Here is a 144,179-nt window from a genome sequence, read left to right as displayed (position 1 = left end):
AAACATTTTACTCAATGCATTTTTACAAGGTACAAAAGACAATGATTTCTTGGTGCGTGCTAGCTGCCTATCTAATCTTGGTGAGGTTTGTAAACTTCTCCGCTTCTCATTAGGCAATGTTATTTATGAGATATTCTCTTGCTGTAGCAGCTTGGCAAAACATGATAGCAGTGCTGAGGTGCGAGCTGCTGCAGTTCTTTTGATTACACAGTTGTTACAAGGACTTGGAAAAGATACTTTTGTTCTTCTAGAAGACATTTTAAAGGATTTATATAAATTATTGAAATCTATTAAATCTGAAGAACACAATGAAGCTGTTAAATTACAAACAAATTTGGCATTGAATGAACTCCATGATCTCGTAAAAGATGCCCTTTTTCCAAAACAAGTTCTCACCAAAAGAATTCGTGTATTAGACCCATAGTAAATCTTTATCTGTTTTTGTTTTCAGAGTCTTTAAATCTAAAGTAATATTTTGTTGTGAAACATATTTTGTATTTTTAAGGTTCAATATGCTCAAAGTAGAAAATTTGTTCTTGTATTTTATTGTTTTTATTCTAGCAAAAATAAAAAAAAAACTAAGCCCTATGAAATTGTAGGACAAGAAAATTGAAGAAAAGCTAGATGATAAAGTAAGGTTTGGTAAATTTAGACGGAAATAATGAAGATGTGTTTTAGTAAGAAATAGCTTATATATTATTGAGATAAAAATAAAATCCTATTGAAGTATCAACATGAATATCTGGGAAAAAAGATACAGGAAATCATCAGCTTCTTCATGTTGACGATGAAGTCTAAGAATGTTTCCAGATATTTTGGTACTAACTCCAGACTGCTAGATGAAATGGGACATGAAGAGTGTCTTGTCTAGAAACAATGGAATACTTACAGCTGCCTTTTAGTTCAATACCTTAGTTTCTATCTTTGAGAACTGGAAGAGCTGTAGGGAAAAAAAGTACAGCATAGATTATAAATATGTTAGAAATGACAATATTACCCAAATATTTTTCTGTGAGTGCCCAGTTTTTGTCAGTCATTTCATGTTTTTTCGTCCTGGTTTCTTTTTTTTTTTTGTCTAAAATATTCTATCTTATCCGAAATAAAGTTCACCATTGATGTCATTTTCCAGTTGTCCCAGTTTAAGTCTTGAATTCTGAGAGTTTTCTCACAAGTCTTCACAAAAACTACCACATCAACAGATAAATCTGACAAATATGTTTTTTTTTTTTTTTTATTTAAGTACAATGTATTTTCTGAAAAATATAATAAAATTATGAATTTTCTACTTTAAGGTCAGTCACTTATTTTTCATGTTAAACCCACACCGATTACACATACTAATATCAATTTTGATTTTAAATGTGTTTAAAATTATATTTGTTTTTGTTGACACCTTTCCATTTCTACACTCTGCATCCTGTACTTCACATGGTTAGTTACTCTATCTCTTGTAAGGTGGGACTGTTTATTACAGAACATACACTAGCTAAGTTATGCACTGGAAGCCTTCTCAACACGTTATTAATATTCATTTTTACCAAACCACTATGTTAAAAATGTTATCAAATGGAGTGCAAAACCAGAAATGTAATTAACAGTCAAAAGAGAAGAGTAGTGCACATAGTCTTCAAGAACAACTACCTCAGCATTCAAAATAAACACTACTACTCCCTGGGAGTAGTGGAAATTTTCTTGTGGATATCAGGGACAGTAGATGCACTTTACAGTTTTTATGTAGGTAAGGGGGCAATACGAGGGGGTGTAGAAAAGTTCCTGGCTTTGAGTAAGAGAAAATACAGGAGGATCAGTTAATTATGGTTTCATTCCCCTCTCAAATTCACACACTTATTGCAGCAGTTCTTCAGATTTTCTAAGCCCTGTAAAATAACTCGGAAGATTGGACCTTCAACTAGGCTTTTTGTGATACCCTTAAAACCAAGAACTTTTCAGTGTCCCCTCGTAAATGCATAAGGAGCATATTTGAACATATTGTACATCAAAATATAGATATACATCACAGGTTCACTTCCCTACTTTGCAACATAGTCACCACCCACCTCTTTCAATGGCAGTGTTCCACCTACAAATGTGGGTATGTATCCCAGCTTTGTAAAACTTTGCTGGCTACTGATGTAAGCAGTTCCTTGTAGTAGTTTTCAATTCTTCATCACTACCTTAATGTTTGCTTCTCATTCCCTTTTACATTGGACCAAAGAGATGAAAGTCTGAGGGTGCTAAGTCACGTGAGAAAGACGAGTGGGATAGAGTTGTCCACCTGAAAGAAGTGATTGCCTCCCTTGTTCTCGAGCTTGAGTGAGGCTGGGCATTCTGTTAAAGAACATTCATTTCCAAATTTGGTCTTATTCAGTCTTTTAAGGGTCACGATGTATGTTTCAGAATTGACTGTTTCTTCTCTTTGCAAGAAATCAACAAGAATAATATTTTGAGCATCCTAAAAGACAGTCACCATGATTTTTACAGCTGACTTTTTTTGCCTTTGGATACATTGGGTGACACCATTAATTGTCTTTTTGATTCTGGTTCATAATGATGAATCCAATTTTCATCATCAGTTGTGAGCCTTTGAAAAATGGTTTTGTCTCTTTCGCTGAGTTTAAAGAGTTCAGTACAACAGTTAACCTTTCCAGTCCTGTGCTCATCCGTCAGTTGTTTTGTTACCCAATAGGCACACACTTCCAAAAAGGCAAGTGCTTTGATAATGTTGTGAGCACTACCATGGCTAACTCAAAGCTCTAATGCCAGCTTACCAATGTTTATGAACCAATCAGCTCTAATTAAAGGGTCTGTTTTTTTGGGTTTTTTTTCTTGTTGGCAGGGTTGACAGAAATTGATGAGCAATCACTACAAGGAATGTCTGCTAAGCTTGAATTTACCAATACCTTTTGGTCTGTTGAATTTTCATTGAGACAATGAGCCTATTTCCCATAAGTTGCTGGGGCTAAAGTTTTTAATTTTTGTAAACATTTTCCACTCTTTTGTGAATGTTTACAGGAGTTTCTCTTTCAGTAACAAGGAATTCACTTATTGCTCTTTGTTTCTGATGTACTTCAAGCATTTTGGTATCAGCTCTTTCATAAATCTGGAAAAAAAGTTAAACCACCAAAGATCAAGAGAATATGTGCCTTTACATCTGTACCAAATATCAAATAATTTAATTGAAAAATGCACCAACTATGATAAAAATTGAATTACTTTTTGACTCAACCTCATTTAAATGTTAATTTTAAGAAATAAATATTTAAATGTAATATAATGATAAGCTACTTATTAGCCACAATCACAATAACAATAATGACAATAACATGAACAATAATAATAGACTCTGAAATGTAAATAAGCAAATATCTATGTGTATGTCTTTGTGTGTGTTTCACAACGGTGTTGGTGTGTGCACATCCCTGTAACTTAGTGGTTTGGCAAAGAGACTGATAGATTAAGTACCAGCCTTAAAAGAAAAAAAAGTACTGTGGTCAATTCAGTTGATTAAAAATTCTCCAAGGTGGTGCCCCAGCATGGCTGCAGTCTAATGACAGAAACAAGTAAATGATAAAAAGATATATGTGTGTGTGTGTAAATTTACTCTTTCACATTGTAAAATCAGCAAAATAAATTGGTTTACTAGATTAAGCTTTATTTGTTGAACACAGTTGTTTTGAATATGAAAATTTTCACCACAAATTTAATTGAAAACTTACATTTTTTAAATGATTTGTGACTTGTAAGGTGTTCAGCTGGCAGAACTGTTAGCACTGCTTAGCACCATTTTTTTTTCCATCTTTACATTCTGAGTTCAAATTCTGCCAAAGTTGACTTTGCCTTTCATTCTTTTGGGGGTCAATAAAATAAGTACCAGTCAAGCACTGGGTCTATGTAATTGATTTACCCCCTTCCCCGAAATTATTTACCTTGTGCCAAAATGTGACTTGTTACTTTATATCTGAGGTATGGGGCATTTGACTAAATATTTCTATATTCATGCTGGTAATAAATATTTCTATTTTCATGCTGGTAATAAATGTGTATGCATACATACATTTTTTCCTGAAAAGTATAAGGTTGGTGTGTAGAATTTAAAAAGATGAATTAAATGTTTTTTTCACCATTTGATAACTGTTGAATCCATGCAACCATGAACGGAATAGATCATTTATGTAAAATTGAATATTTACATATAAAACAATCTAATTTAGAAGGTGTATTTCTCAATGCCAAGACAGGTACCTCTTGTCCAGCTAAACTGCAATAATAAAAAGCTGCATACCTTCTCAAAAGGCAATACACACTGTCTATTATTCCTAAGTAGTTCTCCATTTCCTATCACCTATGTTTTCCCTAGAAATGGTCAAACTGAACATCAACTGCATCTGTCTCTCCAGTTTGGCAGTGCCTACAAAAGTCTATATAATTATAGTAATGAAAGGGTGTAGTATCATATGAGAACATTGAACAGTGGAACTGGCTGAAACAATATTGTTAAACTGGATACCTTAGTTTGTTTCCTCACTGTTCTGAGTTCATATCTCTCAAGAGTCAACTTTCCATGTATTTAATCAAAGGCTTTGTAGAGGGCAACAATATCACTTTTGCTAATTTGGTTAGGGAGAGGTGGATAGGGATCAGAAGGCCTCATTGCAAATTGGGAGAAGATATTGTGCAAGTTATGTAATACATCAATACATACGTTACTTTCTTGTTTGTCATCTTGGCCCTTTTTATCCCAATAGTTTATACTCATATATATCTTGTTTCTCTATTAATGCAGTTTTCTGTCATGCATTCTACATCTGATTTTTCTTATAGCCAGTCATCTTCCTAGTTCATTACACACCTGAAGCATCCCACTTCATTGTTTTCACATTAGTGTCCATATTTTGCCACCATGCAACATCACACTTTGCACACAAGTATTATATAATCTGTGATTCTCTCAGAAAGAATTTCTTTGTTACCAACAGAGATAATAGTACCCTCTGCTTTTTCCACCATGTTATTGCTCTGGACATTTTGAACATCCATCTCCACTAATAATACCAACTGCTTCTAGGGAACCTTCTAAGCATTTGAAAAAATTTATTTCACAGGTGCTCTAGCTGCTAACTATTCCTGCACATCTGTCAGTCTACTCATGATCCCACTACACATCCTGTGCATCTACAATAAGCTTGAAGTATGGTCTTTGCTAAGTTTATTCTGCAATCTCTTGATTCTAGGTAATGCTTCCTTGTTTAAAATTTCTTTAAAACTTCAAAAGATTCAGCTTAAGAACCAGGTCAATGATACACAGTATTTCTCATGAATAACCAGTCTTAAGCACAAACACAGATATCATCATATCTAAGCTAGTTCTTTTCCTCATCAATTGTGCTATGACTCTTACATAACTTGCTCCATTACCTTGATGCCTCTACAGCTACTTCTTTCTATATCATCTTTGCCTTCATAGCAGTTTATAATGATATTGTTACACCAGTTATTGATGATGATACTAAGCCTAGCTAGTGTTATACATACTAACAATGTTAGTAAATTAATGTGTATCCCATTTTCTTATATTCTTACAACTCTACCCTTAAGAGTTCAGCTATTTTCTCCACCTTCATAAAGTTAATTGCACTTTCAGCTGTATGGCAATTCCTCCTGAAAGTACTGCTTGTTAAATACTGAGAAGAGGGTGTAGCTGGTTGCATATAGATGTTCACAACTTGGGCTCCTATTTATACTTGTTTTTTTTTTTAAGTAAAACAATGTTTAACTATGAAAGGTCATTGTCACTGAAAGATGGATACATGATGTTTGCTGTAATCCATCAAGGCAATGTTTGCAAGGTCTCAACATTCTGTTCTGGAAAAATACCAACAAGACATCCAAAAGATCAAGGATCAGTTCTTTTCAAACATTCACAACACACTGAAGGTTGAAGACAGAGTGTAACTCATTGCAAATAAGTGTTTGTAATGGAAACAATACAGTTTTTCTGTCTTTTGTCATTCTCCATATACTTGTATTATAAACTGTTTAGTTTGTACAATGTGAAGGCGTGTGACTTAGTAGTTAGAGTATTCGGCTCATGACTGTATGGTTGTGAGTTCAATTCCCAGCAATGCGTTGTGTCCTTGAGCAAGACACTTTCTTTCATGTTGCTCCAGTCCACTCAGCTGGCAAAAATGAGTAGTACCTGTATTTCAAAGGGCTAGCCTTATCACACTCTGTGTCATGCTGATTCTACCTAAAAACTATGTCATGGGTACATGTGCTCTTTGGAGTATTCAGTCACTTGCACGTTAATTTCACAAGCAGTTTGTTCCGTTGATCAACTCGAACCCTCATCATTGTAACTGACGGAGTGACAGTTTGTACAAATGTATTGATAGTGGTGTTACTCCACAAGATGGTATCCAAGCCATACAGGCCACTTACTACAGATGCAGCTGCTGCATTTTCTTTTTGACTAAATTCTGATGATCTGTTGATAGAGATTGCATTCCAACCAGGAATATTCTCTCCCTCTCGAATCAAAATTGGCCAGAGCTTCAGACTTACCTAAGTGGTCAGTCACTAGTTTGATAGCTGGTTTCCTGAAGCTCATGTTGCATCCTGCTTCTTAGATTATTATGCCATGGCTGTGCTTTCCATGACCATTAGTATGCTATTAATAAATACAATAAGAAAGGAATTAATCTGATATATTTTAAATACTCGTTCCTACAAATTTAAACTATAAGGTTGTGTTATCCAAAATAACAAGAAATTAGTTCCTGTTCTCACAGTCCTAAATAATAAAACTCAAAAAAGAATGTTTATTTGAATATTATAATAATTGTGTGATTTCTTCTTATGCAGGATATTGCATTCAAGATTGTCAACCATGAACGGGAATATAAGCAAGGCTCCTACTGTCAGTTCCAAAACAACATATAGAAACTGTGGTTTCACTTCAGATGTTATCGCTATCAATAAGATTTCCCTTATCTCTTCATTCAGATTTTTTGGAACAATGCATATTTTTTAACAATGAATCTGTTTTCTTTGGAGTTGGTTGAGTTTGGCTGTTGCCAATATCACATTTAAAGGATAATTTGAAAAGTAATTTAAGATGTTCTTCATTATACAGTTCAGAAATGTTGAACTAACTTGTCATTACTATTGTAAAGAAGCACAAATAAAATGAAGAAAGTCTGCTATAATTTTGTATAAAATAACTTTAATTTTTTAAAAAATAAAACTTCTTTTCAATATAACTGTTCAATTACAATGAGTATGGACAGGTACCATTGTTGTGGTAGAAAAATTGATAGAGATTGTGTAGTTGTAGTGTGTGAAGGTTGAAGTAACAGTACCAGAAACAGAAAAGATGTGGTAGTGTTGTAATGAGAGTAGGTTGATGCAGAATAGAATAGACAGAAGTGACAACGGTTGTTGTGTGTAAAGGTTGTAGTAACAGTATCAGAGATAGGAAGATGTGGTAGAAGTTGTGAAGGTTAGTCAATTATTTGGATGATTTGTTTATTCCCTCTGCTTCAACTTTGTTCCTTGTGTGTTATATATAATGCATCTAAATGTTATCACAACCATCAGGTACTACTAGTTCCTGAATGAGCCAACAAATGAGCCTCTACACAGCTGCTTAAGAGTCAGAAACAGACTTCTATACCAGATTGGTTAAACTATGGCCCATGAGCTGCATGCAGCTTGAAATGTTGGTTCTATGTAGCCCATGAAACCCTTTCAACATCTTCACAGAATGTTTAAAAAAAAAGTGATATTACTCTTTCCAATTAATACATAGTCAATTAAATAGCAAATGAGTGTACCAAAATGTTTTGGACATAGGACATCCAGCAGTAGAAACCATACCAAAACAGACATGGAGCCTGGGTGGCTCTTCAGCTGGCTAGCTCCTGTCAAACCATCTACTCATACTAGTATGGAAAACGGATGTTAAATGATGATGGTGGTGGTGGTGGTGGCGGTAGTGGTGGTGGCGGCAGCAGTGATGAGGAGGCAAAGAAGGAGGAGGATTAGAGTATGGAAAACCTAAGTCTAAAATCACCAGGTGAGTTGCCAGTTTCAGCATTATTAATTTTGTTACATGCTATTTAGGATTCACATTCACATGCAAAAAATTGCTTGCAGTTGTATTCTTTATAATTATTCTAAAATTAAAGGAATGATTGTGAGTAATGATAGGACATTATTTTGAAAATTAATTAATTTGAGTCTTTGAAATATTATTCATCTTTTTCTATATTTTCTGAGAAACAGTCCTGCTTCCTGCCAGCTCACTTTTCAGTCAGATTTCTCATGTAAGAAGTGTTTGACTGTGGCATTTTGAATGCAGCTTATTCAGAGAAAAAGAGAGAAAATAGTTGCCCAAATTACTCCACTGTTAGATTAAATCTAAAACAATGTGGCTGCAAAGCAAGTTTCTGAAAATTGATCCTCAGTATATTACTGTTGCTTATTTTATCAACCATATCCTCAGAAGGAAGAAAGAAATCATCCAGAATATGAAGTTAACTCAGAATATAATGCAATGATATTCAAGAAAGCTGGGCACTAAGTTCATTTCTACAGGCTTCAACTACTATTTTTAAAAGAGAAAATTAATGGCAAACAAGATTTACGTCTTTTAATTGTTGATAAATAATTTTCATATTTTTTGGCGTCACATGATGTCCACTTATTATGTTTCTGTAGGCACAGCCAGTGTATTGTTGGTTATGGATTGTAAACATGTTACTGTTTATTCTTGTTGCATTCACTCGGTTTGCAAGCATCCCTGTTATATAAACATCTTCAAGCCAGAAAAGCTTTTCATTAAATGATTCTGCATATAATTCTGGTACTATGTCGCCTGAAATTAGATAAGCTGTCCCGGACATATAATCAGGAAACTCATTCTTTTGATATTTTGATATGGGTGTGTACCATTTTGATGAATTATGTCTGATTGGTACAACATGTTGAAAAAGTAAACCCATGATAAACCTAGAACGTTTCATGTTCATAAGTGTTTTTTCTAACAATGGAAGATTTATATACATATCATCATCTGTTTTCAACACAAATTTTACTTTCCTACATGAAGAACTCACCCAACGCAGATAAGCAATTGACTTTAAAGACAAGTTTTCATAATGATCAATATAGTTCTCTTGTACAATATCACCATATTTTACACTTTCTTCATGAATATCATCTTGAACACCAGGACTATGTGTAACACCTTCAAAAAAAACCATCTTAAAGTTTGAATTGTTCCTAGCATATTGACCCCAAGTCTCTCGTATGGTATTTCGACGCAGTATATTTATTGGGGCTGAACACACAGCAACAAGGATCTGAACGGAGTCAGAACAATTATTTGTCAAATGAATATATGAGAAATGATATGACTGTTGATATGTGACTGTAAACCACCAGCTTGAAAATATATCCTTGAAGGTTTCTGGAATGGTTTGGTACATTTGACTACTGTACACAAAAGTGGTTATAATTAATATTGTCATCCATATGAGAATTTTCTTTTTACCTGGAAATGATAAGAAATAAACATTTTACTTATATATATGTATTATTAAAAATCATTATCATTATTACTATTACTAACATACCTGTGTCGGCAAAAATGCTGAGTTTTATTAATAATAGAAAATGGCACATCAACACAATGGAGAAATCTTTCAATAATTGTCAGCAATAGAGTAAATATATCTACATACCCAGAATTGAAACATTTGAAGAATAAGGTACAACATCATGATTGAAAACTTCATTCATACAATGTATGTTTGTGTATATATACTCACACACACATATGTACATATATATAAATATATATGTACATATAAATACATATAAGCATACATACATATATATAAATATATATGTACATATAAATACATATAAGCATACATACATATATATATATATATATATATATATACACACACACATACATGTACATGTATATACATACATACGCACACATACATACACACACACACACACACACACACACACATATAGATATGTACATATTTATGCCACCACAATATATATATATATATATTGATAAAAATGGTAAGACAACAAAAGAAAGAAAGAGACCTCGATATTATGTAAATAGAGGAATTTATCTGTAAATGTAATATGTGACAATTATTCGGTAGCCATGATAAAACTCCGAGTTTCGGATGCCAAGGTGAAAATCCACGCCACAATCTCTTCAGTTATCTGGCCATCGGGAAAATGCTATGAAAAATGACAGTTATACAAAGGAAAATTACTGTATGATTGACCGTTAAGACAAAAGAGCTATTTGAATGACCGCTAAGTAAGAGGAGGGAGTAAAAGTAAGGGGGTAAAAAAGTTCATAGTATTCGCATAAGCACGCCTATTCATACCTATATATATTTCTTTATTGCCCACAAGGGGCTAAACATAGAGGAGACAAACAAAGGGATTAAGTCAACTACATCGACCCCAGTGCGTAACTGGTACTTTATTTATCGACCCCGAAAAGATGAAAGGCAAAGTCGACCTCGGCAGAATTTGAACTCAGAACGTAGCGACAGACGAAATACTGCTGAGCATTTCACCCGGCGTGCTAACGTTTCTGCCATCTCGCCGCCTGTTGTTCATATCTATATATGCGCGCCCTCACACCCACGTGCGTGCACCATTCATCCACCTTCACTTGAAAATGTACACATCCTCACTCTCACCATTCGCTAAATGTCTATGTATATACATACACACACACGAGCACCATAAAGGTTCATACACACATCTATATACGCACAAGCACAAGAAGAAACAGGGCTAAGGGTAACAATACAGAAAAAGGCATAAGGGAGTATACAAAGAGTAAACCACGTCTATATATGCACATACCCTTATGCACGCACACACACATGGCTTTTTTTCGCACATACCCGCATACACATGCGCGCACAAAAAGGATCATATATACGTCTGTATGCGCACATACACAAGAAAAAACAGGGCTAAAGACAAAAATACAGGAAAATTTGTAAAATACATCTATATACGCATGTATTCGCATGCACGCACACATGTATATATGCACATACCCACACACATGCACACATCTATATATGCACATACCTGCACACACGCACACATCCACATGCGCACACAAAAGATTCCATATACACATCTATATGCGCACAGGGAAAAATGCAGGGTGAAAGGTAGAATACAAAAAAAATTATGTGTAAAAAATATATAAGCAATAAACCTATAAACCAATATCTCTATAAATATGTAAGAAATATATGTATCAAAAATATAAATAAAAATATATAAGAAATATAAGTAAAAAGTATAAAGAGATGAAAAGCTTGTGCGTGGACACAATATTGAAAACAAGTTCTATCTGTAGTCTCGGGGGGACCAAAAACGTAACAAATATTTGGCATGATCCAAAATGTTCAGTTCTTGAATTCAGACATGTACGGGGTCTAAGCTGCTTTTCCAGATGAGCCATCTTTCCATATGACATAGACCACACTTTCCACTGCCGTTGGGCTTACACTTGGCTAAAATCTTCCAATGGATGTTGTAACTTTATCTTTTTAATGACCATATATGACTGGATAATTTGGTCGTTTTCCTTTTATCCCAGTGCCTAAAGCTCAAGGTGTGATTATTGAACCTGGCCTTGAAATTACCCTCTGTGAGGCCCACATATTTCTTCGTCGAAACCGTGTCTTTAGTTGGTATAGAGTCCACAGTTGCTTCGTAAATGATGGTCTTGGACATGCAAGCTCCATTTAGCAGGCACAAATTTTTATCCCTGCATGAACAGCTGGTTTCGTATTGTGGTTTTGTGTGTTGTGTGCAATTATATTTTTAAAATTGGTAGTTGAGCTGAAACTGATTTTTAAGTTGTGTCTATTGAAGAGCTTCCTATAAGTATGGTTGACTGGAAAATGTCTATCTATCAGTGCTAAGAAATACTTGCCTATATTGAAGGTCACCTCGGGTGAGTAGGGGTGTGTGAACCAGATGGTTTTCCTATTCCTATGTTTCCTCTTCTTTATTGTTGGGCTGGTAGCAGGTGTATAGGTTATTTCCTCTTTTAGTGCTTTATTATATACTGGGGCAACGCTATTAAAAATGTCCTTATCGGAGGAGAGGCTAGAAATTCTCTTGCTACTGTTTTTAATTAAATTTTTCTTGCTAATGTTTTTCAAGTGAGGGTGGATAAATGTATACTTTTAGGTGCACGGACGTGGGTGTGTGGGTGCACATGTGTAGGTATGAACAGGTGCGCTTATGCGAATACTATGAACTTTTTTGCCTCCTTACTTTTACTCCCTCCCCTTACAAAGAAGTCATTCAAATAGCTCTTTTGTCTTAATAACGGTCAATCACACAGTAATTTCCCTTTGTATAACAGTCATTTTTCATAGCATTTTTCCGATGGCTAGATAACTGAAGAGATGGTGGCGTGGATTTCCAGCTCGGCATCCGAAACTCGGAGTTTTATCATGGCTACCGAATAATTGTCACATATTACATTTACAGATATATATATATATATATAAGTTCAGCAAAATTTAGATTCAAATGAATATGGTACTTAAGTTAGATGCACCAGAATTTTGTATGGTGTTATCCATATAAATCCATGAGGTGATTATAATCAAAATAAGCAACAAGAATAACTTCGGTTTGTTGCTTATTTTGATTTTATATATATATATATATATATATATATATATATAAGCAATAATAAATCTCTGAACGAGGTATAAACAGTAACTGCACAACAATGTGAGGGATATTTGCCATCTCAATATGGCTAACCACTAAGGGTGGGTATTACTGTAGCTTTTAGCCCCAGGAGAACATCGTCTCCAGCTGGCTTTAGGCACACTTTCTGTGCCTTAAGGTATTTGCAAAGGGAGGTCATCCTTAGCATAAAATCACAGAAAACCTTGGGATCCTGCTTTCTACATTTAATAGTCATTGTGCAATTCACTGGTGAGGGGAAGGAGTCCACATCACCTCACGCAGGTCAATCAGAGCCTTTGCTGTGTTAAGAGAAGTGTAGAGTATAATCTCATTGCAAACCACTGATATAGCAGGACAAGTTGATGTCAGTCCCAGAACAGCTGTCAGGTATCTCCACAAATTTACCTACTGTGGCAGAGCAGCAAGAAGGAAGCCACTTCTTCAACCAGTCAATACCAAGCAGAGAAAAGATTTCACCAGTAAGATAGTGGAGAGGCCACTAGCATTTTGGGACAATGTTATATTCTCTGATGAATCCAGATTTGATGTATTTTCTAACAGTGGTCACATGTGGGTCTAGAGACTCTGTGGTCAAGAACTTGACATGAAAAGATTGCAGTCAACAATGAAACATAGCAGCTATTCTGTGATGATCTGAGGAGCAATGGTCAATCAGAGCCAGTGGAGTGTGAGGGAAACATAAACTCAGATAAGTTTGTGTCCATATTGCAGGAAAGATTCCTTCCAATCTTCTCCAATGGTGAAATTATTACAGAAGATGGTGTTCCTTGTTACATAGCAAAAAAGACCCAGGATTGGTTGGAAGAAGTGGCATTAAAAAGCTTCCATAGCCAAGTCAGTCACCAGATATGAACTTTATTGAACATCTCTGGGGCATAATGAACAGAACACTTCATAAAAAGAACAATAAAGCATCCTCAATTCTATATACCAGTGTAAAATAAGTACTCATAATAAAGTACGATTTTACATCGAAAGCATGTCGTTACTGTTGTCTAAAAGAATTTCTATCCATTACTCAACATTTAGGGATAGGAATAAATGTAACAGTACAGGGCTCAGTAAATTAATTTGGGACCTAAAAGACCACAATGAACAATTTAATTTAGAATGGTTGATTCTCTCAATCTCGATACCTTATGACAAAGGCAAGGAATTCTGTCTTCTCTGTAATTCTGAACTATTTTTCATTATTTTTTCTAAAAATCCCCTAGTAAACATGGTTATAGAGCGTGCATACCGATGTAAACATTGGCAAAAACACACCTTTAGTTCATATAAGTAATCTCTATCATTATATATAATTTAAACATTAATTTTCTTTTTATATTTAACATTCACTAAAAAAAATATTCCTCCTCTTTCACTATACATATACATCATTTTCTGTTAAAATGTCTTATTGACGAGTTTCATTTCTTCACTTCCCTGAAGAGAAGATTACATTGTTTTACACCATTTATTCCTTTGGAATAATATCAGTGAAATCTTCGAAACATGTGTCAGAAGTAAATGTATTTGAATTATACCTGCGTTAAACTCCATTTATTTATATACTAGCAAAGATACCTGGCGTTGCCCGTGTTACATGCAATTGAAGAATTAGACTTTTCTGTTATATTTTCTGTAATGAAGTGGAATATCTATGTTTCGAATTTCATCAAAATTGCAGATGAGGGTTATTTCCCTCTTTACACACCCTAAAAAAATTGTTGAATTGTTGAGAATCTTTTTAACTTGGGTCTTATATCTATTGTTTGAATTTCTTTGAAATAGGAAATATATGTTCACTGGGTTTGTAAAAGAGAGCAAAGCTACAGGAAACCAAAAAAATGAATGATCACAATAAGCAGTCAGCTACCCAACCCTAGTCGTTACCACTCCCAATGTAGGATTCCTCACCATCCAGGTGACAGGCACAGCCATAAGATTCATTACGAATCTATAGCGATTGGAAGGGTGTGACCCAACTGAAATAAACATTAACAACTGTGTGACGTGAGGGCTAAGGAGAAATGAAAGTGTCACCTCTGGAGTTTGCAAATGACCACTACACTGACAGGTAACTGGACAGAATAAATTTACAATCTATATATGTCTTTAAATAACCAGTCATTCATCTGGGAAGGCCTTGAAATCAATGTTACCATCTGGGGACTATGTGTGACCCAGTGATAATAAAAAGACTGAAAGGATGTCTGCAATCATATAGCTTTACTCAACACTTTGCAACTGAATCAGTGGAGGCAAAGATGCCTCTCATTTACTTGACAATTTATGCACCACATTGCAGAAATCACAATCTAAATATATCTCAGAGTAAACTCTTACACTGTTGTACCATTGAATTACAAATAATGCTCATCTTTTATGCTTGGGTAACCCTACAGCTTCCAAGAGTACAACTGTATTCATATTTGCTTAGATAAAAAGACAAAATTGTGGGTGTTAAGTTCCCATGGAGGGGTCTTTCTAACTTGTAAGAAGATGAAATTTTATAAATATTACTTCAATTGTGTCTAATATCTATGGTTAAAATTTCATCAACAGCAAAAATATATGAATTCTCATGGGGGTTATGGCCTTTATGCATAGAATATAATTTCCAAATTTCATAAAGATCCACAGTAATTTTGACCTAGTTTTGGATCATAAAAGAAATGACTAAAATTTGGGAGATAAGGCCCCCATTAGGGTGTTATACACACACACACACACACACACACAAAGATAAATTGATAGATACAACTGAGTGGGAAAACAAAAATATGAGACACAGCCAAGTGGTTTTCTTTATGTTGGTAAGCCTAGTACTTATTCTATTAGTTTGTTCTTGTGAAACCAGTAAGTTATGGGGATGTAAATAAATGAACGGCAGTTGTGAAGCAGTGATGAGGGCAAAACACAGAGACAAAGACACACACATACAGTTACATATACACATACATATAGATATGATTGATTTGCTTCAGTTCCTGTCTACGAAATCCATATATATATATATATATATTTATACGAAATAAGAAAATGGAGAAATACACCTTAATCAATAATCAACTACCAGATAATACCCATTCACATAATTTATTAACCAACTACATATGAACATCAAGATCAAACATAATAGTACAGAACAAAACAGTGCACATCAATGAGTAATATGATACAATAAATACAATATGAATGAATAAATATATATAGATAAATATAAATATAAATATAAACTATATCTTATAGCTGTTTCAGCCATGCAGATATGAGTATCTCATTTTGCTCATATTAGCCAGGTGTGATAAGTAATTATGTAGTTATAAATGAGACACTTACAAATATATCCCAAGGCCTCTTCAGAGATTATAAAGTACAATCCAAATATGAATATCAGAGAAGGTACACCTATACAAGAATGAGTACAAGTACATAACATAATATACACATACATATAAGTGTATATACACATGCACCTATATATATATATATACACACGTATATACATAATTTCTTATTTTGTATTATGAATTTGTGGTAAAACATTTGACCTTCGCCCATATAATACAATAAATGAATTAATTGCATCGCAATTCGTAACATTTATGTATTAACTTTGTTGGGTGCTTTACTGGCAGTATATTGGATATATGTTATCCCATGGTGGGTTGCACCCACAACCCCTATCTCAATTTGTAATTATATATATATATATATAATATATATATATATATATATTATATATATATATATAATATATATATATATATATATATTATATATATACATATATATTATATATATATTATATATTATATATATATATATAGGATCAGAATCGAAATCGATCAATGGAAATTGCAGATGTGTTACCAGTGCCGGTGGCATGTAAGAGAACCTTCCGTTTCCCGACCGTTGCCAGCGCTGCCCCGACTGGCCTCGTGCTGGTGGCACGTAAAAAGCACCATCCGTTCGTGTCTGTTGCCAGCCTCGCCTGGCCCTCGTGCCAGTGGCACATAAAAAGCACCATCCGTTCGTGGCCGTTTGCCAGCTCTGTCTGGCACCTGTTGGGTGGCACGTAAAAAGCACCCACTACACTCATGGAGTGGTTGGCGTTAGGAAGGGCATCCAGCCGTAGAAACACTGGCAGATTTGACTGGGCCTGATGAAGCCTTCTGGCTTCACAGACCCCAGTAGAACCGTCCAACCCATGCTAGCATGGAAAACGGACGCTAAACGATGATGATGATGATGATGATATATATATATTATATATATATATATATATATATATATATATATATATATATATATATATATATATATATATATATATATATATATATATACATGTAAATTTAAAATAATAAGGGTGAAAAATTGAATATTAATTTGCTTAAATTGAATTTAAAACCAGTGGTGTAGCATATAAGACCATAACCAATCTTCTAGCATGGACCCTAAGTAAGGCATGTGTAAATTTTGAATGTAATTGGTTGTGTAGTTCTCAAGTTTTAGGGATTCACACAGACAGACAGGTATAGCAGAAAACACATGCCAAGTTACCACACAGTGGGATTGAACTCAGGACCATGTGTTTTGGAACCAAATTTCTTACCACACAGCCACACCTGCACTTATGTATGTGTGTGTATGTGTGCATGGGTGTATATATGTATGCATGTATATATGTATATATATATGTGTACATATTACATGTACATCTATATATATATATACAACTACACATACATGTATACTTATATATCTATATCTATAGAAATACATCTATACATATACATGTATACATATAGAGCTATACATATACGCCTTCAGGTAGATGGCCCTGCTCGATCTGTAGAAAAGGTGTAGGTAGAAACTCTATAAAATGGACCAAGTGTAAGCTATGGACACATAAGAGGTGCAGCAATGTCAAAGGAAGGCTAACTGGGAAGATAGTTTTTGTATGTGGCAGATGCTCAGGAACAATAAACACTGGAAATGCTCTGAGACCAACTTCTGTCACTTTCCAGGGAGAAAAACTAGAAATAGTTGATAGCTTCCGTTACCTAGGTGACCAAGTCAGTAGCGGGGGTGGGTGTGCTGAAAGTGTAACTGCTAGAGTAAGAATAGCTTGGGCAAAGTTCAGAGAGCTCTTACCTCTGCTGGTGACAAAAGGCCTCTCGCTCAGAGCAAAAGGCAGACTGTATGACGCGTGTGTACGAACAGCCATGCTACATGGAAGTGAAACATGGGCCATGACTGCTGAGGATATGCGTAAGCTCGCAAGAAATGAAGCCAGTATGCTCCGATGGATGTGTAATGTCAGTGTTCATACTCGACAGAGTGTAAGTACCTTGAGAGAAAAGCTGGACCTAAGAAGCATCAGATGTGGTGTGCAAGAGAGACGTTTGCGCTGGTATGGTCATGTGGCGAGAATGGATGAAGATAGTTGTGTGATAAAGTGCCACACCCTAGCGGATGAGGGAACCTGTGGAAGAGGCAGACCCAGGAAAACCTGGGACGAGGTGGTGAAGCACGACCTTCGAACTTTAGGTCTCACTGAGGAAATGACTAGAGACCGAGACCTCTGGAAGTATGCTGTGCGTGAGAAGACCCGGCAGGACAAGTGAGACCATAACCCGTGGCCTTCTACACGGGATGTAGCCAGTCCACTTATGCATACCTTCCCTTCTTGGGACACAAAACTCTACTTATGAAGACCTGTTGAGGCAAGTGAGAATCAGAATCAGAATCGAAATCGATCAATGGAAATTGCAGGTGAGATACCAGTGCCGGTGGCACGTGAGAGAACCATCCAAATGTGGCCATTGCCAGCACTGCCCCGACTGGCCTCGTGCCGGTGGCACATAAAAAGCACCATCTGTTCATGGCCGTTGCCAGCCCCGCCTGGCCCCCATGCCGGTGGCACATAAAAAGCACCATCCGATCGTGGCCATTTGCCAGACGAGTCTGGCAACTGTGCTGGTGGCACGTATAAGCACCCACTACACTCACGGAGTGGTTGGCATTAGAAAGGGCATCCAGCCATAGAAACATTGCCAGATCAGACTGGGCCTGGTGCAGCTTTCTGGCTTCCCAGACCCCAGTTGAACCATCCAACCCATGCTAGCATGGAAAGCGGATGCTAAACGATGATGATGATGATGTATACATATACATGTATATATATATACTTTATTTAAAGCAGAAGAAATAGGAGAAAGAAAGATCCCGAGGTGGGAGGACAGAGGGAAAAAAAATGCAAGTGGTCTTCACGAGGTCACATATATATATAACCATTAACGGTAGGAACTTCTATAAAAGCTCAATATATATTTTTTTGTATATAAATAAAAAAGGCAGGCAACAGGTTGCTTAGCGACATACCAAAAAAATTAGAAATAGCAGTCAAAAACTGTTTATTTCTATTTTCTACAAATAAGACTCCACATACAACATATCCCTGTAATTCACATATGCAAAGCAGAAGGAAGAAATAATGAAAACAAAGTCTAATGGTTATTTACGAATTCCTACCGCTAATGGTTATATTTACATGCTGAAATCTACCAGTAAATAATTGTTGGTTTTTTAAAAACCATTAAAACTATTATTTACTCTTATTATATTACTAATATATATATATATATATATATATATATATATATATATATATATACACATCCACATATATACATGTATATATATATATACATCCATATATATACATATATATATATATATTTATATATATATACATCTATATATATATATGTATATATATATATATATATATATATACATGTAAATTTAAATTTAAAATAATAAGGGTGAAAAATTGAATATTAATTTGATTAATATGAATTTAAAACCAGTGGTGTGGAGAAGATATGATATTGCTGTGGTCTCGCTCTAGGCAAAGAGTTAAAAGATTTTTGCCCATGACACTACATGGACCCTAAGGAAGGCATGTGTAAAATTTGAATGAAATTGGTTGTGTAGTTCTCAAGTTTTAGGGATTCACACAGACAGACACACATTCTCAGTTTTATATATATAGATTATACAAAAAATTCCACATAAACCCGAAGTTTCTACCTTTAAAAACAAGGAGTTACAACCTCTTTACTTGTGTGATATTTTGCTACCCTGGTAACTATTTATCTATTTTTTCCATGTTAATTGTTAACAAGGGAAAAATACATTCATCAATTTATATATACTTTAATCAGGTTTATTTATAACCTGCTAACAAAATAGTAACAGCATATGGAGTTATTTAATATTAACACATCTCTGAAGGATATTCCCATTCCACCTAAGAATGCTTTCCTTAAACAACTTGTCAATAAGATAAATTCTAAGAAATTTCTAAGAAATTAAACTCATTAGATTTTAACTGGACTATATATTATTGCTGCTGGGAGCTGGTGCACCAATTGTCGTTAAGTCAATTAGTCATAAGTTGGATAGATTGTAAGTTGATGACAACCTGTATATACATATATATACATACATACATGCATATATATATATATATATATATATATACACACACACACACACACACACACACACACACATATATATATATATATATATATATATATATATATATATATATATATATATATATATATATATACATACATATATACTATGGTACTCTACCAGTTATGATGACAAGGGTTCCAGTTGATCCAATCAACGGAACAGCCTGCTCGTGAAATTAACATGTAAGTGGCTGAACACTCCACAGACATGTGTACGCTTAATGTAGTTCTCAGAGAGATTCAGCATGATACAGAGTGTGACGAGGCTGGTCCTTTTGAAATACAGGTACAACAGAAATAGGAAGAAAAAGAGAAAGTTGTGGTGAAAGAGTACAGCTGAGTTCGCCACCACCCCCTGCCAGAGCCTCGTGGAGCTTTATGTGTTTTTGCTAATAAACATTCACAACACCTGGTCTGGGAGTCAAAACCATGATCCTATGGCCACGAGTCCGCTGCCCTAACCATTGGGCCATTGCGCCTCCACCATATATATATATATATATACATACATACATATATACATACACATGTACATACAAACACAAATACACACACACACACACATACATACATACACACATACATGCATACATACACACATACATACATACATACGTACATACATACATACATACATACATACATACATACATACATATGTAAGAATTAACACTTCCTTCTCCAAGCCTAGATTTGAAACTGAATCCAAGAATTCTCGGTCCTCCAAACCACGATGATCAACAGGCGTGAAAAAAGTTTTTCTTTGTCTTGTCAAAAATTGATTGATCATCTCCCTTTGACCTGCGACCCCAGCATGTCAGGCACTGACCTATTTAAGTACAAACTCTGCTGCAGTATGTCTGTCTTTCTAGCTGCCACAAATATTATAAAACTGTGGTGAAACAAGAGAGGCAAGCAGACAGACGAGATAGATCTGTCTACGACCCAAGGTTTTGGCAGACCGCAGGGACAGAGAGAAATGTTTGAAGTGCCGATACACTACTGTAGTGGTTCCCAAACTATGAGTCGCGACCCACAGATGGGTCACGAACGGAATCTTAGTGGGTCACAAAAAGTTATAAAATTGCGCATTAGCTTTGATTAACTGCTGTCTATTGAGATAGTTCAAGACTTCAAGTGGGTCGTCATAAACTGGTGTGATAAATAGTGGGTCGCGACTCTAAAACGTTTGGGAACCACTGCACTACTGTTTCGAATGAACCACGCACACACGCAAACATATTCATTCCTAATATGACTTCCACGAATGTACTCTGTATTTCTAGCAACTCATAGAAGTTGCCTACATTTTGTATGTAGTGTACCTCTAACGAATCAAGTCCTGTAAATAAATTCTTTTCAATTATGAATCGGTTTACGTATTTGTTTACATACACACTTAACCACTACACATACATACATACATACATATATCATCAGTAGTTTGTATATCCGAAAAAGAAGCACACTCTAAAACATTAGACCAGTAATATATTTATAGAAGGTTGACTGGCCATAACAATCAAACATATATATATATATATATATATATAAGACAAGGCATAAATAATGGTCATTACATAATACATCATTGTAGTAATTTTGACTTACAGCTGTTTTCCATTGTCATGATAAGTTTGTTATTGTTTTAGTCAATAGGCTCATTGATCAGTTGAGAAAAATTTAATGACCTAAAGATGAGATATCAGTTTTGTCAGAGTCATTGAAGTAGTAGTAGAAGTAGAAGTAGAAGTAGTAGTAGTAGTAGTAGTAGTAGTAGTAGTAGTAGTAGGTGGTAATGGTGATGAATTTTTCAACTAATGTATTTCCTGTTGGATCCAGTTTATCTAGGGTTGGTACTGAAGGAAAGCATGTACGTCACATAATTTTCTGCCATCTGTTTAAATTTGTAACTTAGTATCTTAATGCTTATTTGTGAGAGTATGCTGAAGCCTTAACAAAAGCTTTTGAGATTCAAAATAGCAAAATTATAAGAAAATAAACAGAACAAAATCTGCATAAATCATTAAGAAACAATCCTTAGAGAGTAAACCGCTAGCTCCTGGGAAGCAGTTATCTTATTAGAATAGATCTAACCACTATAAAAAAAAAATTGTTCTCACAAACAAATCATATAACTGAACAAGGAAGTAATCACAAAAGGTTTAAAAGAAGAACCAGTGTGTGTCTAAATGCTGGGAAAATTGTCTTAATTAGATGTACCAGATAAAAACCAGTTCAGAAAATGTTTATGGAGCTTTATTTGGGTATAAATATATTTTTCTTCTTTTTAGCATGACTTTCATTGTAATTTTACTTCAACTATTTTCAGCTTTATCTCTTATTATACATATATACAATATATATAATTTTGTTAAGATAATTATAATTACCTGTTTCTCTTCATTTTCTCAACCTGCTTAATCTCATTCTTATTACCATTATTTTCGTCCTTCTGTCCCCACACCAAACTTTGCTTCTTCACGTTGCACCCACCCTCACCATCAATACCAGATATCTCTTTCTTTCCAACTATCTACACTGGATATCCCTTCTCCCACCACCATTACCTGTGTCTATTCTCCTAACCCCTCCTCCTCACTGTCCAATTGTCCTCTAACCTATATGTCCCCAATTCTTCCTCTCTTTTGTCAGAAACTTCCATTAGTAAATCTCTAAATTTTTGACTGTTTGCTGGGTCTTTGAGCTTCCATAGTCTTCTTTTCCAGATTGGTTTATTTCTCTGAGTCTTTCTAGCTCTAATTCTGAATTCACTAACCAGTAACTCATGTTGGGTTGTATACTCTTCACCTAGGAAAGACTTTGCATTTTTAAGCATCCATCTATCTTGTTGCCAGGTGAGGAGGTAGTCAATCTGGCTTATGTGCTCACCAGACTGATAAGTGATTGGGTAGCTGGCTGGCTTTTTGAAGTTAGTGTTGTAGATCATCAGATCATTTGCATCACAGAACTCCAGCAGTCTTGTTCTCTCCTCATTTCAAGGTCCAAAACCATAGCCCCCATGCACCTTGAATCTCTGTCACTTACCCATGAGGAATCTAGCTGAAGTTCCCCTCCATCTTACTTCTTCCACACTAAACACAACATGGCATTGCTCCAACACTTCAATCATCTCCCCATTCCTTCCTTTCATTGTGCCAACATTGATGGTAGCAGCCTTGAGATTGAGTACTTGAGAATGGTGGCAGCAAAAATACTTACCAGCTAGCATAGAGCTTTGGTACATTCAGTGAATTACAATAAATCAGTTTCCCCACCTCATCCAACATCTAGAGCGAGAGCTAACAAGTGGCTATGAAATAGGGTGGTTACATAGGCCAGTTTAAGTATATGCCTAAATATTTATACATGAGGTACCTTTAACTGTATGTGACATTCATCAGGGCACCTATATGAGGGCATAAGATATATAATGAAAATATGTAGTCACACACACAGCACAGGAAATGTATGAGTTACCAGGTGAAAATGTTAATATATGAATTAAAATGTTGGTGGAAGGTAGGTGGGCACAACGGGTGTGCAAAATGGATGTTGAGCACAGGCCTTGTGAAAACTAAGTTTACGCACCACATAGCTAGATGGGATCAGAAGAAAAGCTGTAGAATTTAATAATAATAATTATTATTATCATTAAAATATTAATACAAAATTAATATACATGTACATTTTAATCATTAAATTTATTGCATAACCATTTTGCAATGAGAGGAGGAGTCTGGCTGAAATTGAAATCAAATTACATGTGGCCTTTGCAACTAGATATTGAAAGAAATGGAGGAATCCTAGATTCATTGACTCAGTCACATTTAAATAATAATAATAATAATAACTTAGCTGTTGATTCAAGAAAGAGCAAGTGAGTGAGTTGTTGTTCATGAACATATATACTAGCAGTCACCTAGTCTGTACATATATACTAGCAGTCACTTGGTTTTTACCCCAGTCTCTACTGTACTCAAATGTATTCATAAGGCATCTATCATAATGGCCATATTTCAGATTGTAGTTAAAGGCTGCTAATCATCACTCTTTGGGAAGAAAAGGTCTAAATTCCAACACTTGTTTTCTGAAGCAGGCTTTTCTACTGGCTTGAGACTCCAATCTCTGTTGTTTCTGCTCAAGTGTTTTGTTCCCTCAAGTGGGCTTGCCTGGTTGTTTCAAACTGAAGTTTTACTTCTCGTTGCTCTTATGTTTCCATGGCATTTCATTGTCTCTGATATTGGAGCCTGTGCTGCCTTTTTTCTTGTATGTCCTTGGCCCTTTGACTTTTGGAACATTAGGCTTCAGATGAATGAAAGTATTATGTTGTCTACTATACCCCTCAGAAGAGATAATTGGCAATTCGCTGTGCTGAAGAAGACCTGTCTACCACAGCAATTCTTCCATTATAGTCTGGAGGACAATGATGAATAGGAGGGAGTTGAGAATTGATTCTGGTTAACTCCTACCAGTAGCCTAAATTCATCCCTGTTATCATGGCTAACTCTTATCTTAAAGACAACACTTTTGCAATCAATTCATCTACTCCTAGCTTCCCCAGAGATCTCATATCACAGAGTGGAGGACCCTTCAGATCAATGAATGCCAAATTAACTAGAATCCTGGCAAGTCAATAAGAGCCACAAAACCAACAGTGTCTCAAGTCAAATTTTGTTCCTTGTTAACTGGGCTATAGCTTTCTCTGTAACTTTCACGACTTAGTCCAGCAGTTTGATATTTCAGTAAATGCTTCTATCTAAGGCATTTACTTTACCCCTGTAACAGCTAACTATAATGATGCAATGTCAGTCATTGAATATGACAACTTCCTATATAACCTGATTAACTATATGGGTGACAAACCTGTATCTTACTGTGTCAGATATTTTAAGCATCTTAACAGTAATTTCAGAAGGGCCAGGGACTTTCCCTGTTTACGGAGTCCTAATTACCTCATCTACCATACTGTTATCAACAAGGATAGCTGGTTCTGTTGGATTCACATTCTGAGGACCTTTTTTCTAGATATTCTCAATGTTTAATAACCTTTCAAAGTAGCACTTCCATGCCACATTCTTTTCGAGATTACTGAGTGCAAGCATACTTCTCACCCTCCCTTAAGAATAGAAGTGAGAAGATGAAAAGGGGTAGAAGAAAGTACTGTATGATTACAATTAGTTGAAATGTTACCAGGTTCATAAGGATTTCACACCTTGCATGCATGACTTATGCATGTATAAAATCTTGACATTGGTGGACTGTTACTTTGATGCAACAAATGTCTTATGTATATATACAAGTACCTATGTATATATGTATGTTCTAACTTTAAAAAACAGGCATTGCTGGGTACCACTGCTAAACTATACATGAAACTGTCTTTACATATGTCTGCTTTGTATTTAGAAACTATGAAACAATTACCTATAAAACATATATATTAGCTATCACACAGGAAAGTATTGTATAGCATAATTTTGAGAAATAGTGACCTAATCTCCTTTGAACCATGTCATGCAGTTTGTCAAGATGAGAGATGGAGAAAGATAGAAAGTTGAAATGAAATGATATTGGTAAAAAATGGAATCACAGAAAGTTGCGAAAGTATGGTAGTGTGAGTCAACAAAAGATTCTAAAATGTTAGTGTGATATCAAACTCTATTTTCCTTTCTGCTTCAATCTCACTTTAATCTTTTTCTCTTTCTCTTCGGCAGAGTACAGAAAGATATAGAGAATGAGAAACACACATGAAAAGAGAGATATGAAGATGGTGGCAGATCGACAACTGAAAACAGTTATAAAAATAGTTCTTTGCAAAACTCTTCTTGAATCAAACTCTACCAGCTTGAATAATGTTTGATATAGTAGCTAAGTCTGCTTGGTCAGAATTGACTTAGAAGCTAAAGAATTGCAATTATTCACCACCAAAAGACTTCAAATTTAAAAGAATCTAAATACAGAATCCTTAACTCTGCTTCCAAATATAGAACCACCTTATTTACAACAATATGCAAATAACAACTGATGTGCATATTCATATTCTGAAAGCACTAAAAATGTTGTCACATAAATGGAAGTTTTTTGGACTACTCTTGTTCTACTTACTAACATTACCAATAAAGCAAATAAATCAAATATGTCCATTATATTAAACAGACTCTGCCTACGCCAGTCCCAAGCCCAGATGAAAGAGGAGGGTTGGGCATAGGGCTAGCACCCCATCCTGTAAAAGTATCACAAACTACAGAAACGGTAACAAGAAATAATGATATAAAAATAAAACCCAAACTCCTTTTCTTTGGGCAAAGGAACGATTTTATGATGGTTGGAGATCAAAGCTGAAAGGAAGTATCCAGCCTGATGCCTGACTTCCTGACCCCCAAAACTCTTTGTAGATTTTGATGCTGGAATGTGAGAACCTTCTTTCAATAGGGAAAATTAGCACAGGTACTACATGAAATGAACAACTATCACCTGGATCTACTTGGAATAACCAAAGCAAGATGGACCAGGGAAGCAGAAAACCAGTTCTGGAGAAACTATTATATGGTCTGGTAGACAAGATGACACATCAGCAAGGTGTCACTCTCATTATTGGAAAGAAACATGTAAATACATTACTTCAATGGACTCTGATTAATGAACAATTACTACATGTCAGATTAAACTCACACTATACAAAATTATCTATTATAGTGTCTTATGCGCTCATTGAAGATTCTGAAGATGAGGACAAAGATAAATTTTACAATGTACTATGTTCAACATTGAAAAACATACCAAAACATGATGCGCTATTTTTAATGGAAGATTTCAACACAAGAGTTGGAAGCAACAATGGAAACAAAGAATGAATCACAGGACAGTGTGGAACGGGTCAGATCACAAAGGCAAACGCCTGACAGACATTTGTGAAGAAAGTAACCTGGTTGTAGGTGATACACTCTTTGAGCACAAGAATAAACATATGAGGGTGGATCAAAAAGTTCGCGGAATTTTTAAGAAATTAATTTATTTTACAAAAACAACATATATACGTGAGCTTATTTCTCAACATAGTTGCCATTCAAGTCAATGCACTTCTCAAGTCGATGTTTCCAAGTTCGAAGTCCGTTTTAAAAGAATTCTGGAGGATATTTTCAGAGCCAAGTAGTGGCACAGTGTTTTGCTTCTATGTCATTAAAATTGGTTCCTTTGACGATTTTTTTGAGTTTTGGAAAAAGGAAGAAGTCTGATGGAGCTAAATTGGGACTATATGGTGGGTGAGGAAGCACTTCCCATCAAAATTCTCGAAGGACATCTTGCGCAACCCTCGAAGAATGCGCTGGTACATTGTCATGATGAAACCATGAAGTTTCCCTTTCCGTTTTTTAATCAAAGCGTCCTTTAGCTTCCTTAAAACCTCAGCATAGTAAACTCCTGTTACTGTTCTTTGATTTTCAAGGTAATCTATCAGTATCACACCCTCTGAATCCCAGAAAACCGTGGCCATCACTTTTTGAGCCGACTTTTGAGATCTGAACTTGATGGGTCCTGAAGATCCACATGGGAGCCATTGCTCTGACTGATTTTTGGACTCAAGATCATACTGGTAAATCCAAGTCTCATCTCCGGTGATAATTTTCGCCAGAAATTGCTCTTCGTCTGCTTCAATTTTGTTCAATAATGTTAAGGAGAGATCACTTCGAAGATTTTGTTGATCAAGCTGCAACGCTTTTGGGACCCATCGTGCTGAAAGCTTGCTCAGTCCCAAATTATCATGAAGAATTGAATTTGCCGACCATAGGAAATGTCTATGGACGTAGCTATCTGATTGACAGTTATTCGCCGATCTTTTTCAATTAAATTTCGAGCAGCCTCGATGTTTGCATAATTTTTTTTGAGGTTCCTGGTCTTCCCGAGCAAGGATTGTCTTCAAAGTCATCTCTTCCTTCTTTGAATCGCTGAATCCACTTGTAGACTGTAGTCTCTTTTGGAGCACGAGTTCCATAAACTTTTTCCAAAGCCTCAATGATCTGTGTTCCTTTCCATTTGAGTTTTACCAAAAATTTGATATTCGACCTTACCTCAAAATATGTTTTCCATGGTCGAAAAAGTAGCTTCTCTTTTAGAGGGTCTGAACAATACAGAGGCTTCCATGAAACTGATTGCAGGTAACTAAAAGCAGGGTAAACACCCAGTGAAGTGTTCTGACATGCTATTAAAAAATTCTGTGAACTTTTTGATCCACCCTTGTAAGTTAAATTAGACAACACCTGATGGGAAAACAAAAAGCTAAATCGACCACATCATTTAGGGATCATCACCATAAATTTCAAATTTTGACACAAGGCTGCCAATTTTGGGGGACAAGTTGATTACATTGGCCCCTGTGTTTAACTGGTACTTATTTTATCAACCCTGGTAAGATGAAAAGCGAAGTTGACCTCAGCAGAATTTGAACTCAGAACATAAAGACGAATGAAATGTGGCTAAGTATTTTAGTCCAGCATGTTAACAATTCTGCCAGCTCACTGCCTTGTATAACAAAAATAATAATAATAATAATCCTTTCTACTACAGGCACAAAGCCTGAAATTTTGGGGGAGGAGGATAGTCAATTACACTGAGTCCAGTGTTTCACTGGTACTTAATTTATCAACCCTGGTGGAATTTGAACTCAGAACATAGCAACAAGCAAAATGCCACTAAGCATTTAGTCCAGTGTGCTAATGATTCTGCCAGCTTCCTGCCTTAATAATAACTAGCAGTATAGCCCAGCGTTGCCCAGGATTAAGTTAGGATTATTAAGTGATCAAGCGCTTTATTTCAAACCAAAATAAGTGACACCGACATCAAATTTGAGTGAAATCCGTTGAAATTGGTAAATGTTTGGCTGAAAATGGATTGTAGGCAATTTGATTGGGAAATCCCATAAGGAATTGGTGTATCGATTACTTCCACTCATCAATTGTTTTTTTTTTTTTAACTTAAAGCATTCAAAGATCCCATGAGTCCTAAGTAATGCTGGCATCAAGTTTGAACAAAATATGTCAAAATTGGTAAAAGTTATGGTTGAAAATGGGGTGTAGCCAATTTTAGTGGGAAATCCTATAAGGAATTGGTTTATCAATTTTTTATCCTGATTGAATGGAAAAGCCCAAATGGATGCCTGCCACTGATAGTGTTTGGCCTTGGGATTTGTTGATGGACATGGCAAAGCAAGGTCTCACCAGGAACTGCGATCTGCAGAAGTTAAACGGCATGTCTGACCCCAAGGAATAAAGCTGCATCCTTGAAATGAAAACATTTTCACCCCTCCCACACTCTGTCACAATGGTGGCCTCAATCAAGTGGGGCGTAGGGACTTGATTGTTAAGCGAGTCCTGTTGCACTGTTTAGGGGGAAGCAAGTTTCTGATTAACATAACTGGGTAACCAACCCTTAGCGTAAGAATGTGAGGTGGAAGCCCTGCTGGCTCCAATGAGTTGAGAAACTTGATAGGGTAATTGACAATGTCTTGGGGATCAGAGGTCCGGTCAATCGATTTGTAGATGCGCTCCTCACCTGGAATTCGGCTTATGAGCTGGTCGTTGATAGTACTGACAGCTACGTTTTTGGGGGCCTGGATGGTTCTTTCACTGAGCCAATTGAGGTCTGCATAATTACTTTCCCGATGGGGAACACTGTTTCCAAAAGATTGGAAGGGTTGTCTACGATGTTGCCCCTATCATTCCTAGGGACCTTGCCTTCTCCAAGGGCTAAAATGTCTTCAGCGAATGCTGCAGACGTGATCACCAAGCAAGTGCGCATGCATGTTTGTGCTCAGGCTTAAGGTCTTAACCCGGAGCCACAACGTGGATGACTTACGGCATGTATGCACTTCATCAGCCCAGCTCCCTTTAGGGATGACAGGAAGGGTTTGCCGGAAATCTCCTGAAAGCAATAGAGTTACACCACCCATAGAAGCTGTAGAATCCTTGATACCTTTCAGTGACCGGTCCAGTGCCTCAAGGGCACCCTTATTGGTCATTGTGCATTTGTCCCATACAATGAGATGGCACTGTCTAAGTACTTCAGCTTCTTCTGAATTTTTGCCAATGTTGCAAGTAGGAACCTCAGCCCTCACCAAATGTAAAGGCAGCTTGAATGTCAAGTGCGCTGTCCGACCTCCAAGCAATAACGTAGCAACAATTCCCGAGGAAGCAACGGCTAGTGCAATTTTTTCTCGTGACAAATCTTAGCAAGTATTAATTGTGTTACAAAGGATTTGCCGGTACCACTAGCAGCATCAAGGAAAAAAATGCTGCCCACCTGTTTTTCAATGGCACTGACGATGGTTTCGTATACCAGCCTCTGATCAGGGAGCAATTTTGGTTCATTTGCTCTCAGGTACTCTGCAAGGCCATCAGCGTCATATGACAACTCCAGAAGTAACTTTGGTGTGAGTGTGTTAACATCCTGTCGCAATGAGGATGGCAAACCGAATGTGTTCAATGCTGCCCCACCCATTTTGAGCAGGGTATCCTCGATTTCAATCAGCGCATATCTGGAGGATATTTATTGTCAACTGTCCGGGCTTATTGCTCTTAATTATGGTTGTCTCAATTTCCATGTGCTAGAATAAACATATGCTTAGTGAATTTGGTAATTTGTGATGTAATTGATGAATGTATCTTTTTCCAATCAGCCAAATAGCAGTTTAGATTCAGTCAAGGATGCTAATGTACAAATAGCAGCAATAATATCCCTTATATGTGAGCAGTATCATATTCTTACCAAAACATTTTAGAAGGTCAGTAATTGATCAGAACTGAAGTATTTTCTGGTTCTGAAAAAAAAAAGGACTTTAGTCACCATGAATTGTCAGAAATTTAATCAAGTCCAGCTATTATATCACTTTAAAGGTTTTGACTGTGGGTTAATGCAGAGGCAAGGGGTAGCATGAAATTTTTCCTTAATATATGTAGTGATTGAGTGTGTATGTTTTAAGGAGATGAGGTGTCACGTATCCATTGCAAATGTTTTTGAGGTGTTTAAGGAGGCATTGCAAGTCCAGCTTGAGTTTACATGAAGATGGTGCCTATGTGCAGAAGGTTAAGTAAGAAGAGTGATATCACTGCTGGAGTGCATACTGTGGGAAGTAACAGCATATCATTAATATATGGTAGAAACCAAACCTTGAGACACACAAAAATTGGTATGATTATAGACTAGAGTGAGTCCTGTTAACATATGCTACAAAGAATTAGTTTTATAGGAAATTTGAAAGTCAAGAAATAAGAGTTGTATCAAAGTCAAATATGACCAACTTAACATGAAGGTTTTTGTGCAGGAAAGGGTTAAAGGTTTTGCTCATGTCTTGAGTAACAACACTGATTTTACTGAAATTCTCAGGAATGAAAGATCACAGGTATATTATGTTGGAGAGCATGTATCCAATAGACCTGGTTCTGTAGAAATCACAGAAAAGGGAAATACACTTAAGATGATAGGCCAGTTGTTGGTGAAGTTAGAAGGGTGTGACTGTCTTAGGCATGTGTTGAGTTGCAAGGATATGCAGTTGACAGTATGTTTTCTTGACCAGCATCTTGGTACTATTAAGTCACCGTTGCAAATAATTTTGGAGAACTCCACTCATCCTAATTCATATTACTTTTGACTAAAATAGTAAGGTTGATATTTTCAGGAACTTATTTTTTCTTTTTAAATAAAAGGACAATAACAACGACAGCATTAAGCAACTCAAACATTTATCCAGGAATTCAAGCATTTATTCAGTTCAGAATGTGAAATTTTAAAAAAATAAAAAAAAAAGAATTTTAAATGATAAGGAATGGTTTATAATGAAATTGTGGTAATTACAATGGTTATTCTTCAATACTGGAAACTTCTCTTGGTTTGAATATCATCTAAAGTCTGTTGCAATTCCTCTTCTTCAAATCTTCCTTCCAAACTGGAAAATGGAAACAGAAGCATTTAAATATCTTTTTAGTAGCAATTCCTTAATAAATATTTTCAATGCTGTTGCAAGAAAATTCTAGATAAATGTAAATGAACTAATTAATTTGAATTAAAGACAGGGACTTGTCGTTAATAAAATATATAAGGAAATCCTTCTATCATCACAATTTTTGTTTTCATAACATTCAATGGAATTACAAGAGAGAATTTCTTTACTGGTCAATGAAATTCCAGTCAAAACACTCATATTTTATTGCAAACTTTATAAGACATTTTTGTTTGCTGGGGATAAGGCAGCACAGAAAGAAACAGAAACCAAGAAAATTCAAGAATAATACAAAGATGGGATCTTTTCGGTTTGAACAGCAGTTTTTCTAGCAGTGTCATATGAAATTGTCACCCATAATTATAACCCTAGTATCGATCTATTGCATTTCAATCTGTTTTAGGGTTAGGGGTGGGGGGAAGGGTATCTTTTTTTCTTCAGAAATGTAAATAAACCCAATCTGTTTCTTAAACAAGGGACATATTCATACAGCACAGAATGTTTTCACCTCAATAGACGTCATTGATTGGTTGAAATTGTAGAAATTGAAGAAAAAACAACAACAAATATCTTACAAACTATAGAATTTTCTCAATAAAGCCAAGAGAAAAATATGTTTTATAAACACATTCTACCAGTATATGAAGTTTAAAATTATTTTAAAAAACTGCCGTTCAAACCGAAAAGATCCCAAAGATGTTCTCAACAGAAAACGATTATGATCTGACTTAGCATCTATTCAGTGTCATTGCCCTCTTAGATAGGTTTGGGAGTCATGATTCAGTCATATATATCATTTGGTCAACATCTTTACAGAGTGTACTGGGTACATTTTTCAAGGTACCAACACTAAGCAAGTTAGTTTTCCGTAAGACTAAGGAGACTTCTCTCAAGTTTCTGTTCATTCAGCACAAATAATAGAGGCTTGAAATTTTCCAGTTAAATGGACAAACTCAACTCTAAGTTTCATTGATGCTGGTGAAGATTCTTAAAATTTAACATATTGAATAAATGAGATCTTAGTAGTGAGTGGCTGAGGAGTTAAAACTCGTTTCACTTACACCTAGATATTAATACAACCAATACATACACACCTTGGTATCAAGGATTTTGCTTCTTCAGCACTGTCTGGGCAGAGATTGGCTAATGCTGCCAGTTCAAATTTGTGTAAATTTTTCTGCAGTAGAAGACTGAAAGAAAAAGAAATCTAAAAAGTGAACCAACCCTACTATATAAAATCGTATACCAACAAAGAAATATAAGTCATTCAGAGAATTTTCATATAGTGAAGAGATTTCTATGTTCTAAACTATACATTAAATTATAATTAGGCGCAGGAGTGGCTGTGTGGTAAGTAGCTTGCTAACCAACCACATGGTTCCGGGTTCAGTCCCACTGCGTGGCATCTTGGGCAAGTGTCTTCTGCTATAGCCCCGGCCCGACCAATGCCTTGTGAGTGGATTTGGTAGACGGAAACTGAAAGAAGCCTGTCGTATATATGTATATATATGTATATGTATGTATGTGTTTGTGTGTCTGTGTTTGTCCCCCTAGCATTGCTTGACAACCGATGCTGGTGTGTTTACGTCCCCGTTACTTAGCAGTTCGGCAAAAGAGACTGATAGAATAAGTACTGGGCTTACAAAGAAAAAGTCCCGGGGTTGATTTGCTCAACTAAAGGCAGTGCTCCAGCATGGCCACAGTCAAATGACTGAAACATGTAAAAGAGTTATAAGATATGAACAAAGTTGTCCTATTGGGTTATACCTAATATATAACCTGATTTATAACCATAACCATCATCCAGACTTTGGAGTGTTTTTAGTGGAGTTCATTCTAGTGCAACCTCAGTTCCTTGCCAGCCCATACTTTTCTTGCAGTTATTCAGATTAAGTAACAATTTGGAGGGCCAGCAAATGTTATGGTTACTGTTCCTAACTAACTTTTAAAAAAGGTTTCATTAGAATATATCTAAAATTGAATGATTTTATTAATTTCTCCCTCCTTCTCTTCAGAGATTGTGGTTTTAGTTTAAGAAATATAGTAAATATAAATGAAAGTATTTTACTCTCAACACCTTTTAGCAAGCCCACTCTCAGCAACAGATTATATTTTTGGCATAAAAAATATTGTTAAATATAAACAAAAGGCCTTATTACCAATACCTTTGTTAGAAGAAAATGATAGAACATAAATATTTAATTTACCTTCTCACAGCAGAGATTGTTTCTCGGTTTTTAAATTTGCTAAAACGTTGTGTATACTGATGAGTCTTCATGAACACTTCAGATAATTCTTGTTCTTCTTCAGCACTTTCATTCTGTTGCTTCCTGATTCAAGAAAACAATCAATGTTTTTAGTTACTATTTTATTTTCACAAAATATATATTTTACAAATATTTATTAACTTACTGTATGAAATTAGGTTGTTACAGACTGTGTTTAAAATAAAAATTCTTTATATTTTAACAAGAAGACTAATCCAAAATGATTAAAATTATTTAATAAAGAAATTGGAAACTAAAATGCACAGGAAATAAAACAGATCAAATTAGATTAAGAACAAAAATTTAGTTTGTTATAACTTCAATATTAAACTGATGTTTTGAACATGACTTTATATCAAAAGGATTAATTTAAATATTAATTACAATGATGTTTAGACAAGTTTACAAATGTATAACTTTGTATGTAAATTTACCTTTGTTAGTCAGGTGACTAACATTTTGCATGAAAGATCAAATGCAATTAGAATCTCTCAACACATAAATTATAGAAAAATGAATGAAATCACAATATATTTAAAGTGGTATGACTTTGAGCACTAAATCACCCTAAGATTTAGTTCTCAGACCCATACTCTGCAGCAGGAGTATTAAGACCAGTCCTTCTGGTGGTATAAAATAAAAGCGTTCATGCAGCACCATGTTAAAGCACTTGTGCAGTGCTACATAAAAGCATCCAGCACACTTTGTAAAGTGATTGGTGTTAGGAAGAGTATCCAGCTGTAGAAACCATGCCAAATCGGACTGAGTCTGGTGCAGCTACTCAGCTTGCCAGCTCTGGTCAAACAGTCCAACCCATGCCAGCATGGATAACAGATGTTAATATGATGATGATGATGATAATTAATGGGCAAGTACATATGATTGATTAAATCTCAAAAAATTCTGCTAAAATTACAAACAAGTTTACTTTAGTTTGATCAAACTACAATGAAACCAATATAACAGTGAGGGTTTATTATAATAGTATACAGATAAGAACGAAATGTAACATGATCCATTATTTCATTAATAGGGAGAAAATATTTTATGTTTATTTCTGTTTATAAGGAAAATAGACAGCACTTCTATATCCAAATTAAATATATTAACTTTTAAACTTATGACAACAAAATTACATATTAAATAAGAATGCAACAGATATTTAGAAAATAAAATAATAAATAAAACAGTGTCAAAATTTCAAAATTACATACCTGTGCTCTAAAAGCATATGTACTTCTGATATTAACAAAGTCTCAGCAGACTCAAATTCTGAAATAATAGTATAATAGAAATAATCAGGACGGTTTTAATTCAATATTTTATTTACTACTAGCAGTATCGCCCGGCGTTGCTCGGGTTTGTAAGGGAAATAACTATATAAGCATTTTCAGAGAGTTACTTCCTTTATAGATGCCAATTCGGGCTTTCTTAGCCATTTCTGTTTTGGTGTCTTCAAGCCATGAAGTCGTTGTTCTAAAAGAACGCTGGTCTCCTTGACAACGCATTACGACGTTGATTTCTTTAAACTCCCTTCCCCACAGCTTCACGAGGGAGGGAAGAAGGAGGAGAAGCAAACACAGGTGCAGGTGTTTGAGCGTGGACGCCAACTCCGCCGCCATCGACACACGAAAAATTATGCATTAAAATGGAATAAAAAATGTTAAATTATTTTTAAAATCGTAGACGCGCGCTAATAGCCAGACGGGCTCGATATTAATCACGACTACAAGATACCCGAATTTGGTTAAACTGTACCGCAAAATGTGGGAGGAGTTAGGAATCTAAATCGTAGGAGACAGACACTCACACAACTACAGTTTTATATATATAGATTTTAAATTCATTTTCTATACTTTCTCGAGGGTAATTGTTTATTTATTGGATCAATTGTTCATACAGCTTGATAATGTCCTCTTTAATGTAATCACACAATAGTAAAGTAGGGCATGGTGTTTGCACACTTCCCCCAGTCACCCATCTCTACTAGTTTCTTCTCCTAACTCTACACTCATTACTAGACATATTCTTTACTCCTCAGTGCATAAACCCTCTGGAAATTCCTCTCCTGTCTGCATTCATTTGCAGATGTTCAAACTGAACTTCAACTATATCAATTTCTTTGGTAGCTACTAAATCCCCTGATCAACAAGAGATGAGAATGCTTCCAATTCACTGTTTTGATAGAAAATGTCAAATGTGTCATACCAATATCAAAGATGTTGCTCACAACATCACAACTGCCCCAAAGTAGTACCTTCCCATGAGACATGACATTAATGATATTGTCAAAATGATTTACAATACTGTTCATAGGAACAACTGACCTGATCATACCAAAGAAACCTCAAAACTAGAATGTAATAGAAATTTAGGGTTTTATAACAAATCAAATTAACTCATGTCCTCTAAAATCCCATCGATAAATGATACCAGTAAATGAAGTTTTGCAAAGCATTCCAAGAATTCTTCATTTAAATCTCAAAGAACAGTGTCTCTCAATGGGAAGTGGGTAACTGAGGGGATTGAAAAGGGAGCAAGCGAGTTGCTATGTTTAATAAACATTGATGGTTTAAAATTTTTCAAACTTGTCTAAGGAAGATGAATTTTATGGATGCAAACTATTGTCATCTCGTGATTGAAGAAATAGGGTCCCTAATATGGAAGGTGGGGACTGATATTTGTGAATTTCAGAACTACTGCCCTAAAAGGAATATATACCATCATGTTCACATACAGTATACATACATCAAAACAAAGTATACTCACCTGTACAAAAGCAATAGGAATACATTCATTACATTAATGCAAGCACATTCGCACATATACAAATAGCTACAAAATAACCATACACAAATTCGCATATTTAGAAATCCTGGAATTGTCTTGACTCAAACAAAGAAAACTGATCAGTTAAGTGATTGGATTGAATTCGGCGAAGGTTTTAAATGGATCTCTAAGAAAAAACATAGCAGCAACAGATACAATTTAGCGAAACTTCATTACCTTTGCATCAGGGTAAAGGGTAAAGACCCCCTTCGGTCATGAATGACCATGGGATTGCACCTAGAAAGTTATCCTCCTAGACACAAGTCCGGGCAAGGTTGTTTATGGAAGGCCAGCAGTCGCCCATGCATACCAGCCTCCCCTCTCCACGCCACCAGTGTTATCCAAGGGAAAGACAAAGGTCGATACAGCTTGGCACCAGTGACGTCGCAGCTCATTTCTACAGCTGAGTGAACTGGAGCAACGTGAAATAAAGTACCTTGCTCGAGAACACAACACGCAGCCCGGTCGGGGATTCGAGCTCACAACCTCACGATCGTAAGCTCGACGCTCTAACCACTGAGCCATGCGCCTTCACATCCCTTTGCATCAAGGGATAATATATGTCCAAAAGCACGAACAGGGATAAAGTATAGTTTTATGGGCATAACTGCAGATTTCTACCCCACCAACTTTGGAGAAAATGAAACAAATATGGACGACTTGTTCTGAAACACCCCTGAGTGGGGAACAGTTCTCAAAAATAACTCCCAAAATCCCTATGTCCTTGGAATCTACATAGTCCGAGGTATATTTGTAGAGGATTTCATTAAAAAATATCCATTTTCTTTGTAAGTTGAGACTAACTGAAGTGGACTCCAATGAATTTTACCGAAATCGGTAGTTATGCCGTTTACCGAAATCGGTAAACAAATTATTTGTTTTATCAAAATAAGTACCAGTGAGTGAATTGTCCGACAGAAACTGTATTGCTATTGAATAACCAAATGAAAATATTTGCAAATAAAAGAGAATCATTCAGGTTATAATTGCCCGTTTCCTCTGATTTAAAGAACCTAGAATTTTGTAAACATTCTAAAACAAAACAATGGATAAATATTTCGGAAAAGAAATCTTAGCGATTCGGTTTCGATTCCTAATTGGAACCATTTAAATAACGGCGCTAATAAGGCGAGTAAGTCCCCTTCTCAAACAACTCTGACGCTTTGAAATTGAATAAGAAAACAATGCAACTGGCATTCGTCTAAATTCCATATATAGAATTAAGTGGGGTCTAAATCAGTTCCTATCCGATCTCTCCGAATTGGAACCCTGAAAAGTTAATTAACTCTTCATTCATCTTTGGTTTATAACAAAAAGTTATCAACAATTACTTGTATCTCTCATGGAAACTTAGCAAAATTTTGCTAAAAAATAATTTTAAAAAACGAATACAATTCGATAATGCAGACGTTCAAATGATAACAGATGATGTAAAGACCAAATAACCGGAAAAATTAATGGATAACATACCTTTGGGAAACTGTAATTCCGAAGCATCTTCTTCCGTTTGTTCGTTAGATGTAGCTGCCGTAGTGGTTGAAGAGGCGGCAGCCATTATGTATAGATCTTTAGTGGAGAAGGTGCGAAAATAACACTGAAAGCAGCGGTACTTTCTAGTTTTGAAAGTAGATAAATACTAGACTAGTGTAAAAATCGCGTTAAGAATTTCGTGTTGGTATTTTGTATCGAAATGTATGTCGCAGGAGGAATCTAGGTCCGTCATGGATTTTAAAAATACAATAATGGCTCTTGAGATCTGTTAATTTACATACGGTGTATTAAAAAATAGTTTTGTTCTTTACTCATTTTATGCGGATTGATAAGGATCAAAGACAGTCTGCTTTAGAAGCGTTTTAATTTTTACTTGTATCTGTTATATAAAATTCTGTTTTTTTCTTCGTTTAATTTTCATCCTATAAGCATATTGTATTCTTGGTACAGTTTGATATATTTAAAGTGGATTAGTATCAAACAAACCAGGTCAAATTAGAAGGGGATGGCATGCACTGTTGCTGTATTCACTATTTGTCAGTATATTCTTGGTTCTTCCCGAGTGACCCATCGAGCAGAATCCCAGCCAGTCGCCATAGATATCTGATCATCTGCAGTGGTCAAGCTGTTAACCCAGCCAGATCCTCAGGGAAAAGAATGGTAAGTGGGGTCTAAATCAAAATTGAGCAACATGGCCAAACAGTCTAAGCTGGCACTCCAGAATCATACGAGTAACAGGATGCATCCCAGTTTCCAAGTAGAGTTGTTAGCTGGATATGAAAGCTGACCAATGTTAATCCATAACCTTGAGAAGCATCCTAATACTGAAGAAGTTCAGGCAGCTCCAAAGGGCCCCTGTCCAAATCTCACAACTATAGGACAAGACAGGGAGAACTAGAAACCAAAAGATCTGAACTTTTGTTCTGCTCAGCCATCAGTAGTGCCAAGCATCCCTGTCCAATGTGTCTTTTTTAGGACTTCAGACTTGCAGCTAATGTCACTATAAATCTTACTGCTGAGATAAGTGAAGCAGTCAACAACTGACGATCTCACCCACAACAGAGACAGACGAGATAGAATCTTCCAAGAAGCCAATGAAGGACTAGATCTTTGTCTTGATCCAAAAGACTCTAAGGCCAAGTGGTTCTGTTTCCTCACTCAATGAAAGGAGATGGTGCTCCTGAAGACATCCAGAGATTTAGCAAGAATAACAGCATCATCAGCAAAATCTTGGTCAGCAATCCTAGTTTCATCAATGAGTGCACTGCAATTTGATCAAGCCACCATTTGGCCAAACATCCAATCCATTCCTCATTGACATCACTTTTCTCATAGGACTCAGCCATCACACAGTAAACATTAACTCTTTCTCTTGCACCTCTATCAAGATCATCTACTGTATTTAATGAAATCTGTGAGCCTTTATACATTTGATAAACTGTTTCTAATTTAGTGGACCAATTTACCAAGTACTTATGAGACAATTCCTGTCATTTCTGCTCAGTGAACCACTCCATACCCACAAACTCCAGATTTCACAAAGAACGTTTCAACAATGCGACAGATATTATGAAGTTTACAGCCCAATTACATGGTTCTGGTTTCAGTACCACTGTGTGGCACCTTAAGCAAGTGTCTTCAACTATAGCACCAAGCCTTGTGACTGGATTTGGTAGACAGAAACTGAAAGAAGAATGTTATGTCTTTATTTGTCCTTTGTCCTCCACCCCACTGCTTGACAACTGATGTTGGTTTGTTTATGTTCCTGTAACTTAGTGATTTGATGAAAAGAGGCTGATACTATAAGTACCAAACTTTAAAAAATAAGTACTGGGGTTGATCTGTAGCTGCTTATCTTGCCATTAATTGTCAATCATCAAAGGGGATTCGCTGACCTAGTCACTGTCATTTATCAAAGCTGACATAGCCTAGGTTTGAAGAGGGTGGTACAAGTACAAGTCAACCCACAGCTGGGAACCTAGCAGGTGTTACTAATCCAAGTCAGAGTAGTAGACCAGAGAACAATAGTGGCTAAGAAGTGGTCCCACACTCCCCAAAACCCTGGAACTCCCACACCAAGGTCAGTCAAGTCAATTGGTCTCATCAAATGTAATTTGACTACTTCTAACAAAAGAAAAAACTTGGAAATTGTTGTCATTCTGAAATCAACCTTCAGGTGAATTGGAATGAATATCAGCAGACCCACACTGAAGAAAGTTGTGTCTTTCAGTTACAGCTGCTTTAAGATATTTCTACAACTTTGAATTTGAAGACTTAGAGTACTATACAGCCTGTTAGCATGGCGCAAAATTTAAATGTAACTTCAACTCAAAATAAATAAATGAAAAGAAAAAAGTATGTTTAACCATTTAGCATTTAAACTGGTGATACCTGGTCAAAGTATTCTACCTGTTTTATGTTCAAACTGATTAGATCTGGCCACTCACACATGCCCTACAATATCATTCTAAAATATGAATGTAAGTCAAAAATTATACGAACTATTATTTCTGTAATTTATTAAAACAAACGCAGAGGTTGAACAATTACATCATTTGTTGAGTCTTCTTGCTTTTCAATGCACTTCTTCCAGTGTCCACCAGCTTGTTTCATTGGAGAAAAAGGTTTCCAGTTGGTCATGCAGCCATTTATGCATTACTTCCTGTGCTTCTTCGTCTGTAGCAAATTGACAACCTTGTAAAGAATTTTTGAGCAGTCGAAAGAGCTGATAGTTGGAAGGGGTGAGATCTGGACTGTATTCAGGATGTTCCAGCAACTCAAAAGCCAGTTTTTCATTGGTTTTGATAGTGTGAGTGGCCATATGTGGGTGTGCAACAATAACACTTGATTTGACAATAGACCTTGGTATTTAGTACAAATTGCTGGTTTTAGTTTGTTGGCCAGCAATTCACTATAGCCTACACTAGTAACAGTAGATCCCTTTTCCACATAAGGTTCTAGTATATTATGTTTATATATTTGTTTTGCAAGATTTTTGATGTGAAATCTGTGTGTTGAAACAGATATTGTTGTATTTAGGAATGATCATTTTGCCAGTTTAGCCAATAAAAACACACGCACAATATATTTGGTGTTACTTTGCTTCAGCGTTATTCATTTTTTACATTAATCTTAATCTTATTTCAGCTAGAGTTCTTTCGTCACACTCCTCTGACCTCATCAGTGGTCCTTTGCTTTCTTCTTTCGTATTTGTGTGTCTCTCCTTACAAATATTACAGGCACTCCCCCCCCACTAACTAAACATAGACACACATAGAGATATATGCATGCGCAAATGAAGACACATACAATTGGAATACAAAATGGTTGACCGTTAGTAGTAAGGAGAGACACAAATATGAAAGAAGAAAGCAAAGGACCACTGATGAGGTCAGAGGAGTGTGACGAAAGAACTCTGGCTGAAATAAGCTTAAGATTAATGTAAAAAAATGAATAACGCTGAAGCAAAGTAACACCAAATATATAGTGTGTGTGTTTTTATTGGCTAAACTGGCAAAATGACCATTCTTAAATACAAGTTCTAGTATATGGTTCAAATGTACAGAAAATAAAAGACAGAGACAGGTGAAGGAACAATAAGCAGGTGTATTAGTTAGATGTGTGGAGAAAAATGGCAAAGTTTTTGAAGATTTGAGCCTACACTCTTTGACAGAAAGGGATGAGAGGAAAACAAATGGAGAGAAAAAATGTGTTGGGATTAATTGTTCCACATGTTCTTTGTTGTTGCTTGTACTCTGACGAATTCTTTACATAACTGAAGTCCCGTCAAGAAAGTTATTGCAAAGGATTAGCATCAAATCTGATGTGAAAAAGAAACTGCCAATGAAACTTCATTGAATTCTCAAAATTAACATAGTATGAATTCATAAGAACCCTATGCAGCCAAAAGGTACAGTGGGGTTTTCATTTTATTGTTTATATTTTGCTCAATTTATTTGACTTGAAAATAATTTTGAAAAGCCTGAAAGAAAAAAAAAAAATTCTATAACCTTATACACACACTCAGAAACATTCTATAAATTATTTGATTTATGACAAAGAAAAAGTGTGATTAAAGTTATCGTAATGCTTCTTGAGATGTTATGTCCAGAGCTTTTGAGGGAAAATATTCTATGAAAAATCAAGTGTTCATTCTATTTGCAGGAATTTGAGAATTGTTTGAAGCAATGGGGTTTAAGTGTAGCTGAATTCTACATTCTCAACTTTGGAACAGTTTTCAAAATTTTCATAGATTTACAAATATAAGGCCTATGATATCTCAGATCATCTGCCATGGTGACCCCATAGGTATAACAGACAAAACTGCGTACCAAAGACAAAGTTACTCTTCAGAGCCATTAACATGCACAAACATGCTCTTTACTAGATGGATTTATTTAATTTTCTTGTGGGACTGGGAGAACCTGCAAAGTTTATGAGCACTGTACCCCTCCCCCACCTCTCTCACACTAAAATAATATATATACACACATGCACATACATACACACAAAGATAGGTGGATGACATTAGCAATGAAGAAGAAAATTATATTGTGTTCAATAAAATGTTTATTTAGAACATTTGTCACTGATCTTCCATTTACAGTGATTGCTGCTGGAGTGCAAACAGTTTTAGATATTCATTTAAGTGTTGTGTTGTGTTACAATTTTTTTTTTAGATATTCATTTAAGTGTTGTGTTGTGTTACAATTTTTTTTTTAGATATTCATTTAAGTGTTGTGTTGTGTTACAATTTTTTTTTTAGATATTCATTTAAGTGTTGTGTTGTGTTACAATTTTTTTTTTAGATATTTTCACTGAAACATCCCAACAAACTTCAAATGTTTATGTGTTTTATTTTCAGTTGCCATATTCATGAGAAAGATAGTGAAATTATATTATGATTATAGCACCAGGAGGTGCTACTAACCTTGCCATGGCCTGTTGATACACCTATCTGAGATTTTCTTTCTTTAATCAAAAGTTTACTTGGAATGTTGCCGAAATTAGAGAAAATAATTCCTGCCTTTTCTCTATATTGAGTTCAATAGAACAAAATAACATTCGACATATTTGATCTGATATTATTTAACAATCAAATGTATGTGATTTTTTAAAATATTTTTATTACAAAAGTAGAATTTGAAAAAAAAAAAAAAAAGTATAGCACTGCTGCCAGCGAGTTGTAATCTTTGAAATGTCAATAACATCATATTTAATTTAAAATTTTTAATCTCGATCTAAATGTCGTTCTGTTTATGTAAACTATTAGAAAATCTTTGAGCATCTAGTGAAATGACAAATATCATATCTTGAAATAGTACCAGGCAATAGTTTAGTTAGTTAACTACTTAAACAAAATAACTACATTTGATAAGAATACTTTTGGCATTTTTACATCAACACAGAAGGAATGTGTCTTAATTGGAAAATGATCACAAAATGATATTAAATATTTGTTATTCATTGAGATACCATTGTCATGTGTAGTCAAATAATTTTAAATATTAACACTATTTATGCTTTATCACTTGCATAACATATTTTTATGCTTTGTGTCATAATTAACTTGACCTTAATGCAATATTTGCTGCTACTCAGGGTGTGAGTGGCAGATGTAGTAAAGCATCTAACTACATACCTTGTGGTATTTAGTTATGTTCAAATCCATGTTCAAATACCACTGTTGTTGATGTTGCCTTTCTTCCTTCCTGGAGCAGTAAAATAAATTCCAGTCAAGTACTGTGACTGACTAAATCAACAAAATCTCTCTCTGCAAATTTTGGCATTTTGATTAAAATTAGAAATTAATATTTACGCCTACCAAGTTATGTTCCAATTTGTTACATACAATTCCTTTTTAAGTAATCATTGTTATAGAAGGTTATGTATATAACCTTTGGAAATTTTGTTGTTTTATTCAGGCACAAATTAATGACATCTTCAACAATTCTTTAGAAATAAGCTAATTCTGTACATCTAAATCTCAACTGAGTTGGTCTTACTGCTTTGTATTTCAGTATTTAATCTAAGTCTCATATTCCATCCAAATAATAGAGACAGAAATAATTTATAAGTTACTTAAAAAATAATATTCACTATAATGTCAACAGAATCATAGCTTGAATCTATTGATTCAGCATAATTAAAGGTGCGGATTAATTTCAATCATAGATTCATTTTAATGTTAGATAAGAATGTTTTTTTTTTTTTTTATCTAAGAATGTTAAGATAATTCATAAACAAGAGCCATCGTCATTAAACTTCCATCCAATTACAAATTTTCCTTCAACATAAGTTTAAGAAAACTGACATAGAGAATATCAAGATTTTTGTCCAACTTAACACAGCCAAAATATCCAGTATGTCGCTATGATTAAAACTGATTTTTTTCTTCCATTATTCCTTTATCATATTGTAGGCAGAGACTAAGATATGTTTCAACTTTATTTAATTAAAGCTAAATATATTCATCACCAAATACTAACGGCTTATCTGCATCAGAAGAATAAATACTATAAATATGTTTGAAAAACAACTTCTAATTAGGGATCTTCTTGCAACAGAATCCAAATATCTGGTCATTGTATATGAAAAGCAAATGATTCCACAGTAAGTTGCATTCATTGCTCTATGTAGTACTTTAGAAGGCTGTGATAGAAAAGATCTTGATAAATATGTCATGAATATGGATGATATTACTTAACTGAATTATTTGTTATTAAGATGAAGAATAATTTAATTTCCAGATTTTTGAAGTCTTAGACCAAGGAAGAAAGGCAATGTCTACAGCCCTTGCAAACGCTACAGGTTATTATGCCACTGTTCAAACAGGAAAGCATACCATTAGATGATTTGGAAGAAATTGGATCAATAAAAGATTAACAAAAATAAAATAAGAAAAATATATTATCAACAGTAAAACATTACAAAATATGAAATAAAACAAATACGAAATGAAATTTAAAAATTAATGGTTTTTTTTTTTTTTCCAATAGACTGAAGAGTCAGAACAACAGCACAATTTTTAAATATTTTGAAAAATAAAATATGTCATTAGAATTTGAATTTAATAAATAGGTAGTTTGAAATATTATATACAAAGTGTACTCACACACAGACATTTGTGTAAGTTAACAGACAAGCACACAAATCTTGTATCATTGGGTGTGGGATATATTTTATAGAATACAGTGTGAGGTATAAAACAATGCTCTTTAGTGTATGTTGTGTAGTAGAGAGGAATTGTTTAGTGTTACTATTACATTGTAGTTGTGAAACTAGGATTCAAAGTAGTGAGCTATTTCTGATGAGCTGTGAATGAGTGGAGCTGTAATGTGAACATTGAGGCAGTTTTTGCATGTATAAGTTTAAGAAGTCGGTGATAGGAGAGAACTCTATGACATTCCATTCTGTAGGGCATAGACCTTTGATTTTTGTTGTATATTACATTTGGCATCTTGAAAGGGAGGGGGACATCAACCAATATCTGGTACAATTAGCTAAAGAGGGTTTTAGAGAGGGGACAAATAAAAATCAATATTAAGTACCACTTAGACAAGAGGGTAATGTAGCCAATGGCTGTAACCATTATAGTTTCAGTAATTAGTTATTCAACTGTAACCCTTAGAGTTCCAATAATTACTTATTTGACCACCAAAAATCAAGGAGACACATCAATAATTCTTTAGAATTCTATAAAATTGTTCTTCCAACAATAACTTTTCCATTTGATCTAGACCAGCACAGTAGCTATATCCACACTAAAGTATATACAAGGACCAAACTTTGAGGAGGGTCAATCACTCATAATAAATCTCCAAGAATCAACAGTATTCATCAACCAACTTTAATGTGTTAGTCTACAGTATTTAACCAGTTCCTTCTGATTCTACTGTTTTACAATCCAAAAAAAAAACCAAACAAACAAATAAATAAAAAATTGAAAAGTAAAGTAAATTATTTTGCTGTGAAAAAGAAGTCTAACATTTAGGTGGGACCCTGATCTGCAGAGCTGGATTAATCTAGTAACAAGACTGGCTCCATATTAAATTCCTGTGAACTAGCACTCTTAATTCAGCACATGATTATTATAGTACTCTATGCTTTATGAAAGACTGGGTATTTAAGGTTGATCTAATATTTTGAATACTTCAAAGATGAAAAATACTTTAAATTAAAGAAATGAAAAAGACAATGGGCTTTCATAGGATGCTTATTAACAGATTTCTTTTCAATGCATTAAACTCAACAAACAATACTTGAGCTTAATTATCATTTATCTCATAAATATAGTCAGTTGAATCAGATTATTGCATATTGTAGACAGTGGAATGTTAATTATTCCCATGAAATCAAATTGAGATTTTTAAACAAGCAAGGAACAGCTCAGCATTAAATTGATGCTAACAACACAAATCTACATATTAGAGTTTAACATCAGGTGAGAATATTTAACTTACACATTTGTTAGTGAATTTGCATAATGTTGCAACATTTAAGCTTCATATCTTTTAGGTTTGGCCTAAAATGAAATCATAATCTATAGAGGAAGGATTCACCTATCTAAATTTTCCACAGTGATTTGTTTTAAAGGTATTGCAATGAAGGTTGTTAATATTAACAAACATAAGAGAATTCATCAGTAGGGAAGGAAAGTAGTTCTATGATATATCAGTGTTTACAGATAAATAAATGTTCATTAATTAAGGTCATTCCACTTTGGATTCACTGTTCAAATGTGTAATAAATTTCTGAATTGTTAATGAATGGGTGTTCCTAGGGATGGAACCCATGATGAGGGATTACTAACATAATTTAACATGTCTAAGCTATCATATTCTGAGGCTAACCTTCTAAATTGCTCAAACACATTGACTAGAAGGTAAATATGAAGCTTTTGATAAAATAAATCCTAGAACTCTTGTATTCACTTCAATTAGTCCAACTTTATCCATTGTGCTTGTTGATCTATATGCATTAGTTCTTTAAATATGCAGTTGGATCCATTAAAATAATCTTAGTTCAATAAAACAGCTTTGTATTGGTTCAGATATAAACAAAGTGTAACTAAACTTTTTAAAGAAGTAAACCCAAAATGGTATGACACAATTTTGCAAGTTCCATATGAGAATTGCCACTCAGAATTAGTTTGGTAATCAAAATAGTTCCTTCACTCAGCCTTTTGAAGTTTGGCCCACAAGCTATTATAAATACTTTGTAATTGCAGTTATTGCAAGCTTTTTTTTTGCTTATTATTGGATAAGTTAGTCATGTTTACATTCTCTCTTGTTCCTTTACCTAAAAACTTTTAATTTTCTTTGCTGCTACTTTTATTTATTGAATTTTTTTTTCAGAATCAGACTGGACTTTATTTCCCACAATCCATATAATATACTACACTCTGAAACTGCTACCTTATATCACTCTACGCTTTGAAACTGCTACCTTATAGCGCTCTACTTTGGTGCTTACCGGTGCAGTCCGTATGTTTATTTACATAATCTACCTGTTTTTAAATGAATATTTTATTGATATTTTCCCATTGCAATAGCAACAAGGACATTATGTTTCTGGAAATGCACAAAACAAAGTGAAGGAAGAAAAAGAAATAAGAGATCAGCCTATGATATAAAAAACACACAAGTTCACAGAATACTTCATGTTCATAGAGATGATGATGAAGCTGTAAAAGTTGAAGTCAGGAATATAAGAACAATTAGAACTAGTGCAGCAGAAGAGAGACAGTAACAGACAGCATCCATTGAATGTGAAACAAGTGAAAAGTATTCTACAATATTGGTGAATGGGCAAACAATGTAGATGATTGTGATCATGAGTATTAGCTAACCAAAGGAAGAGATGAATGTCAACAAAAAAGACATTTTCGAAATCCATGTAATAGTATGACAACGAAAAGAAACCTTGGCACAGTCAGAAGTTTATTTTGTACATTTCCATAAACCAATAAACAAGAAGCATGCAAGAAATTGGTTACGCTGTCCAGAAAGGAAGCCTGTTCTGTTTTCCATGCAAGTTTATGATTTCAATTTAGTGGAAAGCAGTTTAATGAGTGGGAAAATATAAGCAACCTATTAGACTGACATGAAGGAAGTTCTTCATATAAACAAGATTTAATTTCACTGTTGATGCACGAGAACAAAGCTGAACATGTTACTTCCCAGCCTGTGAAAGAGACAAGGGATTAAACAAAAGTACTGACTTACACTTCTAGATCAAATTACTGAAACTGTAAAATTATGAGCAGAACAAGTCCTTTCATTTCATAGTAGTAATGAAACTACTGACTTTCTTCAATATGGAAATTACTTTGGATTGTCAGAACTACTGATCAAGTTTTACCCTTTTCTAGTAGAGCATATAAACTCATACAAACATAAAGGACATAAATCATACCTATCATAAAAATGAGGAATTCACCAAACTGATTGGATTCATCTTACTTAGTCACATTATCTGTGAAGAGAAGAAAAGTAAGCATTATTGTGTATAGCTGGATTCTACTCCTGATATATTCAGATATGCATACTAGCTGGCTTTGGATATATGCTATATTTTGCTGTCAGGGCTAGATTTGTGATTCAGCGTGTAGACCAAGAGTGTTGGAACCTTTGAAATCTTCATACTTGCAATTTTGCTTGCATTTCCTTCATGTCTGTTACTAATAATCTTCACACTCAGAAAAATACTTGGCTTCTTGCTCAATACCATTTGATATCTTGCTTTCTGCACTGTCAAAATGCTTTGAAAGCATATCAAAAGATGAATGGTGTATTTGGCTTTCTTCAGCAATTGAAGTTATCATTTATACCTGAACAGATTGTATAGGGACCATCGAATCTTGTCAACTCATATCAAGTAGAGAGTCTTGGGGAAGAATTTCAAAAGTTTACTAAACTGTTTAAAACTGATCTTGTTCTTCATATTAATGCAAAACAAGAGCTTACAGCTTTCCTACCAGATATTTGGTAATTTTTTGAAACTTGTTTTCCAAATGTTACCAACTGCAGTGGAGAATACTTAGGTTCCAAACTGAGAAGGATTAAAAATGAATTAATGTGTTCCATGGACAAAAGCTGATTGAACAACCCCACTCTGCACTGTGATAAGCATTCAAGATTCATTTTTATGTGAAATAGATATTTCCAGTGTCATTAACAAAATCTAGAAAATGTAACTTTTAAATTGTAAGTTACTATATGAGTAAAAAAGATTTATATTTTACTTTTTATAACATGTGCTACAATGTCCATACTAGCCTTGCTAACTTGACTACCATATGATACATTATGGAAAATGCTATGATCACCAAACTTTACCCTCATATGATGAAATGTGCAATGGTGTCCATCAACCAATCAAAAGCACAGCATATCTAGTGAACTTGGGCCACAGATTGTTACTTATTTATTGGTTATTGTTTGCAATAAATCTGTTTGATCATATTTAACTAAGGTCATATAACAATATCAGCAATAACAACTTAAGAAAAATAAATCACTGTTATAAACATATTCAACAACTTGGTGTTTTACTACACCATCAGCCTCAGAAAAACAAGGTGAAGCAGATTATAAACCACCCTCAATCAAAATCTCAATCATATCCTGGACTCTTCAGAAGTTACCAGGTATTTAGTATCCACCATAACGGACAAGCTCAACTTGCTTGAAATAGCAGCCAAATCTCTCTCAAATTACATCCTAGTGCCTTGAAAAAAGGAAGTACACATTAGACAATGTGACTTTGGATACTCTATCCTTCAAAACAAGGGGTCATGGCTGGAATGTCTTAGATCACAGGTCTGCTCTATCAGGGAAAATTTGTGATTAAACAATAGCAATAACAATTCTGAGCAGTTCTACTTCAAAGGTGAGTAGTATGAAAGATATCCACTGGTAAAAGCAGTTACTCCAACAAATAACTATTTTATCTATAGAATAGAAAAAGACAAATAAAATCAATTAACAAACTACTGAAAACAGTTCACTCTGTTAACAGGATTTGTTATAAACAGCAGTGTCACCCTTGAAAACAGCAGAGTCACTCATGGCATACAAAGTGTATGTTAGCTTAGTCTCTCTCTTATTGTCTGCAGTTCAGTTAGCTTATGTTGCTAAAACCAAGTTAGATGTTTACAAGGTGATTGTATTTCCAACACTGCTTTACAGAGTGAAAGCTAGGATATGGCATAAGACAAATAATTTTCATAGCTTTCATATGTATTATTTGTACAATCTATGGGACAGCAATAAGTTTAGGAACATCTTTGTCCAGTGCAAACTGAGTGAAATCAAAATTTCTATAACACAAGTACAGTGCAGATAAGACATGAAGAACATATGGGACAGTTGAGAATAACCAAAGTAAATCCTGGGGAAATATGAGATACCCAGTCTTGATGAGTGGGTTTTTTTGTTCAGTTGCAAAGAGAAACTGAAAGAAAACATGTAGCATGGTAAATGCTCGTTCTTGTGACATGTACTCACAAAACTGGGAAGCCTTTTTTAAAATTATGCATCGTTATTTACGTGGAGTTAAAGATGTTGAGCATAATAATGAAGTGAGATAATTCAGCATTGCAGCATGCCTCAATAGTTGTGTTCATGCATGTATGTACTACATGTGGCTTTCTAGGTAGCACTAGGGCTGAATTGACTATACTTGTAGCTATAGTCTTAATGGCACAAAGAAGTAGGCCCATCAATATCTATGAAGCTGAAATGTGAAAAAGTTGTTTGATTTCTTGGTTATTTGTCTCATTTTGGGATGAGAACGGTTTAAGGGGTGGTAGATGGGGTCAGATTGGCACCAAAATTTACACTGGGGGGTAAAATGGGGTGGGCAATAGTGTGAGGAGGGTTGCAAGTCACTTGGGGCTACCTTTTGGTTGCCATGGTAAAAAATATGGGAAAAATTGAGTTTTATGGGATAGACAGGTTGCGCTATTTGAATAATGGTGGCTTTTCGTGTTGCTGCAGGGACTAGAGGCGGTTATTTTTAATTGTGGGTGTAAAAATTTGGGGGGTTTTGGAAAGGGGGGGTGTCATCAGCTATGGAGATGATGAGGAGAAAAGAAAGAGTGGAAGAAGAGAAAGAAGATAAAGACAAAGAAAAAATAAAAAAGAAGAAAAAGAAGAGGGCAATAAAAAGAACCAAGCAAAGAAGAAAGGGAAAAGGAGACAACACGCACAAAACAACACCACCACCAAAACCCGAGCAAAGCGCAGGTCAAATTAGCTAGTCTGGTAATATTACAAAAACACACAACACACACACACAGAAAACCCAATTAACAAACATCTGTGAGTTAGTATTGTCTCACCAAATACCATATTATTAAATATGATTTGTAGTTCTTGATAGTGTCAGCTTAATGTAAACATGTGTGTATTTGCATGTATGTGTACATGTTTGTATGCATAAAATACACATAGACAAACAAATAAAATACATGTTTAGGTTAATATTAGTTGTTCTAAACCCCCAAACAAAAAATTTTTCATTTAACAGCAGAATTGATAGAGTTAAAGCAGAATAAAATATTGTTCATATAAAACTGGAAATGCTCATCCATGAGGAGAAAAATGCAGAAAATGAAGCATGTTTAGTGGTAGTCTTGTATCTCCACTATCCCACCTACAGATGGCATCAGTTACTTAGCTGACATCTGAAGGTTGGTTAAGGAACAAATGTCAATAAATTAACAAATAGATGAAATGTTAACCACAGAACTTTGACATGTACAGACTTAATGCTGCACAAGTTTATCTCTATGATAGTTTAAAGATGTCCATTGTGAAGATGTGCAGACAGATGAGATGAAATCTACTCTTGTGAACATCGTGAATAGACAAGAATTTCTCTTCATCTGAGAGCCAGGCAGCTTTCTCACTTATGGATATTAATTACATAGTTTCCCATGGAACTATATCATAATCTGCTTCTGAGGAGTTGGTTAGTGGACCTACTTTCAGAATACGTTCCCGCTGTCGTTCACATTTGGGACACTGGTCTTTCTGGTTCATGCAGCTTTTATGGTAAACAGCTTTACACTGTTCACACTGAAATAAAAATTGTAACATTATTATCCAATGGGAACATAACAATGAGTCTCTTTCAATAATGCAAAGACTCAACTACAGCAATAATGTACTTCAACTCTCTCTAGTCTAGAATAATACATAAAAATTAAAATCCTCAAATCTGCTCTAAATTCTTGACTTCACAATCATTTATAATCTCTACTCACAATCCCACAAACATAACATAGCAAAAACTGTATCCTTAGGAAAATCCTTTCTCTTAATGGGTCAGAAAATACTTTAGCTTTGATCAACTACCCTCGACAAAGCTCAAGTAAATCCTACTATTCTCACATCTGGGAAGGTGCTACTGCTTCACACACACATTCTTGACCACATCCTACAGAAAACCATCTGAATTATTGGCAAAGACTTACTCACCAATACACTATAACGTCTGGTTCAGACACACTGACTCCTTTCTGCTTATTCTATTGCTTCTATAAACTATTTAGTTGCACACCTGTACCCAGACTCATCCAACACATTCTTCTCTTAATATACTTTTCTTTCAGCTTGTCTTGATTCTGTATTAACCACTATACCTATTTCTTTTACTCAAGCCCTCAAGAATTCACTTCTCACTGATGTTTTCCTGGTAGACTTGACTACATAAATCTAATCAGTCTTTGATTACTTCTCAAAACACTTCAATTATTTGTTCAAGGATATGTTGTTTCTTCTGTCTGACAATCATACAACTTCTACAATGGAGTTTAACAAGTTTTGTAACACCTCCATCTCATCTCAATGTATCTGTCTCTCTGTCATTCATCCTCCCCCATGTGTCTCACCCTTCCAAATCTAATACTAGGTAATAGTTTCGTCCTGACTAAACTATAGAAAATTATTGAGTAAATAATTGATTATAGATAGGTTTATAATATTTAAATCAACACTATAATATTTAAATCAACACTATGATATTTAAATCAATACTATAATATTTAAATCAACACTATAATATTTAAATCAACACTATAATATTTAAATCAACACTATAATATTTAAATCAACACTATAATATTTAAATCAATACTATAATATTTAAATCAACACTATAATATTTAAATCAATACTATAATATTTAAATCAACACTATAATATTTAAATCAATACTATAATATTTAAATCAACACTATAATATTTAAATCAATACTATAATATTTAAATCAACACTATAATATTTAAATCAACAATGGCTCAATATAAACAAAAGGTATCAGCTACTTTTCACACTAAAATCGGTTACTGGTTCACACTTACTCGGTATGTTGTGTCCATTTCAAAAGGATAAATAACTTGAGCATTCTTGCAAATTTCACAGATGAATCCTTTTTGGCTGCAAAGGCCACACTCATATACATGTTTGCTAGCTGTTTTCAATAGTTTCTTCAGTGACATTTGTAGCTGGCCACACTGAATTTGTAAGAAATCCTAAAAATAAAGTTTCACAGAAAATAATTATCAAAGCTATGGATAAATTGTGATGTTTGAAATTATTTGGCAGCATTAAGAGAGAAAACAATGACATCAATGTGATGGTGGTGGTGGTGGTGGTGGTGAGGATGACGATGACTTACAGCTATTTTCCTAAGACAAGATGGACTTATTAAACTGAAAATGTGATGCTTAGTATGATTTTTAAGTCATGGAGAAACAAATATTAATTTCTTGTTCAGAATGCTTCATGCAATTAAATTGAGATTGTTAGGTAAAGGCACAATCCTAAATACAATGGACCGTGTATTCTTTCATTTCAAAATTGCAAAGAAGTAAAATCTCTCTTTCGCTCCATTATCAACTTAGAAAATAAGTCAAATGTATCTCTATCAACTTCAACAATTAGTATTCATTTGCTTGATTAACTGCATACTTGCTCACTGAATTCCATAGACACTTATACTCTTAACCCTTTAGCATCTAAACTGGTGACATGAGGCAAAATGTTGTACATATTTTAAGTCAAACTGTCAAGATCTAGCCTTTCACACCTACCTTACAATGTCAGTCTAAGAATAACAATCACATAGTTGAAATCTCAAAACTATGAGATAATGCATGATTAATTCAAAACTGTGAATAAATGAGCATTACATTTGACAGAGTAATCTGAATGCTAAAGGGTTAAATGTAATCCTCAGATAGAATCAGTGTGAGAGAATGTGATAAGGCTAGAAAGTTGGATTACAAGTATCATCCATCCAGGGCTTCAAAACAGTTTCTACCTAAAGCAGTTTCACTCACAAGGCTTGACTCAACTCAAAGCTAAGGCAAAGGACACTTGTCTAAGATGCTGTGTAGCAAAGGGAAATATCTCAGAATATCATGATTATGAAGTGAACTTCTTGACTATTCCTTTAGAAAGGAAATGACCCCACCATTCAGTTAAAGCTTTACTTTTCCTCTTTGTAAAACTTCATAATCACTTTAAATATCACTGATTCAGTTTTACAATTTCAAACATGAAGATGATGTGATAGATGTGTTGTGTTAGTAAAGATTTTGTGCAGGTTGAAAACAGAACTGAAAACATTGTGTTCAAAATTTGACAACTGAAAGAAATACATTCCAATTAAAATTACCATTAATCCATTCGACTATATTAATACCTAACATAACACCAAAGCTGCTAATTAACATTTTAACAAAAATAAGGTGTTATTAAGGTTTTCTTTACTCAGGATGAAAATATATCCCACTTAATATTCAGTTTCATTACCCTCTTCTTTCACTTGGATATACTTTGCTTTTCATTCTTCGGGGGTTAATAAAATGTCCAATCGTTGTTGCTGTTTAGATCTGATCTAGAAGACCTAAGAATGTGATTTAAAAGAGATTTGGTAGCTTTTACTAGTGGGTTGAGCAACCACATAAAGTTTTCCCCAGTAGCTTGCATAAAAACCAGCAATATACTTAGGTTAAGTCTATCAGCTATTTTTCAACTCTTTTATAATTTGGAATTTTATTTATGTAAAAAAACGTTATCAATATTTCCTGGTTATATTCTAAATTGATTTTCACTCAACAACTGGTATAAGTTATCTCCTTTCTAATACCTTCTTGCCTAATAAGATCAATGTCTATTCTATAATGACTGCATACAAGGATGGTGCTGCTACATGCTCCAGTGTCTGGAGCTACTTCACTTATAAACATCTTAGACAATATTCACAAAATGGTCATTTGACAAAGACTCACTTCCAAAAACACTTCAACCATTTGTTCAAGGCTATGTTGTTTCTTCTGTCTGACAATCTATAACTTCTACAATGGAGTTTAACAAGTTTTGTAACACCTCCATCTCATCTCAATGTATCTGTCTCTCTGTCATTCATCCTCTCCCATGTATCTCATCCTGCCAAATCTTACACTAGCTTGTTCCAGATGTCTCTGGAACTCTCTCCCTAACCATGTGGTTTCACATAGGTATTAGCCTGCAAAAGTTAAAGCTAAACATCAGCTGCATTGATTTAATTATCATGAGGGAGTCTGCAAATAAACCTCACCACTTCTGACTACATAATCATTTCATGAATCTCTCTACACTTGTTTGGATTGGAATGAATTTTTTTCCAGCACAGTGTTACACCACTTGCTGTGGTCCATTGTCACCTCTTTTGTGAGGTTTAGCATTCTGGGACCAGCTTTCACCACTTCTTTCTATAATATCCTCTTCTGCAGGCTCTCTTTTACTCAGACTACTTACCATTTCTTTACTTGACTGTCATCTGTAATATGCATCACATGATCATGCCACCACAATCTTTTCTTTTGCATACTTCAGATGATTCCTTTTATCTAATTTTTTTCTCAGCTAATTTGTGTTCCATTCTTCATGAACACTATACATCCAGTGGAGTATGCTTGTCTCATTTCTTTCTAATCTTTGTGTATCCTTGCATTTAATGCCCATACCAAATTGCACTATAGTATCTGTCTATTCAGAGAGAATTTCTTCACTACTAGTAGAGATAATATCTATCCTGAACTTTTTCCACACCATCTTCATTCTGGTTACCCTACTTTTGGAATATCACTTACACAACTGATTAGGCCAATTAAATATCAGAAGTAGCTAACAATTTCTGGGAAGCCTTTTGAACATGTGAAAGAATTCATTGCATAGGTACTCTTACTGCTAACTATTGAGAATCAGTAACAAGTTTAATGAATGTAATTATACTATCTTTTTTTAGCATATTTCTGTTGAAATACATTACCTTTATTTCCTTTAATTTTGAAAACAATGAAAAATTTAGTAAAATAGCAGTCATCGTAACATAAATTAATTTTACATTTTAATGGAAGGTTTTAATTTTAATTTAAATAGGTAGTTTGTCTCATCAAACCAGGGGCAGTCACAGGTGGTTTGGTACCAGACAGGTTAAAATATGTTAACATGACAAACATGGCAACAAAACACTTACTATTAATGAATATAAGTGCACATCTTCGTACAAGTACTCTTTTGGCCAAAATGACTGACGAAACTTTTCAGCTTCAGTCTTCTTGCAAGTAAAGAGATAAGAGCTGAGATGGGACAACCGGATACGAAGAAGCTGGAAACAGAAGAAAGAGGTGTTTAGTAAAGTACAGTGAACATCAAGTTAAGGTATTGTACTGTAGACCATAGGGTCAATTATTATTTGTTTATAAATACAAATAATAGTGAGGAGGCATGTGGCTTAGGGGCTAGGGGTGTTCAGCTCACAAACATAATGTCATGGGTTTAATTTCTGGACCAGGATGTCTGCCTTGACTTTGAGCAAGGCACTTCATTTCATATTACTCCAGTTTACCCAGCTGAAAATGAGTACCAAATGAGTGCTGGATCAGCTCTTTCTCTCTCTAACTGTCACATCTTGGATGTTCTGTTGGATCAATGGGTGGGAAAGTTTGGGGTGAGGTTATATCTGCTTGTAACTACATAGACACCTAAAACAAGAAGTGAAAGCATGGTACATGTTATCAAACCGTTCTCATTTTTAAGTGATGGCTGGCTTTAAAAACATAGTGAGAAAGAAAAAATTTTGAGCCCCAATTATTGGTATTATCATTACTTTTTATCATTAAGGCAACAAGCTAGTAGAATCATTAGCATGCTGGGCAACATGTTTAGTGACATTTAGTTCATCTTTATGTTCTGAGTTCAAATTCTGCTGAGGTCAACTTTGTCTTTCAACCTTTAGAGGCTAATATTTTAAGTACTAATCAAGTACTGGGATTGATGTATATTAATTAATCCTCTCCTTCAGATCTTCAGATCTATAGTAGAAAGGATTATTATTTTTATCACTGTAGTGTGAATGAAGACTTGGTCTTTGGATTTGCTAGTGCTACATTAATGGCAATAATGTCTGTTAATTAATCACCTGTAAATGGAGTAATAACAGACAATAAGATACTTGTGAAGAAGTTCACAAGTATCTTACACTGAGAAGGTGAGTAGCCTAGTGGTTAGTGATTAGTTCTGGTTTCCAGGGTGTCATTTGGATGAGAGTCAAATCTCTTCCCAAGATAGAATACCAGTTTACTTACAAATCATAAATGCTTACAAATTTGTTAGTTGGATCAATGAAGAATTAACAGTTCTACTCCAGAAACATAACAAAACGTCTATAGTTGAATATGAACTCAGGGACTATGTTACTTATGTCACCCTCTTAGTTACTGAATCTTCTAAATGTTATAAAACAAATATTATACATATTAAATGAAAGCAGTACCAAATCAAGGTTATAATTTTGATGAGTCACCATTTAGAAAATACAGCTGCTACAATGCCAAGGGATATTTTAAAATTTACTCTCCATTTTAGCTGCTCTTTCTCAACATTTCTCAACAGGAAAGAGAAGCATATCATATGTTTTGAGGTGAACTGGACAAAATTAGTAGATGTATTAAATTATAAATGTAACAGGGTCCAATTTTAGCAATGGATAACTTCAATTTCTCATACTTTATACAGAAACGAAAGAAAACTATGCAGGTTCTTATTGATAGAATCTCAGCTCCGTTGGGCTGAATCTTATGATTACACCATATTTTATTATATGGTCATGATGGTGGTGGTAGAGATGGCGGATGATTTTCCAACTGAACCAAGGAAACTATGTTTCTATTGAATTTTCAAACTACTGATGCATCTATTGGTCCTGACAGAAATGTTGTCATTTTATATACAATAATGTCTCATGTAAAAGTTTTCTAACTGGTTGAAATGTAACCATAGCACTTGATTCATGTATATATAGTAAATCTAAATATAAACAAAAATGGAATTAATTAAAATATTGTTTTAAAATATCTTGACACTAAGTAACATATAACAGTTTTGCTTAAATCTTTCTGTAGCAGTTTTCAGTTTACTCACAAATTTTATTCCATTAAACTTGCATTACAAACATGTTTACACATGGACATGGGTGACAGTATAACCATACATTACACTACAGCAAAGCAGATACACACATAACCAACTCCAATAAAAGAACACAGAAAGATTAGATTACGAGTAGCAAAAGTTCAAAATAAAACACTAAAAGGTAGAATATCTCTTCTGCCTCAAATCATAATGCTTGTCTCTTCCTCACCTTGACATCTCTCATGTCAGTAATGTAGTCATACAATTCAGGATTAACCTTTGCAATGTCAATCAAAGGGTATTCTTGGATTTCTTTCAGGAATTCTAGATTCTTTACAGACACTGAAACAAGAGAGAACAAAACAATTTCTTTCAAACAATTCAAATATGTATGGATAATCTGTGTATCATCCCCATAGCAAAATGCTATGAAGGATTAATTAGAGAAGCCACTAACTTCAATAGCTGTTAAAGAAGAAACTCAATGGCACTGTAAAGATTACAGATGATTTGAACCTGCACATACATTTTCATTTGTTTATTGGGATAAATGTTTTGGTAGGGTGTTTGAGGCTTCACAATTACATGATCAAAACCAATCAGGGATAACTACACTTGTGTCTCTTCTAGAGTGAGTGAAATACAGGTCAGTGATGTAAGGCCAAATAGCTGTGAAGATAAGGTGTTAGACAACTAACTACATAAATACGTGACAGAATCACGTATTTATACCTTTCTACGACAATGATGACACTGTATCTCTGTTCCTTTGAAGAAAAGCCTTTAAATCCACATCAGAAATATGCACACACACACACACATACAGGCAAAAAGTAAAAGCAGAAACAACATGGAGGTATTCAGTTCTATATTGAAGAGATGAGGAATTATGTACATTACCATAAATCCTTGAGTATAATACGCAGGGGATTTTTAGGGGACTGTACCTCTGAAAAATTTAAACCTTGTGTATAATATGCACCCCTTCTCTAACTTGAGTCAAGGAGGTCTATATAATGTCCTTGGTTTGTAAAAATGTATACGGTAACATCTTTTATCATTACTTTATATATAACATAATGCAAACGTATAGCTTTTTGTGGATTTTGTTTGCCGAAAATAAAGAAATAACAGTAATAACGTCAGTGAAAAATAAATATTAAGTAAATTGCCTTTACATATTTATCACCATCAGTTGCAAAAGCAAAAACATTTATTCAAATCCTTCGAATTCAAGGTCACTTTCAGCATCAAATAACTGTTCCATTTGTTCCTCCATAAACACGTCAGCATCATTGTAGTGTAAATCTCCGTCATCGCCAGATTCATAAATCAACATCAGAAGATTCACTTTCATTTATTTCATCTTTCCATACAACGTCATCCTGAGTACCAATACAAACAGCAGGATGAGCTATTTAGTGCTAAACTATTATGCACAATTCGTGCGTAATTAAGCAAGCAGCAAGCACTTCCACGCATGCGTAATACAATAATAAACAGTTCTTAACTGTTATATGGGAATGTAAATATGTTTGCAAATTGTTTTTGTTACATGTTATTCTGTGTTCTGAATACTTTTATTTTAATAAATGTTGATTACTGCAAGTTATGGATGATTCTTTTATGACTTCATTGCTTTCAGGCTTAGCTTAAGGTATTTTCGCGCCTTACATCACAAAATGCATCTGAATAAACATTGCCGGATAGCAAATAGAGACTCGGGCATTGCTTATAAAATATTTTTCATTTTTAACCTCGTATATAGTACGCACTAGGGATTTTGACCTTTAAATTTGGGGGAAAAAATGCAGATTATACTCAAGGATTTACGGTATTTACATTCGACAGATATTTGTCCTCATCTTGTTTGTTGTTAGCACAATGTTTCAGCCGATATACCCTCCAGCCTTCATCAGGTGTCTTGGGGAAACTTCGAACCTGGGTTCTCATTCCTAAGGTATTTTTCGATGTTGTTATTATTATTATTATTATTATTATTATTCAGGTCACTACCTGGAATCGAACTTGGAATCTTGGGGTTAAGAGCGCAGGCTACTAACCCCAAGATTCCGAGTTCCAGGCAGTGACCTGAATAATAATAATAATAATAATAATAATAATAACAACATCGAAAAATACCTTAGGAATGACAACCCAGGTTCAAAATTTCCCCAAGACACCTGATGAAAGCTGGAGGGCATATCAACTGAAACGTTGTGTTAACAACAAATAAGATGAGGACAAATATCCATCAAATGTAAATAACGAACATGGAAGTATGCTTAAAGATCCTTTTTATTGTTTTCTTTCATCAGGCATGATAATTATTTTTATATTTGTTACATTAAGTAAGTTTTATAAAATATTAGCAGTTTTGATGTGTTAGTCCATCATCAAATATTTAAAATTCAAAGTCAAAAATTAATAAATAAAAATCAAAAAGCAGAAGACAGTTTGTTCTCATATTCTGTGTTGTTGAAAACATGTTTGATATTTTCTTTTAAATTCTCTTCTTATATATGTTGTTTATGCAGAGATTTGGAATGTGGTTCAAGAGGCTGAGTGTCAAAAATTCTATTAAATTGAATAGCAGATTTCTTTTCTAGTCAGAATATGTTCACCTATGCAGGTGTATATAATGGGTTAAATGTCAAATACATGAAAATAGATTTAAAGACAGTTGAAAGTTCTATTGATAGGAAGGCTGTTTCTCCACCACAGAGTTGTTTTTTGAAAACCTGTTGGTTAGGAAGAGATGATTTTTCTTTTATTTTGTGGCGTGTGTGTGTGTGTGTATGTGTATGTGCATGAATAGGAAGAAAATGTATCACCAGAACAGGTGCACACACACACACACACACACACACACACAACAGGAAATTTGGAAGAGTGAAGCACAAGTTTTGAATAAATGGGAACAAAATTAGCATAAGTATTGAATATTTATCTTTCTATTTGTTCCCATGCACAAAGTGTGTGTGTGTGCACCTGAGAAATGAATGACATATTGAATAACATAGTCATAGATACACCCTGTTTGAGAACAAGATGGGATGGACACAACTGGAATATCTTTCATCAGAGGACCAATGGAATGAAGCTGATTTGGGGTAAAACAATACTATATGATATCAGATATTTATAGTGAAGGAGACCTGCCATATGATAATTTTAGCTAGAGTGAGATTTACATGTAAAGATATAGAGAAAGGAGTTGTTATATGATATTAATTACCTACTGATTAAGTACATGTAGGGATGTAAAATAATTTAAAACTTACCTTTGTATTTGCTAAAATCCCAGTTGAATATAATCTTTGATGGAATGTAGAACTCTCCATTATGGTGGCAGTCAGAGCAGTAATAACAACCATCATAGACACAGACTAGAGGTTTACCAAATACTGTCAAAAAAATTATACAATGACATAAATTGCAATTAACTCAGCTGATGAAGACCACTTTCATTAGAAGCTTAACAAATCAGAGCAGAAGGGACAGTGCCCATAGCCTTTGCAGGACTTTCCAGACTGGTGGTGGTACTGATGCAGCTGATGTTCAACCTGAATGTTTTTGGAGAAAAACCATGGGAGAAGAGGTAACTAGCTCCAAGTGTTTGTTGGATATGAAATATTGTAGCAATGCTACTATTGTATGCTAAAAGTATAAGTTGAATAATAAAGAAATTGTCATCTTTATCAGTAATATTTTCCAGCATAAAAGCCATGAGCTAACAGAATTATTAACATGGCTGGCAAAATGCTTAGCAGCATTTCGTCCATCTATACACTCTGAGTTCAAATTCTACCACGATCAATTTAGAGCTATCTTTTTGTGATTTTTGTTCTAGTTATAATTTTTGTTGTTCCTGGCTTTCAAAGAATTAAATTCCAGTACAATACTAGAGTAAAGAAAGAAAATATTGTAGCTATGCTACTATATTTTGTTTGTATGAAGTTAGACATTATCAATAGTAGTAGATGGAAGATCAGCAAAGAGATCAAGTTCACTCAAAATACTGGAAAAATCTCATCGCCTCCAAGTTCTGAATATTAGTACTGGGAGGTGATGAGATTATCTTGTTTAGTATATCAGAAGTGAAGAGAGAAGTGTAATTGTACAGTGTGAATGAAGCTGTTTTAGAACCCACAATATAATAGTTCCTCTCACATTTTTGTCAAACTGTAAAAGAGTAGTAAAGTAGTAACCATCACAGAAGGTAATTAACAAAATTTTATAAATTAGGTATAATGAGGTGTGGTACATAGAATAAATTATTTTCCTTTGTCAAAGTTTCTAGAGTTTAAAATCATATATTGAGAGGATAAAGAAGAAACTTACATAAACCAAGAGGCGAAGGACAGTTTTTACACCGGTAGTTTTGAGAAGCAATACCTTTCTCATTACAGATTCGCATCAAGTTTGAAATCCGCACTTTAGAATCCTGAAATGTATTTAAAATGCATACATCAAGATTGTCAGCATGAATGTGTCTTTGTAAGCAGATTGAAGTAAATGGATAATTTTTTCAAGAATGATTGTCATAAAGTACATGAGTTTGGATAAGTTCACACAGTGTGGGGAGAAGAGGAATCCAGCATTTCAGGACAGATCTTTCACCTAAAGAGAAAGAGATTTTTAAGTTAGAAATTGCCACCACCCTCTTCATCACTCATTATTTTAATGGTCACTTTTCCATGCTTGCATGGGTCTAATGGAATTCATGAATGCCTTTGCTGTCATCACTCCTCATCTATTTCCAAGTAAAGTAATACTTCTCCTTAGCCAAACATGTTTTCAAGAAACATTGGTGAAGAACACTACTTAGATGGACTGACATACATTTACAACTATTGTGTGCACATATATAGATATAAGACAAACATATAAAATAGGCTCCTTTTTGCTTCCATCTACTAAACCACTCACAAGGCTTTGGTTGGTCTGGAGCTATAATAGAAGAAACTTGTATATAATAGAAGAAAAGGTGCAGCACAGTGGGACTCAACTCAAAACTATGTGGTAAGGAAGTAAATTTCTTAACCACACAGCTATGCCAACAGCTTTTCAGTAGGAAATCTCAGTGCATATGTGTGTGCACACATAAAATCATACCACTGTCTAGTTGTTTTCACATTGTGTAAAAAAATAAATCAACGTCACCAAAACATGTCTGGCCAATGAGCTGTTTGTTACTTGATGGACTAAGGAAGATAGTGCCTTACTTGGAAACAAGTTAGACTAGGCAACAACAGAAAGAGCATCTGTTCACCAAAGAATTACTTCGATAATGCCAGCATAGAAAAGTGAACACAATACTAAAGATGATTCCTTTTCTTGCCATGGTATACAATCTTAGCCAAACTCATGAACTTCACTGTATAATTTTCCCTGATGTAGGCAACTACCAGTTTTTACATGTTTTTGTAAAGGTTTCTTAAATCAAACATCATCATTTCATATCAATGCTCCAAGAGTCAATGAAATAAAGTAAGTCAAACCAAAATCCAATTTCAGGTTATTATCAAAAGGTTTTGTCTTGAGCACACATTTACAGAACTGAATGGTCAACATTAGAATTCATAGAGAAATAGCCTTAAAAACATGTATTAATGGAATATATATATATTCTACTAGCAGTATCGCCCGGCATTGCTTGGGTTTGTAAGGGAAATATCTATATAAGCATTTTTAGAGATGTAAAGTATAATAGCCATCTCAATATGGTTAACCACAAAGGGGGGGGGGCGGGTGTTAGTGTAGCTTTTTACGTTCTGAGATTTAATAATAAATTTTTAGAGAGCTACTTCCCTTATATATGCCAAAAATGCATTAAAAATGGGAAAAATTGATGGTAAATTTTTTTTTAAATCGTAGACTCATCGTAGACACGCGCTAATACCCAGAGGGGCTCAATATGAATCACGACTATAAGATACCCGGTTTTGGTTAAACTGCACCGCAAAATGTGGGAGTAGTTAGGAATCTAAATCGTAGGAGACAGACAGCACACAACCTAACTTTTATATATAAAGATTAGATACAACAGAATAATAAACTATTAAATCTAACAGATTATATTAGATATAATCTCAGATAGACAGATAGATACATATACACACATAGACAGATTACATACATTCATGGATAGACTGATACATCTAAATACATGATACTAGTCTATTCCATTAACTGTTCTGAAAATAATACAATCAAACAGTGAAATCAAACCAAATATTAATGCTAACACATAAGTATATAGTGAATATTAAAACAATATATAAAAACAAAATAATTGGAAAAAAATAAGGAAAAAATAAAACATTAAAAAGTAAAAAAAAAAACAATGAATAAATAAATATAAGCATAGAGAGTACAGAAAATAATGAGAGAGAGAGAGAGAAAGAAAATATACCTGACACTCTAATTTGAATTATGAAGATGTTTTTCAAGTTGAAAACAGACTGGACTGAATATATGATAGTTTTTAAATATAGAAGGTATTATAGCTAATGACTTCCAAATCATGGAAGTTTGTTACTTAAGTATGTTCTACTATACAACAATGGAAATAAAGATATATGACATGAACAAGATATCATTTACCACTAGGCTAGAAGTCTATTAAAAAAATTACAAAATGGTTATGTTTTATATTCTCCAAGACTTATCACATCTTATCATCAAAATGCAATGTAAACAACAGAGAAGCTTTATCAAACATAATCATGTAATGTGCTCAACCCATAAATGGCAAGAAAGGGTTACATAAATATGTGTGCCAAATGGACAAAAAAAAAACAACAACTTTTCTTAAAGGTAATTTTTATACATATTTCCATTTGAAATAAATACAAAAACTAACATAGTTGTTAATCTCTTGCATAATAAAATTTACAACATCATTATTGAATAATGCTGTAAAATATTTGCATTCAATATGAGCATAAATTCATTTAAGATTTTCACATTATTGTTGTCAAATGAATGTGTAAACGGAGAAAAATCAGTGCACTTTTCCCATCCACAGCTACATGAAGCATTACTTATTGTATATAGTGCTCAGGTGGCTATAACTCACTTGAAATGAGTAAAAGAGGTAATAGAAAGCAGAAATAAGTAAAGTAAGAGAAGACAGTAATGACAGCCAAACGTACATGCATAGAACAGAGAAAAAACATACAAGAGGAAAGTAAACAGTAAAACAACCATACAGAGGAAAGGGTGTGTGGCACATTAAAAATAGTTGTGGTGAGTTTTGAGAAGTATGGTACTCTTGAAGGATTCCGTGTCCTGACAGCTAAAATCTTACGTAGGTTGTTTACTTCATGCTTCAACAATTCTAAGCATGAAAAATGTTTCTGAAAGTCATTTGTGCTGTGCATTTTTTTTTTCAATTTTACCTTAGTTTCTAAAATTTTCAAGAGAGCTTTCTCTTTTTTCTACAAATGATTTTAAATTTGGTTTTCAGAGTTTTAGAAAATATTATTAGAAAAAAAAAAAGTCAAAACATTACTTGCAGCACTACTGTTATAAATTAAGGAAATTTAGTTTAATCTTTGAAATAAACCATATGCTATGAATGTACCAAATTATATAGTATACTACACATTTCAGATGTGTTCATGTGATGTGATTGTCAAGTTAATATTATTGCAGGTTTCTAAAGACTTGCACATAATTGTGCCTATTTAATGTGGATACTAGTTTGATGTAATGGCTTAACTATTCAGCTGAATAAAAATTCTGAATGTAAAGGATAATGAACAACTATGGCTACTGAGATAAATGCTGTATAACAGGACAATTTAGATACTGGGTTTTTTTTTTGGACTATTGACCTCATTTTTAGAAAGCATTTTTATATCTGTAGTAAGTTTTGATCAATTGTCACCAGCTGTCTTATTTCTGAATATTATTGTCCTACCATTTTGATTTGAACCAGGATCTTTTATTTCTGAATAAAGGATATACATTAAGACACCATATTTTAGTCAATGGCTTGGTGGATAATGAGGTCTCTTCTCTTTGTTTAGCATAAGCCAATTATTCTATGGTTAGAACATACATAGTAATGAATACACAAGAAAATAAACAAATGTTACATCCTTTTCAAAATAAAATCAAAGCAAATGTCATTCTATCATTACATATCATAATATATCGGACTGGAATCTGATCAGTGCTGCGTGTCTACACTGATTCAACAGACCTATGATCAAAGACATTCAAACCAGAGTCATCCTGTCTTTTTGTCAGGTATGGTGTATCTAGGACTTTTTTGTATAAGCACAGCATATCTCCAAAGGTTTCGGTTGCTGGCACGTAAAAAGCACCATCCGATCGTGGCCGTTTGCCAGCCTATCCTGGGATCTGTGCCGGTGGCACGTAAAAAGCACCCACTACACTCACAGAGTGGTTGGCATTAGGAAGGGCATCCAGCCATAGAAACATTACCAGATCAGACTGGGCCTGGTGCAGCCTTCTGGCTTCCCAGACCCCAGTTGAACCGTCCAATCCATGCTAGCATGGACTCCTATCCAGATTTCTTCACTATACTCGTCGCCAACCCTCACCTTACTGACAGTATACTTGTACATGGCTTGTACAGCTCTCACTAACCACTTATCTATCCCTAGTTTCCACATTGACCACCAGATAAGGGATTGTGAGACCCTGTCAAAGGCTTTCTCCATAACAACGAAAGCCAAGTACAGAGGTTTATCTTTGGTTGGGTACTTCTCCTACAGCTGTCTTACTTGAAATATAGCATCACTGGTGCTGATCCCTGGCACAAACTTAAACTGCATCTCGTCTAAATTAACTCTCTCCCTAATTAGTTGAGCTATGACCCTCTCTGTAACTTTCATCACCTGATCCACCAATATGATACCTCTGTAATTATTCATATCTAATGCGTCGCCTTTACCTTTGTAGCAGTTGACTATGGTGCTGCTACACCAGTCATTGAGTATGACTCCTTCATGTATCATCTGATTGACGATATGAGTGACCAGACTATAGCCTACACCACCAGATATTTTAAGCATCTTGGCAGTAATTCCTGATAGGCCGGGGGCTTTCCCTCTCTTCATACTCTTAACTGCTCTATCTACCAAGGTACTCTCAATTTGGATAGCTGGTCCCTCTGTTGGGTTGACATTTGGCAGACTCTCTTTCTCCCTTTCATTCTCTTCATTTAGCAACCTTTCATAATGGCGTCTCCAAGTCTCTCTCATTAAATGCTAGTAAGCCATCATCCATGCAGACACATTTCTCTCCTTTGACATCACGATTCTCTCTCAACACCAAGTCACTGCCAATGTGCTATCTTTAAGATACCATGGTAGTACTAATATTAGCATGCATGTATGTATATATGCATGTATGAATATGTTTGTGGGTATACATACACACAAACATATACATATATGCACTCTTTTATGTATTTGTTCATACATATACATAGTTGCATAAGTGTATATATATATAAGAAGTGTACCACACACAAGAAGAGCAATAGAAGAAAAAAAAAACAGTAGCACAAAGCCTGTTGCATATTAAATTTCAGTGCTGCAGTAATGATAACAATAATAATCCTTTCCACTATAGGCACAAGGCCTGAAAATCTTGTCAAAGGGGCTAGTCGATTATATCAACCCCAGTATGTAACTGGTGCTTATTTTATTGACTCCAGAGGGATGACAGGCAGAATTTGAACTCAGAACATACAGACAGATGAAATGCTGCTCAGTATTTTGCTTGGCATGCTAATGATTCTGCCAGCTCACTGCCTTTCCTTTCTACTAAAGGAACAATACGTGAAATTTTGTAAGAGGAGACTAGTCAATTACATTGACCCCAGTACTCATCTGGTACTTATTTTATCAACCTTGAAAGGTAAAGCTGGCTTTAATGGGTGTGAACTCAGAACATAAGACAGGAAGAAATGCCACAAAGCATTTTGGCTGGCGTGCTAATAATTCTGTTAGCTTACCATCTTTAATAAACCTTTCTATTCCAGGCACAAGGCCAGAAATCTAGGGGTAAGGGGGCTAGTTGATTACATTGACTCCAGTACTTGACTGACACTAATATCATAGACCCTGGAAGAATGAAAGGCAAAGTCAACCTCAGTGGAATTTGAACTCAGAATGTAAATATGCATGAAATGCCACAAAGCAATTTGTCTGGCATGCTAATGATTCAGCAAGCACACTGCCTTCTCACCATCTATGATTATAATAATGGTTTCGAGTTTTGACACAAGGCCAGCAATTTCTGGGGAGTTAGTAAGTCGATTACACTGAACCCTAATGCCCAACTGGTACTTATTTCATGGACCCCAAAAAGCATGAAAAGGAAAGTCAAACTCACTAGAATTTGAACTCAGACTATAAAGATGGACAAAATGCCGCTCAGCATTTAGCCTGGTGTGTTGAGGATTCTGCCCGTCAGTTGCCTTAATAATAATAATAATAATAATAATAATAATGCTGTCCAAAACCAAAACTGTGCACTAAAAACATCAACATATTAATAAAGCAGAAGGATAAAGAACAGAGTAAGCTAAATAAAGATAAAAATGGAAAAGAAGAGAAAAAGACCCCACCTACACCAGTATTCAATTGAGGACAAGTGCATAGTTTTACACTTAGTCCTCATTTTATGGAGTACAAAGAAGGAAACTACATCAAACCAAACTTTACACTACAGACTGAATTAGTTAACAGCAATAACAAAAACATCAAGAAGACAAACATAACATGAGGAAATAGGAGGGAACTCACTGGATCCAGAACAAGAAAAGAAGCAGCATTCAGTACTTCAAAGTCAGCATAATTATCTATGCTTTCCTGAAAGATGTCAAAGTGCACACAACACTTTAAGGCTTGCATACAAAGACATGTGAAGCTTGCACATTCTTACTAGAAAATTTTTTTTTTTTTAAATTACAAAACACTGAAAATATACATTTGTTTGCTAGGACTTGCCTCTGCATGAAATGGGGTTAAAAACTTCAGTTTATTTTACTGCTTTACATCCATTTTTTTTCAAAATTGCATGGCTGGGATGGTTTACCTGTTACAAAAATTGTAACTTCATGATATACTTTCTACTGTCAACCACTTAACTGCAAAATAAGAAACTTCTTTTGTTTTTTTTAAGTCAAATAAACTGAGACACACAAACTTATGTGCTTCGTCCAAGGGCACAGCATAATGGCAATATCAAAATTTGAACTTATGACTGTTTAGCAATTTAAACTTCATAATCACTGTGCCTTGTGTTAACATTATAAAATAGTCAACATCACTATAAATTTATATTTCCTTTATCAATTTTTTCCAGAAGATAAGACCAAGTCCATAATTTGTCATTCTAGTTACTGAATGACATTATTAAAAGAAATTTAGTTAAAATCAGGTGCCACTGTATCTATGTTGCTGAAATTGTTGTCACTATTTGTTGATGTTCTTAGTAATTATGTTATACTGATCAGAACCATAATATAAATGTAGTTGCACCTTACCTAGGAGCTATTTGCTGCTCTAACTACTGATAAACATTTCAATTTTGAAGTTTTGATTAACTTATAATGTAGACATGGTAAGTGTAAAGCTAATTGCTGAAACTAACGGAAAATGTAGTGAAAGTGTAGGCCATATTTGGATTTCAAATTCTAAAATGATAACAAAAGTAACTTACAATGCAAATTAACTAAAAATTTTCCAAATAATTTTTTTTTCCAATTCTATTATTAAAATATTACAAATTAAAACTTCAATTCTTTCAAATAATCTATTCAGTGACCAGTCTTCAAAGGCCCTTTGTGTAACAGGTCAATTCAATAGAAAGATGAAAAACAGTGAGTGATCACATGGTCATGAATACAAACTTGACAACAGCTATTGTGTAATGCTCCAGGAAAGGCTCATAACTGTTTACCTCTGATTACCAATCTTCAAAATACTTTTAACTTCTACTTCCCCATCCAGTGATTAGCAGTTGGAAGGGCATAAATGTTCCATCAAATACTAATGTATAAATTTCTAATAGCCATCTCACCCATATAATACATAAAAATAGATGTAAAACATTAAAAAGAAGAAAAGAACATAAATATAATAGGGCAAATTTTAAATCTTTGTACTGCTGACAACATGTAAGGACTCTCTAAAATTAGAAGGGTTAATGAATAGATAAAAGAAGATTGGTGTAGTTAAATAGAGAGTGATAAGAGAAGTTTGTGCATTGTCAGAATAAATAAGATTGAAAAGTTCCTTCAAGCAACAATTCTTAGAATGATTGACAATGTATTGTACTTAATGTAGCTATTAAATAATGCAAGAGTATAATTAGTAAGTATCAGGAATTGATAATTAGGTAATAGTAAAATATTAAGATTCATTCAAAATACAAAACTCACTACCTTCTTCCAGAGTTTCATGTAAATCAGAGCTGGAAATAAAAAAAACCATGACAAAAAAAAAAATTGAAACAGATTAGAATATTAACTAAAAACTTAGAATACCTTCTCAGATCTTTCTTCTGTATTCTCTTTTTGTTCAGGAGAATTTTCAGCTATTTCTCCAAATGGAATTGGTGACAGGGATTGCTCACCATGGTAGTTATTGAGAAGAGTTTCAAAGCTTTCAGCTATAGTGAATATAATAATACTGATTTATAATATACATAAAAGACACCAAAATTTAGGGGAGAGTAGGGTACAGTTGATTACATTAACTTAAGTACTTGGCCAATATTTATTTTCTAAACCCTTGGAGAATCAACAGCAAAACCAACTTTGGCAGGATTCTAAATCAGAATACAAAAGGGATGCTGCAACATAAATAATAACAGTGATGATTCTAACATTGGCACAAAGCCACAACTTACGGAGTAGATATCAATCAATTATTGTAACACCAGTACATGAATGATAATTGCTTTATAGATCCCAGAACAGAATAGAAAGCCGACCTTGATGGGATTTGAACTCAGAATGTAAAGGAATGCAGCTATATGTATACCACAAAGCATCTTCCCTGATGGTTTACTGATTTTTCTGATTTACCACCTTTCAGGAAATAATAATATTGAATAACAAGTAGAACAATCACACATGTGCCGTTGGTGATATTTTTCCATCTCTGGACTTTTTTGTTTTCCTTTCTGATGAAGAGCTATGTTTGAAATGTCAAAAAACCCTCTCTTCCCACATTCTCTGACCATTGAACTAATGCATTCCACATGCATGTCCTCTTGTTTTATTATTGTTAATGTTCAATCTGACTATATATATATATAGCAATAAAAAATGATTTGGACAGATAAGTATAAGTCGATTTGTGTGTTTAAATATTGAGTAGAGCACTGGCACAGTTTAGGCTATCTGTTGTCATCTGCAGTCGTGGTACACTTCTGTTGGATCTATTTCAGGACCTCCACAGTGGCAGTTGTTGCTTGTTCCTTCTCAAGCCATGCCTGGCTCATAAGGGCTGGTTTCTCAGTTTTATTAGTATATAGGTTCCTCACCTGAACAGGATGCCAGTCCATCACAGGTGAGCTGCTAGACACAGAAGGAAAGAGTCAGCAGAAGTTCATTGTTATCTTCTGCTGGAGCTGCATGAGCTTAGTTGTTTTGCTCATAAACACACACATCGCCTGGTCTGAGATTCAAAACAGCGATCCCTTGACCGCGAGTCTGCTGCTCAAACCACTAGGCCATGTGCCTCCACTGCAGTGGCAGATAGGGTAATAATATTAATTAACAGGAGATGGATTCAGTATTAAATCTTTATAGGGTACAATATATGTTTCGACCCATCAGTCTGATGAGACTCAGACTGATGGCCTGAAACATATGTTGTACCCAATAAAGATTTAACACTGAATCAATCTCCTGTTAATTAATATTGTATATATATATATATATATATACAAAGGAGGGGAGGGCTGAAAAGTTCCTGTTTTAAGGGTAATGCAAAAAGCCCTGGTTGGAGGCCTAACTTTCTGAGTTTTTTTAAAGGGCTTAGAAAAACTGAAGAACTGCTGCAATAAGTGTGTGAATCTGAGAGGGGGATATGTTGAATAAAATCATAATTAATCAACCTCCTATATTTTCTTTTACCTAAAACCAGGAACTTTTCAGCACCTCTTCATATATATATATATGTATATATGTATTTACACACACACACAAGCATACACATGTAGTACTCAGTACCAGAGTAAACAATATTTTTATTTTGGTTGAGTCAATCTCTTGTTCTTCCATTGTTTCACATGTGTGTTCACAGGAAAGACCCTGTGATCACAGCCAAAACCCCAGCATAGCAAGAGAATAACTCTCTCTCTCTATATATATATATATTGACCCCCTTCGGTCGTGAATGACCATGGAATTGCACCTAGAAAGTTACCCTCCAAGGCACAAGTCTGGGCAAGGTTGTTTATGGAAGACCAGCAGTCACCCATGCATACCAGCCTCCCCTCTCCATGCCACCGATCTTATCCAAGGAAAAGGCAGATACAGCTTGGCACCAGTGATGTTGCAGCTCATTTATTAATGTGCAAGTGGCTGAGCACACCACAGATACGTGTACCCTTAACGTAGTTCTCGGGGAGATTCAGCGTGACACAGAGTGTGACAAGGCTGGCCCTTTGAAACACAGGTACAACAGAAATAGGAAGAAAGAGTGAGAGAAAGTTGTGGTGAAAGAGTACAACAGGATTCACCACCACCCCCTGCTGGAGCCTCGTGGAGCTTGAGGTGTTTTCGCTCAATAAACACTCACAACGCCCAGTCTGGGAATTGAAACTGCAATCCTACGACCACGAGTCTGCTGCCCTAACTACTGGGCCATTGTGCCTCCACCTCTCTCTCTCTATATATATATATATGCTGTATAAAGACATAAATTAATCCCCGACAATGTTTCAACTTTCAGAATTTCCTGTTAAAGTGTAATCAGGAATATTGGTTTAAGAGTTGGGAGGAAGCAAGTTTTACAATATTTATAACTTCCTGTTGAAATTTAAGAAATAAATAAATTTTAACCAAGACAATGACTTGGAATTAAATCATAGATTTGGTACACAGGAAGTCTACATTAACTCTATGCTGCTTGTCATTTGTTTACAAATTAAATACAATTGCATGACAAGTCAGTGATTTATTGATAATGGTTTGAAATTATTCAATTTATATGAAATAGCTGAATGGTTACTATCAAGAATATCTCTTATCTCTTATGATAAAAGGCAGATTTTCTCTGCCTGTTCCCATGTTTCTTTTTAATACAATTCTACAATATAGAATTTCTTCAATTGGAATTTACCTATGATTTTTCCAAGTAGATTCGATTGGGTCATGGCATGTAAAATTTTTTCAATTTGACCCCCAATTAAGCAAAAATTCGAGAAAACTCAATATTTTACGATTTGCCTCTCTCATTTCAAGTGCTTCACTCCTTCCATTACCACCACACTTTCTCCTACTTTCTCTTTGCAAGTGTGCAACAATTAAAGTGAAAGTATTTATATAACAGGGATGAGCCATTAATAAGTTAATAAATAAGGCAGTAAGCCGGCAGAATTATAGCATGATGGACAAAATGTTAAGTGGCATTTTCTCTGGTTTTACATTCTAATTTCAAATGTCGCCGAGGTTGACTTAACCGTTCATCCTTTAATACAAGTACCAGTTAGGCATTGGCTGAGGTTGCATGTAATTGACTTACAGGAGGGGTTAGTCAATTACACCAATGCCCCTCCCCTTCACGTTTAACTGGTACTTATCATAAAGGATGAAGGGTAATGTCAACCATAGCATCATTTGAACGCAGAACATAAAACTAGAAGAAAAACCACTAAGCATTTTGTCTAGCATGCTAACAATTCTGCCAGCTCACTGCTTTCCTCATAATAATAATAATAATTATAAATTTCAAATTTTGGCACAAGGCTACCAATTTGGGGGGATAAGTCAATTACAATGGCCCCTGTGTTTAACTGGTACTTATTTTATCAACCCTGGAAAGATGAAAAGAGGCTAAGTATTTTGGCCCAGCATGTTAACAATTCTGCCAGCTCACCGCCTTCTTGAAGAAGATGATGATGATGATGATAATAATAATAATAATCCTTTCTACTATAGGCACAAGGCCTGAAATTTCGGGGGAGGGGGACAGTCAATTACATTGAGTGCTTCAACTTCCACAGTCAAAGCATTCCTGTCACAATCTGAACCTGATGAATGCTTAAATGCAAGAAAGTATACTAGTTCAATGAGAACAGACATTTAATATTTAATTTTCAATATTTCATTTGTTCAAATAGACAATCAATACTTCATTTCATTTCTTTCTTACTATATATTCTATATCCTATATGAATATCCTATATTAATAATATTAGAATATAAATAAAACATAAAAAAACAGAGTTGGAATTCCTTTGAGTAATATATTCTTCTATACACAATCATACAAATCCACCCCTTTGTGTATATATATCTATATATATATGTGTGTGTGTGTGTGTGTATCCCCCTTCTGGTCATTCAATATGTGACCGTGTGTGTATCAGTGGCGATTTTCTTTCTCCGTCTTCCCTTCCTTGGACCTTTCCTTGTCTATGTTTCTGATGAAGAGTTCTGCTCGAAACGTTAAATCCTCCTTCTTTCTTTCCTTTCCTGAGCGTCCAATAATACTATACTTGTTCCACGTCCTTGCATTGTTGTATTTTCTCTTTGTTTATGTTTGGATTAACTATATATATATATATATATATATATATGCCATGTTTATTTTTATAAAACTGTGTTTCAGATTATAATGTTTACCATTTCTGGTTTCTATCCTCAGATTATAGCACTGACATTACTTAATCTTTGATAATTCAGATATGGCTTTATTCTATGAACCACACAACCTGTAGCAAAAGTGTCCATTAAAGATAACAATAAATAAAATATTTTAGCTCTTCAATATCACTGCACTGATTAAATTGGGAGTAAGTTTATCACATTTTCATCTAAAATTGCAGTCCTGACACAACACAACCACTGAGGACAGAATATTATCTGAATTCATGCAACTACAGATGTTAGAATATCTGAACACTGCACCACCATCACCACAGCAAGCAACAAGCAGCAGCAGCTGTCATCATCATCATCATCAGCAGCAGCAGTAGCCTGTTTTGCCATGCTTTCATGGGTTTTCTTTAGCACAAGATCTTACTATTTATTGCAAACACTTATCTCCTTCATGCAGTTCAGCCTCCTGAAATCATCTTTCACTTATTTCTCATGTCTTTCGCTTCAGCAAGTGTCTTTCGCTTGACTCATTTGGCATTTATTTACCCAACAATAACCTCCATATACATCACATGTCCATACTTGCACAGTCTCCTCTTTTGCACATTACAGCTAACTTCTTTTATACCTAATTTTTTTCTCAATTATTTTGTGATCCTGCATTCATGCATGCTATCATTACATATCCAGCAGAGCATGCTTGCCTCATTTCCATCCAATTTTCATGTATCCTAGTATTCGATGCCCATGCTTTATTACCATACAATGTCATATTACATATGCAAGTATCGTAGAATCTGTTCTTTGTTAGGAGGAAGATTCCCTTTGTTACCATCAGAGGTAGCAGCTCCCTAAACGTTTTTCATCTTGTTCTAACTAAGGTTCTTTATTATGCTTTCATAGTACCCAGGTACACTATGGAATTGTTACCAACTCCTCTCTTGTCAAACAAATATGGATACTTCCCAGATAGCAGTGCAGTCCTATTTTATTTCCTGCAAACTAAAATGTCTGCTAAGTTAGCTTTGAAATTCCTTTAATCCTTTGACCTATGAAAATTAGGTCATCAGCCTACAGAAGTTCTCATGAACAACCAATACTGATCCCCTTTATTATGTCCTGAAGAAGTAAATAAACAGGAGGGGATACTTATCTGTATGCTAAATACATTGCTAGCTCTTGCCTTGCAGATGGCATCTCTGTATACAACTTGCATGGCTCTCACAAGCCAGTCATCTATACCTAATTTCCTTGGTTACAACTAGACTACCATGAGTAACGCTGTCAAAAGATGAACAAATGCAAATTATAGTGAGTTGGTCTTGACAAAGAAATTTTTTGAACATCAGACAAGCACAGAACTACCCATGTTACAATATTTGAAAATCAAACTACCACACATCCATTCTTTTCAAAATAATATCTGATAATATCAAAATAATACAAAGTAACAATACAAGCACTCACTTTGGAATAATAGCTGAACACCACACTACAGTATAAACACAATGGAAAATAATATTGATATAGAATATCTTTATATCACAGTATTACATAATTATTTATGTCTTCAATATTATCTGAATACCACCATAAAAACCATCCATGTTAAAATACTTGAACAGCAAATGAAATAGTATTTACTTCACCTTATGAGATTTTCTGGTTTGAAAATGAAACCAATTTCACAAAAAAAGTTTTTAAATGGAAAACTGAGTGATTTAATCACAGTCGTTACAAGTATGTATCACAGACATCCATCTCCATCTTTTGAGAGGGAGGAAAAGCAAAGTGACATTACAATACAGAAGGGCAATATACTGAAATAAACGCTTTACAATATCTACTTCAGTCCCTTTTTGTCTTGGAGATTTCTACTGTTTACAAACTAGTTTCCAATACTATGAATGAGTGACAACAGAAATGTTTTTTACATAGCTTACCAATTACACCACTGTCTACCGCTCCTTTTGATCCTGTGACAGAAAGATGCAAGACTAGAAATAATTTGCATAAGCATTCAGTGTGTTAAATGAACCCTCACGTCACCCTTAACTGTTTTTTTTTCTTTTAAAAAGCTTACAAGCAACTTTATTCTATTTTATATAAACTTATTTTGGGTGCTGTACATGCTTAAATTAATTTCAAATACAAATTATTTCACAAGCTTTTCTATGAATATAGATAATGTTATTAATTATATACTAAAACCATCTGTATATTTTAATCTTAAACTAAGTTTTGTAATGGTTCATAACAATAAGAAATGTAAATAACTAAAAAATTTAGAATCTGATATTTACCTATAAATTAAAAGCAATAAAAAAATATTTTATATATTTACATTTTACCACACACACACACACACATTATAGATTAATTGATTGGTTAAAAGAAATGGAGAAGCAGTAAAATGTTAAACAAGGCAGGTAATAAGAGTATAATTTTTTAAGCTATTAATCTCATCTTTAGAGATTAGTCAGCTACCTAGTACATAAGGATGTATTATTTTTAGTTAAGAAATATGGACTCCAACTTCAAATCCAGCCCTATACTGTACACACAACTTGGTGACAATTGAAGATCAAACCACAAAACATAGGGTAGGTGTAATTAAAGAGAAAATATTTATCATCTCTAAAGATAAGGTTAAGAGTGAAAAAAATTATAAACTTATTGGCAACAACTCCTTTTAAACATTTAGATAAAGCATTTGTCTTGTTATCTGCTAGTATATACTAAACTTTTTAGACTAAGAGTGAACGTCCTTTCTCTATAGTTTACTGAACTTTACACAAAGCCATATTTCTGTAGATTGTTATTTGTCTAGTGAAACCCATGAAAATTTCAAGGATAATTTTGCTAAAATTCAGTATCACCAGCTTTTATAGTATTAGCTTTTAAAATGCATGAATTTCATCCATATATCTCATATGATACAATCTCATAACAGATTATACAATAATTTAAAATGTATGCTTAAAACTCTTGGATTTTAGCATCTGTCTGTCTGCCTGTCTATCTATCTATCTATCTATCTTTACATACACACACACATAAAGACATAGATAAAATACATACATACAAGTCTTAGCACTGTATTCCATTCTTGTAACAAACTAATACTGTCAGTTAATCATGCCATTATTTTATATATCAGGATACACTTTAAAAATACTTTAATCAAATGCAGAGGTGGGGTGGATAGAGGGAGAAATGAGAGAAGAGATAACTAAAGACGCAGTGACATCACAAATGATCTCACTATTTCTGCCTTATTCTTTTGTTCTCTCTCTCACTCACATTCTGTCTATTTCTCTTTTGTTATCTCTCTCTCTATCCATCTATCTATCTATCTTACTACAACTTTCTCTCTCTCCCCCTCACCCTAATTCCTCAGTCACTATTATCAACACCAAACATCACTGGTGTCACACCACTACCATAATTACCAACTGTTTCTCTTACTCAATGTGAGTTATTTCTCTTAGCCCGACACACTAACGGGTAAGTAGGAACATAGTGCATTCGGAACTATCTTAAGAGCAACAAAATGGAGTCATCATTCTGGAGTCCCAAATAGATATTAAATATTATGAATGCATGCGTGCATACTACTACAACTACTACTACTTATTATTATTATTGAGTGAGAGAACAGTGCATGCCATCAAAGTGACACTGGGGTACAAGTATATGAAGCCCAATACACCCATCATAAGGCGCAAGCATCACAACCATATGTGCATGACATGATGATCCCATATGAAGATAAACAGCACAACACCTTGCAGGTGGGGTCCAGTTAGAATTTTCTTCAGGTCAAGTAGCCCATCCTGCTCAAAAGGTTCCTGTATAAGAATTGCCTAAGGATGATGAATGAAACACCCATGTTTCCAAAGGTAAATTATTCAAACCTCAAAGAATTCCTCTCAACACATAACTATGATGCTCTCTCACTACCCCTGTTTGTGGTCAGAGATACATATATCATCAACCACCAAGGGATAAGTTCAACTGGTTAAAGTCAAGCAATTGACAAGCAAATCTGTGGTATTGTGTAGAATATTTGTTGTAGCCCATCTTTTACACAAAGACAAATGTATTATTATTATTAGTGGGATTCATACAAATTCCTCATTTTATAAATATTATTTCTGTTTTCATGCATAAATTTATTGATCTTCATATAACATTGTTACAACATGTTTAATATTTTGATTGCTTTCAATTTCATTCCATAGTTAATTAAAGCTGTTAAATGCATAACACTGAACTGCAAGCAGGATATTAAAGGTTATTTTATATTATTATTATCATTATTATTATTATTATTAATATCATCATCATTACCTTTGCACAGCTGCTAATGCTGAAGATGTACTACAGTGTCAGCTGTTCACAACCAGTGAACTAAGGTAACACCCCTTATTTTTTGAGCAACTTCCGGAGTATTCGAGCAGTTCCAAGAAATGCTGTTTTCTGCAAGTACTCCACCCTTATTGCAGCCCATATTTGTTCCATGTACTTCTCAAGAATTTTGCTCACTGTTCCCAGGGCTCAGACAGTTATTGGTACTACTACCTTGTGCATGGACCACAACTGCTTAACTTCCCAAGCTAACCTATCATATCTCTCAACTTTTCTTTCTTCCTTATCACATACCTTGTTGTCAGCTGGGCATGCTAAACTATGATCTTGCATAGTTTGTTTTCTTTCTCAATTAAGACTATGTCTGGCTTCCTATTCTCTATCTCATGGTCACACTGAATCATAAAATCCCATAGGATCTTTGCATTTCTATTTTCAACGATGCCCTCAGGTTTGTGGTCATCCTCTTTGCAAAGTATCAAATTTCTCTTCAAAAGTCAGATGCTATTAAAATTTTGGATTAATTCAAATCAACTATTTATTAATATGAACTGTTTCTATGTTCCTTTTATAAGATTCTCTATAAAGACAAACAATGATGACTGTAGTTCTACACCTTTTACATATTTCCTCAACTATATACTTCACACAAAATATCTTGAGACTGACCAACTTATCTATAACTAAGTTTTTTTATCACTTTATTTCTAACACAAACACAATACAATTAAAGATAAATATGATAGAAGCCTGAACATAACTCCAAGTTCAGTATAGACAAGCGATTGAATTTAGCTCTGATCTAATATTCTCTAACAATATGATATGTAATCTCTACAGTATGATGTACTGTGTTAGGCAATTAAGTGTGTGTGTGTGTGTGTCCTCAGACTTCAGAACATACATTCAGTTGATGAATCATTATCTTCTTTACTCAGTTATAAAGTTCATTTATTTGTTCATTTTTCCAGGCTAGCATGCATTTAACAAATACATTAATGATGCATTGTTATACAGCCATGACTTTCCTGCCACTAACCCTTACTTACTTTTCATGTAAGAGGTTTCTTATGCCATACATCTTCAAAAGTGCAGAGCTAGTGGATGATAAGGGTGACAATATCGTCATTGCTTGTAGCTCATTGATTTTCAGTGAAGCACAAATGTAAAGCATGTACACACACACACGCACTGAACCTTGTACAGTTTCTGTCAACCAAATTCAATCACAAGGCATTGATCAACTTGGAAACATGTTTTTTGAGTGAACTTCTCAACTACATATAGCCATGCCTACTCCTATTCAAAATTACAATTATAATTTCAGAATTCCCTGTGAGAAAGTTGAAAACAACAATTCTAATATCTTGGAATATCATAAAACAAATGAAAACATATCATTAAATAAGATTATCTGATAAAATAATTCTACAAAATTTAATAATTCTCAATGATAAAGTCAATAAACTTAGGGCAGGATATGGTTTCAGTGATAGACTGGACATCACCATAACCTAGAGCAAGAAAGATTTCTGTTATGTAAAGCTGAAATAATGTTAAAACTGCCTTCACAATTAGCCAAATAAGACTTGTCATTTTGCTATATAGTTGTCTTGCAGCCAAATTACATTGCTTTGGACGGGGTATATAACATGAAGACATACTAATTGAGAAACTAGATTGAACTTCAATATTTTAACAGAAGTTTAAAACTTATTAAAGTCAAAGGGTACTATCATTTTGTTTTTTTGTTCTTAATAAACCCTCTTTAAGTATGAATGTTACTAGAAATCTATTTAAAATAGTAGTTCAGGCTGGAGATAACAGCTGAGCTTGTTTTAGTTAATAAAGATGTTAGAAAGGTACAATGTGAATGGAAAAAAAGGAGGAGTTATTGGAACTCAGGGTATTAGAAGATTAATAGCAATTACAATACAAGGTGTCCCAGAAAATTTACCCATGCTTAAAACTCTTCCTAAACAATATAAATTCAGGTAATATTATCTACATTTTACGTAAAGATTTGCATATGTCTATTGTTTTGTTCATCTATAACAGGTTTGTAAACAAACATGGCATTGAAAGCAAAATGTGACCAGATTGTCGCTTTGAAAACAGCTGGAGTGAGCAACAAGGATATAACAAAACAGGTGAAGGTGTGCTGTAAAACAGTGTTCAATACCAGGAAACAATATATGGAGTCTGCTACTACCTCTAGCAAGCCAATTCCTGGTAGGAAATGATCAATTCGTACCAAACTGTTGAAGCTGTGAAGAAGTAAGTGAACCGAAATTAATGCAGGAGTGCAAGAAAAACTGCAAAAGCTCTTGATATTTTGAAATTGTCAATGCACAGGATTTTTAAAGAGGATTTAAAGCTAATTGCATGCAAGAAATAATCCCAGCAGTTAATTTCAGCAGCTTCCAAGAAGAAACGGTTCAACAGGAGTAAAACCATGTTAGCTGAGATGAGGCGCACCTCCAAGTGTTGATCTGGTCTGATAAGAAAATCTTCACCATAGAGGCAGTTACCAACAGGCAGAATGACAGGTATTATACACACAATGTACGATGCTTGCCTGAAAGTAGGAGGAGTCATTTACGCTGCCAGAAGCCAGCTTTACTCATGGTGTGGGCTGCAGTTGCATCTGATGGGTCCAAGTCTCCCTTGATCTTCATTGATGCTGGCATCAAAGTCAACAGTGAAGTTTATGTGGAAATGTTGGATGAGAAGTGTTACCCTGGGTCACAGAAAAATTTTGGTGACTATTACATCTTCACACAAGATAAGACTCCAGCCCACATATTCAATTTGACACAGAGGTGGTGCAAAGAACATTTCAGCAGGTTTTTGGACAAGATGATATGGCCTCCCTTAAGTCCAGACATCAATCCCACGGACTTTGCTATCTGGTCCATCTTAGAGAGTAATGTTTCTGCCCACTCCTATTCAAACGTGCCATATCTGAAGAAAGCCCTTTTGTCTTCAGGTGTCAAGTTGGATGAAGAGGTGCTCATGCAATTCAGTGACCATTCATTTGCAGGCTACGATCAAGGCAAAAGGTTATCATTTTGAGATGTAATTACTGCAATTGCTTAACAGTTTACATTAGAATGTGTGCGTGCCAAATTTCATTATCCTACCTTAAGTTTATTTTGAATAATTCAGAAATAAAAATGGATTAATCTTTCTGGGACACCCTGTAAAATCAAAAGTCCATCTAATCCTGTTGTCAATCAAATCAGTTAATATACAACACCCACAATTATTATTATTATTATATATTAGTATTAGTTGTCATTTCAAGCTAGTAGTAGTTAGTAAAAGAAAGTGCAAACTGAAATAAGTGGATCTCAGAGTACTAAAATAAAATCCTAATATAAGCTAATATAAACCAACAAATATAAAGAATCTTTTACATATGTAAATTAAGTCAAAGAGGGTTTTTTCAGCAGCTTACGATGAGGACTGATCAAACCAGTTGGACTATCACTTAGCAACTTATCAAGATTTGTTGCCATACTCTCTCAAGATGCCAGGAAAAAGTAGTAGAAGGTCACTTGCCGATGGTGTAAGAAGATGCTGCAAGGGTGAAGTATGTTAGTCAAGACACATTGGGTGTAATGTAGAATGCCAATCAGAGAATGTTTAAGAGGTGTAGTGTGGAATGCAGAGTTCCATTCAGAGTTTGTTGCAGCTATCTATTTTTCTTTTTAGTTCATCTTAATATATAAAAGAGAGAGAGAGAGAGAGAAAGAAAGAGAGAGAGAGTATGTTCCTTATGGATTTGAAAACTGAGTTGCCGATTTTGATGTATGAGGAATCAAAAGATTCAGTAATCTTTCGGCTACCAAATAAAATTCATTTTCATTTACATATTTGCATTACAAAAATTTAACATTATAATCTTTCTACAATATGTGTGAGAGAGAGAAACACAAAATGAGAAAAAGACAGAGAGAAAGAAATAGAGAGAGAAAACAACTTTCTATAGAAGTTGAAAGACAGAGGGATAGTGGGAGAGAGAGACATGCTGACATTTGATATTGTATGTATGTTCTATAGATGAAGGTAAAAGAAAGCTGGCACAAAGAAAGGTGGAAAGTGGGAGAAAAGGAGATGCTGATAACCTTGGAAACAAGGTTAGGTTGCACAATTTTGAGGTCATTTTTCGGCAATATTTTGGTTTGCTTCTAATGTTTCACTTTTGTCCGATGTTTCATGCATGCATAGAATTTGGCATTATCTCTCTCTTTCAATTTCTCATTATAATGTATGGAGACACTATGTTGTCAACAACATGTTATAACTTCACTAACTTCATCGATATATGACAAAACCTGGATTTCATTCCATTTTTACACATTTTACTATGAATTACACAGATAATTCATACATGTTTCTCAGGCACGTCAACCCTACAAATATGTGCACACACTTCTTCATGCCTTCACAATCACAGCTCAACTACAATTTTGAAAGTATTCTCCTACTTTTTCTTCATTTGGAATTAAGAAAGGTATGTAAAAATAACTTCCTTTGGCACACACTCACACACACTCAAGGTAAAAGTTTTGTATGAATTATGTTCTATCTTACTGCATGTACATGCAAAATTACAGCTCAAATCCTATTCTCTCATTCCTTTTGTGGTGAGTGTATTTCAAAACCTGATCTTCCAAATAAACTTACAAGGAAGTTAACCCAGAAATCCTGTCTTTTACCTGATGTTTCTAACATGTCTGACATTTGCGTCCCCACCCCTTATTTTTTCCCTAAATTTATTCACATCCTATCTTTTCCATACAAGAGATTTGCATTTCACCAAAACACATGTTCTCAATATTTTAAGTTTCTCCCTCTCAACCCCAATTTCTTCATTTTTTAAAAACTTTTTTCCACATCTTTTTCTTGGTAATCCTCAGAGAAACAATCAGACAGTATGAATTTTCTTCTTTCTTGAAGAAACACTAACATCTTCTTCCCCAACATCTACCCATAACCTCACCATTTTCAAAAAGCTACTCTGTGTGTGTGTTTGTGTGAATGTTCCTCACGGATTCAAAAACTCAGTTGCTCATTTTAACATATGGGGTATCAAAAGATTCAGTAATCTTTCAGCTACCAAATAAAGTATATTTTTCACATAACAACTCTTTTTTACTAATAAAATAACCCCAGAAATGAGGTTGCGTCGCACAATTTCGAAGTCATTTTCTGGTAATATTTCAATTTGCTTCTAATGTTTCACACATGCATAGAATTCTACTGAAATACTACACGTAAAAAAAATTGGCATTACCTCTCTCTTTCAATTTCTCATTATAATGTATGGAGATACCGTGTTGTCTATAACATGTTACAACTTCACTAACTTCATTGGTATATGACTAAATCCACATTTAATTTCATATCATACACACTTTGCTATCAATTATATAGATAATTCCAAACATGGTCTGTAAAGATAATTTATTTCTCAGGCTTTCACAGTTCATCAACTATGAAGTCATACATCGCTCCATTACTACTACCCAACCTCTGCATACCAGCATAACCCATTTCTTTTCAAGAAGCACAGTGTCTATACATTTATGTCAAACTACCCACATCAATAACACTGTTTACTCATATCCTTATATATGTATATATACATACAGCCCCAAAAGTCCCTTCTTTATTCTGTTGGCCTCAACATTGATATAAACTGATACCAAATATGCTTGCAGAAAACCATAGTACTTTTGGACATGACCTTTTCATTGGGGAAGCTAATGTATATTTGTGTGGTTCACAGTTATCAACAAATATTATGGGATGGATAGGAACTAGTTCAGTTTCTACATTACCCAATTTGTAACCATGAAAATGAGTTGCCAATATTGTTGTATCAGATATCAAAACATTGAGCAATCTTTCGGCTAGCAGTGTAAGGTAAGTTTTTGGCACAGCAAACCTATTTTACTACAAAAATTAGCACCAAAACAAGGCTTGGTTGCACAATTTTTAGGTCATTTTGTGGCCAATGTTAAGATTTCTTTCTAATCTAAGTTGCTATTGTACATGTTTTTGGTGTCAAAGATTTCAGCATTGTTCATCACAAAATGACTGAAAAACATGTTTATAAAGAAGAGTTATTTGCTTCATACTCCTTGTGTGCTGATTCTGCCCTTAAGAAAGGAACAAATAATACAATGTAGCTGTAGGTCATAACATTTGGGCAACATCAGGATGCATTACTGGTATATGATAAAAATAAAACTATATTGTCTATGTAAAGGATAGACAAATATCTAATTATAATGTGTTCCCTGAAATGAGAGGCTGCTTTATCATAAACACTACAACACAAATAAAACTGAGTCAACACTGTAAGTGAACAAAATACTCATTAGTTATAAAATACTGTCATGACTGTATTATTGAAGTAACTGAAGGTTTCACAACTAGACTAAAAGATGTACAGCTGAATCAGAGACAAAATATGATTTCATGACTTTTTTTGATCATCTGTTGTGATTCTGCTTAATTGTTGAGGATAACAATATTGTGTCTTCCTGAATGACACAATAAAAAGTCTCTGACAACATTTGAGGTGCACCCATCTAAATTTGTTACTGGACTAGAAATAATATTTGATCCAATCTTAATAAATAGAAAACACTGCAGAAACTTTTCTCTTCAGCTGCAGATAGTATCGCACTACTACGACAGCTAAAATACTATATATCATGATCATCAATATCTGAAAGCTATTTTGTTGCTATGTACCAAAATGTGTAAACATTTTTTTCCATACACCTCAAACTTCACATAGATCTAGGCTACAAGCAATGCACTGCACACAACTGAAACATACAATATTCAAATAATTTGCTAAAATAATAAAATTTATAAAAAAAATATTTATTTTATTGGGCTTCTAAGCATCAGTAAAATGCAAGATATCAGAGTAAACAAACACGACAATAGCAGTTGTACCCAATATTTTGGTGGTTGAGTATGCTGGATGGGGAAATTATGGTAGTAATGCACAACAATAAAATTTTGTAGTTGTGATACCAGTGCCAGTGGCATGTAAAAGAACCATCCGAACATGGCCGTTGCCAGCACCGCCTCAACCGGCCTCCATGCCGGTGGCATGTAAGAAGGACCAACCGATCGTGGCTGTTGTCAGCCTTGCCTGGCACCTGTGCTGGTGGCTGTAAAAAGCACCCACTACACTCACGGAGTGGTTGGCGTTAGGAAGGGTATCCAGCTCTAGAAACACTGCCAGATCAGACTGGTCCTGGTGCAGCCTCCTGGCTTCCCAGACTTCAGTCGAACCATCCAACCCATGCTAGCATGGAACGCAGATGTTAAATGATGATGATGAAACTGAAGATGCAGTTATTTGAAAGAAGCAAACAATATGTTAAAAAAACACCAAAGGCCTTAATGTCAAGATGGTGTATTTATCAGAACTTCATCAATATTCAATACTGTGGCTGAAAGACTTTTCTTTTTTAGAATATTTTTGATTCAGAAAGTATATAGTTATGACTACTGTTACAGCCATTGAATTGTGTTGAGAGCAAAAATACATAACTCTACTTGCTCTTGGCTCAGTGAAGGACTGTAAGATATGATCTTTTCCTTAATACACAGTTGAGTGGGGAGAATCATCATTGTCATCATTTAGCATCCATTGTCCATGCTGATATGGGTTGGATAGTTTGACCAGGGCTGGCAAGCTGGAAGGTTGCACCATACCCTAGTCTGATTTGGCATGGTTTCTATGGCTGGATGCCCCTCCTAATGCCAACCATTCTGAGAGTGTAAGGCATTAGGAAGGGCATCCAGCTATAGAAACCATTTGCATGACACTAGTATCTGCCACAACTGTGATTTTACTTGGCTGATATGTCGTATGATGCATATGGACAAGGATAGCTATGTAAAGAAGTGCTGATCTCTGTTGAGGGAGATCCAGGAAGACATGGGACAAGGTGGTAAAGCATGATCTTTGAACTTTGGGCCTCACAATGGCAATGACTAGTGACCGAGACCTTTGGCGATATGCTCGTGTGATGCATATGGCTCTTCTCAAGTACAATATAATGCCAAAGGTCTTTGTCATTGCTTCTGTGAAGCCCAGCATTCAAAAGGAGCTTTTTGTGTGCCACTGGCATTCACCATTTTGCCTCTGTGGGGCCCAAAACTTGAAAAATGCTTTTTATATGTCACTGACACAGGTGCCAGTTATGTGACATCAGCCATGACTATGATTTCACTTGGCTTGACAGGTCTTCTCAAGCACAGCATATCGCTAAAGGTCTCAGTCACTAGTCATTGCCACTGTGAGGCCCAAAGTTCGAAGATCATGCTTTACCACCTTGTCCCATGTCTTCCTGGGTCTACCTCTACCACAGGTTCCCTCAACAGTTAGGGATCAGCACTTCTTTACACAGCTATCCTCGTCCATATGTATCACACGACCATAGCACAGTTGTCTCTCTTGCACAACGCATCTGATGCCTCTTATGCCCAACTTTTCTCTCGCGATGTTTACATGCTGTTGAACATGCATACTGACATTACACATCCAGTGAAGCATACTGGCTTCATTTCTTTCAAGCTTACATATGTCCTCAGCTGTCACAGCCCATGTTTCACTGCTGTGTAGCAGCATAGCTGTTCACATACAGGCATTATACAATCTGCCTTTCACTCTGAAGGAGAGGCCCTTTGTTGCCAACAAAGGTAGGAACATCCATGTAAACATGGAAGTATAAATATAAAACTGCAGAAAATGAAAGTTTAAATGTTGCAAGTTGCACTGCCACCTCTATTTTTAATCAATGTTGACAATTACACTGAATGTTTCAACTATTGCATCTTTTTGCAACTACTGAACTGCCTATGCTGAATCAGCTTCTTCAACCAACCATCTTTTTATCAGCAACATAAGCTATTTAGTCCTACCCAATGATTTAACTGTAATCTTTACAAATTGAAAGATACCATCAATCTCTAATCATATACTTTCCTCTTTAGGCAACCTCGTTAAGAAATTACATTGTGAAAATTTTACTTTAGTTAAGTATCATTATAGTTACTCCTGTCATGTCTGTTGTTGAAGCTGATGTCTTTTCTCAGTTCAGTGTATATTTGATTCATTACCAATATCAAAAGTTCTGTGCATTTGCAATTTTTCATTAATTTTTATTACTTAAAAATATGCTACATGTGCAAGATCTTACAATGTCACTGCCAAAACTGCATCACAAAGATGAAAATATCACTTCAGCCCTAATCAGTTGCTGAACTCCACAAATCTGACATTAGAGTACTACTCACGTCTATGGAATAGTGCTACTACTTTACACACAAATTTTCTAGACTGCATCTCTGATTGGAACAGATTCAATAGCCTACAAACAAAGACTCTATCTCACAGAAACGCTGCTTTTTTCTTTATCATGTCTAGTTTGACTGCATCTACAATGGCCTGTTTTACTGGATCATGTTACTGTATATCCTAACATTTTGCTTAATCTTCCCTCCTCACAACAGTAATCCTTTGTGACAGCATTTTTCCTACAGACTAAACATAACTATGTCAATCTCACTAGTCCTGGAGTGTCTGCAACATTAAAAAGTTCTACAACTCCACCTCTGACTATCTTATAAAAGACACAGAAGCTCAGAACATCTTTAAAGGAGAATGTCATGCCTTCTAAGATATCTAAGGCTAAAGCAAGCTTCAGTTATATATATATATTATAGTAAGAATAGTATTCCAGGGCCTCTGTATGTCTCATGAGGCAAAAAGTCTGCATCTGGAAAGTTCTTCTCTTAGCTGTATGCTTGGGCAAAGATTTTATGAAAAACCTGCAGTTGCCCAAGCATCTAAACCTCCACACCCCATGACACTAATATTGTCCAAGTGAAAGGTAAAGGCTGATACACCTTGGCATCAGTGTCATGTTACCACTGCCATCAGAATGCAAAGAGCCAGAAGAGATACTACAAGAAATCTCATCTAATCTATAACAATAAATGCCGAAACAAATTTGTGTGCCAGTGTGTCACACTTTGACCCCCTCTCACACTATTCAATGACACGTCTACTATTCCTCCTGCTGGAGTAAAAGTAATAGTTGGCATAGAGATGGTGAGGGCAGTAGTAGATTGATGGTTGTGATGGTAATGGGGTGATAGTAATAGTATGAGCTGTAGTTGTGATAGAGATAGAGGCAACAGTGATGGTGGTGGTGGCGGTGGTAGCTGAGGCGGTCAGGGATGACGGTGACAGCAAATGATGTGAAAGACAGTGGTGATGGTGGTGGAGGGGAAGGCGGCAAAGTCAAAGATATTGATGGTGGTGACGTCGAAGTCTGAATGGTGTGTGCATGGCAGATGTCGTGGCGATAGTGGTGGTATTGATGATGGTTGAAAATAATCAACAGAAAGAAAGAGGTTAGATAGAAAAAAATTGTACTGACCCCCAAATGGGAAGACAAAAAATGTTGTCTATCATGCAGCTTTGCAATAAGTTCCAAGTTGACAAATTATAAAAAAATTATAAAACTGTTTGATGAAAATTGTTCATTGCTTGAAAAATATTGGTCAAGTTTGATAAAATTTAATATGCACTCAATGCATGAAGTGTCATTGTTGGGCCCAAGGCCCAATGAAGAGCCCTCCACAGGAGCCAGTTTAAAAGTCACCAGATATGGTGGCTTTTAAGCTAGTGCTCTAATAATTATGCTAACCCATCACTCTGGATTGATACTTTATTTATTAACCTCAAAAGAATGGAAAGTAAAGTTGATTTCATTTGACTGTTATAAAAAATATTGCCATATCTTTATACAGTTGATACAGCGTCTAGTTAGTAAATAACAAGATCTCTCTATAGCAAGGAAGAAGCAGCAAAGACAGGTTAAATGAAATGATGAGGAAGCAAAACTGGGTCAAGATTATAATCTGATATTGAGATATCACTGATGTTCTTTAATGGAGACAAAAGAGCTTTTCATGCAAATGTTTGTGGTATTAAAAGCTGTGTATTAGTAGCAGTTGTCTGGTATCAGAAGTGTAGGAATAGCAGGGCAGAAATGAAGTAGGAGCAAAATGACAAAACTGTTGACTTACCATCTTGAACTTCAACTATTTCAGCAGGTTCAGTCATTACTTCTGGATTCATTTCTTCACGGAAATGTGATGACCAGCCTGAAGCAACTTCTAAACTGTTGCCTAAATTCAGACTATGGTTACCAGGTGAGTTAGACAGCTCTAGGGTCTTTGGTCGTTGATTAATTTTCTGATGAGCAGACATGGGTTTGTTTTGTGGTTGAGGATTAGAATCATGACTAGGGTTTAAATCTGTCTGCTGTGGAACATTATTGTCTGATGATATTGATGTATCACTGTGTTTAGTGTTATCACGTACATCTTTGTCTGATTTGTGTGAAAGGTCATCTGTGGTCTGTGAAGGGTTATTTACAGGGTCAGATACGGAATTTGATTTCTCTTTAATGTTTTTCTTTAAAACAGTCTTCACTGTTAATCAGGAAAGAAAAAAAAAAGAAAAGGAAAATTAATGTTTATTCACTCTTTGTGTATCTTGACAAACATGAAAAAAACACTAATGTAAAATTGTGATGAGTAGAAAAGCTTAATATAATGAAAGAGTGACTAATAATGACTTAATTTGAGGAAACACATTATTCCTTCAATAGATGGAAGATGAAATACATACTCAGCTAAACCAGGATCTGTGAAGCAGAAGAACCTGAGGAAAATTGTTGCGATTTTTATGGGTAAATGTTAAGCACACCCACAAAAAAATGTTTTGAAGGTCTCAGTAAGCATAATCTGATGCTTAACTCTTTTTGCTACCTCCTTTATCTAGATAGGATAACAAACATAACTCTGAAAGTAAATTAACAGAATGATCAACAAATATATTTGGCATTATCATAAAGATGATAAAAATAGTAATGAAAATAATTTCAAATCAGAGCTTGATTCTTATGTATATATGCTTGCAAGTGCACATACACAGAGTTTGCAGAACCTATTGAGCTTTGTGAACTTTTATTAACTGATTATACTTAGGTAGGCAACCACTAGTTTCCTTGGAATCTAATTCTTTGCATACATACACACACGTAAAGTAGTATTTCTTTATATTTACAAATATTATTTTATACACAGCCTGCATTCTGGGGTTTTAGAAGATGTCAACTAGAGATCACAATGATTTTGGAACTTTAAGACAGTATCACTCCACTCAGTGCCAAGCAGCATTGATGCTAACAGGGATTGTCCTTGTTGTAACAAGGCCTTTTCATTTTGTTCATTAAGCAGTCATCTTACCAAATCAAAGGCAGTTGTTACTCATCAATTATTTTGTTTCTATCCCCTTAAGATTTTGTACCTTATTCTCAGCTTTGGTCTCTTTTTCACATTCCTCTGCTACATCCATGATGAAGCATTCTTTGCTTACATAAACAGTGCAGGAATCACAACTCAGTTATTTAAGTCCAATGTCAGCCAAGTAGGATATTATAGATGTGGATACAAATTCACAATATCCCACCTCCACTGGAAGAATTGTAAACTACCTTCCATGTGACTCACATAACTCCCTAAGACCCTCATATTTTAGGTACTTTTTTATGTACCCACTCCATGAAGTCTTCCCAAGGCATTGTCAATTCCGTATATGTATTCTGTAATATTAGCTCTGCTTCTTCCACAAGACTTGAAATCAGCAATTTGCCTCCAAGAACTTGAAAGTAGTTTGCAATTAGCCCCCAAGAAATGTACCCAAGTGGTACTCCCTCATCATATTTTCTTTAAATTTATCAACAATCACCAAGTTGAATGCTTACCATAAAGAACCCACTGCCTCTCCTCCTCTGATTAAAATGCAAAACACCACAGCAACAGTGAAATTAGTAAAGGTATGTTCTAAAAGGAAATTGTGACTAGTATGAAATATCTTAGAGAGAAAGAGAAGAACAACATCATTTACCTTCAACTGTATTACTAGTCGATGGTTTGTCATCTGTTTTGGGATCTGGAGGAAGCTTTTTAATAACAACAAGATCTTCATTTGGAAGTTCTTTACTAGGTGATGTTGCTACAGAAACATCAACAGATTCTACCACTCTTCCAGGAGTAACTGCTACAGGTGGAGGTCGGGTATTTCCAATCTCTTCAATACTGATGCCATCATTTAAACCAGCTACCCCATCCACTCCAGCAAGTAACAGAGGTATGTTCATCCAACTGTTCAAAACACTTGAATTGTAAGGAAGTTCAAATTGGAAAGCTGTTATACCTGCAGTAAAAACAAATGCTATAAATAACCCAAAATACATTTAACTTTTATATTTGATCAAAGTTGGAACTGTATTATTGTATATGTGACTACTCTATATTATATTCTAAAACTATCACTGTTGGAAACCAAATTTACAATAAGAAAAAACAAAAAAAACAATAACATATGTAAATTGTGAAGAATTAAAACTGATGTCTGCCATGTATTTGGTTTATTCTCTTAATACCGGATGTTAATATATAGGTGATAAGGCAATTCTGTAACATAGGTCAAATGGATCTCTCTTGTGAGTGTCACTGATCTGTAGGGCTTATTTATGCACTGAATTTAATAAATGCCTGACAAATGAGAGAACTAACAAGAAAGACAAGAAATTATGCTAAAACTAGTTCAAAACTCCAAATCATTACCTTTAAAACTTTTCTATTAGTGAATGTAGATGGAATTATAGAATTTGCTTTCATCTGTTACTCTCCTTATCAGAAAATACTTTAAAATTGTTTTCACAGAGCTTATTGGATATTTTAAGATATTTTGTTTTATATTAATGGAGAGTAAATCCTATATTGAAAGCCTATCTCCTGACAAAATGCCAAACATGTGGATCAATGCATGCTTTGTACAACAGTGAACTGACATTAAAAATGACAAAGAAGGGAAATGATTCAGTTGGCACACCAATTATTTCTACAAATTAGTGTACCAAGATTGGGAATAATAATCACAGTATCTTCAAAAGCAAAAATTGTTCACTTACACATACGTCTTTTACAAATTATCTGGAGCATTTGAGGATGAGATCTAATTTGTACTAATGCATTAAATTGTAAGAATGTTTCCTATTATTGCTCTGATTGATGGAGGTATGAATTCATCACTGCAACTGTTTGAAAAAGGAGAATCTACTGAAATACTTATGCTTATAGTCAATATTCTACTACTACTAACTGTGAGTGAGTGAGTGTGTGTGTGTGTGTGTCTGTCTGTCTGTCTGTATTTTGTTTATTCATTACTGTTTTCAATTTCGTTTTTGTCTCTTGTATTCACATCCGTCTTGTGCGTTCACATTCCTGTCTTCTACCAAGAAATCTAATGCTTACAGCTTAGTTTTTTTTCTTGGGGCTGGCCGAGTTGGAGCAAATATCAGAATTGAACAGCCGAAATTTGCTATGATGATTCGGTGTCTGACTGAAGATTGAAGGCTTCGAATGATTTGTCTGTGTTCCGTGTTCGTCCCTTCCTGTATTTCACGTTCATTATATATAAAAACATTCATTCTTATATTATTGCGGCATTACGTGCACCCCCCCCGTTTGTTTGTCCAATTTTAACCCTGCACGACTTCTATACACACTGTCTTTCCTACCCGCCATTGCTTCTTCACCAAACTTTTTGGCGCCCTCCGATTCTTCCCCTCTCTTCCCCATCCTCCTCCCCTCTTCCTCCCATCCTCCTTAATCCCTTCTTTCTCCTTTTCTCTTGGTCACTGATTCTGTCCCCTGCCTTCCACCCTCTTTGATTCCCTCTCTCTCTGTCTCTCTTTCTCTCTCTCCTGCGACCTGCTGCTTCTTAAACCATTCTGTTGGCCTTCGTATCTCGACCAACATGTGTCCCCGCTACCGAAACGGTAATTATTTCTACGCCAGCTATGTTGTTGTTGTGTTGTTTTGTCTCATTTGGTCTAAAGTCGTATGACAACCACCGTTATATATATTTTGTTTATTCATTACTGTTTTCAATTTCGTTTTCGTCTCTTGTATTCACATCCGTCTTGTGCGTTCACATTCCTGTCTTCTACCAAAAATCTAATGCTTACAGCTTAGTTTTTTTTTTCTGGGCTGGCCGAGTTGGAGCAATATCAGAATTGAACAGCCGAAATTTGCTATGATGATTCGGTGTCTGACTGAAGATTGAAGGCTTCGAATGATTTGTCTGTGTTCCGTGTTCGTCCCTTCCTGTATTTCACGTTCATTATATATAAAAACATTCATTCTTCTATATATATATATATACACATACAGTAATCCCTTGCCATATCATGGTTCACCAATTGCAGTTTATTATTCAAGCTTTCTGTGGTGTTGTTTTGCATTTGTAATAAAATAAATATATAAAAATTATGAAAATAATTTTAAAAAATATACAGTACAGTACTGTTTCTACTTCACAGACTTCCACCTATTGCAGGGGTGGTGGTGATATAACACTTGTGATAGTCAAGGGATTACTCTGTGTGTGTGTGTGTGTGTGTGTGTGGTAACCAAATGGGAAAAAATTCCTCAGGAGATTTACCTTGAACATATGATTTCAAAATCCCAGGTTGCTCCAAATCTCGTAAATATGATAGATGGTGATAAAATGAACTTTAAAAAAAGAAAACAAGATTAAAGCACAGATTAAAATATACTTTGTTTTAAAACATAATGGTGGAGCATAATAAACTCTTCCTCTCTCCCAAGAAGAATAGACAACTTTCCTAAACATGTCATCAAATGTAGAGTAGTCATAAATAAGGACAAAATATAAATCCAATATCTTTTGCCAGGCCTTTGCAGAAAAGATCATATGAAGATGCTGCAAGGATTCAGATTCCAATCAAAACCCTGAAAGAATGCTGTAAGAAACCAGCCAGGCCCCAATTCTTCCTATTTCACTTTTGCATTCTTGTAATGCATTTCCAAACTAATACAGTAGTATACCGTGGATTCTGATTGCTCTGTACAGCAGCCAAAATTGGCCACATCCTCCCTTAAATGTAACATATCTTCAACTACAATAGATACGGCTATTCTGAATAGTTCACACACCCACATTATGCCACTGAAGCAATGGAAGTGAATTTCTGTGATATCTAATACATAAGACAGAATCCAGAGATCTTATTATTTACAGTGGAATCAGCACTCTCAAAAAAATTAATCTTGTGTTGCTGCCATTCAAGAATCTTCCAGTCTTGCACTGATCAATTTTTTCTCAATCCTTTTACACACAAAACATCATCCCTTTCGAATTCCCTCCCAGCCTATGTTTTTTCTGCAGCTGTTCAATCTCACCAGTTATAGCCTGAGAAGGCTATGATCACAGCTCTTTCTTCCAGACCAGACATTAAAAAAAAAATTACAAGTCTACCTGTTGAAAAATCAACTCATTTTGAGCAAATAATTCAACTTTTGACCAAGCCAGAGAATAGCAGACCTTCTCACTAAGCTTTTTCACATACTGAAACAAAATTATAAATCAGTAAGTCCATGTCATGGACTTATAAGGCTGTTTAACAAATTCAGTGAAAAGCTGCAATTAAAGGAGTTACATGAAAAACTGCTTAGGTGGTCATTATCATTTAGCATCTGTTTTTCATGCTGGCATGGGTTAGACAGCTTCACTGGGACTGGTAAGCCAGAGAGCTGTACCAGGCTCAAGTCTGATTTGACATGGTTTCTATGGCTGGATGCCCTTCCTAATGCCAAACACTCCCAGAGTGTAATGGGTGCCTTTTACATGTCACTGGCACAAGTTCCTTTTAGACGGCACTGGTCACAACTACGATTTCACTTGGCTTGACATGTTTTCTCAAGCACAGCAGGTTGTCAAAGGTCTTGATCACTTGTCCTCACCTTCATGAAACTCAACATCTGAAGATCATGCTTCACCACCTCATTTTTAGGTCTACCTCTCCCACAAGTTCCCACAATAGTTAGAAATTGGCCCTTCTTTACCCAACTGTCCTAGTCTTCGTTACACAATAATGTGGCAAAAAAAATGTAGTAACATAGTCCTAGTCAGGACTGCCACATTATGTTGGCAAATAAACTATACTCTCTCTCTCTCTCTCTCTCTGTATATATATATATATATATATATATATATATATATATATTGGAGGCGCAATGGCCCAGTGGTTAGGGCAGCGGACTCACAGTCGTAGGATCGTGGTTTCGATTCCCAGATCGGGCGTTGTGAGTGTTTATTGAGCAAAAACACATTCAGCTCCACGAGGCTCCGGCAGGTGGTGTACTCTTTCGCCACAACTTTCTCTCACTCTTTCTTCTGTTGGGCTGCTCGCTTAGCCAGCGGGGTGGCGTCATTTGAAGACTAAAACAATGCGAAGCGCATTGTGACCAGCGATGTGTAGCAACATCTGATAGTCTGGTCAGTCACATGATCATGTGATATATATATATATATAGAGAGAGAGAGAGAGAATGCGATATATATATAAGTATAGATGATATAAATTCTGGACAAAAGAAAAAGCATATTTGATAATATCAGTGATAAAATGATGAATGATGTCATGATACTCTGTGACAAACCCATCTAATCTATGCAAGTGGGTGAGGATGATGGCAATGATGATATAAAGTATAAAATAAGAGAAATTTTGCCTATTATTATCATCATTATCAACACTGGCCAGTTTAGATGCTTATGGGTTAATATCCTTTCATCCCTTCATTTCATTTTATTTGGGGGTCACACAGTGTAATAAATAAATAAATAAACTAACTGCTTTTCTCTAATTGTCAGCTAAGGCATTTGACACCCCTCATCCACTTTCTGATACAGAAATTTTCAACAGACTTGGAAAAAAAAAATATTCCTCACTCTAGAGCCTGGACATCTGCAGTCATAACATCAATGTAGCTGCCAAGGATACCATCATTCAGGGCAAGTCTTATCCAAACCTACAAAGAACGACAGAGACAATTTTGTTATAGATACATTACAACAGACAAATATATATTATCAAACTTCAAAAAAAATTAAACATTCAATAGAGTGTTGGAATAGTTGAAGAAGTATTGTGTTAATCTCTCAGAACAAGGGTCATGCTTCTGCTTCCTGTCACAAACACTGTACTCAAGCTTTGAGCAGAATATTTCAATACTTCAATATACCTGCTTCAGTTAGCTGAATGACAGTTATCATCATCATCATCATCATCATCATTTAACGTCCGCTTTCCATGCTAGCATGGGTTGGACGGTTCAACTGGGGTCTGGGGAGCCCGAAAGCTGCACCAGTCCAGTCAGATCTGGCAGTGTTTCTACAGCTGGATGCCCTTCCTAACGCCAACCACTCCGAGAGTGTAGTGGGTGATTTTATGTGCCACCGACACAGGTGCCAGACGAGGCTGGCAAACGGCCACGCTCGGATGGTGTTTTTTATGTGCCACCGACACAGGTGCCAGACGAGGCTGGCAGACGGCCACGCTCGGATGGTGTTTTTTATGTGCCACCGACACAGGTGCCAGACGAGGCTGGCAGACGGCCACGCTCGGATGGTGTTTTTATGTGCCACCGACACAGGTGCCAGACGAGGCTGGCAGACGGCCACGCTCGGATGGTGTTTTTATGTGCCACCGACACAGGTGCCAGATGAGGCTGGCAAACGGCCACGATCGGATGGTGCTTGTTACGTGCCCACAGCACGGAGGCCAGTCGATGCGGTACTGGCTACGGCCATGTTCGGATGGTTTTCTTATGTGCCACGTGCCACCGGCACTGGTACCACAAAGATACAAATTCCATTGATGTTCATCTATTTTGATTTGTTTTGATTTTCACTTGCCTCAACAGGTCTTCACAAGTGTCACAAGAAGGAAGGTATGCACAGGTGGACTGACTACGTCCCAGGTAGGGGCCATGGGTTATGGCCTGACTAGTCTTGCCGGGTCTTCGGATGGTGTTTTTATGTGCCACCGACACAGGTGCTAGATGAGGCTGGCGAACGGCCACGATCGGATGGTGTTTGTCATGTGCCCACTGCACTGACTACGGCACTGATGGATTTCTTGTGTGCCACAGGCACTGGTACCACAGGATACAAATTCCATTGATGTTCATCTATTTTGTCTATTTTGATTTGATTTGATTTTCACTTGCCTCAACTGGTCTTCACAAGTGTCACAAGAAGGAAGGTATGCACAGGTGGACTGACTAGTCTTGCCGGGTCTTCGGAAGGTGTTTTTATGTGCCACCGACACAGGTGCCAGATGAGGCTGGCGAACGGCCATGATCGGATGGTGTTTGTTACGTGCCCACAGCACGGAGGCCGGTCGATGCGGAACTGGCTACGGCCACGTTCGGATGGTTCTCTTGTGTGCCACCGGCACTGGTACCACAAAGTGTGTGCCACCGGCACTGGTACCACAAAGATACAGATTCCATTGATGTTCATCTATTTTGATTTGTTTTGATTTGATTTTCACTTGCCTCAACAGGTCTTCACAAGTGTCACAAGAAGGAAGGTATGCACAGGTGGACTGACTACGTCCCAGGTAGGGGCCATGGGTTATGGCCTGACTAGTCTTGCCGGGTCTTCGGATGGTGTTTTTATGTGCCACCGACACAGGTGCTAGATGAGGCTGGCGAACGGCCACGATCGGATGGTGTTTGTCATGTGCCCACAGCATGGAGGCCAGTCGATGCGGTACTGGCTACGGCCACTTTCGGATGGTTTTCTCTTGTGTGCCACCGGCACTGGTACCACAAAGATACAAATTCCATTGATGTTCATCTATTTTGATTTGTTTTGATTTGATTTTGATTTTGATTTTCACTTGCCTCAACAGGCCTTCACAAGTATCACAAGGAGGAAGGTATGCACAGGTGGACTGACTACGTCCCAGGTAGGGGCCATGGTTTATGGCCTGACTAGTCTTGCCGGGTCTTCGGAAGGTGTTTTTATGTGCCACCGACACAGGTGCTAGATGAGGCTGGCGAACGGCCACGACCGGATGGTGTTTGTTATGTGCCCACAGCATGATAAACTGTAGAAAAAAATTCAAGAACTGGATGTCAGGTGAGAGGTTAAGTGATTCATGGGTTTGTTGAGATACAATGAGAGATGGGTTTTAATAAGCACAGCTAGCTCTTATTGTCATTAAAATGTTAAAGGATACAAACAAGGAACAACCACTGAAAATGTTAATTATATACATTTAAAAAAGGTATATTTTTGTACATATTTCCTCTTACTAATTCACAACTATCCTGTGTTTGAGAATTCTTTTATTTTCTGCAGAATACCAACTCACTCTGTGATGAGTTTATTTACAATGTATATATATATATATGAATGAAGCTATAAGGTGTCACTCAGGCACCCAACAATGAGTCCACTGATGTAAGCTAATGAAGTTCATAAGATAATCATTTATTCCTCTGTTAGCTCATTTATATACACATGTGTGTGTGTATCATGTTTTAGTATACACTTTTCCATGCTTGTATGGGACAGACAGAACAGAATTCATTGAGGTAGATTTTCTACAGCTGGATGCCCTTCTTGTTAGTAACACTCAGCTGTTTTCAAGTGGGATTTATTTCCCATGGCCAGCCAAGTTTTAATGGAAGATTGGGTATGAAGGACACCACCTTCACAACAGTAGTGTTTGTTTACAACTCATATGTGATGTCAAGACGGAGAGGCACTCAAAGATCTGCCCACACATGCACACATACATATATACATATCAAATATATAGATGTGTGTGTGTGTGTATACAACTAGTTTCTTTTAGTTTCTGTCTACCAAATTCACTCACAAAGCTTTGGTCAGCCTAAAGCTATAGTGGAAGACACATTCCCAGTGTACTACGCATGGTACTGAACCAAAAACCATGTGGTTGGGAAGCAAATGTCTTATCCACAAAGCTATGCTTGTGTGTCTTTCTCTCCCTTATAACCTATATGTATAAAAGAGAGTTTGTATGTGTGTGTGTGTGTGCATATGTTCCTTATGCATTCGAAAACTGAGTTGCCACTTTTGACGTATGGGATATGAAAAGGTTCAGTAATCTTTTGGCTACCAAATAAACTTTATTTTCACCTACATATTTTCTACATTATCTCAACAACCAGCTTTAGTTATTTGAAAGACAAAGCTCTACAATGACCAGGTTTCATTAGAAAGTGAAAATAGTTTTACACTTTCAATTTGAACCTAAATTACAAAGTGTGGCATTATGAGAATGACGATGTGTGAATAATGAAAGTAATTTTTCTCCAAATTAGTCACATCTGTACTATAATAAAGAAGGCTGCTTATTATCTCTCTATATATAATTCTTTGTCTCTCTGTCTGTTCCCTATGCATTCTCAAATGGTTCAACCAAATCAAATCAAATTTTGCAAGGTAATAGTATCAGACCCCGTGAGTGTCAACAAGTAATTTTCTTTTCATTTGGATTAAGACAATATAACATTGGCACTGATTCAGTATGACATGTTAAAAATGAAAGAATAAGATCTATATTCTAATGTGATCTAAGATTCACTTTTATTCTTTTACTTTTAATTCTAATGTGATAACACAAAAACCATCTTATTTCTATTATATTTATGAGACTTTCCCAAGATCAGCAAACACATGCTGCAACACATCAAATGAAATCTCAAGACAGAAAGGAGATGAGGCTTTCTCAAGATCAGCAAAGGCATGCTGCAGCACATCCATGGAGTCTCAAGAGAGAAGACAGACGTTACACTCCAACAACTTAGTTTGTTACGAGACAATACTTCAGCTTGTTATACAATATTCCATACTGTTACAAACTTCAGTACACAGCTGATGAGTCTTTTTTTAAATTGAAATAAAACTGATGCCTTGTACTTCAGTCATCATGTTTGGATATCCACATATTTGCATGTTCACATAATCATATACAAGTGAAATCTATACATACTTACCCGACAATAGCCAACATCAGTTTTTATCTGATTTAAGTCTTGAATTTGAGCAATAACATTTTTGTGAGTAAATCGGCTGATAAATTTCCAGAAGTTCTGTTTCAAAAGGATAATTGTAGAAGAAAGAATAAATATTATAGAAGTAAGAAATTAATAACATCTATTTATAATATCAAAATAACATAACAACAGTTATTTGAGATGTTTTAAGTATCTGATTGATGATAATAGTTTCATGTAGTTATTGCATATAATCTCTTTCATTTCACTTTCCAAAAAGAAGTTATTAGTATATAAATACCAGTTGTGTGTTCATTGTGGCTTTGTCCCAATGCATAAAATGATTATCATGCAATCCAAGCAAATGACTTGTCAGTTGTTGGCTTAGACTGGACTTACTTATATTGCGGAAATATACAAAATCAATATTATATATAATAAAAAGACATAATTTAGTATTTGGCCTATGATGATTTGATGTAACTGTATGATATGCTGTATCTGCATGTAACTCTACAGAGTAGCCAAGTAACATTGATCTGATGTTACAAAAGAGTGTGGTAAGAGAAGGGTTCTTTTTTTTTTCATAAAAGAAGGTACTTTAGTATAATAATTAATTTTATCACTTCAGAGTTGAAGAAAAAATGTTTTGCAGTTTTATTCAAATGATAGTGCTTATTTTCCATAAAAAGTTTCCTTTTACAGAGTGAGAAAAGTTTGGACCTTATATGCTATTTAGTTTAACACTTTAGCATTTAAACTGGGCATATCTGGCCCAATATTCTACCTGTTTTATGTTTAAAATGGCCAAGTCTCACCTCTCACAGCTACCCAACAATATCATTTTGAAAATAAACAATCACATCATTGAAATGTTGAAGCTACAAGATAATGCATGATTGATTCAAAATAATGTGAATAAATAAGAATTTTATCAGATAGAGTAATCTGATTGCTAGAGAGTTAACACTATTTTTTTCTCTTTGGAAGCTTTTAGCAAAGTTCAATCTGTTGAAAGCAACCCAAACTTACCAGCTTGATATAGCCTGCAAACATCTTAGTTACTGCCCTCTACTTCTGACTAATTATACATAAAAAAAAAATGAGGAATAGAAAACTGAATTTTACAAGTTTTTATGTAGCTGAACATTTAAGTACTGATGTTCTAACATATGAAATTTTTGCTTTCCTGCTTTGAATTTTTCAAAGTAGCTATTTCACTTTTCCTTCAAGTACCAGCCTGTTAGTAAATGGCATAAAAATTACAGCACCAACTTTCTATCTTCCTGAAGTCAACAGAGCTAGTCAGCCACTGATGGGAAGGAGCCTGTTAACTTTGAATGTGCATGTTTATGTTCATGAGTTAGATAAGTTGTTTCAATAATAAGTATTGGATTTCTTTTGGCATTTCCCACAATAATTACAAAGTAATTATTGTAAGGAGGGGGAATGATGGACTGGGTTTTGAATATAATATAACACACCTTTCACCCAGGTGACTGATTCCAACAAATTCAGAAGTTAGAATACAAAGGTAAAAACTAAATAGTAAAATGTATTTAGTAAGATGCCCAACCATTTTGGCCAACTTACTGGGATTTTAATCACTAATAAAACAATAAAACTTAGGTATACTTACAAGGGTTGTAACTTGTCCTGATGTTGGTTGCATAAACATCTTTAGCTGGAAATATATTAAGAAATACTTAAATAAGGACACATTTTTACAATTTCTGTAATTTGAACAAAAAGAGATCCTCTGCATTAGTAGCTCTTAACCTGGGTGGTATCACCCCATTTTTAGTGTTATAAACTCGTAAGAGCATGACAAATGTCAAGAGGGAACTGGATGTTTAGAAGGGTTGAAACATTTCTTAAAAATGAAATATTCAATCTTGATGCAATACTTATATTTTATGCCCGTTTTCAAAAACATTTTGTTGGTATTAAAATATGAGCAACACATTGTTATTAGTGATCTGAAATCATGACAAATGATGTGCCAAGACCTAATATAATTTCATTTTATAAGCTCTCACCTTAATAATTTCTATAAAAATCTAATAAAGGGGCACTAACCTACACAAAAATGTAAAATGATGAATAAGGATGAAAAGTATAAAGAAATATGAATAACAAACCACTGCAAAAAATTAGCTTTGTTTTTTTTTTCTTCTTGTTTTCAAAATATAAGGAGGACATTTGTAAAATGCCACTTGGTGAAAGGGGCTCCTAATTACAAATAACAGATTAATTATTCTCAAATACATGCTATAATCTTAAAATAGGGGCATCAGATTATAAAATCAATACATTGTGCAAGTAACAGAGGAGTAGTAATGGATTAATCATCTTTGATTACAGGTTTGTTGTCTCAGCACTAACCTGGTGCTAAACACCAAAAACTACATACATACAAATATATACATATTAGTAGTGCAACATATGGATCCATAGAATCCTGTGGTAATCACAGAAAGCTCCTCTAGTGGGCCCAGCTATCATGCCACAAAGTAATCCAATATGGAAGAGTGTAGTTTAGAGTACTAAACAGGTGAAATCCAGGAGATCCAATTGATGAAATTATTTCATGAGGAGTATATAGAACATACAAAATGTCAGGAGGTATGAGAGGTGAATATATTTATTTAACTACTTGATATCCATAGGATTATAGCCATTTCGCAGCTGTCATCATGTAATAATAATTTCAGTGCATAATAAATTATTTTACATATGTGTGCCAATATGCATGCTACACATAGCAAATCCATATTACAAATCAATGCTGATACAGAAGGCTAGCTCTTCAGATCACCTGAATATCATGGTTACACCATGCTTCAGCTCTGTGTATACATACAAAAATTGTCCTTTATATATATACAATGTAAGGAAAACTGATAATTGATAAAATCAGATTGCTATGGTCAGTAAAGAATAAATATAAAACATAAATATATTTTGTTATGTCTGGAGAGAGTCATTCTGTTTTAATGCCTAATTTACCGTTTCGTTGCTGTATTTATTTTGAGATGCTCTGTGTTTCAATCATTTTAGATATAACAAAGAATTTAGTAAAATAATTTAGTTATCATTAAGCTAGTGTTAGAAACATTAATTGTGACTAAGGTTTGGTGGAAGATTTTAATTCAAAATTTATGAAAACAAGACATTTGTACTACAGAGCCAGAGTTGGTTTCAGCTGGGTTGGTAACAAAAAGGTCAATTAACACATTCACCAATTCAATTTCCACTCATTTACTTATTTATTTAATATTTTTTTCCCCTAAAATTTGCTCCTTCTTGCAACCTCTTCAATAGATATATTTGTATGTCATCAATTAAGTTGCTGGATTTAAGTTTAGAGAACTGACCATCCATAATGTAAAGATCGTTTACATAATATAAACAATCTTTACATTATAGATCATAGCTTCCCAAAGTGGGCGATTTCAACTTACATGAGGGCAATGGGCAAATTTCTAGAAAATGGTGGACGATTTGAGATTTTGGTAGGCGATGTGAACATTTTGTAGGTGACAATGAATTTTTTGAAATTAAGTCTGCATTTACTGATATTTAGGTATGTCTATAAAGATGCACTTTTATCGATTTGACTACTCGCTTGAGATGTCCCTTTGTATCAAAAACACGGACTTGTTTATCGATTAAATATTTTTGTTGTAGTCATTGAGATGGTTGTCATGCATGCTAAAAATAGCAGCCAAATAGGCCTAAGCCTTAAATCACACGCCACTACAAATTAAAAAATTTTTTTGGCATAATTATATAAAGTCCTGTGTGTAGAATTTAAATTCATAAAAATTTCCTGCAACCTCCAAAAAATAAAAAAAGTTATGAAGGGTTATATGTCGTGCGTAATTCTGTGGTTTCATATCAAAACACAAGTGCTATTTTCTGGATGTTGACAAAATGTGCAGTCACACACAAAATGACAGTTTTTAAACTGTGTTTCTTGACTGGGTGAAAATGATCAAACTTTAAATCTCTATAACTTTTTTAAAACATTTTTCTGGGAAAAGTTGAATAAATCCAGCAATTTGGCTTGAAAAGATGCATTAATGTGCCAAATTTTAAAATTTTCGATAAACTTTAATTTTTGAAATGCTGGCAGCCAAACGAACTAGATCTGTATTTACTCCAGTAAAGATGTGTCATCCGACTCTGCTCCATTGACTTCGTCTTCTCTTTGGGAATACCATACTGTCTTTCTGATGCCATCTGTAGAAATTCGTTTTCATATTTTCACTTTACTGATGCCTCCAGTCAAAAAAATTTGTCGACAGTACAACAGTGATTATTTATCGTTTGGATTTATCCCCTCTCCTCAGAACAGTGAGTTACCAATGTGCCTTCTTTGCCATCAAACATTGACCAATGAAGCAATGAAACCTTCACACTTGAAGTATCACTTCAATGCAAAGCATTCTGAAAAGAAGGGCAAGCCATTATCATACTTTTTGCAACTAAGCTCCTCTTTCAAAAACTAAATACAAATATTCAACACGTTACTCCAGGAAAGTAGTAAACAGGCGAAAGACAGGTTGACTGCATCGTACAACATTGCATTGCTTGTTGCTAAGTCTGGGAAGTTTCAAACAATTGGAGAAACATTACTTCACCCAGTTATCAAAGAGGTTTTGTCAACCGTTATGCACGAAAAACTCAATAACATTTTGAAGAAGACCTCACTTAGTAATAACACAATTTCTCAAAGCATTGATGGAATGGCCAATGATGTCAAGCATCAGCTCATTAATATTCTCCAGTGTTCTGAATTTTCTATACAAGTGGATGAGTCAACTGTTGTGGATAATGTTTGATGATGGTATATGTTTGGTATTTCAGCAAAGAGCTTCAACCTTGTGAGGAAATGCTCTTCACAGAGAAATCGCCACTTGATTCAAGAGGTGCAACTATTTTTCACACTCTCAAGTCTTTTCTTTCCTTTTTGAACACAATATCCCACTCAGTAATATTATTGCTTGTGTGTTTCATGGAGCACCTTCAATGATAGAAAGATACAGAGGTTTTTCATCTCTCCTAAAGCATGAAATTTCCCACCAGATACTAACTGTTCCTTGCTTGGCACACCGGTGGCATTTAGTGGCAAAAAATATGAATGGTAGGTTGAATGATGTGCTACAGTTAGTTATCAAGACTGTGAACAAATTGAAGTCCAGTCCCTTGTCTGATTGAATTTTTGTCAACTCTGAGAAATGATGAGGGCCATACTAAACTCTTATACCCTACCGAAGTGCGGTGGCTGTTAAAAGGAAACTGTGTTTTACGCTTTGTTGAACTGTTTCATATAATCATATCTTTCTTTGAAGATACTCCACTATCTGCTTCATTGATGGCTGCAAGGTGCGATATCTTTTTTCTTTGTGATATATTCACAAAATTAAATTAAACTCCTGTTGATTGTAAATCATTTATCACTACTTTCATTTCGAAATTGGTGTTGTATAAGACTAACATTTCAAAACGTCAATTCCATCAATTTCCACAACCCATTACTCTCAGAGTGGTTGGCATTAGGAAGGGCATCCAGCTGTAGAAAATCATGCCAAATCAGATTTGAGTTGGTGCAGCCTTCCAGTGTGCCAGCCCAGTCAAACCGTCCAACCCATGCCAGCAAGGAAGACAGGGGACGAGGTGGTGAAGCATGATCTTTGAACTTTGAGACTCACAGATGATGATGATGATGATGATGAATGCCTTCAAATTTTTCCACAAGGGCAGCTTTTTGGGGGAGAGGATAAGTCAATTACATCAATCCCAGTATTCAACTGACACTTATTTTATCAACCCCGAAAGGATGAAAGGGAAAGTCAATCTCAGTGGAATCTGAACTCAGAACATAGTGATGGGTGAAATACCGCTAAGCATTTCGTCCAGCATGGTAATGGTTCTGCCAGATTGCTGCTCTAAATAATAATGATAAAATGCAGTATCAGGCAGTGGCTTTCATGGCTTTTGATCTTAAGTGATTGGAAGTGCTATCACGTACATGTTTTGTCTTGGTATAAAAGATGGGCTAATATTCTGCTCAATACCACAGATTTGCTTGTCAGTTGCTTGACCATAACCAGTTGAGCAGGTCTCTTAGTGGCTGACGATATGTGCATCTCTAATCACAAGCAGAAGTAGTGGGAGAGCATCATAGCCGTGTGTTGAGAGGTCGAGAGGAATTCTTTGGGGTTTGAATAATTCACCTCTGGAAACATGGGTGTTTTGTTCATCATCCTTAAACAAACCTTACTCAGGGACCTTTTGAGTGGGATGGGCTACTCAACCTGAAGAAAATTTTAACTGGGCCCCACTTTCAAGGTCATGTATTGTTTACCTTGATATGAGACCACGATGCCGTACGCATGTGGTTGTGATGTATGTGCCTGTACCTTTATCTGATGGGTATATTGGACTTTGTATAGTTGTACTCCAATGTTACTTTGATGACATGCACTGCTCTCTCACTCAATAATTATAATAATAATAATAAATGAAGGTTATTTTACCTTATGCGTAACTGGTTCCTTAAGTCCATGAAGGAATATAGCTTCAAGAATGTCACAAAGTCGGTTGGATAGTTCATTACTTCAAAACAAGAAACAAAATATGAAAAGGAAAAATTTGTAGAAGAGTCATTCATATACAAACTGGGTGTGATATACAAACTATAGAAATTACAGATTCACACAAATTGAACAGTGGCTAAAACATTCAACATATATTTGTTTAATTGTTTAAAACATACATGAGTTTGCTATGAATTGAAAGTTGGAAATATACCCCAAACTCTTGGAGACATGTGAGGAATTTCAAAATGACTACAGATTCAGATTCACTAATCTTTATCAGAGAACACAATACAATACATATATTTTCAACCATAAATACCCTCCAGTATACTTAATTTATTTTTATATATGATGTGCTACCAAGAACTTAGGATACAACTTTTAAGCTTAATTCCAAAGATTATGTTTTTTTTTTGTTTTTGTTTTTAAACAGATAAACTTTGACATACTGGATTTTTAAGTACATATAAAACAAACTCAGGAAATCTAAAACAAGTTTCAAATATGACTCCATGGGAACACATTTTAACATTTCAGTGCCACAATCGACCTTAATAAATGTAGCTTCTTTAACTACATACAGTTATTTAAAAATATTGATTTCAAACAATAACACTGTTTACTGGAAGAGTACAATAAACAACTTACAAAATGTACACTGCATGGCATCTTGGACAACTGTCTTCAACTATAGACCCAGGTTGACCAAAGCCTTGTGAGTGGATTTGGAAGATGGAAACTGAAGGAAGCCTATCATCATTTAACGTCCGTTGTCTATGCTGGCATGAGTTGGACAGTTTGATCAGGCTGGCATGCTAAGAGGCTACACCAGACTCCAGTCTGATTTGGAATGATTTTCTACAGCTGGATGCCCTTCCTAATGCTCTCAACCACTCAGAATGTAATGGGTTCATTTACATGCCACTAATATATATATATATATATATATATATATATATATATACACACATAAGGGGATGCTAAAAAGTTCCTGACTTTGGGTAAAAGAAAATACAAGATCAGTTAATTACAATTTTATTCAACATATTTCCCTCTCAGATTCACACACTTATTGCAGTCGTCCTTCAGTTTTTCTAAGCCCTGTAAAAGAACTAAGAAGTTTGGGCCTCCATTTAAGCCTTTCCTGATACCCTTAAAGCCAGGAACTTTTTCAGCACCCCCTTGTGTATATGCATGTGTGTGCGTGTCTCACTATCTCTTTGCCCTGACTTCATGTGATAGTTGAAAATGAATGTGACTTATGCAAACAATGTCCTTCGTTGCTAATCTTTTGTAAAAACATGTCTGGACATGGGGAATATTATCGTACTTGGAAACAGGCGAGGGTTGGTAATAGGAGGGGCAATCAGCTGTAGAAAAATCTCCTCAACAAATTCCATCTGACCCATACAAAGAAGGAAAAGTGATGTAAAAGTAATAATGATGACTATGTTGACATCAGTTGGAAAAAATGGTTAAATTGTTCTCTTATGACTGTTTCCATTGTTAGTCTATTATCAACAGTACTTACCAAACTGTGAGTATTGAAAAATGAAATAAATAAATAAGATGAAATTATGAGACAGAATGCTCTCCTGCCAATGGAAGGAAGTATGTCTCAGAGCAAACAAAGAGAGGAAAACATTTGCTGATAAAGGCATGACTTAGCAAAATGTAGTAGAACTAACCTTGCTCAATGTATATAAAAATGAAAAACAACAAAGTCAGTGTACAGAGAACTACTGAAACCATCATGTTGAAGATAATTCAATATTAGTATTATAGAATATTTTCTTTTAAGTTGACTTGAAATAGATGATTGTATTACAGTGGTACTTCTTTTATTGACTCCTGAAGAATGACAGCAAATTAACTCTGGGTGGATTTGAATTCAGAAATGATAAGGTAACAAACTTGAAATAATGATTTCTAACACGGCTGCAAAACTACATCAAACTTGAAATGATAAAGCAAGTTGTGCAAAATTCTACTGACTTAATCATCTCCATCACTTTTAAAATCAATAATAGAGAAGACAATACTTTGTACTCAATGTTGTTTTGTGGTGAAGCCATTCAGTTAAATGCATAGGTTATAGTTAAACGATATATAATAATTACAGAAAATAATTCCAGATTACCAAGGATATCCAATCCTGAATTTTTGTGCTTGCCTCAAAGACTAAATAGAAAAGGGCTAAGAATAGAACCCTGGTGGACATTTACCTTGACATAAAATTTTTTTTACTAAATTTGCCATAATTTGTTTTCAGTACATTTGGCAGCTCTCAATAGTTATCACACATCAAAACAGTAATATTGCAATGACAGACATCACAAAAATATTATCAAATGCCATAAACCTCCAGCCTTCATCAGGTGTCTTGGGGAAATTTCGAACCTGGGTTCTCTTTCCTAAGGTATTTTTCAATGTTATTATTATTATTATTCAGATCACTGCCTGGAATCGAACTCAGAATTTTGGGGTTAGTAGCCTGCGCTCTTAACCACTATGCCACTACACCTGATGAAAGCTGGAGGGTATATCAGCCGAAATGTTGTGTTAACAACAAACATGATGAGGACAAATATCCATCAAATCTAAATAATGTACATAATTCCTCATCTCTTAAATATATAACTGTGTAATATTCACATTAGCCAAGAACATTCCAATGTTGTCTACATTCACTGCCATGAAGAGTTGTAATTCTGTATTTTTGTAATTTTTAAATTTATAATATATTCTGTAAGCTTATTTTTTAAAATTAAAATTTGTGAGAAACAGTAATTCTTTATTCACCTGATAGCATATATAATGTAGCTAAGAAACAGTGGTAGTTTGAATAAAATTTAATTAAAAGAAAAATATTGGGTCCATTGGACCCAGTTGGTAATTAGTGACATACATTTTCTCTGGTAGACAAAGGGTTAACATAAACAGAATGGAGGCTTTGTGAAAAAATTGAATTATTTACTGACCTTTGTACTGGTTCATCAAACATTTGTGAGGCTTGTAAAGCTTTCAGTGTTTTAGAAAGCTCTTTGGTAATTTTAACTTTTCTGGCATTTTCTTTTTCTTCGTCTAAATAAATAGAAATGAAAGGACTTGAAACTGTACAATGCAAGCATTATTTAAGCATTGGCACAAATTATTAAAAACAAGGCATCCTCTGACTTAATTATTGTACTGCTAACTGGATTGAAACCATAATACTTCATTAAATAAAGCCATCATCATCATCATCATCGTTTAACGTCTGTTCTCCATGCTAGCATGGGTTGGACGGTTCGACCGGGGATCTGGGAAGCCAGAAGGCTGCACCAGGCTCCAGTCTTATCTGGCAATGTTTCTACAGCTGGATGCCCTTCCTAACGCCAACCACTCCGTGAGTGTAGTGGGTGCTTTTTACGTGCCACCCGCACAGGTGCCAGGCGAGGCTGGTGCCTCAACAGGTCTTTGTGTCCAAGGGAGGAAAGGCATGCATAAGTGGGCTGGGCTCACTTGTCCTGCCTGGTCTTCTCACGTACAGCATATTTCCAAAGGTCTCGGTCGCTGGTCATTTCCTCAGTGAGGCCTAAAGTTCGAAGGTCGTGCTTCACCACCTCGTCCCAGGTTTTCCTGGGTCTACCTCTTCCACGGGTTCCCTCAACTGCTAGGGATTGGCACTTTTTCACACACCTATCTTCATCCATTCTCGCCACATGACCATACCAGTGCAATCGTCTTTCTTGCACACCACAACTGATGCTTCTTAGGTACAACATTTCTTTCAAGGTACTAACGCTCTGTCGAGTATGTACACTGACTTCATTCCTCGCGAGCTTACGCATGTCTTCAGCAGTCACGACCCATGTTTCACTGCCATGTAGCATGGCTGTTCGTACACATGCATCATACAGTCTGCCTTTTACTCTGAGCAAGAGGCCTTTAGTCACCAGCAGAGGTAAGAGCTCCTAAGAAAGCAGTATTAGGTGTACCAAAGTATGGCTGAAATAGATGTAGAAAATAACATTACTATGCCCTATGATGAATGGCATCTTAGAGTAACTTTCTTGCTATATTTCCTTGTTCCTAGGAAAAACTACTGCCTGAAAAAAAAACAAAAAAACACACTAACAAGCAACCTTCAATCACTGGGCCATTATTAAGTTGTATCTTCCCTTAAGGCAACAAGAGTCTCAACATATTTAAATTGCTAATTCTTTCGTAATCATTACAGTGTCTCACGTACAAGACCCCATACTCAATGCTACCTAAACATTCAAAAACACCAATTTTTCTCTTAACTGTTTACATAATCTGAAGTGACCTATTGTTATCACAATTTCACAAACAAAGGGAGATTAACAAATTCATGGGTATTCCCCTCATCTTTAAACTAACATAAAAGATAACCAACATAGTATGCAAGGGCATATTGCAGTGACAAACATTAGCACTTTTATCAACTGTCACATTACAGAACTATTATCAACACTCACATTGTAATTGCACACATCATAACAGTCACATTGCAATGACAGACATCACAACAATATTATCAAATGTTATAAATGTAATATTGATGCAATGAAGATAGGAATTTATAACAAATTAAATGAGGAGATCTGGCTTGATAAAAAGTGGGGGAAATGACCAAAATTAGAATCAGTTAACACTAAGAGTAAAGGCACATAGTGTGCCTCAGTGCTAGAGTGGATAAGAATACCAAGATGGAGAAAAAAATAGTTTCAAACAAATGACTGTTCATAAGAAAAGAATCATGTAGGAAGCAATAAAATCATGGAGAATAAATCTGAAAGAAATATTAGGTTTGATGTTGTTTTAGTCAGAGAGCTACATTGATCCAGCAGACCTATGGTGGGAGACATTTTGTTCAGGATCAGCCTATCTTTTTCATATACATATGTATAAAACTAGAATGTCCAATATATACTTCATTTATTAAGATGTTAGGGTATAATATGAGAGACATTTGGGTTGCCATTTCTGGCAGATCTAACATCTCATTGTGACAAAGGTTAAGTTTGTGTCTTTAAATGCTAATAATATTAAAATTATTTAGTGAGCTCAGCAATTATCAGCTCTCCACAAATATTTACATTGCTCAATTAACACTCAGACATCCTATGGTTTACTGTTCATACTATGTTATGTTTAGCTGACTGTACAGTTAGTAGTGGCTAAGTCAAATAAAGTAGCTTCAATTAGTCAGTGACTTGAATATTTAAACTGGCTGAAGCCAGGCATCTAGCTAAAACAAATAATAAATATTAAATGAAGTCACAACATCTACCAGACTAAAAATTCCTTGAAATTTGTGATGATATGAATCACCATGAGTTTGAAGAAGGCTAATTAAAGTTTGACTTACCCAAAAGTTTAGAAGCAAGGGGTTTGTTACTGGACTCAAAGACAGCTCCTAGGGACAATGAGATGAATGAAGTAAACTCACTAAAATACAGGTGTCACTGACATCGTTAATATCATCATTGTTCTTTCAGCTTATACTGATATGATTAAAAACTAAAAACGTGGTTGAGAACTACAAATACTGCCATTATTTGAAGTCCAAATCTTTGTCAAAAGAAATAAGTGAAGCTAAAAAAAACTAAATTTAACCTAATGTGAGTCCTTAGGCATGATGGTTGAGATTGTGTAAATCTGATATATCAAGTCACATTTATTTGCCAGCATACCTAGCTACTTTCTGACACCTTAAAAGTAATGTGAAGCAAACCTCATGCAAACAGATGCAATTTTGACATTTTGCAATCTAGTGTTTTTTCTTCTTCTTCATTTTTTTTTTTTGGGGTACCAATCAGACAGTAGTAACCCTTAGTCAGACATTTGCTGATGTGGAATTCAAAGCTCTCTCAAAACCTTTCTTTGGCAGACTGCAGCCTGAATAGTTGTCAGCTTACTCTGAAAGAGTGAAAAGTCTTTCTATTCTTGTTTGTCTATTTAAAATGTGTCTCAGCATGGGACTCCTTTTAGCAAAATGAAACAATAAACTTTCATAAGTCTTTCCACCAGCTCACCTGCATTGATTTATTTTATTTTTATCCCAGTAACATTTTTCTTCCACACTACACATATAACAGTAAAGAACTTTAATTCAAAAACATATGTATAATATATACTTCAACAACATGTTTTACTCAAACCTTGTTTCTTTTTTCTATTAATATTGTAATTAAAAATTGTTAGTTTTCTTCTCTGTGAATATAAATCAAGCAATTTAAATCTATATTTACAAAGTGAATAAGTGATGTTTAAACATATTGACTTATTGCATTAGTTAAAGGTTTATACTTCTTGTGGTATGTAGAAAATAAAGGAAAATTATTACATACAATTTATCATCACTGACTTTCAAATCTATATTTTCTGGTGACCCTAGCAACCATTTTTCTCATAATAGTTATGAAATCTTCAAAATTTGTTCTAACTCATTGTGCTCATCGTCATGATTCGAATTATGCTGATTGCCAATCAGCTATAAAGTTAAAGCTGCCTACTTACTGGTTCAATGATCTGATTCTCTGATTTCCAAATGTGGTATCCCATTTTGCCTAATATGCAACATAATATCAGTGGTTACACTGTTTGCTTTTCTGTTAATGGTTTGCTTCAACCAGAAAGTGCTCACCAGCTATGAAGTACGAACTGAGAAGCTGCAATTGCCAGGTAAGCCAGATCAGCCCTAGAAGACAACAGTAGTAAGCTAAACACCATTAATGAGTCACCCCTTTCTGCAGCTGCAGTTTAAAATAGAGAACTCTTAAACTGTGTCACTTTACTAATCAGCTCATTACAAAACATGTACCAGCTGGGAATGTAGTCTCGCATTTGTATATAGACAAGACAAAATCACTAATATTCATACTCACTCACTTTTTACAACACACTTGCATGAAGGCATACAGATCTCATGCATGCATTATGCAGATCACTTATGAACACATCATGTAAATTTCAATTCCATCATGTACTTATACAGGACATTTTCTGATGGTCATTTTGCTGATTTAGCATAACATTGTCTTTTAACCTTTTTATTTGTTCTGATTGTTATCAATTATCGTTTTCCCAGTAATTGAGAAGCAACTCTCATACAATCAAGAAAAGTTTTGGCTGTTTGCTGTTTTCCACTAATTTATGGGGCTAATAAGAGACAGTATCTCTTAGCCACATATAGGCTCTTTTCTTAACAGAACATAGTCAAGGTAGCTTACTCTTCCTTCAAACAGAATTCAAATAGAACAAAAATCTTTCTACTTTTCTTGATCAGCTACTTTCAACATATGAGACACACTTTAGTTAAATGAAACACTAAATTGTCTCATCTCTTTCCACAACATCATCTATGTTGATTTCACTTATTTTCACCTCAGCAATATTTTCCTTTCACACTACAGATGTAACACAAAACCTTTAATGTAAAAACAACTGTATAATACGGTAACATGCTTCACTCAAACCTCTTTTGTTTAATTTGTTTATGTTATAATTGAAAATTATTACTTTTCTCGGTTTTAATGACTGTGCTACCGAAACCAGTAATTACAAACGTTTGTAAGATGAATTTGAGGCCTAAATACATTGACTTATTGCATCACTTAGTGTGGTAGGGGTAGAAATTAAAAGGGAATTATTATATAAAAATTATCATCATCAGCTCTTGCACCCACATTCTCTATAAATGTCTCAAGATCTATACAGTGGCTAGAATAGTGGATCTATTAATACGCCTAAGTATCGATACTCAGTCATATGAAGGGACTAATTCCTGGTGAAAAGTAAGTCTCTAACGTAAACACGAGTGTGTTCGTGATTATGTAAGTGTATATATATATATATATATATATGTATGTATGTATCTAAAATTATCAGCAGTGTGTATAGTTAAAACAACATAAGAAGTGTTTAAAATATTACTGTTAACTTCTGTTCGTGATGAAAAGCTGCCATGAACGATTTGTGAGTTGTCAGGAACAGAGAAAAGAATAGATAAATTATAAAGAACGACAAATGGACAAACGGATAAAATAGGGAACTCAAAACAATACAGAAGTGTCTATGACAATTGGAATCAACCAAATTTCAAAATGACAATACTCTAAATACAAATTTGACGGTAACTACGTTCGAAAATCCGAAAACAAGATTGATCTGTCATTAAAAATATATGTATATAAAACCGGAAAAAGTAATAAAGAATCTCTTAAACATGTGATAATACCCAAACAGTAAGAAATACAAATAGATATAACTCAATACAAAGGCTGAAGAACTGCAGGGAGAGAACATTTATAAGAACAGTACTGCATTGTTGTGTTCTATATAAACATTAGGAGGGGACAGCAATGTAAAGTCGGTTGAATATTTTGTAACTTGTCGCGATTCATGACAAGCACAACTAATTATTACCATTTATATAATGCGTCACTGACACCAATGTCAAAAATATCAATTCCGCACATATACAATAACTGAGTGCGTGTATGTTATCTATCTATCTATTTATCTGCCTGTGTGAGTTAGTATTAATGTATAACTAATTGTAAATTGTTGCTTCAGTTCAGACAACTGTACATAAAGAAATTATTTAATAGTATTACAATACATTTGTTTTCTTTCTTTCTTTCACACGACGTGAATACATGTTCTCTTTTATATTTATACCTTAGAAGAAGTCTACTTACCATGGTTTGAGAAACTCATGTTGACAAGTGGCGTTGCTGTGTTCTTAATATTTCGCTTTTCTTCCCAAAGAACTGATCACACAGACCAAACGCCACATGACATCTTCTGTGATGGAGGTTAAAAAATAAAATATCAACAATACAGCATTCGAGTTCTTTAAACCGAACAATCTATATTACTAATCCGCTATTCTTGGATTACGCGCACCACAATTTCAAAACTGTCAGCTGACAGTTTTATTAAAGTAATTAGTCATTTCTGTTGTTTGTACGGAAGACTAAATTTTAACAAGAGACGCAGTCAATTGAGTCATTATATTTATTTTATCGCCCCACTATATTATTGTCACTTATTTAATCTGTATAGAGACAAGACAATCAAAGGCCTTCCTTGTGATAGAATCTGAACTCAGGGAAGAAACTAAATAACATAAAGCACTGAGTTCGATGTTATATCGCTCTGGCTTTCTAAAACAACATTTTCTTACATAGGTAGAAATTTGGAGGGGAGGTGTTGATCAATTACATCAGCCCCAATACTGTCCGGAAGGATAGTAAAACAAAATCCACCTAAGTTGGAACAAATACTTCAAGGCATCTTGTACGGCGTTGAACGATTCTGCGATTCCACCCAAAACATTCTTTCTAGAATAGACACAAGGCTTGAAATTGTGCTCAACTGGTATTTCATTTTCCAACTTCAAAAGAATGAAAGACAAAGTCATCTTAAAGAAATGCCACTCTTTTACTTGTTTCAGTCACTTGACTGTGGTCATGCTGGAGCACCGCCTTTAGTCGAGCGCATCGACCTTAGGACTTATTCTTTGTAAGCCTAGTACTTATTCTATCGGTCTGGTTTGCCGAACCGCTAAGTTATGGGGTCGTAAACACACCAGCATCGGTTGTCAAGCGATGTTGGGGGGGGGGACCAAACAGAGAGACACACACACACACATATATATATATATACATACATACGACGGGCTTCTTTCAGTTTCCGTCTACCAAATCCACTCACAAGGCTTTGGTTGGCCCGAGGCTATAGTATTCACTTGCCCAAGGTGCCACGCAGTGGGACTGAACCTGGAACCATGTAGTTCGTAAGCAAGCTACTTACCACACAACCACTCCTATGCCACTAAGCATTTTGGCTGGTCAGCTGGCAGAATCATTAGAGTCAGACAAAATGCTGAGCAGCATTTCTTCTGGCTCTTTGCAGTCTTAGTTTAAATATCACTGAGATTGACTTTGTATTCCATTCCTTTGAGTTTGATAATCAACTAATCTCTACATCACTTAAAATTGCTGGCCTTGTGCCAAAATTAGAAAGAATTATTATTAATGATAGAATAAAGATGAGGCAAAGGTATCAAAAATAGAATTCTAGTGATGTGTAATGGACAGAGAAAAGATCTCTAGAGGATTTCACAAAACAGCATCTATAATGAAAACTTCCATTTAACAAATAACTACAGAATAACACTGCTTCAGACTTTTTATTAACTGTAGCAATATTCCCTTCCACCTTCAATTATGTAACCTAAGAAATGTTTCAGCGTATAATCACATCTCCTTTAAGAAATATACTCTTTTATTAGATTTCATTATACCAATTACTGTTTTGTTGACTTTCTTGGAAAGACTGAGTAAACACAGCAATTCTTTTATACTTGAGTTTCAAATGATATTATCTTGTTTTTTAGATCTGTAATATTTTACTGGAATGTTTTTTATATATATATATATAAAACATTACACTATGACTGAGGTCGACTTTGCCTTTCATCCTTTCGGGGTCGATAAATTAAGTACCAGTTACAAACTGGGGTCAATGTCATCGACTTAATCCGTTTGTCTGTCCTTGTTTGTCCCCTCTATGTTTAGCCCCATGTGGGTAATAAAGAAATATATATGCATATATACATATATATATATATCACTGTAAAGTAGTTGGCATTAGGAAGGGTATCCACCTGCAGAAACCATGCTAAAGCAGACACTAGAATATGATGCAGTCCTCGACTCACTGGACCCTTGTCAAACCCAAGCCAACTTGGAATACTTCTATGTATAGTCTTTCCTTTTCTCTCTCTTTCACCCTCTTACTTCTATTTCTAGCCTTTCTCCTTTTCCCCCTTCATCCCTTCCCTTGTTTTCTTTGTTGCTTTCTCTTGCCCTCTTTTTCCTTGGTCTGCTGCTGACATGTGACTCATAGCCAGCCCTTCTTTCTCTCTCTTTTTCACACCAGTTGCATAGTTGACCAGTCTTGAATTCTCTGTGTCCCACTGTCTTGCTATTTGTTGTTTTCTAATCCTTTAGGATGTCTTCTAAGCATTAATCACCATTCTTGTCTTCTTGGTCCTGTTTTATTTTTGTCCATTGTCTTAAATTACATTTATTCACTTTTGTATGTCCACTCAGTATTGTTTTGTTTGCTCTTGGCCATATATTCCCAGCAACTTTCACAGGTACCACCAGCATGGGAAGTTCTGTCCTATCATTGAAGGTGCAAAACTGAGTAATACCATCTGGTTGATAATTAGGGACTTTCTGTGTCTGTCTTTTGTCTGGTTGTACACTTAGTATATGTTGTACCTTTTTTACTCAGTCATTATTTATTTACAATACATTTCTTCATTTAAGTAATGGAATGCAAACACACCCCAGCTTTTATTAACAGTAAGTTTTATATATACATATATATATACTGTACTAGAGCTCTTATTTGATTTCCAGAAATCTGAGACTACTGTGCAATATCATGCATATATTGTACCCTGTATTGAATAAAAAGACTTTCAGAAATCGATTAATTTGCATACAGTGTGTTAAAAATAGTTTTGTTCTTCACTTTTTTAAATGAATTAATAAAGATTAAATATACTCTGCATTAGAAGTATATTAATTCATACCTGTATCTGTTAAAATAATGTTCTTTACTTCCCTTCATTTAATTTTCTGGTACAAATAAAAAAAATATCAAACAGACTATGCTTTGGAAGAGTAGAGCATAGAATTCAAATCTAGATTTGAATCTGTGGAATACAATTTAGTTCTTTATTTTTCATAGTATATTTAATATTTTATGTATATATTTAGACTGTCTCCCAAAAACCAAAAACATCCAGAAATCTACGACACTGCTGGTCACAAGACTGCTGTACAATTGGTTCGGTGCTGTATGTACACATACACACCTTCAGGAGAATGAGGACTACAAGTAAACAAGAAGTACATGCTTCAGTGGCCTAGCAGAAGAGAACATACCTTCTTTCTCTTAGCTTAGAAATAAAGCTTCCAAGTTTAAATCAGTCTGGGACCTTGTGTATAGTTGAGAATAAGACACCTGATGACAATCGAAGATCAAACCAATTGAAACATTTTGTAGACATAAACATTGTAAACACATTCTGAAGTGGCGTTTAATAGTCTAGCAAACAACAACTCAACTTGGACATTTAATACACAAGAAGACAAATTAAGGTACTTTTTTTTTATCACATACAGAAAATCATTTTTGTTTTGTTGGAGCTTTACAGCTGAATACTCTTTCTACTTATAACCACTTAACTAGAGTTTGGTCTGAATACTGATAAAAATACCTAAGCAGTAGGTGTCAATATTGTACTGGACAGCTTATTAAACTTACATTCCCCATTAAGCTAAATACACAAATTTTTAACCTATGCTGCAAGCTAACAAAACACTAATTAGTTTTATAATGCACTTTCTACTTAGAACAGTAAATTACAATGAGTCCTTGGTACCTGCTTACAATGTATTGGGCTAGTGTTCCCAAAGTCAAGTAGGTTTTCCTAGGACTCAGCACAGCACCAGACCTCTGCAATGTTGTTGTGGTCTCAAACATTAACATTTGCAGTAGAACAAATCAAAATCTCTTGATGCATTTTACTATACTTTCTTATACACCAATTCTATATTTAAAGTAGTTTTGAAAAGAAATTCAGAAATTTTATAGACATACACTCCACATAAGTACACATACATCTATATTTATTTACACACACACAGGTGATTGAAAAACCCCTTTAGCACTAAGACAATACATGTAATTAATAATTTTTCATCTTGTTACAGTTGTTTGTTTGTACACATTTTAAACACTATTTATTTATTATTTTGTTGTGAATATCTTTTGATAACTATATTGTTTTATGTTAGTGTTGCACTCACAATCACAAGATCATGGTTTCAATTCTCAGAATGGCAATGCATTGTGTTCTTGAGCAAAACATTCAGTTCACTCAGCTGTAAATAGGTAACCTTGTGATGAACTGACTTCCTGTTCAGGGGAAATATTGGCCGCCTGCATACCCATTGGAGTGGCATAATTCAAAAAGCATAATAATGTGCTTCCTCGCATTGTGACCAACCATCTAATAGTCTGGCTGATAGAGTGATATGGTTTTTTTTTTAGAAAATTGTCCTTATCACAAGAAAAGAGAATATCCATTGTCCCAAAAAGGGCAATTTGGTTCAATTGTCTATGTATGCCAAGTTCAACTGTCCTGAGTTTCTGAACAACAAACAGTATGAATAGCAGGGAATAGTAGATCAGCTAGCCTGAAATGTGTAACCTGAGATTAGAGAGATAGGTGAAAGCTATAACAAGGAGATGGGAAGAGCAAGGAGAGCCAGAGAGTAAAGGGAGGGGGAAACAAAACATACATTAAAAAGCTCAACTGATCTCAATTATTAGCTGGTGTATATTAATGCTAAAGGGACTTTGGGACCATTCTCTCGCTTTCTTTATACACACATACAGACACTCAAAAATGCCTATCTAGAATGTTCAGCAACATTTTGTTACCCTAGTCATTGAAAAATTGCGTACTATATCTTTTAATGTTGAGAATTACTTTCCATTCTTATCACATTTTAAATATATATTACATAATCATCATCATCAAAATTCAATGTTTACTTTCCATGCTGGTATGGGCTGGATGGCTGACAGGATCTGGTGTGCTGCAAGGCTACATGAAGCTCCAGTGTCGGCTTTGACATAGTTTATATGGCGGGATGTCTTTGAAACGCATCCTAGTTATAACTTCCTAAGGCAACACTTTTTTCTTCCGTATTCTGACATGCTTTAACTTCTTTTACTGGGTTTGGTCACAAGACTGTAGCCATCCATGGTACTGCTTTCAAAAGTTTAATCAACCATATTGACTCCAGGACTTATTTCAGACAGGTACTTTTTTATACATTCTTATGAGTTAAGTTACTAAGTTCAGCATAAAGCATAAACAACACTGGTCTTATTTAAACCAGTGTAAACACAAACATAGACACACAACACTAACAAATACAGGTATATCAAATACTATACAACATAAATTCTTGACATGCCACTGGCCAATGTCAGTTATTTCTCTGTTTAATTTACACAAATTATCCAGGCAATAAATGTGTTCTACTCTTTTTGTATATGTCTATGTTCCTTGGCTACTGCAGATAGGGTAGGACAATTGTTGTGCTGATGACACCTACTTAAGCAGGAACATGTCCACTTTTCTTCAAACAATAAGTCCATCCTTTTCCTTGATGGCATGTTAACTTCTCTTAATATCCCAACAATTCTTCAAATCGATCACATGGAGGAACAATGTTCATCTCTATTTTGGATTAAAACTCATGGAAATTCATGACAAAGTCTTGCATACCTAGGATATAACATAATCTAAACAAACTTATGATTCAACACAAATTTTTTTTCACAAGTCAAATATAAGGGAGAGAATCATTCAAAAGGTGTTACCCAAGAGTCACCCAACTTGATTTCTTGTTCTGTTTGCCAAAAGTCCTTGTGAGACTTTATTGCAAATTCCTGTGATTTTTCATGTTTTAATCCAAAATGGAGACAAACACCATTCCTCCATGTGTTTGGCTTGAAAAATGTTTTTAGATATTTTCTTAACATGAAACCAATGGTAGTCTTAATACACAAATAAAGAAATATTATCCACTAATGTGATGTTGAGCATTCATTTTCATTGTTCAACATTTACACACACATATGCACGCTAATTTGAACAGTGAGTGCTCAATACTGCATTGGTGGATATATATTTTTTATTTGTGGGTTAACAAGGCAACCAATAGTTTCATGTGAGAAATCTTCACAATTGTTCAAGTATACTATATGGAGGTGCATGGCTTAATGGTTTGGTTATTGGACTCATGATTTTAAGATAGTGGTTTCAGTTCCTGAACCAAGCAATACTTTGCATTCTGAACCAAAGCACGCCATTTCACGTTGCTTCAGTCTGCTCAGCTGGTAAAAATGAGTAATCTTATGAAGGACCAGCTTTCCATCTAGGGAGGAATACATATGCCAGAGAAACTGGGAAACAGGCCCTATGGCTCTTTTGGAATAACATGGACTAATCATAACTAACAAACCAAATGGAAACCATTGGTTCCCTTGTAGACTTACAAATAAAGTGTGTGTGTGTGTATAAATATATATATATCATCATTATCATTTAATGTCTGCCTTCCATGCTGGCATAACTTCTTCCTTTTCTCTCAAAAAGAGAGAGAAAAGTTAGAAATAAGAAAGTAAAATATAATGCAATTCATAGTCAAAAGCAAGCAGAAATATGAGAAAAATAAGACAAGCCATTAAAAAAGATAGTTTGAATTTTATAACAAAAATAGGAATGAAATGGTTTAAACAGGAGAAAAATTCCAATTTTTTCACTTACAAAATATTATATCAAAATCAATAAGCATTGTATTGATAAAAATTGGGCAAATTAGATTCATTCAGATTCAATCAGTTCGGAAATATGTCAGAAGCCAATTTTGCCATATATTTTTTTCTGGAGATGCAAGACAACATAGAAATAAATATGGAAGCAGAATGAGATTTATGTAGCTGAGAACTAACAATGATTGTTATATACAACAATGCAAAAACAAGGAGAGAAAGAGAATGAGTAAGAAATGTGCATGTGTTGTACACAAATGCCAAATGAAATGGAAATTTTCAAGGACAAGAAAAAAATATGGCAAAATTGGTCAACTGAAAGTACCAGGTAGGTGCAAATTATGTGTATGTATATATATGTATAGGAATATATAATATATATATATATACATACAGACACAAACACGTGTGTTGGAAATAAATAGGAATCAAAGTGTTCTACGCATCTGTGTACATATATAAAAAACAAGAGGGGGGGGGGGGGCTGTTTCCACTCAGGAAAAAATACAGGGAAATGTGTTGTTGAAAATGCACCTAAATTTCAAAAACTCAATTGTTTAAAATATTTATTTACATATATACCTAACTAGTTTCAACAATACTTTTTGGCTATCAATGGTAAAAGTTTAAAGAAAAACATCTTTAAAAGTTTCAATGAATTAGGAGAACAGGTGCAATTTTGAATGTTCATAGCAGCCAATAATATTAAAACTGTATATCAATTTCTAAATTTCAGAGATGAGGAATTATTTACATTATTTACATTTGACGGATATTTGTCCTCATCTTGTTTGTTGTTAACACGTTTCAGCTGATATAGCTTCTAGCCTTGAGGAAATTTCGAACCTGGATTCTCATTCCTAAGGTATTTTTCGATGTTATTATTATTATTATTCAGGTCACTGCCTGGAATCGAACTCGGAATCTTGGGGTTAGTAGCCCGTGCTTTTAACCACTATGCTATATGCCCGTGGGCAATTATGGAGTGAATTTTAGGGCTTATAAAAGATAGGAAACTATTAGATTTATAAACTCTAAAATGCATTCTGTAATTGCCCACAGGCATATGGCATAGTGGTTAAGAGTGTGGGCTACTAACCCCAAGATTCCGAGTTTGATTCCAAGCAATGACCTGAGTAATAATAATAATAATAATAATAACATTGAAAAATACCTTAGGAATGAGAACCCAGGTTCAAAATTTCCTCAAGACACCTGATGAAGGCTGGACGTGTTAATAACAAACAAGATGAGGACAAATATCTGTCAAATGTAAATAATGTATATCAATTTGTTTGAATGTATAAAGTTCATTAATGTTAGTGGTGATCGACAAGTCATACTGAGTTAAGAGGGAAAAACACAAGGGAGAAATGAAAATAGTAAAAAGAAAAGAATTTGGTTTACAGTTTCTCTGATCATCTTTCTGAAGATGCTTTTGCTTGTTGTGGTATGTTTTGGGATCAGATGTATTTATAATTTTTTCCATGAGCGGATCTGATTTTTGATTCATTAAAATACTGACATTTTCCGGTGGTCAAGCTTGTCGTTCTGCTTTGTTGGCTTCCCCGTGGAGACGGTCATCAATCGTTCCAGTTGGTTGGTTTTCATAAAGGGCCATTTCGTTGTATTTACTGAAGTTCGGTTTTGATTGGTCTGGAGTTAGGTGACGTCAGCAACTGGTGTTGGCAAAATTTCATTGGACTAGAGGTAGGTGATGTTGGCAACTAGTGTTTGTATGGTGATTTGGAGTTGTGGTTTTGGAACCTGGGTGGAAGATAACTAAAGTTTTTTTAAAAATTTTGTTGTTCCTGGTTGTTTTTTTGTGGAACACCACAGGGAAGCCAACCAAGCAGAACGACAAGGAACCACAAAAGAAAATGACCAAAAGTATCATTTACAGGCTAATTAGAGAATTCTTAATTGTGCTAATCTTCTTCAGAGCTGTTGTCAGGATCGCTGTCATCTTCATCAGAAGTATCTTTATTTTCAGAAATATCCTTATTAGAACCAACTTGTTTGGCTGAAAAATAAATGATTTGATCTCAGATCAAGTTCAATTCATCAGCTAATTGTAGACAAGAAAATTAAACAATAAAAAAACACAGAAGAAAAAGGTTACAGAATCAAACTATGAGATATTGAGTATCTTGGCATTTTAAGGTGATATGAATGAGGTAAAATAATAATAGGTTGTATATTGTAAATGTTACAGAATGTTATGAGCATTTTTATTACAAAAAATAAATTACTTTCATATCTAAACATAATATGTACATATTCAAGCATATAACATATATACATACATGTAAAGTGTGTATGCATATACACATATAGGTTGATACATACATACATATCTTCAAATTATGTAATAGAAGCAGCTTTAGAGAAAAATCTTATTCTATATAACACACAAAACATACATTTGCTATCGAAAAGCCAGAAACTGTGGCTTTCCATCCAGGAAAAATCCCTTTATAAACCTATTGTGTTAAAAACCACAATGCACTTCATAGCTACGTGAAACAAAATCATCCCAAGAGAGCGACAGATATGTATTTCACTGTTGTGGCTTGTCAATGTCATGTCACTTCTGAAACAAGATTGAATCAGCTAAACACAAGAGGTTTAATGATGACTGGTACTCTACTTTATTGACACTGTGAGGTGTCTGTACAGGAAACCATAATTGGTTTCCAATAAAATAAGGTTGTAAAACAGAAACTTAAAGTAAATGACAGAAGGACACTATCAGATGTGGAGTCAGTGACATAACTGAACTCAAATTGAGGAAAACCTACCTAATATGGACAAGTCAAGTAGGAATCCTCTATGTGGTCATTCTATTTAATAAGAGCAGCCAAATTTCTTCTGAATCACACCCCCACTATCTTCAAAATGAAGGAACACATGTGTACTACTGGACATACTCAGGCTAAATATAAAAAAAAAACAGGATCATCATGACTTTGATCATAGGTCTGCTCAATAACAGCTGTAGTATTGATGGAGTGATTGGTAGGATTGATTCAGCAATAGTACTAAAAGAGATGTATGGTATGAAAAAAGTGTAAACAATAGTGTAAAAAAGCTCACATTTATTTTCCTGCACCTTTTTCTTTTTAGCCAGCCTCTTCATTTTCTTCTTTTGTCTGATAGAAAAGAAATGGAATATTAAAAAAATCAAAAAGCGCAAAATACAAAGCATGATATAAAAGGCGGCGAGCTGGCAGAAACGTTAGCACACTGGGTGAAATGCTTAGCAGTATTGCGTCTGTCGTTGCGTTCTGAGTTCAAATTCCGCCGAGGTCGACTTTGCCTTTCATCCTTTCGGGGTCGATAAATTAAGTACCAGTTACGCACTGGGGTCGATATAATCGACTTAATCCGTTTGTCTGTCCTTGTTTGTCCCCTCTATGTTTAGCCCCTTGTGGGCAATCAAGAAACAGATATAAAATGAGGAATGGGACCACGAGAAATGATGGCTATCATGCTTTTTCCTGGCAAGTATTGCTATTAAATTAAATCTGAAGATGGAGAAATGGCTAGGGACTTAAATACAAATAGCAATATATCTGAGATGACAAATAATAGATTAATGTCTTTAAGTGAAACAACATGTACAGGAAATAGTTCAGTATTGCTATCATAAATAAATCTTTAATACAAAGTTCGAAGTGGGACATGAAAGTATCAGTTTACAAATGGTTCATATCTTGCCAAAAGTGTAGCACTGTATCCCTACCAAAAACACACTTAACTTTTGTAGGTTCAATGTTCTTTACAGTCTATAGCTCTCGTGTAGAGATACACAAAGAAAATGAGAACAAGAAGAATTTATAAGAAATATTTGAGATGGATGTGGTATACATGGATAGGCTCAGAAGGAAGTGTTCTAAAAGATGAAACCATCACTGGAGCCTATCCCACACAAAGTCGTGATTGGTCAGATTTTGCTGATCATGTGGGTAATATTCTAGTGAATCACAACATCAGGTGTAGTGATGTGATTGCTGAACATTCCTGCTACAAAGTATTTCAAAGACTGTGCAATTACATATGCACACACACTGTGTGCATGTGTGTATATATATATATATATATATACTAGCAGAGATACCCAGTGTTGCCCGTGTTACAAGCAATTGAAGAATTAGACATTTCTGTTTTATTTTCTGTAATGAACTGGAATACCTATGATTTGATTTTCATCAAAATTGCAGATAAGGGTTCTTTCCCTCTTTACACACCCTAAAAAATTCTAATCATGACACATGTATCCCATACTACAGATCTTTATGCACAGATTCCAAAATTCCAGTCTTATGGAACGTGTTAAAAGGATTTTGCTCCTGAAAAATGGAGGTCAGGGAGGTCTAAAATGTGGGAGTTAAGGCCCCTATTGGGGGTGGGTGTCTTAATGTCAACAAGAGAAGTTGAATTGTTGAGAATCTTTTTAACTTGGGTCTTATATGTATTGTTCAAATTTCTTTGAAATAGGAAATATATGTATGTTCACTGGGTTTGTAAAAGAGAGCAAAGCCAAAGGAAACCAAAAGATGAATGATCACAATAATCAGTCAACTACTCTACCCTAGTCGTTACTACTCCCCAATGTAGGATTCCTCACCATACAGGTGACAGGCACAGCCGTAAGATGCATTAGGGATCTATAGCAATTGGAAGGGCGTGACCCAACTCAAACATTAACAACTGTGTGAAGTGAGGGCTAAGGGGAAATGAAAGTGTCACCTGTGGAGTTTGCAAATGACCACTATACCGATAGGTAACTAGACAGAATAAATTTACAATCTATAAATAACCACACAATGTCTGTGTGTGTATGGGTGTATACATGTATATATGTGTATATATATATGTGCACATATTACATGTACATCTATGTGTGTGTATATATATATATATATATATATATATATATATATATATATATATATATATATATATATATACATCTATATATATATACATTTGTACAGATGTATATATATATAATAATAGTATAGATATATTATATATAATAATAATAGTATAGATATATTATATATATGTATGTATCTATGTATGTATGTATGCCTGTATATATGTGAGATAGTAGTTTCACTTTAATAGTTTCAGTATTGAAGTGAAACTAATTAAGTGAAAATATCTGACATTACAATAGAGAGATGTTATTGTTTCCCTTTTGACACGTAATGCTGAAGTAGTGAAGGAGATATGATATTGCTGTGGGCTTGCACTAGGCAAGAAGTTAAAATTTTTTTGGGGCCTATGACACTAAGTAAGGCATGTGTAAAATTTGAATGAAATTGGTTGTGTAGTTCTCAAGTTTTAGGGATTAACACAGACACACATTCTCATCTTTATATATATCTTTACTCTTTTACTTGTTTCAGTCATTTGACTGTGGCCATGCTGGAGCACCACCTTTAGTCGAGCAAATCGACCCCAGGACTTATTCTTTGTAAGCCTAGTACTTATTCTATCGGTCTCTTTTGCCGAACTGCTAAGTTACGGGGATGTAAACACACCAGCATCGGTTGTCAAGCGATGTTGTGGGGGGGGATAAAGACACACAAACATATACACACATATATATATATCATCATCATCATCATTCAACATCCGCTTTCCATGCTAGCACGGGTTGGATGGTTTGACCGGGGTCTGGGGAGCCAGGAGGCTGCACCAGGCTCCAGTCTGATCTGGCAGTGTTTCTACAGCTGGATGCCCTTCCTAACACCAACCACTCCATGAGTGTAGTGGGTGCTTTTTATGTGCCAAGGGAAGCTGGCAACAGCCACAATTGGTTGGTGCTTTTTACGTGTCACATACACACATATACATATATATATATATGCACACACACAAATAATTTACCTTTTAGCTCTTTTCTTACTCGTACGTTCCTCAGCAGCTTTCTGATTCTCCAAGACCTTCTTATGATAAATCTCATCCAGATTATCCTGTATAAAAAAATAATGTCATCAAATGGATCAAATACACTTTTTACTGTCAATATTTCTCAGATTAATTAATGTCAATATTTCTTTGTTAGTTTATGAAAGATCCAGAAACTGCCTGTCAGATCACACCATTGAGCATGTGAATATGGAGGTCTTTGTGACCCACATCCTATCAACTTTAATGTACTCCCAGGCTCATTTCATCTACCATACACTTTTACATCAACAACTTAGTTGTTGACCCCTCTAACAAGACTAATTACTATGCACATTATACTAGCCTTTAACCGACCTCACAACCATCACACATCCATTCTGTAATTCCTCTATGAGCAGGAATCTCAAGAACAGTCTTCAATGGGTCATGATCTTGTTTTCTTTAATAGTACAAAGACACAATCATTGCACATATCAACGAAACAATCTTGTATTCAACCCCTCTAATCATGAGTAACAAGCAATTAAAATACTCAAATTTGCTAAAAATTCTATACCCACATTTATGATATAAAAAAAAATCACAACACCCAAATGACTAGTCTTGCTTTTCAGAAACAGAAGATACTTCAGCTCTGAACAATTGGCAATGCTTTGCAAAATTTTAGTAAAATCTAGACTGGAATACTGCTGCCAAATCTGGGATGTTGCTAAACACAAAAACATGCTTAACAACATCAAGAAAGTCATCCAGCTAATTGGCAAGGATTCATGTATCAACAGACACCAACCACTTGACCATAGATGTATTATCTCTTTTCTCTGACTTTGCCATAGCTGCTATCTTTGATCTTACAAATCTCAGAGGGCTGTGAATGCCCTTTCCTCTCGACTACAACCACAAAAAAATTAAAGATCAGCGTTAATGAATGATGTTATTTTTTATGATATAGTACAACTCATGTGGCTAAAATTTGGCTGAAATTCTCAAAATTTCTGCAACAAATGTTTCAATTATCAACAAATACTTAAAAAAAAAAAAAGGAAAGAAACTCACTTTGTCAGCCTTTTCACTTATGAACTTCTGACGAGCATACTCACGTCGACGTACCCCACGATATACATGGAAATCACCACTGCCAGCACCTGCACTTGAACCTAAGTATTTACGAAAATATACACAAACACTTATACAGAGTCCTTGGGTAAGAAAAATGTGTAACTGAGGAAATGAAAATTGAAGTTGAAATAAATTACACACACATATAACTGTATATATACTGTTGCTTAAATTATGCAAAAATGAAAATAATACTGACATTTTGTTTTATATCTACCAAAATTATATAAAAATATCTTGAAATACTAAAGAGTAAATTTATTCAATAAAATCACCATTGGTTTCAATGTATGGTCTCCTTGTTTAAGTTGGTGAATGCTGCCATAATCCTTGCCTTCAGTTCATCTTTGATGTTACAAAGAGTTTTGTTGGTCTCTCACTCAAGTGTGCCCTGCACATAATAATCAAGAGGGCTATAGTCTGGGGAGTTAGGTGGCCAGACGTTAGGAGTGATGTGGTCACAGAAATTGATTGACAACCAAGACTGGGTTCTCCTGCTTGTGTGGCATGGTGCTGTCCTGTTGCCAGACATAGGGCTTTCCAGCAGCCAACCTCTTGACCTAGGGCAGCACTACCTTCTCCTGTGTTGAGTCTGAGGCCGTGTGGGAAGATGAATGGAGGCATAACGTCGCCATCACTAGTGATCACTCCAAACACCATGATGTTGACTGGACATTTGATTTTTATCACTCTCAGTATATGTCCTTAGATTGCACTGTCCTCAAATTGACACCCAAACACTCTGAAATGCTTGTATTGGAGCTTCGAATGCATGTTGTTTCCAAATTTCTGGCAGAGTGAATTGTGTCATCGTGCTGTTTTTCTCACAGATGGTGCCCAGCTGACCCTACTATATTGTGTAGTTGACAAAATCAAAAACAAACAATGCGCATGTGTAAAATTAAAAATATAAAATGGCAACAATTTACCTATCGCACCCTGTACACATCATGTCACATATTAGAATTGGATTACACCAAAGGTATTTCAGAAGAATATGGTAGAAAATATCCTAAGTTAATTCAAGAAAAATTGGGTTGGATGGAATGCAATTTTCATCTAAATCTCAGTGAGAAAACTAAGACACACTCTTAACTAAAAACAAATGACACTACTTTGAATTTAACTTAGAGAATGCCTTTGTTGTGGTCTCAAACTTTGTAGCCTGGCTTGCAATGAGAAAACCATACAAAGGATGAAAGTTATCATACATCATATATAGCAGCGAAGCTGGTGAGAGTTTAGTAGTTGTTTAGCTTGATTAAGCAGATCTATGGTCACAAAAATAATGAGCACTATCTTATTTTTATAATATATATCTGCATGATTCAAAGACATTTTTTATTTTAAATGGGAAAGATACAAAATTTGAAGGAAAATTAGCTACTGTTTGTAGGAGGCTGAGTCTATAAAGTATCTCTCATCAGAAACTTTGCAGTATATAGGTGGGTTTTTATGGACAATCTATCCTCATCTTCTTTCCTTTATAGTCCTTGAGACAATTACATAAAGGTCAAACAGGTTCAACATTTTGAATGAGAGTGATTGCATTAAAACATGATGATAGTTACAGTAAAGACTAAGATGTGAATTAGTAGGATCTTCAAAATCTCAGTAAATAGCACAGATGAGAAAAGACAGAGAATCAACACTGTTAAACTGACAACATTGCTAACATGTTCAATAATTAAATATGTAGTAGCCTTGTTGGCATAAGTTATATTCGTGGTCTGTAAAGTTTTTTACATTTTTCTTCAGCACAATTAGAATAGGATTTTATCCTCTCAACAAATTTAGGCATTTGTGTTTTAGTAGTAAATACTTTCTTGCCTGGACTATGAAACTGGAATGGAATATACTGTCATCTGACAGATATAGGGACCACACATGTTGTAATTGTAAGATTTGAAGCTATAGCTGTGTGGTCAGTAAGAAAACACCTTAATCAAAGAACCCTTGTACCAAATTAGTTTAATGAAATGAAAATATTATAGCTTTCTTTATCTTTATATATAAAAGTGAAGTTATGTGAGTGTCTGTCTCCTAAGATTTAGATTCCTAACTACTCCCACATTTTGCGGTGCAGTTTAACCAAAACCGGGTATTGTATAGTCATCATTCATATCGAGCCCTTCTGGGTATTAGCGCGCGTCTACAATGAGTCTATGATTTAAAAAAAAAATTACCATCATTTTTCCCCATTTTTAATGCATTTTTGCTATTATATAAGGGAAGTAACTCTCTAAAAATGCTTATATAGTTATTTCCCTTACAAACCCGAACAACGCCGGGCGATACTGCTAGTCTTTATTAAAAATGAACAAATATATAACTCACCCCAAACGTTTCTTATAAATTCTGGAGGTAATTTTGGTACCCATTCCTTTGAAGAATCTGGAATAATTATTTCTTTTTCCTGAAATATATATTTGATTTTCATAAAGAGATTAGTTGGTAGAGCACAACATTAAAGTCTCATCAAACCAACCCTTTAACTATTTTCATTTTTCAGCTGATGTGGTTTCACTTATTCACTTTAAGAAGCATCATTTCATAACCAACCCACACTTGTATTTGCCTCTGATGACAGATAGAGACAACTCATTTAGGTCCTGTCCTCTATTATCTTTTAATGCAACTTCAGTTTCAATATATCTGCAACATTTATTTAGGGTCTTGAATCACTCCTTAAGCCATCAGAGTTTATCAAAGCATTAATATTCTATACATCTCTCTGCTGTATCTCAAACTTGAATGCCAGAGTACCTACATATATGATCATAATTTTACGTTTGCTTTACATGCTGGAATGGGTTGGACAGATCATCACAAACTGAGTTAGTTCTTATTTAGAGTTACTGCTCACCATTTGTGGTCTGGAGACCACTCCTCACTAGTCCATTTTCATTTTAGCATAGTTTCTATATTCATAGTAGTATCAGTACAAAAGAAGTTATTTTCTTGATGAGACAAAATTGAAAGGTCCTTCTGACATAACATTCATTCGCCAACCACTTTACAGAGAGACTGGGTGTAATTTTATCGTGGTGTCAGCACTAAATGTCCTGTAATGTCTTTCTAAATGTGCAATGATGTCTCCGGTTAATTAAAAAACAATTCTCACATTAATAATGGGGTGAAGGGGAAACACGGTATTCAAAAGGTTGATTTTTTGATAAATTTGAAAGAAAGAAGTGTGTGACAAACTTTCAGGCATTCCAAACAGAGTTAATCCCCCTTATAAGAAATGAGCATTTCAAATGAGTGGATAAAAATTTGTCCAAATCTTTTTCTCTCGGATGTGTCAATCCCAAAAGATTACACCAATACTCTTCCAAAGCAAACAAACAAACTCAACCTCAAGGACTTCATGGTACAGAATTTTTGCCATCATAGACCTTTATTAGTTCCCTCGAAATGTTATTTTTACTATTATCTCATTTGATACCAACCTGTTTGAAACCACATTTATGGCAAAAACTGTTTTTAAAGTGATTTAAATTAAAACAGTCCGTCAAAATATTATGTCGCAAACACCAGCTTAATGACAAAAAATATTTTAATAAATTCTTCATAATTTTCAAAATCAACTGAAACAAAGGGAACGTATCTCAGAAATATGGTAACAAAAGGGTTTTCTTGAGTCGCTGCTCGGACGATATTCGTCTAGCTTCGATATATATTGTTTTAACACGTCTACGAAGAAATTTTGTCACACAAAAGTCACAGCACCCTAACTATCAATGGTTTATCTACATTAAGTAGGATACACAGATGGCATTTGAAAATGTTAATTTAAATATATTTTTCCGGTTAACAGAAATACATTTAGTAAGTTTCCGAATTTCTCTATTGTCCCTAACACTTGTTTTTCTTATTTTAGTGTTGCTACTTTAGGTTCTTTTGCATTTTAATTTTTTACAGCCTAAATATATGTTATTCATTGCAATAAATAATATGATTGTCGTCATCTCTAAAAAAACTGAACATTTTTACTGTAGTCTTTCTTCCAGACTGATATATATATATATATATATATATAAATATTAAAAAAACTGCAAGCAGAGCAATAGTATCTGGGGAAAGGCTTCTTTTGTCTGTGGAGGAAACACTTCCAACGCCAATGATACTGATTGCTGGGTATCATTGCGGTGGAGTACACGGGACAGTTCTATCAGTTTTCGACAAAGCATTGCAATTTCGCATTGTTTCACGAGATTTTCTTCAGGTTTAACCCACCGACAACACTCAATTGATCAGTAGAGTACGATAAGGTTCTCCAATAATTTTATTCAGATACAGCAATGTATATTTTCTTTAAGATAGTAGAGAATAGTTTGAGGGATTTTAGCTATTATTTCTTGCAGATCAAATGATGACGTTGAAGCTACGGCGTTAGGCCAAAGAGAAGCAAATTTGCGACATTACTTCTCGTACATAAACTATGTCTGCACGACAAGTAAATTTCTATAAAACCTGAACCCATTCGAAATAGGGTTATTTTTAAAAATTCCGCTTCCATACCATTAATCGAAGCGTTCGTAAAAAGGTACAAATCACTTAAAAAATATATTTTACATAGCTAAAACAACAAATGGACTATTGCACAGTATCTAACTACAGGTATTACTTACAGGGTGCTTCATCAATTTCTCAAGTTTAATCTTCTGTAATTCAGTCGCCGTCCTTGGGACGACAACATTGCTTTCCTCAGCCATGTTTGTACTTTAACATTAATACCGCACTGAATAGTTTTAATCTGGATGGAATAAAATTTTAAATCCGATTTAAAAGAATCTTTTCCAGTAAAATATTTGGTTAATGTTTACAACTTGACCTGGAAACGAAAATCAGAAAAAAATGGTGTAAAAAAAATGTGTAGGAAACGCATAGGAAAGACTCCCCCCCCCCATTTTCTCTAAATTTTGTTTATTTAAAAACTTTTTTTTTTGCCAAAAGCCCCCGTTTTCGGATACGGAGGTTCCGGAAAATTGCCAAAAACCGGCAATGTTAAATTTTTTCCCCCTTTCCTAACCTAATTCTTCAATTTTAACTTTTTTCCTTAACCGTAACTACATAAATGTTTTGAAATGTTTGTCCGAATCATAATGTCCGTATTTTTCCGCATATTTAGAAAAAAAAAAATCCTTAAAAAATAATTTGATAAAAATTTTGGAAATTTTTTCAGAAAAATCTCCGTATTTTTCCGCATATTTTGAAGAAAAAAATTTCTGAAAAAAGTGAAAAAATGAAGGAAATGGTGGTGGGGTTAGTAATTTTAAAATGCCGATTTTTGCCAATTTTTTGCCAGATTCGTATTCCCCGTAACCGAAAAAAAAAAAATTTTTTTTAAAGGGTGGTTTTTATGGGGGTGGACGGGCGGAAGTCTGGATCTTTTCACTTTGACCGGCAGATTTTTTAAATGATTTCTTTGTAACTAAACACTTTTAAATTTCGTATACTGGTAGAATGTGTTACACAAAACATCTTTTTCTCTTGGCTTTCTTGAGAAAATTCTGTAGTTTGTAAGCTATTTCTTGCATTTCGGCAATTTCAACCAATCAATGACGTCTATTGAGGTGAATACAATTTCTGCGGTTGTTTGTCAACAACAATTTATTGCGGTGTCTACTAAAATACATATATATATATATTCTTTGATAATACACACACCACAATAAACTCTGGGACCAATCAAAAATGGCCCCCACACACAAACACATGTATATGTACACACACATAGAGATATACACAGAGACACACACACTCACACCATTCTGACCTCTAAGAACAGTCCCCAAAACCACTGAACCATGACAGACTAGCCCAGAAACAAAAAATCCTTTCAATTCCACATTGCTCTTCCTTCCCCCCACCCCAACCAACCTCCCACACTGTCCCTTAAAATAGTAAACAACCCTTAGCTTCACACAAAATAAAAATATGCTAAAACAGGTTGGTTCATCTCAAATTCTTTGTAAACTCCTAAATATATCTCCTTCTGTATATATATATACTACCAAACAAACATGATTTTTATTGAACTCCTTATATTTTTTTCTGTGTATGTATATAGATACTTCCAAATAAACATGATTTTTATTGAACTCCTAATACGTTTTGTTTAATATTTTCTCAGATATTTCCTTGTAAACTGTTTTTAGCATTTTCTTATTATTATCAAAGAAATTATATATGTATTTTAATACTTTTGTGACAACCAGTACTTAACTCAACAAAGCTTTTACAAAGCTTTACCTTTTACTTTTTAAACGACGACGATGATGATATATATCAGGTGCCTTCCCAGTGCTCTGGAGGCGGCTTGCCAAGATTCTCTAGTTCTCTTTGCCTTGTTTTGTACTGTTTCTTTTGTTTCTTGTTTCCGTCACTTGATCGTGGCCATGCTGGAGCACCGCCTTGAGGGTTTTTAGTCGAACAAATCGACCTCAAGTCTTATATCTTAAGCCTCGTGCTTATTCTACTGGTCTCTTTTGCCAAACCGCTAAGTTACTGGACAACACACACACATATATACAACAAACTTCTTTCAGTTTCCATCTACCAAATTTAGTGGCTCTGAACCGGGAACCATGTGGTTGGGAAACAACAATCAGCCAAGCTCTTGTTTTCAGTTTAATCTTTGATGGCATCTTGCTCGCTTCTTCTCAGCACTTCTTGTCAAGATGGTCTTGGACAGTGACTCATGGTACAGTGTATCTTTAAATTATAATAGCTTTGTGGACTTGACTGTCGACAAGAAATGTCTTTGATCTAGCTTTTCTAGTACTGCAGCATTTGTTACTAGCTTTTCAGTTCATTCTGCCTAATCTATGAATGATGCACATCTCAAAAGCTGTCTTTTTATTTATAGCTCTGTACATTGCCTGGGCTGGCACTCATAAAGGACAACTGGGATTAATATGCACTATAGTGAAAGTAAATTGATTTTTAAAAAATGAAAGTGAATTGACAGGGAGTCACGATAATGACATCTCATGATTTCATGTAAAAAATGCAACATAACCAATGAATAGAACGTACATGTATTTTATATAGATGCAAACATGACTGTGTGGTCTAGTAGATGCAGTCTCAGTATGTGGCATTTTGGATAAATGCCTTTTCCTATAGCCCTGGGCCAACCGACGTCATGTCAAAGACATTGAAAAGTGTGTGAATGTGCAGCACATATATATGTATACATACATACACACACGCATATATATATATATATATATATATATATATATATATATATATATATATATATATATATATATATATATTTGTTGAAATAGAAAGATGAATTTTCTTGTAACAGAATATTCAAAGGTTTAACCGATACCTGGGTAGCAAAAATCACAGCGGAAAACAGCACGGTTGGAGATAAGACCATTTGGTGTTGCAACCGTGCGTTGGAGCGGATAATTGAAGTTTAATATTATTAGTGAATGGAATAAATGGAGTTGAACGAAGATTGTACAGAATACCTTTTATTACATTCTGTAATAATTACAGAATGTAATAAAAGGTATTCTGTACAATCTTCGTTCAACTCCATTTATTCCATTCACTAATAATATATATATATATATATATATATGTAACCGTTTTAATTTATTAGGTATGCAATATTATGGTGTCGGTGTTAGCTGGTGTGATGATAAAAAGTTGTTGTTATGATTGCATACTGTAGGATGTGTAAGATAAAAAAAAATTAATGAAGTTTTAAGGAAATGTTTATTTACCATTACGTTACAATACCTTGCCTAGACGGGCAGGTTTTGATACATCCAAAAGCATGCGAAGTAAAGTTTGTATATGTGTCCTTTTCATTGTTTAGTAGTAGTAATTACAGAGAGAGATAGAATGATGTTGTAAGGGACAGGATTAGTGCTAGAGAGAATTGTAGGGTGTTGTCTCACAGTTGCTTTCTCCCTAGCTGGTCAACCAGACTCCGTTGAGTTGTCATGGCTGTGATGAACCGATTTTTGCTTGGGGTGTGCTTGCTTATATAAAGATCCAGAAGGATAGATATATTATTGAGAACAATAGATTTAGTTGGTGGTCTTGTTATCTCTATTCTAGCTTTTGGTGAAGTAGAAGAGGTTAGAAAGGGTCTAGTGGTGAAGACATTATTTCGGCCTAGCTAAAGGCATCTGGAAGATGTAAAACTGCTGTCAGAGAAAAACCATTGTTTAATTGTAGGAAAAGTTCTGTAGCAGTGTTAATTTAAATTTGGCTATGGTGGACCGAATCCGACTCATGCAGGCAAGATCCGCTACATACATACATACATACATATATATATATATGTATATACATACACATACACAGAGTGCACTAGAAGTCAACCAACAACTACATGGCAATAAGCACAAAAAACAATGAATTAATGAAGTACATAATAACACACACACAAACATTACACCAGACGATTTTGTCATACCCACAATCTCCCTTCCTGCATACATACAAATCATTCAAACAACACAAAAAACATATACACACTTAAAAACCTAATTCTCACAGGAAATTGGAGATTTTTGAGGGAATATCACCAAGAGAATTCTTGGTGATTTACTGTTGGAAACACCCCAAGCCAAAGAAAAAGAAAACTTACTTGGTTTTGTTTGGATGGGCAATCCACCCCTCCAAACAAAACCAAGTAAGTTTTCTTTTCTTTTCTTTCCTTTTTCCGATACCATGGTCGTGTACAAAACAGGTAGCATGAATGTACGTGGCCTGGGGTTGCTTTAGAAGTGGGGTCACCTGAAGGACTTCAAGGCACTGAATGTCGACATAGTGGCCATTAGTGAAAGCAGAATCTCCGACTCATGGGACTTCTGACTCATTTTTGACGACTATGAGGTGTATGTATCTCCAAGTCGTCCGGAAGCTGGAGGTGGAGTCGCCGTGATGGTTCATAGAAATCTGGATCTTGCAATACAGACGATCTTCATGGATCTGGAAGGTAAGTCGGTAGTCCTGGATATGACAGGCAGTGAAGGACATACTTTCAGGCTAGTTGCCGTCTATACTCTGGCAGGGACAAGACTACCAGATTCCTTCAGATGTCTGGGAATGTCCTGCTCTTTAGTGTTAGGTGGGGATTGGAATGGAGTTTTAGATGTAAGGGAGGACTATATAGGTTTAGTAGATATGAGAGGAGGGTGCAAAAGTCTCACAAACCTACTCAGACGATTCCAAATGTCTGACAGGTATTGATTGGATTTCCTGGATGTTCCAGTGTGGACCTGGTCAAACTACATTGGATCATCCAGATTATTTCCTCGATAGGACATTCTGTAGAGTAGCAGATAAGGATAGCAAAGGTTGTCTACAGTTTAAAGTAGTCGATTACACATACCACGAATTCATGATCTGTACAGTCAATTTAGATAGGCTTCACAGATGGGGACCTGGTTACTGGAAGCTGAACATGTTGCTGGTGCATAAAGATTTCAGCGACCAGATTAGTGAACTAGTTAAAAGGGCATTGACAGGGGCAGTAATGAACAATAAATGGTGGTTTGCCCTGAAAAGGGCGATTAGAAAACAATTGATAAGCCTTAGCAAAGGACTAGTAGAAAGAAACAGAGTAGAGGCAGGGCTAGTCAAAAAGTTAGACAAGGCATCACAACCGACGTGCTTGCAGCGAGATTGGTACTCAACCAATTCTCCAATGAGAAACACAAAATTTGTATTGCCAGAGCTAAGGCATGAGCACTTAGATATGAAAAGACAAAAACCAGTCAATGGGCCCGAATGGCAGAGGCAAGATGTGGCAATAAATCTATGATCCGATCCTTGCCAGACCACGATGAGCAAATGATAACTGATCTAAGACAGATGTTGCGGCCTTTCAGTGGCACTTCGCTCAACTGTTAGGGAGCAGCGGTGAGCTGGATAGATTTCACATCCCACTTTGACAGACTGATGCGGCTCTCGGCAACGGAGGTGGAGTGCTGCGAAAGGCCGATAACAGCCTTTGAAATACAGGAAGTAATGGCTAGCTGCATGAGGGGTAAATCGCCTAGTTTGGATGGGCTTCCCTATGAGCTTTATGCTTACATGCCAGACTCTCTATTCTGGTTTTTGGTGAAGTAGAAGAGGTTATAAGGGTCTAGTGGTGAAGACATTATTTCGGCCTAGCTAACGGCATCTGGAAAATGTAAAACTGCTTTCACAGAAAAACCATTGTTCCACTGCGGGAAAAGTTCTGTTGCAGTGTTAATTTAAATTTGGCTATGGTGGATCGAATCCACTTCATGCCTGCAAGATCCTACATGTATGCATTCATCACTATTTTATTTACTTTATTCAGTTTTAGAAAAATTGAAGCATTGCCGACAATTCCGGAGTGTATCGAATTTATTTTGTGCATGACTTTTGACCCACCATGTGTGTGTGTGTTTATGTTTGTTCCCTCCCTACTCCGCTTGACAGGCAATATTGACATCGTTTAGTTTCCAGATCAAAGTTCACTTTTTTGTTCAATTGTTTAGGCAAGCTGTTGAAATAGGGGGAGATAACTCTCACTGCGTAATTAACACCAACCATCATTTGTGTCAACTGCCATGGCTTCGCCACTACAGTTCGATGGACAAGTGGTACTTATCACCGGTGCAGGCAATGGTAAGATTGTCCTTTTTCTTTCTCTTTTGAATATTTATTTGTCAATAATGAGTTAAGATGTAACTTCATTACCATTCACATCAAAAGGAACTTGCAATTGTCCAGAAAGATGACAATTATGAGTAGTACGTAGATCTATAGCTATCGGTATATATGTATACATAGACAGATGACTGGTATGAATAAATACTCTTTATTTTTCACAATGAATAATTAAATGCGATGACTGTTCCTACACATGTGTACCCCTCCTGACTTTGTTTCCTCATATCTCCCAGAAAAATGGATATTTTCAATGAAATTTTCTACAAATACTCTTCAGATAGTGTAGATTCCGATTATTTCAGAATTTTTTGCGAAAACATTTTTCTGTGGGTGTGAAGAGGAAAATTAACACGAGTTGGCTTTGTTTCTTCATTACTTTCAGAAAAATGGTTATTTGTAATGAAATTTTCTTCAGATACTTTTCAGTGTGTAGATTACGATTGTATCGGAAATTAATTATGAAAAAAAAAAAAAAGAAAAAACATACATACTGACAAGCGTCACATACATTTACTAAATGGAACTAGAAATTTCGAAAACGAATTGGAATGTGTTTCATTTGTATACGTGTGTGCTCACTATTTTTTTCACATTAAATTCCGATATCTTGCCCAGGACATCAATCGTCTGGAAGCTGTTCAGCGACGTGCAACCAAAAGAATACCCTCCATCAGGCATTTGCCATATCCTGAACGCCTTACTTCCCTGGGCATGGACACATTGAAACTCCGATGTCTGGCAGCTGACTTGGCAGACACCCATAAAATTATCAACCATCGCACAAACAATAACTCTGAGCACCTTTTCAAACTCCACCCATCTAACACCCGTGGACATATTTACAAAGTAAGAAAACAGCACAGCTCCCATGACTTCAGGAAACATTTTTTCACGCTGAGAGTTGCTGAAGCATGGAACAAACTGCCGGCATCGGTTGTTAGTTGTCGGAGCACTGCATCCTTCAAAACTTCCATGCTTCCTGAGATTCGCCAACACTACACCTGATTTTATCCCCTCCATACACACACAAGCATGTATCTGACTCATACATTGTTCGCTTTCGAGACATTTCTACATTACTGCATGTACTTTATATGCACTTTCTGACAAGTTGTGGTGCACCTGAGCACTGTATACAATAATTTCATTATTATTTTTTTTATATTCGTAATTTGCACACGCTGAAAAGTATGTGTTGAAAATTTCATTAAAAACACCCATTTTTCTGAAAGTTATGAGGAAAAAAAGTCAACACGTATGAATTTTCCGAAACTCCTCTTCCCACAGAAAAAAATTTTTCATGATAAGTTCCGACATAAATCAACACTATCTGAAGCCTATTTGTAGAAAATTTGATTTTAAAAAATATCCATTTTTCTGGAGGTTATGAGAAAACAAAGTCGGTGGGTACACATGTATAGGAATACCTATATAAATATATATATATATAAATATATATATAAGTACAAAGTGAGATAGGGATTATGAGTGTAACCCTATTATTTTTATGGTATTATCTTACTTATTGATGTATTTTGTTTTATGCTGTTGGATTTGAATGTTCCTATTTAAGTAGTTAATAAATAATATGAATTGGTATTATCTGTAAGTTGATGATTGAAAGGAATCTGTTCCTCCATTTTCTTATTTGTATTATATTTGTATATATTTATGTATATGTGTGACATAAATGATAATAGAGATAAAAAAAAAAAGAAGCAAGTCTCCTGGTGAAATTTGAACTTGGAACGTAAATAGCAG

The 144,179-nt window shown here is 35.0% G+C and overlaps 6 protein-coding genes and 1 long non-coding RNA gene across 13 annotated transcripts in view; 3 read left to right on the top strand and 4 right to left on the bottom strand.

Annotated features, from left to right (window-relative positions):
• The window catches only part of LOC115209383 (transport and Golgi organization protein 6 homolog), a 23,475-nt gene extending 3,294 nt beyond the window's left edge, over positions 1-20,181 (top strand). Inside the window, exons 1-3 of the mRNA XM_029777768.2 lie at positions 1-416; positions 18,803-18,819; positions 20,101-20,181. The exon at positions 1-416 is cut by the window's left edge and continues 3,294 nt beyond it. Coding sequence (XP_029633628.2) covers positions 1-416; positions 18,803-18,819; positions 20,101-20,181 — 514 coding nt within the window. The remainder of the gene's footprint in view (positions 417-18,802; positions 18,820-20,100) is intronic.
• LOC118762580 lies at positions 5,108-7,052 on the top strand. Its single transcript, XR_004998334.1, has 2 exons — positions 5,108-5,231; positions 6,862-7,052. It is a non-coding gene; the product is annotated as an uncharacterized LOC118762580 (long non-coding RNA).
• Positions 7,274-22,876, bottom strand: LOC115209539 (beta-1,3-galactosyltransferase 1-like). The gene is made up of 2 exons (XM_036501358.1): positions 22,745-22,876; positions 7,274-9,553 (listed from the first exon to the last, which is right to left on the bottom strand). Exon 2 carries the CDS (start codon positions 9,528-9,530, stop codon positions 8,625-8,627), a length of 906 nt encoding a protein of 301 aa, XP_036357251.1. The 5' UTR covers positions 9,531-9,553; positions 22,745-22,876; the 3' UTR covers positions 7,274-8,624.
• Positions 22,877-32,091: 9,215 nt separating this feature from the next.
• On the bottom strand, positions 32,092-39,063 carry LOC115209631 (DNA-directed RNA polymerase II subunit RPB4). Its single transcript, XM_029778083.2, has 5 exons — positions 38,910-39,063; positions 35,825-35,882; positions 34,551-34,673; positions 33,438-33,533; positions 32,092-32,289 (listed from the first exon to the last, which is right to left on the bottom strand). The coding sequence occupies exons 1-5, from the start codon at positions 38,992-38,994 to the stop codon at positions 32,211-32,213; spliced, it is 441 nt and encodes a 146-aa protein (XP_029633943.1). The 5' UTR covers positions 38,995-39,063; the 3' UTR covers positions 32,092-32,210.
• A 13,131-nt stretch (positions 39,064-52,194) lies between these two features.
• Positions 52,195-118,629, bottom strand: LOC115209968 (sorting nexin-29-like). Of its 4 annotated transcripts, XM_029778615.2 has the most exons (19): positions 117,953-118,629; positions 114,619-114,666; positions 112,223-112,325; positions 109,179-109,257; positions 104,273-104,317; positions 102,634-102,729; positions 98,546-98,625; positions 96,233-96,303; positions 93,629-93,937; positions 91,741-92,148; positions 78,174-78,206; positions 71,941-72,065; positions 70,196-70,261; positions 63,747-63,849; positions 62,687-62,809; positions 59,632-59,744; positions 57,466-57,597; positions 54,302-54,472; positions 52,195-53,014 (listed from the first exon to the last, which is right to left on the bottom strand). In XM_029778615.2, exons 1-19 carry the CDS (start codon positions 117,969-117,971, stop codon positions 52,859-52,861), a joined length of 2,280 nt encoding a protein of 759 aa, XP_029634475.1. In that variant the 5' UTR covers positions 117,972-118,629; the 3' UTR covers positions 52,195-52,858. The 4 variants fall into 4 exon arrangements, with proteins under 4 accessions (XP_029634475.1, XP_029634478.1, XP_029634477.1 ...); XM_029778618.2 differs by lacking the exon at positions 70,196-70,261; XM_029778617.2 differs by lacking the exon at positions 78,174-78,206 and having other exon boundaries at positions 117,953-118,628.
• Positions 118,630-125,901: 7,272 nt separating this feature from the next.
• Positions 125,902-136,512, bottom strand: LOC115209967 (PRKR-interacting protein 1 homolog). The gene is made up of 6 exons (XM_029778614.2): positions 136,367-136,512; positions 134,070-134,148; positions 131,670-131,770; positions 130,590-130,675; positions 127,785-127,840; positions 125,902-126,711 (listed from the first exon to the last, which is right to left on the bottom strand). Exons 1-6 carry the CDS (start codon positions 136,448-136,450, stop codon positions 126,617-126,619), a joined length of 501 nt encoding a protein of 166 aa, XP_029634474.1. The 5' UTR covers positions 136,451-136,512; the 3' UTR covers positions 125,902-126,616.
• Positions 136,513-142,227: 5,715 nt separating this feature from the next.
• The window catches only part of LOC115209823 (peroxisomal multifunctional enzyme type 2), a 73,965-nt gene continuing 72,013 nt past the window's right edge, over positions 142,228-144,179 (top strand). For 3 of the 4 annotated variants that reach the window (XM_036501352.1, XM_036501353.1, XM_036501351.1), the window contains exon 1: positions 142,229-142,373. In XM_036501352.1, the coding sequence (XP_036357245.1) occupies positions 142,316-142,373 (58 nt within the window). In that variant the 5' untranslated portion in view covers positions 142,229-142,315. Of the gene's footprint in view, positions 142,374-144,179 lie in introns of all 4 variants that reach the window. The other variant, XM_036501354.1, reaches the window with a different exon arrangement.

This window comes from Octopus sinensis, linkage group LG3 (assembly GCF_006345805.1).
Source record: "Octopus sinensis linkage group LG3, ASM634580v1, whole genome shotgun sequence".
NCBI lineage: Eukaryota > Metazoa > Mollusca > Cephalopoda > Octopoda > Octopodidae > Octopus > Octopus sinensis.
This window is presented reverse-complemented; position numbering and strand designations above follow the sequence as displayed.

Excerpts from the sequence above, each read along its gene's own strand:
- LOC115209967 (XM_029778614.2), bottom strand. The coding sequence starts at position 136,450 with ATGGCTGAGGAAAGCAATGTTGTCGTCCCAAGGACGGCGACTGAATTA. Across the intron at positions 134,149-136,366 it reads AGAAATTGATGAAGCACCCT|GAAAAAGAAATAATTATTCC; the intron begins GTAAGTAATACC and ends TATATATTTCAG. Across the intron at positions 130,676-131,669 it reads TAAGTGAAAAGGCTGACAAA|GATAATCTGGATGAGATTTA; the intron begins GTGAGTTTCTTT and ends TTTTTTATACAG.
- LOC115209539 (XM_036501358.1), bottom strand. The coding sequence starts at position 9,530 with ATGACAATATTAATTATAACCACTTTTGTGTACAGTAGTCAAATGTAC.
- LOC115209631 (XM_029778083.2), bottom strand. The coding sequence starts at position 38,994 with ATGGCTGCCGCCTCTTCAACCACTACGGCAGCTACATCTAACGAACAA. Across the intron at positions 35,883-38,909 it reads GGAATTACAGTTTCCCAAAG|AATTTGAGTCTGCTGAGACT; the intron begins GTATGTTATCCA and ends CTATTATTTCAG. Across the intron at positions 34,674-35,824 it reads CATATGCTTTTAGAGCACAG|GAAGCAACAGAATGAAAGTG; the intron begins GTATGTAATTTT and ends TTCTTGAATCAG.
- LOC115209968 (XM_029778615.2), bottom strand. Across the intron at positions 72,066-78,173 it reads GGTAGACAGTGGTGTAATTG|CTGAAAGCTTTGAAACTCTT; the intron begins GTAAGCTATGTA and ends TATTCACTATAG. Across the intron at positions 63,850-70,195 it reads CTTTTCTTGTTCTGGATCCA|GATTCTAAAGTGCGGATTTC; the intron begins GTGAGTTCCCTC and ends AATACATTTCAG.